This window comes from Hemitrygon akajei, chromosome 6, assembly GCF_048418815.1.
Source record: "Hemitrygon akajei chromosome 6, sHemAka1.3, whole genome shotgun sequence".
Taxonomy (NCBI): Eukaryota; Metazoa; Chordata; class Chondrichthyes; order Myliobatiformes; family Dasyatidae; genus Hemitrygon; species Hemitrygon akajei.
This window is the reverse complement of record NC_133129.1, coordinates 116,279,952-116,398,014: the sequence shown is the minus strand read 5'-3', so window position 1 is coordinate 116,398,014 and position 118,063 is coordinate 116,279,952. Positions and strand designations below refer to the sequence as shown.

General features: G+C 48.0%; 1 protein-coding gene across 3 annotated transcripts; it reads right to left on the bottom strand.

Moving 5' to 3' along the window:
* Nucleotides 1-6,997: 6,997 nt before the first annotated feature.
* LOC140729396 (prostatic acid phosphatase-like) lies at nucleotides 6,998-70,561 on the bottom strand. 3 transcript variants are annotated; one of them, XM_073049086.1, is made up of 11 exons: nucleotides 70,264-70,556; nucleotides 63,331-63,426; nucleotides 52,317-52,403; nucleotides 49,826-49,978; nucleotides 48,250-48,348; nucleotides 42,664-42,750; nucleotides 42,077-42,209; nucleotides 38,377-38,468; nucleotides 29,752-29,858; nucleotides 15,863-16,038; nucleotides 6,998-11,676 (listed from the first exon to the last, which is right to left on the bottom strand). In XM_073049086.1, the coding sequence occupies exons 1-11, from the start codon at nucleotides 70,372-70,374 to the stop codon at nucleotides 11,546-11,548; spliced, it is 1,272 nt and encodes a 423-aa protein (XP_072905187.1). In that variant the 5' UTR covers nucleotides 70,375-70,556; the 3' UTR covers nucleotides 6,998-11,545. The 3 variants fall into 3 exon arrangements, with proteins under 3 accessions (XP_072905187.1, XP_072905188.1, XP_072905186.1); XM_073049085.1 differs by lacking the exons at nucleotides 6,998-11,676; nucleotides 15,863-16,038; nucleotides 29,752-29,858; nucleotides 38,377-38,468 and adding an exon at nucleotides 32,858-33,464 and having other exon boundaries at nucleotides 70,264-70,561; XM_073049087.1 differs by lacking the exons at nucleotides 6,998-11,676; nucleotides 15,863-16,038; nucleotides 29,752-29,858; nucleotides 38,377-38,468; nucleotides 63,331-63,426 and adding an exon at nucleotides 32,830-33,464 and having other exon boundaries at nucleotides 70,264-70,561.
* Nucleotides 70,562-118,063: the final 47,502 nt, after the last annotated feature.

Below are 118,063 nucleotides of genomic sequence, written 5' to 3'. Positions count from 1 at the left end.
AGGGACCCCTATCCAGAATGCCTTGTATGTAAAGAACCTCCTCAGTGCCATCCTCCTCCCAAAACAATTGGCTATGATTAAGTGCTCAGCGCATCTCTCCGACTCCTCTACAGTTACCCAAGGTAATAATCGGGCAGACAGGGAAGGCAAATTAGTGGCGCGAATTGCCATTTATTATTGTTTCCACGGCAGAGAAATTGGCCTTGGCCTGCAAGCCAACCACAACAACCAGGGGTATTCCAGACATGGACACTGTGCAATAACTATAGGGGGCCACCCCTGATTCAGAAAAACTAATCTGGAAGACACATGGGTGGTCGCACTCTGTGTCTGAGGGCCTCTGGCTCACTCCAGTTGGCCAAGTATGTATAGCTGATGCTTTGTTACCAATGCTTATTGATTGCCTGCATACTGATACACACCTTGGCAAGGAGGGAATGAGTAAAATTTTATTATGCACCTAGTGGCACCCTAGATTGGAAGAGGCGGCACAAGAGAAAATACGATCATGTCTGATATACCAACGAACTACGTGGGAAAAGGAGTAAGATGTGCCCCAGGAAAAACCCCCTTGCCAAGTGGTCCTTTTAAATGCATTCAGCTTGATTTTATTGAACTACTGTGTGTCCACTGTTCTAAGTATCAGAATCAGAATCAGACTTTAATCGCCAAGTACCTATGCACATACAAGGAATTTACTTCCGGCAGATGTTGTCTCTCTGCTCATAACAATAATAATGATAAATATAAATGAAAATATAGATTATACATACAGGTAGTGCAATCCAAGTAATACCCGACAGTTAACCGGCAGTTAACTGTTCAGCAAAGTGACCGCAGTAGGGAAAAAACTTCTCCAGTGCCTATTAGTCTTAGTCTGGAGGGATCTGAAGCGCCTACCAGACGGAAGCAGATCAAACAGTCCGTGCGCAGGATGGGAGGAGTCCTTTATGATGTTCCCCGCCCTCTTCTTCAACCTGGAAGAGTACAGGTCCACAATAGAGGGCAGGAAGGCTCCAATGATGCGCTCGGCAGTCCTCACTGTGCGCTGTAGTCTGGTTCTATCCTGCTTGGTGGCGGCTCCAAACCACACAATGATGGAGGTGCACAGGACAGACTCAATGACTGCAGTGTAGAACTGCAGCGGCAATTCCTGAGGCAGACCGTATTTCCTCAAGAGCCGCAGGAAATACATCTGCTGCGGCCTTCTTCAGGATGGAGCTGATGTTCTGCTCCCACTTCAGATCCTGAGAGATGGTGGTTCCCAGGAACCTGAAGTTCTCCACGGTGGACACAGGGCTGCTGAGGACTGTGAGGGGAGACATAGCGGGGGGATGTCTCCTGAAATCCACTATCATCTCCTTTGTCTTGAGCGTGTTCAGCTCCAGATTGTTCCGACTGCACCAGAGCGCCAGTTGGTCCACCTGCTGTCGATATGCAGACTCATCACTATTCTGGATGAGTCCGATGACGGTAGTGTCGTCTGCAAACTTCAAAAGCTTCACATAGCGGTTGGAGGAGGTGCAGTCATTGGTGTAGAGGGAGAACAGCAGTGGAGAGAGGATTGTTTAGTATTGTTTAGTTATTGTAGATGTGTTCAGTAGATGGACTGAAGCCTTTCTGACCACCAATAATAAAGCCTCCACGGTGGTAAGGTTGTTACTTACAGAGATTATACCAAGATTCGGGGTACCCAAACAGGTAAGTTCGGACAATGGTCCTCATTTTGTGGGAAAAATAACTGAAGAGTTATACAAGGTGCTGCACATTGAACAGCGATTCCACTGTGCCTATCACCCGAAGGCTGCAGGCGTAGTGGAACGGGCTAACGGTACCCTGAGAAAGCTAAGCTGGCTAAGTTAATGTCCGAAACCGGACTGAACTGGCTGAAGGTCCTTCCGTTAGCTTTGTATCATATGAGAATTACTCCCCATTCCACTACTGGAATATCAGCAGCTGAAATTATTTATGGACATCCCGGAAGGACCCCATGGGATGCTAACGCTCAGCCTCCCACCCAAGTTGACCTTAATGTTATGGGGGATGAATTGCAAAGTTATTTCAGGCAGTTAATGTCCTCTCTAAAGTTTCTTCATTCTCAGGTGCCACAGGAAAAACCAAAGGCAGAGTGGCCGGATTTGAAATTTGGAGATTTGGTACTGATAAGGGATTGGGAGTGTCCCAAGCTTGGACCCCGGTGGAAAGGACCATTCCAGGTACTTCTGCAAACATCGACCGACGGCCGTTACGTTCAAGGGCACAGCCGCTGGATCCACCTAAGCGATTGTAAACGATGGGCTCTGCAGGTGGACTAAAGACTATTATTGGACTTTCCATTGTTGTAACTGCCTCCATGGTATTAAGCCTGGGGGACAGTTTGTTTTATAACACGCATATATATTTGCATGGAAACCAAACTGTATGCTATCCGCTTGCCCAGTCAGTAGAGGCGTTATTTGTGGCCACTCCTGGGTGGAAGCCACATCCCCTGTACACTGCAGATACTTCAAATGCCCCTTGTGAGGGAGTAACAGGGAGTTTTAGGAGAGGAACGACGGAAAGGTGCGTACAGCTAATAGATTCCAAGGCCCGGTCCTCAGATTGTGCAGGAATCAGACCCAGAAATGAGAACCGTAAAGGCAATGGTACAACCTGTTCCGATCAAAGGAGCTACCCCTTCTGCTTTACAGGAAAGGGATGGGGGGGGGGGTGTCTTTGCAATGGTCCCCACCAATTCCTCCTGCGTCCAGAGACAATGTGTCAGCAGACACTGCCAACTCCGTGATGGGTGGTTCATGTGCACCTGTAATGGAGAAAAGGTGCATGAATGTCACCCGGGGCCGGCAGTTCATGTGTGGATTCCTAGCATGGGAAATCCGGAATGGACGTATCCGGGGCTCGGCAGTAGGAACATCACTGACCCCTGGAATTGGTACAACAAAGAGTACAACACTAGAACCGGTAATGGGATTACAATAAGTAATGTAACTATACCGGCGGAGATCAAGTGCTACAGAGCGAAGAAAGGATTTGTGTTTCTCCTTAATGGGACCTTTACCACAGCCACCCCGACTCTCCCCGTCCTATTTGCTGTAGGGACAACAGGACCACTTACTATCCCATGTCCACAGAGGGCACATGCCCGCCACAGAATAGTTACCCGAGCCATTAGTGAGGAATTCCGTGCAGACTGGAAGGACCCAGTAACTCTGGTTACGGGTTCCTGGGGGCTGTGTCTTATCTGTAGTCTAATGATCCTGGGAAACAGTACGGTAGAAGGACTGGAGGCCGTTAACAGAGAATTAGCAGAGTTAAGGCTCTACGCACAACAGACTAGGTATGCAGTGGATTATCAGTTGGCCCAGTGGGGGTGTAGGAGATAAGTGTACCACTCATGTTACTGATGTATCATGCAATATAACACATGCCATCCAGTCTATTAAGAAACAATTGGATGACTTCAGGCAGGGTCCTAAGAAAGGAGATGGCTGGGTAGGATGGTTACTGGGAGGATCCTGGGGATCCTATCTACTACATGGGCTAGTTATTCTTCTCGTTATAATCATTGTATGTTGTGTATTAATAACTTGCTTAAATACTGGCTGTAAGGTTCTTATGGATAAACTGGCAGCCCCTATTTAATTAGTGATCATAGAATGATAAAAGGAGGAAATGAAGAAATAAAAGGGGTTAAAGAGCAATTTTGATGTTGCTGACACACCAGAGGATGTGGTGTTAATTATACACTGTTTTCTGAACATGCTAGACATTGTTCTCGAAATTGCTAGACCAAGGTTTAAATAAAGAACTGCCTGATGAGACAATGTCCTAACACAGGTTCTTAGAAGTAAACGGGAACTATCCATGCTAAGGAGGTTCTTAGAACAATGATTTGCTAAATGATCGATTACCTTATAAGTACCTTATGTTACTGTTGCTGGACAAGAAAAGAAGAAATCGCACAATTGTTTAACAAGTGTACGCAACTACATGTGTATAAAAGAGCCATGCTTGTACAAGTAATTGGAGACCCCTATGCAGACTCCAAGAGAATGCTGAAGGAAGTTTCTCTCTAGTAACGAGCTACTAATAAAAAAGCTGTTGCTTTATCTTCCGTAGTACTGTGTGTTCTTGCATCCGGTAATGGGTAATAATTAGAAGTAAGGTTTAACAAAGTGGCAAAGTTTTGATTGGGTACAGGTAACTAAGGGTCAGAGAGCAAAAGCAAATGCAAGGCACAGCTCACCAAACTGACTGGCCAAAGGGCAGGCACCCTCCGCTCCTCTTTCTGACTGTATGGGTATGGGGCTTCATTTTTGTTATACTTCAGAATCATTTCTATTGAAAGGTACAGTGTATTCAAACAATGTGTGAATTTCTCAGCATTTTGTACATTGCTTTTCTCTCCTCAGCTTGTACATGCTGCATTTCTCTATGACTCGATGATTTATCAGCAGCAGAATTAAATGTGAATGAGATGTATTTGGAGTTGTGTTAAAGTTAAAATTTGAAACTGTTTTTAAGACCTTCTAAGATGTCACACGAGGTCATTAGACAAAATGAGAGCATACTGGATTGAGGATAATACACTGCCTGAATTGAGGGTTGGTTAGCAAAGAGCAAGAACACCTAAGTTAGGTCACACAGTGGTCAGTGTTAGGCCACAGCTGCTTTGGATGGAGGGAATGCATCAAATTTTGCCGATGAGACAAAGCTGGGTGGTAATTGTGAAGGAGGGGAGCAAGTTTTCTAGGAAAATAGTTCTGTTTGTTGAAATGTAGTATGGAATAGGCCCTTCTTGCCACACCGCCCATCAATTCCCCCGATTTAATCCTAGCATAATCACAGGACAATTTGCAATGACCAATTAACCTAGCAACTGGTACGTCTTTGGAGCGTGGAGGAAAACAGAGCACCCGGAGAAAACCCATGCAGTCAGACAGAACATAGACTCCTTACAGGCAGGAACTGAACCCGGGTCGCTGGCATGGTAAAGTATTTTGCTAACCATTACTTCATTTAAGGGGGCAAAGATAAAGCAGATAGATAGAATGTAAGGAAAATAAAGTGAGTTAATATACTTTGTGAGAGAAAAATAGAAAGGCTGAGTAAATTTTTACATGGAGTGATTGAAAAGTGTGGTGTCAAGGGATTCAGATGTCCTTATATGCAGTCACTGGAAGTTAATGCCCAGGTGGTTTGGAGGAGGATACTGGTGTAGACGACAGCAGTACAGATGGCTGAAGTTTCTGGGAATTGTTCACAAGATGCAGGCTAGATATGTCCCACAGAGGAAGCTGTTCTCAAATGGCAGGGGTAGGCAACTGTGACTAACAAGGGAAATTAAGGACTGCATAAGAGCCCAGGAAAGGGCATATAAGGTCATGAAAGTGAGTGGGAAATTGGATGATGGGGAAACTTTTAAAATCCAACAAAACACAACTAAAAAGCTACAAGAAGAGAAAAGAAATGAGGGCAGACTAACCAATATAGTAATATATAGCAAGACACCAAGGTTTTTTTCAGTTATATAAGGAGTGAAAAGGAGGTGACAGTTGATATTGGACCATTGGAAAATGATGCTGGTGAGGTAGTAATGAGGGACAAATAAATGGTACATGAACTTAATAAGAACTTTGATCAAGTGTGCCAGAGGTCCGTGAGTATCAGGGTGCAGGAGTGAGAGCCATTGCTATTACAAGGGGAAAAGGTGCTAGGCAAACTCAAAGGTCTGAAGGTGGATAAGTCACCTGGACCAGATGGACTACAACCAGAGTCCTAAGAGAGGTTGCTGAAGAGATAACGGATGCATTGTCATGATTTTTCAAGAATCACTTGATTCGGGCATGGTCCTGGAGGACTGAAAGATTGCAAATGCCACTCTTTAAGAGGGGTGGAAGGCAAAAGAAAGGACACTAGTCAGGCTACAATTGGAGTACTGTCAACAGTTATGGGCCCCGCATCTCAGAAAGGGTGTGTCGTCATTGGAAAGAGTCACAAGGAATATTTCCGGGAATAAAGGGGTTAACATGCAAGGAACATTTGGCTGCCTTGAGCCTGTACTCACTGGAATTCAGAAGAATACGTGGGGATCTCATTGAAACCTGCTGAATGTTGAAAGGACTAGTCAGAGTGGATGTTTCCTATGGTGGTGGTAGTGGGGTGGTTATCCAGAACTAGAGGGCACAGCCTCAAAATTGAGGGCTGACCTTTTAGAACAGAGGCAAGGAGGAATTTGTTTAGCCAGAGAGTAGTGAATCTGTGGAATGCTCTGCCACAGACTGCAGTGGAGGCCAAGTCCGTGGGTATATTTAAAGCGTAAGTTATTTGTTTCCTGATCAGTCAGGGTAAAGGATATGGTGAGAAGGCAGGTGTATGGGGTCAGGATCAGCCATGATAGAACGGCAGAGCAGACTCAATGGGCTGAATGGCCTAGTTTTGCTCCTATGTCTTACGTGTTGGAAACAATTATTGCAAAGAGAATTTGAGAAGAGTACATCTTGCTTCAATTACATGAAAAAATTTAAAATATCTAAATTCAAAAATGCTGGAACTACTCAGCAGGTTGGGCTGCATCTATGTAGAGACAATTAGCATTTCAGGTCAAAGGTGCTTTGTCAGAAAGGAGACAAATCAGCTCATTAAGCTGTGGGGAAGATAATGTCTTTGATGGAGTAAAAAGGGGGTGATTATGGAGATAAGTTGTAAACACAGTTATCAAAATCAGATTTATTATCATTGACTTTGATAATGTGAATTTGTTGTTTTGCAGCAACAAATATATAGAATTACTATTAGTTGCAAAAAGGAGTATTACAATATATGGACCGTTTGTTGAGTGCAGGTGTTGCCAGAAATTCAGTGTTATGGAATTGAGTCTCATTGCCACAGTAACTCCATCGAATTGGGAACAACGTCCATCCGATCCCTTTAGAGAGTAAAAAAACACATCATCCACACACATGACATACAAATCACGTGCCATATACACGATATATAAATCAAGATTATACATTACCAAATTTATTACTTAAAGTGCTTTTAATACAAAAGTAACAAGAAAGACATGGATAATACTTCCAAAATTACATTGGCCAAGAAAGGAAGTCATATATCATGTTCATGGTGGTGGGGTGATCATCATTTATAAATATGAGATCATCTGTGGAGGACAGAGTTGCCAGCCATTGTCTCTGCTTCCATTCCCCTTCAAGGAAGTGGTCTTTTGATGACTCAAGGCTTCAGCCAACACAAGGGTGAAAGGTTATCAAGGGCAGATGGGACAGGATCACCATTATGGCTCATCATAGGAGAAGTTTGGGAATGTTGGTTGGTATAGACTGGTTGGGCCGATGGACATCTAGGTCACAAAGTTCATAGAATTCAATCAGGTGCAGCACATTACAAAGATTAAGGGTGCGATTTAAGCTATGATGAATATATTTAATATATTACAATTTTTAATCGAAGGACCAGGATAGGCTTTTCAGTCACTCTAGATTAAACTGTACTTCAATATTTCAATCTCTTCATATCCCTCAGCATCATTACTGAACAAAAACCTCCATCCCTGCGTTTCAGATTCCTGATTTTACTCCCTTAAATTTAAGAAAATCAGAAACCGTAAGATTATAAGATACAGGTGCAGAATTTGACCATTGAATCTGGGGTGGTTATCCAGAACTAGAGGGCACTGCCTCAAAATTGAGGGCTGACTGTTTAGAACAGAGGCAAGGAGGAATTTGTTTAGCCAGAGAGTAGTGAATCTGTGGAATGCTCTGCCACAGACTGCAGTGGAGGCCAAGTCCATGGGTATATTTAAAGCGTAAGTTATTTGTTTCCTGATCAGTCAGGGTAAAGGATATGGTATGATCCATTGAAAATGGATCAGCCATTTCATCATGGCTGATCCATTTTCCCTCTCAGTCCCAATCTTCTGCTTTCTCCCCATATCCTTTCATGTCTCAATGAATCGAGAATCTATCAACCTCTGCTGTAAATATACCCAATGACTTGGCCTCCACAGCCACCTGTGGGAACGAATTAAACAGATTCACCACTCTCTGTTTCAAAAGAACGCCCCTCTATTCTGAGGCTTTGCCCCCTGGTCCGAGACTCCCTCACCATAGGAAACATCCTCTCCACATCCACTCCACTGAGGCCTTTTGATAGGTTTCAATGAGGTTGCCCCTCATTCGTTTGAATTCCACTGAATATCGGCCCAGAGCCATCAAACGCTCCTCATATGACAAGCCTTTCAATCCTGGAATAATATCCTTTGAACCCTTTCCAATGTCAGCACATCCTTTCTTAGATAAGGGGTCCCAAAAGATAGATAGATAGATACTTTATTCATCCCCATGGGGAAATTCAACATTTTTTCCAATGTCCCATACACTTGTTGTAGCAAGACTAATTACATACAATACTTAACTCAGTAAAAATATGATATGCCTCTAAATCACTCTCTCAAAAAGCATTAATAATAGCTTTTAAAAAGTTCTTAAGTAGTTTACTTAAATACATTAAATACAATCAACCCCGGCACTTTAACATATCTTACTCCTGGCAGTTGAATTGTAAAGCCTAATGGCATTGGGGAGTATTGATCTCTTCATCCTGTCTGAGGAGCATTGCATCGATAGCAACCTGTCGCTGAAACTGCTTCTCTGTCTCTGGATGGTGCTATGTAGAGGACTACTCAAAAGTACGCCAAGTGAGGCATCACCAGTGCCTTATAAAACCTCAACATTACATCCTTCCTTTTATATTCTAGTCCTCTCAAAATGAATGCTAACATCACATTTTCTTTCCTCACCTACTGGAAATAATGAAAAGCTCAAGTGCACCCATGGGAAAGAGAGAAGAATTAGCATGAAACTGGTGGGCTCCAAGTTCCTTTCAAAAGATACTAAATGACTTGTTGGGTTATCTGTAGTTCATAGTTCAGATTTCCAAGGTCATCAACGTTTTGGTTTTACCTCATTAAGGCTGTTCCTGGTTCTGCAATTTCCGGCAGAGAAAATATGACTGAATACAACAATGGGTCTGGTTTTTTTTTAAGCTACAACAATCTCTGGCCATGCTGTTGACCAAAAAGAACTAATATCTGCAAAGCAGTGAACAGAATTGAACCAAGGGCAGTGGAAGCAGACAAAGCTAACGGCTCCATTCCCGACAATGTCTCTGTGGTTGAAAGAATGGATGGTGTCATGTTGTGAAGTTCAGTGAAATGGTTCTTGCTCAGGGTTTGCTTAAATCAGTGCAATTAAAACACGGTGAGTTTCCTGCTGATAATCTGCTAAATCTGACAAAATTTCCAACTCAAGAAGCTGTTTATTCCATTGCGTAAACATGGCAAGCTTTTGAAAGAACAGTCAGTGGCCCGAGCCCAGTGTTTAGCTGACCTGACTAGACTGGCTTGAACTGGTTTGAGTTGGGATGAATAAAGAAAGAAGTATACTGCCTGGGCCATGGGCCAGATTAACAAGAAGCTGACACGTCAGTCAGATGAGTCTGAGCCTACAAAAGTGAAGGATTTCAGTACGGGCAGTGACATCTTTGGAGAACAACCATCCACATAGGAAATGTGGAGATTACATTGGGATCAAGAGGAATGCCTGGCTAGCATACGAGGGGGGATTGATAAGTTTGTGGCCTAAGGTAGACGGAGTCAATTTTAGAAAACCTAGCACATTTATTTTTCAACATAGTCCCATCCTACATTTACACACTTAGTCCAGCGGTCATGGAGCATACAGATCTTGGACCTCCAGAAAGTGTCCACAGATGGGTGATTGATAAGTTTGTGGCCTAAGGTAGGAGATGAGTTATTCAGCTCTTGTTACATGCATGTGCAGTTCAACTCTGAGTGATTATGCAGAAAGTTTGAAGTTAATAACTCATCTTCTACCTTAGGCCACGAACTTATCAATCACCCCATGTAGATTCCTTTTTATCCTTTGACTGTTTAGGGCAGGTTCAGGAAAACCTAGTGGGTGTATGCACAAGCAACTGGTTTTGTAAATGCTTATGCTATTAACTGTCAAATACTTTGGTTCAGATTCTCTCTGTGCCTAACTTATCATTATTATTGGTGATTAATACCTATAACACACACATCTTGTTCAGAGATATTACACATGAGATTTCTTCTGATTGGAATTAATTCTAGGTTATTTGGCACACAGGCACATTTGGTAAAGGTTATATTGTACAATACACACTGAGCCATCGTGGAGCTCAGGTGTTCAAAGGATTCCTGACCTGTCAATACATCAGTTTAGACATATTGTCCATTAGCACAAGCATTTTAAGCACGTACAACACGCTGCCTGACCATTCCAGTTTCGGTGTTGACCTGAGACATTACGCCAGTGCCCATCTCTGCCCTCGCTCCAGGGCAGGACAATCTTGCTGGTTCACTTGGTAAATCCTGGCTTCCCCCTTTGATCTTCCATCACAGTGGGACTTTGTGGAGGGAGGTGAGGAGGCTGCATTAGTTTGAAGTGACATAAACAAAGCCGAGGACCTGCATTCTAATTTTCATGCTACACTCTACCCCTGTGCCCTCAATCAAAATTGTCACAGATACGTTTTCAGAAGGGTCTATGTATCAAAGGATTTCTGGGAACAACTGCATGTTTGAACAACATACAGCCCATGACACTGACTCACCAAGTGTTCAATGTTAAGCAGCTCAGCTCAGCAACATGACTTGGCTTTTCCTTGCAGTCGGAGGCAGTGAAAGGGATCAAGTATCAGATCATTCACTGGTCATGAATCAGGCTCCCACTGTGCTGACTGATTCATCAATGGTCCTCAAGGATAAATACATCAAATATTGGAAGGGAAACCACAGTAAAGCAGCTAAGCTGTAAATTTATATCACGGCAGAATTCTAAGCCAGAAGCTCTCCAATGCTGGCTGTTCGATTGGAACCACCTGACTTAAAATAGTTTCAACATGTTGCAACATTTACATCAGCTCAAACTAAAATTATGGTTTTAGCAAAATGTGACTTGTAAAAGTACAGAAAGCATTTGGTCCCATTGGTTGAGGTATCTTGTCTAGTTATGTAAGAGGACGGAAGGGGCAGTATGTTTGATGCGGCCAAGGATCAGGTAAATGGTAGTTAAGTCATGTGAATCGTGCTTAAAACTCCACCAGTGGCGAGGAGAACGTGCGCAGGAAGGAGGTAGGAGGAATGTGGAGTTCCAGGCTTTGGACCAGAGGTGGGGGAGAAAGAACAGAGGTTATGGGGGCTGATGGTGATGAGGGGAAGTCACCATGGAGTGGATGAGCACTCCAAAAATCCAAATTGTTGGACAGGACAGTGGTATTGAGGATTGTGAAGAGAAGGCAGAAAGAATGTTTGCCAAGCATGGGAGCTGGCTGATACCAATGACCCTCCACACAACACTGCAGTACACAAGGAAACTGCATGGTAAGCTCACATCTCCAACAGCCCTCAACCCGGGATAGATGAATATGAGCCCAGTCAACACTCTTCCTGGTCGTCCAGGCTGAGCAAACCCATCGATAGTCAGGCCGGTTCATCGCTGCTGGTTGGCACTTGGAGTCGTGATGTTTTCCAGTTCCAGCGCCAGTACAGTATGATCCCCAACACGATCAACAGGACAAAGCACATGCTCAGCACCGCGCCCAGCAGCAGACCTGGAAAACACAACATTCACCGGCTCATACGGTCGTATGGAAAGGTGACACTGATTTCAATGCACATAGGACCGTCCCCGGAGACTTAGTTAATTTTCCTTTGGCTGACTCTTTAAAAGCATGGCCACATCCACTCTTACATGGTGAGGTGAAGTTCTCATATGGAGAAGCAGAGCTGTAGTACTGACTTCTACAACATTGCTAATATGTACAATTTCACCATTAATGTTCACTGTTGGCCTACAAGATGGTTTCCACTAGATTGGCCACGTGAGGCACTGTACTGTTCTGGGACATTCTCGAAGTTTAGAAAGGGTATGTAAAAGCGGGAGGCCCATCCATTTTCTGAATTATCTGACTCTTAAAGACAAAGCAACATTTAAAAAAGATACCCAAAGTAAACCAAAATCATTGTCAGAAGACCCCTCTCACTGTATCACTGAACTAGTGAGTCATCACTTGACAATACTGGTTAGACTATCAATGAACCCAACTGGTTGAATGGTTTTCTTTTGTGCCCTAATAACTTTGTGCAATTCAACATCATCTTTGGAGTAAAGTTGACCAGCACCCTATCCTCCATCCCCACCTTTAACCATTGGCAGACCCAGAGCCTTGTGTGCCACCTACAGTGTGCAAATCAACAAGGCTCTTCAACAGCAACTCACTGACCCACAACTATCACTGCCCAGAGGTCAAGGGAGGCAGGCGTATGGGAACACCACCATCACAGGTTTCCCTCCACCCTTCCAATATGGAAAAATATTGCTATTCCTCTGAGATTAAAACCCAAAACACTACCTGAAGGAGTTGTGGGAGTACCTTCACCAGAAGACTCTGGCCATTCGAGAGGTGCTTCATCACTACTTTAAGGGCAGGACTGCTGATCGAGAAAAAGAACAACCCCACACTGTTTGCACCATAACCTGACTCCTACACTCATGAACCTTTAGCTCCTTCATCCTGGAGTTGAGTACTTGATCTAACAATGTCTTCAACTCCTGGATCCCATTATCAAATGGTTTATATCTTACCTGACGTGTCCATGGGCCAGTTCCTCAATAAAGCCTAAAGCAGGTCTTTGAAAGGAACTGTAACCCTGGCTCATTACGCTGCTATCGGCTCATGATCTTCTCAATGTCACCTTCAATTAAATACTGGTGGCATACAATTGTATAAAGCATAGATAGGGTCAATGCATAGTCTTTTCCCCAGCATCAGGGAAATCAAGAACGAGAGAGCATAGATTTAACGTGAGAAATTTAATAGGAACCAGAGGGACAACTTTTTCCGTGCAAAGGGTCATCAGTATATGGATCAAGTTGCCAGAGGAAGTGGCGGGTGAGGCAGGTACATTAATAACATTTAAAAATATGGATAGAGATGTTAAAGGAATATGGGGAAACGGGCAAGTGGGACCAGCAGGGCTGAAGCGCACCTTTCCATGTTGCATTCATTTGTTTATTTATGTAGATACTGCACAGAATAGGCCCTTCGAGCCTCACAACCCAGCAATGCCCCGTCGGATAAAATCCTAGCCTTATCATGGGACAATTTACACTGACCATTTAACCTACAATGCCTTTGGACTGTGGGAGGAAACCGGAGCACCGAGAGGAAACCCACATGGTCACAGGGAGAACATATAAACTCTTTATAGGCAGTGGTTGGAATTGAACCCAGGCTGCTGGTACTGTGAAGTGTTGTGCTAACCACTACACTACCGTGTGGTGGAACCAGGCTGCTGGTACTGTAAAACGTTGTGCTAACCACTACACTACCGTGTGATGGGAATTGAACCCGGGTCACTGGTACTGTAAAGCGTTGTGCTAACCACTACACTACTGTGTGATAGGAATTGAACCCGGGTCACTGGTACTGTAAAGTGTTGTGCTAACCACTACACTACCGTGTGGTGGAACCAGGCTGCTGGTACTGTAAAACGTTGTGCTAACCACTACACTACCGTGTGATGGGAATTGAACCCGGGTCACTGGTACTGTAAAGCGTTGTGCTAACCACTACACTACTGTGTGATAGGAATTGAACCCGGGTCACTGGTACTGTAAAGTGTTGTGCTAACCACTACACTACCGTGTGATGGGAATTGAACCCGGGTCACTGGTACTGTAAAGTGTTGTGCTAACCACTACACTACCGTGTGATGGGAATTGAACCCGGGTCACTGGTACTGTAAAGCGTTGTGCTAACCACTACACTACCGTGTGATGGGAATTGAACCCGGGTCACTGGTACTGTAAAGCGTTGTGCTAACCACTACACTACCGTGTGATGGGAATTGAACCCGGGTCACTGGTACTGTAAAGCGTTGTGCTAACCACTACACTACCGTGTGATGGGAATTGAACCCGGGTCACTGGTACTGTAAAGCGTTGTGCTAACCACTACACTACCGTGTGATGGGAATTGAACCCGGGTCACTGGTACTGTAAAGCGTTGTGCTAACCACTACACTACCGTGTGATGGGAATTGAACCCGGGTCACTGGTACTGTAAAGTGTTGTGCTAACCACTACACTACCGTGTGATGGGAATTGAACCCGGGTCACTGGTACTGTAAAGTGTTGTGCTAACCACTACACTACCGTGTGATGGGAATTGAACCCGGGTCACTGGTACTGTAAAGTGTTGTGCTAACCACTACACTACCGTGTGATGGGAATTGAACCCGGGTCACTGGTACTGTAAAGTGTTGTGCTAACCACTACACTACCGTGTGATGGGAATTGAACCCGGGTCACTGGTACTGTAAAGCGTTGTGCTAACCACTACACTACCATGTGATGGGAATTGAACCCGGGTCACTGGTACTGTAAAGTGTTGTGCTAACCACTACACTACCGTGTGATGGGAATTGAACCCGGGTCACTGGTACTGTAAAGTGTTGTGCTAACCACTACACTACCGTGTGATGGGAATTGAACCCGGGTCACTGGTACTGTAAAGTGTTGTGCTAACCACTACACTACCGTGTGATGGGAATTGAACCCGGGTCACTGGTACTGTAAAGTGTTGTGCTAACCACTACACTACCGTGTGATGGGAATTGAACCCGGGTCACTGGTACTGTAAAGTGTTGTGCTAACCACTACACTACCGTGTGATGGGAATTGAACCCGGGTCACTGGTACTGTAAAGTGTTGTGCTAACCACTACACTACCGTGTGATGGGAATTGAACCCGGGTCACTGGTACTGTAAAGCGTTGTGCTAACCACTACACTACCGTGTGATGGGAATTGAACCCGGGTCACTGGTACTGTAAAGTGTTGTGCTAACCACTACACTACCGTGTGATGGGAATTGAACCCGGGTCACTGGTACTGTAAAGTGTTGTGCTAACCACTACACTACCGTGTGATGGGAATTGAACCCGGGTCACTGGTACTGTAAAGTGTTGTGCTAACCACTACACTACCATGTGATGGGAATTGAACCCGGGTCGCTGGTACTGTAAAGCGTTGTGCTAACCACTACACTACCGTGTGATGGGAATTGAACCCGGGTCGCTGGTACTGTAAAGCGTTGTGCTAACCACTACACTACCGTGTGATGGGAATTGAACCCGGGTCACTGGTACTGTAAAGTGTTGTGCTAACCACTACACTACCGTGTGATGGGAATTGAACCCGGGTCGCTGGTACTGTAAAGCGTTGTGCTAACCACTACGCTAGCATGTGATGGGAATTGAACCCCAGTCGCTGGTACTGTAAAGCGTTGTGCTAACCATTACACTACCTGTATGAGTGATTCTATATTGTAAAGGATTCAATACTTGCCTTTGAGTTGATTTAAGGCAAGTCAGGAGGAAGGGTTTTCATTTATACAATTCCATCACTTTGACACACACCCAAAAACCACACAACACTAAGATTCAGCCACATCAAGACTTGTTTGGACTGCTGAACAGCTACAGTAACAAGAGTTAGGGATACCCAGAATTATATCCACCAGCAGCTTAAAATGTTCCATCCTAACGTCCCACCTCCAATGCCCAACCAGGTGAATGCCCATAAATCTCCGAGACCCTTGGACTTGGGATTCATTTTCTGGGGTACAAGTCACTCTGTTATCACAGGTGGGATAACTGACAGTGGGAAGTTGAGGGGCCATCCCAAGGTTCACATGATCAAATGCTGACAAGCTCTCATTTGCTCCAATGTTACCTGTTTGGTTAGAGTCACTGGAGATTTTGCATTCCTCCTCCCAGTCGTCAGCGATCAAATGCTTGGTGATGCGGATGAAGTCTTGCAAGGGACAATGTTCAGAACAATTTGGAAGAGTCAGAAGATGTGGCTCAGAATCAGACTGGTTCCTGAAGTACATATCCAATGTGAAGGACCTAAAGGAACCACATATACAGACATTGAATTCTTTTCAATCCCAGCTTTACAGAAACTGAATGAAAAGGCAACTTCATGTAGGACCATACAATTTAAACTTGGATAGGTGCGGCGTGGCTGTCCGTGGTTACACTGGTTATATGGCTATAACCTCCAAGCACCCAAAATCTCAGTACAGTTAATAAAGTACCAGTCCCAGGATCTCGGTGGCTAACTAGGACAATTTTATTGCCCATTCCTAGTTGCCTTTAACAGTGTGGTGGTGAGCCACCTTCTCGAACCACTGTAGTGCTTTAGGGCGGGGAATTTGGGATTTTCCAGTGTTCGGATGGGTGAACGTTGGAAGGTTGTGGTGTTTCCTTCCTTGTCTTTTTAGGATGGTGGTGGCAGCAGGTTTGGAATGTGCATTTAGAGCAGTTGAGCCGTGGACTTTGTGGACAGTACCTGGGGGTAGGAATGGGGGTAGTAGGGCAGGCATGTGGAATAATGATGGATTGGATTTCTTTTGTGTGAACAATTTCCACACTGTGAGGTAGACAGATGCGTGTGTTCTAAGTGTACAGGAACAGGCTGGCTATGGGCACAGCTAAATCTGGAGCACAAATCTTCAATGCTACTATCAAGATGTTTGGACCTGTAGCCTTTGCCATTTTGTGTAGTCAGCTGTCTATCAAGATGCTTCTGCTGGTTAGGACATGTAGTCCTTTGTTGAATTTCACTATGTAGGTTCCTCATCTTATGCTACTGCCAGCAAACCTTGTGAAATCTCCATTAAACCAAATTTGACTGGTTGGTGTGAAGGCCAAATGAAGGATATGCTTGCAGTGGAACAGTCCTACTCCAGTTAATGGCCCACAGTGCCTGGTGGAGACCCAAGTGTGCGCTGCCAGACTTATTCTGCCAAACAACACTGCTAAGGGATGATAGGATTTTATGCTGATATTAACACCAGTGCATACAACTTTACCGTAGGTATATCCTTCTGTGAGTTCACTTATCATCTGATGAAGACCCACTTCAGTAGGTGATAGTGCCGCCAAGGTACTGTTATTGATGGAGGTTAGTCTCTTCCACGCACATGTCGCTCTTGGTGCACTTTGAGTGGAAAAGAGCAGCGTAACCCATCCACTGAAGAATGACAACAGTAGGAGGAGGCTTTCTTGTTTCTGTAGGTGACAGTCTATGAAACTCGGTGACTGGATTAATGTGGACTCCCAGGGCCACCCCTCATTTCTATCCATACTCCACTTCCTTGAGGGCCTAATCCAGGAATTGCGCAAGGAGAGGCAGGGACACCAGATGAAACTACAACTACCAATTTTCATAAAACATTGGAGCTGAATTAGGCCATTGGGTCTGCTCCACCATTCCATCATGGCTGATTTATTATCCCACTCAACCCCATTGAGGAAGATTTGCTTCCTCACATCTTTTAACCAATTCTTCGGACTTGGCCTTACGTTACAATATTCCTTCTATTAAACTTCTAGGTCCTATTACTCTTGGTTACAGGTTTACATTGCACAACCTTTATAGGGGCAGTAGATGCCTAATATGTTCAGCTTAAGAGTGGCATCTCTGAGGTCAGGCTAGTCACAACTTATTTAGTGCTGACACATGTATCAGCCATTTCTGAGATGAAGAAATTGGACTTTATGTTTAACAGGGAAGGACTTTCAAACCAATTCAAACTCAGTGGCACTGCTGTGGGACTGGAACTAAACTCAGATGGCGTATTATGCCTCCTCAAAGGGGAACAATGAACTGACCTTCAAGCCTGTCCCACTATTAGATGTGATCATGGCTGATCTACACTGGTCTCAACTTCTCTTCTGTGCTAGTTCCCCATAACCCTCAATTCCATGATCAGACCAGAAGATGGAGCTTACGAAGAACGATGGTGCCTAACGGCGACTCCTTTGCTTGCATCTTCAGAAACAACTCTATTTCTATCTTTAATATCTTTCCCCTTCCCTTTCAGGGTTCTTTTGAAGACCCTGACCTGGAGTTACATGCAGGCTTTGGTTCTTTGTGGGAATGGGACCCGTGTTCAGGGATCCACGACTGGCTATTATTCAACATGCCAAGTATTTGGCCTGAGAGTCTCGATTGTGTTCGGAAGCCTGAGATCTCAGGGCTCTGGAGATGAGCGGATTGAGGGTCAGTGTCACAGCAGGAGACTCGAGCGTCGTTGGGAGGCTGGAAAATCTTCTGCTGTTGGCCCGAAGACCTGAGGTCTTTGCGATCTTCAGACATAAAGCTTGAAAAAAGTGACAAAACGGACTTTTAACATCATAAACCAGTGGGTTGTTGTTATGTCTCCCGCTCGCTGTGCAAATGGGGGACGCCTCCCTCACCCTTGCCAGGGAGAGAGAGAACCTGTGGGTTGTCGAATGTTGGATGAAATGTGTAGCTTTTGGGGTAATTTTGGTCTGCATCTTTGCCTTTGCTCAGCACACACTTGGGCTCAGTGACTGTACTGCTGAGCTAGCTTTTTGCTGGTGAGGGGAGGGGGGGGGGTCGCTGCATGCTGCTGCTTACGCACGGGGGGGGGGTACTTTGGGGTTCTCACGTTTAACTGTCGTTCATTCTTTGGGGCACTTCTGTTTTTGTGGATGTTTGCAAAGAAAAAGCATTTCAGGATGTAGAGTATATACATTTCTCTGACATTAAATTTGACCTTTGAAGACACAGGAGCAGAATTAGGCCATTCAGCCCATTGAGTCTGCTCTGCTACTTCACCGTGGCCAATTCCAGATTTCACTCAACCCCATACACCTGCCCTCTCATCATACCCCTTGAAGCCACAACCAATCAGGAATCTATCAAATTCTGCCTTAAATATACCCACAGACTTGGCCTCCACCACAGACTGTGGGGGTATAATCAACAGATTCACCATTCTTTGGCTAAAAAAAAAATCCTCCTTACCTCTGTTCTAAAGGGTTGCCCCTCAATTTTGATGCTATGCTCTCTAGTTCTGGATACCCCCGCCAGAGGAAACATCCACTCCACATCCACCCTATCTAGTCCTTTCAACATTCAGTAGATTTCAATTCTTCTAAATTCCAGTGAGTACAGGCCCAAAGCTGCCAAACGCTCCTATGTTAACCCCTTCATTCCTGGATTAATCCTCGTGCACCTCCTCCAAATTCTTTCCAATGACAACACATCATTTCTTAAAAAAGGCCCAAAACTGTTGATAATATTCCAAATATGACTTGACCAGTATCTTATAAAGCTTCAGCATTATCTCCTTGTTTTTATATTCTATTCCCTTGAATGATCTTCCAGATATTTATCTATTGCCACCTTAAATATACCCAATGATCTGGCCTTCATCTTAACATCTACCCTTTCAATCCCCTTTGGGATCCGAATATCAAAGACAAACTTTCTTAACCTAGTCAATCTCTTTTGGACTGCCTATTTTTAGGAAGGGAGGCCAAAATATACACAGTATTCCAAGAAAGGCCTCACAAATACCTTTAATGAAACCTCTCTATTTTTTCACAATAAAGGCCAACATGTCCCTTACTTTCTTAACTACTGGTTGGACTTGCCTGCTAACTTTTTGTGATTAATATACAACAGCACCTCTCAACTCCACTTGTTTGCAATCTTTCTGCATTTAGACAATAATCAGCCTTTTGATTCCTCTTAATGAAGACACAACAGCTGTATTTCATTAGGAGTTTGAGGAGATTTGATATGTCACTAATTTCTACAGATGTACTGTGGAGCGTACCCTAGCTGGCTGCATCATCGTCTGGTAAGGGGGTGGGAAGCCACTGCACAGGACTGAAATAAGCAGCAGAAAGTTGTAAACTCAGTCAGCTCCATCATGAGCACTGGCCTCCTCAGCATACAGGCTGTCTTGAAGGAACGGTGCCTCAGTAAGATGGCATCCATTAAGGACCTCCATCACTCAGGAGTAGCTTCTCCTCCTCTGCAATCAGATTTCTGAATTGACTCTGAACCAATGCAACCCTACTCTTTGCACTACTTATTTAACTTTAATGTATATATTGTAATTTACAGTTTTATTATGTATTGCAATACACAGCTGCGCATAACAACATAACCCACTGATATTAAACCTAATTCTGATGTGCATGACTTCACACTTCTCCACACTAAACTATTTACCAGGATTTCATTGAATTACTTACCCTATCTACAGCATGTCACAACACAATTAGTCCCAAAGCTATTTTCATATCAATGGCATACTTAAGGACTTCCTTTCTTTGGATCATTAAAGTAAGTTGTACGCTTCCATGTGCAGCACATAATTTGCCATAACTTCTTCTGTCTCCAACAGGACCCCTCCAAGCACATCTTTCCCTCCCCCCCACACTTTCTGCAGGGTTTGCTCCCTACACAACTCCCTTGTCCATTTATCTCCCTCCTGGTACTTATCCTTGCAAGCAGAACAAATGCCATACCTGCCCCTACACCTCCTCCCTCACTACCATTCAGGGCCAAACAGTCCTCCCAGGTGAGGCAACACTTTACTTGTGAGTCTACTCATCTGCTAGTAAAAGTGGAATCTCCCAGTGGCCACCTATTTCAATTCTATCTCCATGGCTGCTGCTTCTATTGTGATGAGGCACACTCAGGTTGGAGGAGCAACATCTTATATTGGGTCTGAGAAGCCTCCACCCTGATGGCATGAATATCAATTTCTCAAATGACCCCCCCTTCACCATTCCCATTTCCCTCTCTCACCTTATCTCCTTCCCTGCCCATCATCTCCCTCTGGTGCTCCTCCTCCTTCCCTTTCTCCCATGGCCTTCCACCCTCTTCTATCAGATTCCCCCTTCTCTAGCCTTTCATCTCTTTCACTTACCAGCTTCTCAGCTCTTTACTTCACCCCTCCTGGTCTCCCGTATGACCTTAAACTCCTTCCTCCCCTCCCTCACCTTCTTGCTCTAACTGCTCATCTTTTTCTCCAGTGCTGATGAATGGTCTTGTCCTGCAATGTTGACTGTGTACTCTTTTCCATAGATGCTGAGTTGCTCCAGCATGTTGTGTGCTCCTGTAGTACTTCATGCCTTACGTCCTTCCAGTCTGAAAATGACTCAGTTTTTTCCCCAGCGGTATGACAGCCAGTATTCAATGTACATGAATACACTTCCTCCAAATCCCCAGGCTCTAAACTTGTGCACCAGCCTCCTAATGTGGCACAGTGTCAAATGTCTTTTGGAAATCTCCTAAGAGTTCAAGCAAATTTGTCAAACACAACTTACCTTTCATAAAGTTATGGTGACTTTGTTTGACTACATTCAGCTTCTGAAATGATCAGTTATTACATCGTTTAATTTATTGTCCCATACACTAAGGAGCAATGAGATTCCGTGTCCCGTCCACCAGGGAGCAATGAGATTCCTTGTCCCGTCCACCAGGGAGCAATGAGATTCCTTGTCCCGTCCACCAGGGAGCAATGAGATTCCGTGTCCCGTCCACCAGGGAGCAATGAGATTCCGTGTCCCGTCCACCAGGGAGCAATGAGATTCCTTGTCCCGTCCACCAGGGAGCAATGAGATTCCGTGTCCCGTCCACCAGGGAGCAATGAGATTCCGTGTCCCGTCCACCAGGGAGCAATGAGATTCCGTGTCCCGTCCACCAGGGAGCAATGAGATTCCTTGTCCCGCCCACCAGGGAGCAATGAGATTCCTTGTCCCGCCCACCAGGGAGCAATGAGATTCCATGTCCCGTCCACCAGGGAGCAATGAGATTCCTTGTCCCGTCCACCAGGGAGCAATGAGATTCCTTGTCCCGTCCACCAGGGAGCAATGAGATTCCTTGTCCCGTCCACCAGGGAGCAATGAGATTCCGTGTCCCGTCCACCAGGGAGCAATGAGATTCCTTGTCCCGTCCACCAGGGAGCAATGAGATTCCTTGTCCCGTCCACCAGGGAGCAATGAGATTCCGTGTCCCGTCCACCAGGGAGCAATGAGATTCCTTGTCCCGTCCACCAGGGAGCAATGAGATTCCGTGTCCCGTCCACCAGGGAGCAATGAGATTCCTTGCCCCGTCCACCAGGGAGCAATGAGATTCCTTGTCCCGTCCACCAGGGAGCAATGAGATTCCGTGTCCCGTCCACCAGGGAGCAATGAGATTCCTTGCCCCGTCCACCAGGGAGCAATGAGATTCCTTGCCCCGTCCACCAGGGAGCAATGAGATTCCTTGTCCCGTCCACCAGGGAGCAATGAGATTCCTTGTCCCATCCACCAGGGAGCAATGAGATTCCTTGTCCCGTCCACCAGGGAGCAATGAGATTCCTTGTCCCGTCCACCAGGGAGCAATGAGATTCCTTGTCCCGTCCATCAGGGAGCAATGAGATTCCGTGTCCCGTCCACCAGGGAGCAATGAGATTCCGTGTTCCGTCCACCAGGGAGCAATGAGATTCCGTGTCCCGTCCACCAGGGAGCAATGAGATTCCTTGTCCCGTCCACCAGGGAGCAATGAGATTCCGTGTCCCGTCCATCAGGGAGCAATGAGATTCCGTGTCCCGTCCACCAGGGAGCAATGAGATTCCTTGCCCCGTCCACCAGGGAGCAATGAGATTCCTTGTCCAGTCCACCAGGGAGCAATGAGATTCTTTGTCCCGTCCACCAGGGAGCAATGAGATTCCTTGTCCCGTCCACCAGGGAGCAATGAGATTCCTTGTCCCGTCCACCAGGGAGCAATGAGATTCCGTGTCCCGTCCACCAGGGAGCAATGAGATTCCGTGTCCCGTCCACCTGGGAGCAATGAGATTCCGTGTCCAGTCCACCAGGGAGCAATGAGATTCCGTGTCCCGTCCACCAGGGAGCAATGAGCTTCCTTGTCCCGTCCACCAGGGAGCAATGAGATTCCTTGTCCCGTCCACCAGGGAGCAATGAGATTCCTTGTCCCGCCCACCAGGGAGCAATGAGATTCCTTGTCCCGCCCACCAGGGAGCAATGAGATTCCTTGTCCCGTCCACCAGGGAGCAATGAGATTCCTTGTCCCGTCCACCAGGGAGCAATGAGATTCCTTGTCCCGTCCACCAGGGAGCAATGAGATTCCTTGTCCCGCCCACCAGGGAGCAATGAGATTCCTTGTCCCGTCCACCAGGGAGCAATGAGATTCCGTGCCCCGTCCACCAGGGAGCAATGAGATTCCGTGCCCCGTCCACCAGGGAGCAATGAGATTCCTTGTCCCGTCCACCAGGGAGCAATGAGATTCCTTGTCCCGTCCACCAGGGAGCAATGAGATTCCTTGTCCCGCCCACCAGGGAGCAATGAGATTCCTTGCTCATGTGAAGCTCACAAAGTAAACACTATACGTGACAATAACAATCAGCACAAAATAACAATGGTGCAAGGATTAGCTTTATTTGTCACATGTACAAAACATACAGTGAAATATATCTGTCATATCATATTAGTGAAGATCGTACTGGGGGAAGTGCACAAGTGTCACCATGCTTCCAGCGCCATCATAACAATGCTCACAACTTATAACCCTGTATAAACTGAAGTAACAAAAAAACAACTGCCGAAGTGACAATAATGGAATAACCAATCAATGTAGAGTTAAGAGTCTGAGAATGCATCAGCAGTACCAGGAAGAGGTGATTGATTCAGAAGTCTGATACAGTGGGGAAGAAAATGTTCTTTAGTCTAGTTATCTGGGCTTTCAAGTTCCTACACCTACTCCTCAAAAGTTAGAAGAGATCCTGCCAACAGTACATGTTAAACTATAGTTCCCAGCTCCTGTCTTCCTCTCTTCTGGCACCATAGTGGAATTTAGCAAGTTTTGATAAAATTTCAAAGGGTTGACTGTCTCTGTGACCTCCTCTAAAACATTTGCCTACCTGCCATCATATCTTGGTGATTTGTCCAACTTTAGTCCCATGAGTTTCTCTGAAACCTCATTCCTTGTGGTCTGGAAGTTTACAAACTACGGTAATTTGAAATTAGTCTGTTTCCTTGGAAATATTTTGCAGTGTCAAACATTCAAACAATTGATTTAACACATCTGTCATTTAGAGCCAGGCTCCTCAGACCTGCCTGTCCATGGTGAACTTGTTGCCAAGCGTTGGCCTATAGCCCTCCAAAGCTCAGGTACTTACCTAGATGGCTTTTAAATGTTGCTGATGTGTTCACCTCAACTACTATACTCTGGCAGCACATTCAAAATATTCACCACCCTTTGCCTGAAGTAACTCCTCCTAATGTCCATTTTAAATCTCTTCCCTCTGATCTTAAACCAATACCCTTTTGGGTTTTTTTACACCCCCTTCCTGGGATACAGATAGTGTGTTTTTAACCTTGTCTTTGTCCCATCTGATCTTGTCCATCTCTATCACATCACCCCTCAATCTCCTTACCTTCCTGATCTTGTCCATCTCTATCAGATCACCCCTCAATCTCTTACATTCCAAAGTCCCTAGTTTATGCAACCTCTCCTTATAACTCAGACCCTCTAACCTCATACTGAATGTTCCAGATTTGCCTTTGCTGCCTTTCTTCCTACACAGAAATTATTAGTTGTTTTGATATTACATCCAAATTTTCTCTTAGAATCAGTGTTCTCTTCTTATGAGTCTTTCGTCTTTTACGCTCGATCCTAAAAACTTCCCACCTTTCTGGCCTACCACCATTCCTTGCCACTTGTTTTCCATTTTCGAATCATTATCCTTGACTCCTCCCCACACCTTTATTAAGCGCAGACTAGAAACATAGAAAACCTACAGCACAATAAAGGCCCTTTCGCCCACAATGCTGTGCCAAACATATTTACTTTAAAATTACTTATATAGCCCTCTATTTTTCTAAGCTCCATGTACCTGTCCAGGAGTCTCTTAAAAGACCCTATCGTATCCGCCTCCACCACCATCACTGGCAGCCCATTCCACGCACTCATCACTCTCTGCGTTAAAAAAACTTACCCCTGACATCTCCTCTGTCCCTACCTCCAAGCACCTTAAAACTGTGCCCTCTCATGTTAGCCATTTCAGCCTTGAGAAACAGCCTGACTATCCACATGATCAATGCCTCTCATCATCCTATACACCTCTATCAGGTCACCTCTTATCCTCTGTCACTCCAAGGAGAAAAGACTGAGTTCACTCAACCTATTCTCATAAGGCATGCTCCTCAATCCAAGCAACATCCTTGTAAATCTCCTTTGCACCCTTTCTATGGTTTCCAAACGCTTCCAGTAGTGAGGTGAACAGAACTGAGCACAATACTGCAAGTGGGGTCTGACCAGGGTCCTATAGAGCTATAACATTACTTCTCGGCTCAAACTCAATCCCACGGTTGATGAAGGCCAATGCACTGTATGCCTTCTTAACCAGAGTCAACCTGCGCAGCAGCTTTGAGTGTCCTATGGCTCAGACCCCAAGATCCCTCTGATCCTCCACACTGCTAAGAGTCTTACCATTAATATTATATTCTGCCATCATATTTGACCTAACAAAATAAAACCACCTCACACTTATCTGGGTTGAATTCCATCTGCCACTTCTCAGCCCAGTTTTGCATCCTATCGGTGACTGCTCTGTAACGTCTGACAGCCCTCCACACTATCCACAGCACCCTCAACCTTTGTGTCATCAGCAAATTTACTAACCCATCCCTCCACTTCCTCATCCAGGTCAATTATAAAGGAGAAGGGGTCCCAGAACAGATCCCTGAGGCAAACCACTGGTCACCATTCTCTATGCAGAATATGACCTGTCTACAACCACTCTTTGCCTTCTGTGGGTATGCCAATTCTGGATCCACAAAGCAAGGTCCCTTGGATCCAATGCCTCCTTACTTTCTCAATAAGCCTTGCATGGGGTACCTTTTCACATGTCTTGCTGAAATCCATATACATTAAATCAACTGCTCTACCTCCAATGTCTTTAGTCACATCCTCAAGAAATTTCAATCAGCCTCGTAAGACACGACCTGCCTTTCACAAAGCCATACTGACTATTCCTAATCATATTATGCCTCTCCAAGTGTTCATAAATCCTGCCTCTCATGATCTGTTCTATCAACTTACCAACCACTGAAGACTCATTGGTCTATAATTTTTCTATTCCCTTTCTTGAATAAGGGAACAACATCTGCAACCCTCCAATCCTTCAGAACCTCTCCTGTCCCCATTGATAATACAAAGATCATTGCCAGAGGCTCAGCAAATTCCTCCCTCGCCTCCCACAGTAGCCTGGGGTACATCTTGTCCAGTCCCGGAGACTTTTCCAACTTGATGCTTTCCAAAAGTTTCAGCACATCCTCTTTCTTAATGTCTATATGCTCAAGCTTTTCAATCCACTAAGTCATCCCTACAATCGCCAAGATCGTTTTCCACAGTGAATACTGAAACAAAGTATTCATTAAGTATCTCTATCTCCCTCACTTTTCAACTGTCACACTTGGTTGGTCCTCTTCTCTCATGTCTTATCCTCGTGCTCTTTACATACTTGTAGAATGCCTTGGGGTTTTCCTTAATCCTGTCCACCAAGGCCTTCTCATGTCCCCTTCTGGCTCTCCTAATTTCATTCTTAAGCTCCTTCCTTATAGCCTTATAATCTTCTAGATCTCTATCATTACCTAGTTTTTTGAACCTTTCGTAAGCTTTTCTATTCTTCTCAACTAGATTTACAACAGCCTTTGTACTCCACAGTTCCTGTACTCTACCATCCTTTCCCTGTCTATGCAGAACACCATGCTAATATCCCCTAAACGTTTGCCACATTTCTGCTGTACATTTCGCTGAGAACATCTGTTCCCAATTTATGCTTCCAAATTTATGCTACCGGGCTGCTGGTGTCAGTGGTGGAGGCGGATACGATAGAGTCTTTTAAGTGACTCCTGGTTAGGTACATGGAGCTTAGAAAAATAGAGAGCTATGGGTAACACTATGTAATTTCTTTTTTTTTTGTAATTTATTTTTTATTGAAGTTCATCATCAAACAAACATTTCCATAAGATGTATTTCTGACATTGTACATATATATCATATAATCATATATATCACAAATCTCCACAAAAAAGGGCCTGTATTGTGCTGTAGGTTTTCAAAGTTTCTAAGTTCCTGCATGATAGCCTCATATCTCTCCTTACTCCAATTAAACAATTTCCTAACTTGTCTGTTCCTATCCCTCACTAATGCTATTGTAAAGGAGATAGAATTGTGATAACTATCTCTGAAATGCTCTCCCACTGAGAGACCTGACACCTGACCAGATTCATTTCCCAATACCAGATCAAGTACAGCCTCTCCTCTTGTAGGCTTATCTACATATTGTATCAGGAAACCTTCCTGAACACACCTAACAAACTCCACCCCATCTAAACCCCTTGCTCTAGGGAGATGCCAATCAATATTTGGTAAATTAAAATCTCACACCACAACAACCCTGTTATTATTACATAAAAACACAAAATGCTGGCAGAACTCAGCACGCCAGACAGCATCTATGGGAGGAGGTAGTGACGATGTTTCGGCCCGAAACGTCGTCACTACACTCCTGATGAAGGGTTTCAGCCCAAAACGTTGTCACTACCTCCTCCCATAGATGCTGTCTGGCCTGCTGAGTTCTGCCAGCATTTTGTGTTTTTATTTATTTCCAGCATCTGCAGATTCACTTGTGTTGCCTGTTATTATTACACCTTTCCAGAATTTGTCTCCCAATCTGCTCCTCGATGTCCCTGTTACTATTGGGTGGTCTACAAAAAACACCCAGTAGAGTTATTGACCCCTTCCTGTTTCTAACTTCCACCCACAGAGACTCAGTAGACAATCCCTCCATGACTTCCTCCTTTTCTGCAGCTGTGACAATATCTCTGATCAACAGTGCCTCGCCCCAACCTCTTTTGCCTCCCTCCCTGTCCTTCCTGAAGCACTCTAAGTAGCTCTTCCTGCCCCTGAACCATTCAACTCTCTGTCATGGCCACAACATCATAGCTCCAAGTACTGATCCATGTTCTAAGCTCATCTGCTTTGTTCATGATGCTTCTTGCATTAAAATAGACACATCTCAAACCAACGGTCTGAGTGAGTCCCTTCTCTATCACCTGCCTATCCTCCCTCTTGCACCGTCTTTCAGCTTTCTCTATTTGTGAGCCAGCTACCTCTTCAGTTCGGTTCCCACCCCCCAGCAATTCTAGTTTAAACTCTCCCCAGTAGCCTTAGCAAGCCTCCCCACCAGGATATTCGTCCCCCTGGGATTCAAGTGCAACCCGTCCTTTTTGTACAGGTCACACCTGCCCTAAAAGTGGTCCCAATGATCCAGAAATCTGAATCCCTGCCCCCTGCTCCAATCCCTCAGTCACGTATTTATCCTCCACCTCATTCTATTTCTATACTCACTGTCACGTGGCACAGGTAGTAATCCCGAGATTACTACCTTTGCGGTCCTGCTTCTCAACTTTCTTCCTAACTCCCTGTAGTCTGTTTTCAGGACCTCCACCCTTTTCCTGCCTATGTCGTTGCTACCAATATGTACTATGACCTCTGGCAGTTCACCTTTCCACTTCAGGATATTGTGGACGCAATCAGAGACATACCGGACCCTGGCATCTGGGAGGCAAACTACCATTCATGTTTCTTTCCTGTGTCCACAGAATCGCCCGTCTGGCCCCTGAACTATAGAGTCCCCTATTACTGCTGCCATCCTCTTCCTTTCCCTCTGTGCCAGAGGCGCAGCCACTGTTGCTTCCCCCAGGTAGGCTGTTCCCCACAACAGTACTCAAACAGGAGTACTTGTTGTTAAGGGAGACAGCCGCAGGGGTATTCTTGCCCTTCCCTCTCCTGACTCTTAACCCACCTATCTGAGTCTCAAGGCCCCGGTGTGACTCCCTGCCTCTTTTTCATGAATTCCTTGTTCCAGTTGGGATACATCTGTGCTGAGTGTTGAGGATCTGTTGCAGTTCATCTACTGACCTTGTCTCCAAGCTTATTTTCTCAATCCACCACAAGCAATACCATCGTACTATTACAAGTGCCCTTATTCAAGTTGGTTTTGGGTCCTGTGGTTTTCATCCTTAAACTGCATCTACACACTGTTACCATCGGGAAGGAGGTACAGAAGCCCGAAGGAACACAATTAGTGATTCAGGAACAGCTTCTTCCCCTCTGCAATACGTTGTCTAAATGGGCATTGAAAACATGAACACTACCTCACTACTATTTTATTTGTTATTTTGCAGTACTTACTTTAACTATTTAATAGACATTCAGTTATTTTTTCCTTCTATATTTATCATGTATTGCATTGTACTGCTGCTGCAAAGTTAACAAATTTCACAACATATGCTGGTGATATTAAACCTGATTCTGATCTACAATGCTCTATAGATTAAAACCTGCATCCCTGGTGAGCTGGCAGCTCTGGACCTATGTCAGATTAACTAAATGAAGCTCACTAATCTTTCATCAAAATAGCTCCAGAGGTAGTGAGCACAGAGGGAGAAAGAAAACTTGATAGATGAGGAAAGAGACAGACAGACAGAAACCTCTAACAATCACAGAACAGAGTCACTGTTCTTTAGAACACAATCTATGATGATCTCACAGAAATCACGAGTGAGGTTTCAGAAATGATCAGATGACAGGCAAGCATTTGGACTGGATAAATGGCAGTAGTAGAATTTCACCAGTAATGGAGCCTGGGTGGAAGACATGCTTCTGTGAAGAGGAGGCAGTAGGATGCACGTTACAGAGAGAGCCCCAGTACCTACCTGTCATCTTCTTCATACAGCTCAAACATAAAACAGGAGGCATACGGGGGAATAATATAGTTGTACACATTCAGTGCCATTTGCAGAGCGATGAGTGTCACATCATGCTGTGGAAAAATTATTTTAATTTTACATGGTTAGAAGCTGTGCTCTAAATCCTCTCTCCCACCAGATCAGACTATTGTCACATACATCAGGGTGCAATGTAATTTTTTTACTCTGTGATGTGAAGCTCACAGAGTAGACAGTATACATGGTATAATAAATACAACAGTAAACAGAGTGATGGGCACAAAAACACAAGGTGCAAAGATTGCACTGTGACAAAGTGACAATAACAGGATAACCACGAAAGGCAGAATTACAAGTCCAAGAAGGTGGCAGTACAACTGGGAAGGGGAGATGAAAGAGAAAATTGGTTCTTAAGGCCGAACACTGTTCTTAAGTCTTGCTGTCTAGATTTTCAAGCCCCTATATCGTCTCCCAGTAGGTAGAAGAGGGAAAAGGAAGAGGCCAGGGTGGTAAGCATCCTTAATTACATGAGTTAAGTTTATCATCTAACCGTACAAACATACAACTGAATGAAACAACATTCCTCTGGACCACAGTGTACCCAGAAAACCTATCATACACAGAACATAAAACAAAATATTACCACAAATAACTTAACAGAATAAATTCAAAGTTTATGTAGTGCACAGCACAGATAAACAGGCTCACTGTCCTAGTGACGAGACCTCGGTGGGGGTAGGTATTCATTAGTCTCTCAGCTTGAGGGAAGAAGCTGTTACCCAGTCTGGCAGTCCTAGTCCTGATACTCCTGTACCTCTTCCCTGATGGTAGTGGGTCAAAGAGATTATGGGATGGGTGGTAGGGATCAACAATACTTTGAGCCATTCATATACAAAACCTCTGGCAAATGGGGGTGTGGAGGGGGGGGGGAGAGCCCAGTGACACTCTCAGTGGGCAAATGGGGATGTGGGGAGTAGGGAGAGCCTGGTGATTCTCAGTGGGTAAATGGGGGTGTGGGGAGAGAGCCCAGTGACCCTCTCAGTGGGCAAATGGGGATGTGGGGAGTAGGGAGAGCCTGGTGATTCTCAGTGGGTAAATGGGGGTGTGGGGAGAGAGCCCAGTGACCCTCTCAGTGGGTAAATGGGGGTGTGGAGGTGGGGGGGGGAGAGAGACCGGTGACCCTGTCAGTGGGCAAATGGGGGTGTGGGGGAAGAGCCCGGTGATCCTCTCTGTCGGTTTTTATGACTGATGCCATGCAGTTTCTGTACTGGACAACAATGCAGCCAGACAGGACACTTTGGTGCTCCTGTAGAATATCAGAATGGGAGTGGAAGCCTTGCATGCTTCAACCGCCTCAGAAAAAGTGCAGATGCTGCTGTGCCTTCTTTACTAATGAGGAGCTGTGGGTGCAAGTTAGATCGTCCGTTATGTGCTCTCACTCTCTCCATAGCAGAGCCACTGACGTGCAATGGGGAGTGGTTGACTTGCACCTTGATATATTATACAATATTATACCATAACCTCTTGCTCAAGAAGTCACACTCCATTAGCCAGGTGTCTGAAATTAGACAGTGGATGGGAGCAGTTTATTCTCATATTATCCTCTCAACAGAGGAAGAAGGACGTCCTACCCCGAACAGTCCATCAGTCCCTTTTTTGTAATATACCCTTTTTATTTTCAATAACTTCTTCTACCAATTGGTCCAGAGATCCACGACCATACATCTGTTAAGCTAAACTTTACAAGGATACTTCCATTTTCCTTAGGAATGGAAAAAAGGACTGCATAAAAACTGGCAGAAAGATAACTTATCTGTTTCATATTTTGACATGTGATAAAAGATGACCACATGGAAACACCCAAGTTCAGACCACTGGCACCTTCTAGATCTTCGTGATCCAGGATGTGCTGGCAAAATCAGCATCTACTGCCCACTCCTAATTGTCCCTTAGAAGTGATGATTACTGCTGTCATTCAGTGTCGTTTTGGGAGATGCAATATTTAGAACCAGCAGTAATTAATGAAGAAAAGACAATTAGTGTGCAATTTAGTGTGCAAATTGAAGGGGGGGGGTGTAAAAGTGGTGACAGTAGTGTGCACCTTCAACCCACTGCCCTCCTTGGTGATAGATGCCGCATACCTGGAAAAGTGTGCCTGGAGTGCATTTTCTAAATAGTATTCCACACTGACTGAGGGAATGAATCCTCAGTGGCCCGAGTCCCTTGTCCATTCATCCCTCCCCACTAATTTCCCTCCAGGCACTTATTGCTGCAATTGGCCAAAGTGCTACACCTGCCCATACACCTCTGCCCTCAATTCTATTCAAGACCCCAGGCAGTCCTTCCAGGTGAGGGAATCTGTCTATTGTGTCTGGTGCTCCTGATGTGGCCTGTTCAAAACTGGGGACCGTTTTGTCAAGCAACCCTACATCATCCACAAGTGGGACTTCCCAGTGCCCAAACATTTTAATTCCCATTCCGACATGTCAGTCTCACCTTGGCCTCCTCTTGTGCCAAGATGAGCTTACCCTTTAAATAGAGGAGCAATACCCTGTATTCCATCTGGGTAGCCTCCAACCTGATGACATGAATATTGATTTTTCCTTCTGGTAAAAAAGATTCCTGTCCTCTCCACCTTCTACCACACTCTGACCTTTACCTCCTCACACCTGCCTATTACTATCCTCCTGGGTGCCCTCCTCCTTCCCTTTCTCCTATAGTCCACTCTCATCTATTAGATTCATTCTTCTCCAGTCCTAAACCTTTCCCACCCAGCTGGTTTCACCTATCACCTTCCATTTAGCCTCCTTCCCCTCCCCCAGCCTTTTTATTCTGGCATCTTCCTTTAGTCCTGATGAAGGGGCTTGGCTGTAACATCATAAAATGATGTTTGGGTCCATAAAATGTCATCGCGGAAAAAATGGGGTCACTAAATCAGGGTTCAAGAAAATCAGCGTTCAAACTGACCCAATGTTGACCTAACATTCTAAAACACCCCTATTTTCACCCTATTTTTTCCACATTTTTTGTATGTTTATCTTCTGGCAAGTAAATTACCTTTGAATTAAAGAATTCCGCAAATACATTGTTGTTGTTACTGTAGAAATTAAAACAAATTAATTTTTAGTAAAGCTTTTTAATACATAAAACAAATAAAAACATTCAAGAATATTAGCAATCATCATTTAGTTTATCTCTTAAAAAAGTGATCCCGTAATGGCGTTTAAACCGGGTTAGCCATCCATTGCTAGCTTTGAACTGTGAGGTTTCTCCGTTGATCTGTTTGTCAAACTTCTTGGCTTGAACTTTGAGAATAGGACTGGAAATTGGAAGGCCTTCTGAGTGAACTTGAACGAACCACTCGTACAGGGAGTCATCGAGGCTGACACCTTTGGCTGTCTTCAGGTGTCTGGCTTTAGGTCCTGCTTCTTCTTCAACTTTGCAAATCAACGCACAAAACTTTTCTTTGTGAGATTTCCAGCCACGAAGTGTTGATTCCGGTACCCTGAGGTCTCCTGCAACCTGAGTTTGACTTTTAGTCTTGATGGCGTCAAGTCTGTGAAGCTTATCTCTCACAGAAAAAGATTTTCTTTTTCTAGCAGTTTGTTCCATTTTGAGCAAAAAAAGGTCCAATGACTCACACAAAACGCTGGTGGAACGCAGCAGGTCAGGCAGCATCTGGTCGAGACCCTTCATCAGGACTAACGGAAAAAAGAGATAGTAAGAGATTTAAAAGTGGGAGGGAGAAGGGGAGATCTGAAATGATAGAAGACAAGAGGGGGAGGGATGAAGCCAAGAGCTGGAAAGTTGATTGGCAAAAGGGATACAGAGTTGGAGAAGGGGGAGTATGGATGGACATGGAGTCCAATGACTCATCGTGTTATATCCAAATTTGCATTAAATTGGGGCGCGTAAAATCGGGGTTTCACTGTATCTTTTCATTTCCATAGATGCTGCCTGACCTGACAGCTTCTGTCACTTTGCTGATTATCAAGATTAGTTAGCCGTGGAGATCCCAGAGACGGCAGAAGCTGGAATCTGGTGCAGCTTTAGGAGATCTAGGCCTCATATGGAGCCAGTGATCATTAATGGAGAATGTGTGGAGCAGGTTAAGACCTACAAGTATCTGGGAGTACAGTTAGACGAGAAGCTAGACTGGACTGCCAACACAGATGCCTTGTGCAGGAAGGCACAGAGTCGACTGTACTTCCTTAGAAGGTTGGCGTCATTCAATGTCTGTAGTGAGATGCTGAAGATGTTCTATAGGTCAGTTGTGGAGAGCGCCCTCTTCTTTGTGGTGGCATGTTGGGGAAGAAGCATTAAGAAGAGGGACGCCTCACGTCTTAATAAGCTGGTAAGGAAGGCGGGCTCTGTCGTGGACAAAGTACTGGAGAGTTTAACATCGGTAGCTGAGCGAAGGGCGCTGAGTAGGCTACGGTCAATTATGGATAACTCTGAACATCCTCTACATAGCACCATCCAGAGACAGAGAAGCAGTTTCAGCGACAGATTACTATCGATGCAATGCTCCTCAGACAGGATGAAGAGGTCAATACTCCCCAATGCCATTAGGCTTTACAATTCTACCGCCAGGACTTAAGAACTTTTTAAAAGCTATTATTAATGCTTTTTGAGATAGTGATTTAGATGCATATCATATTTTTTACTGAGTTAAGTATTGTATGTAATTAGTTTTGCTACAACAAGTGTATGGGACATTGGAAAAAAGTTGAATTTCCCCATGGGGATGAATAAAGTATCTATCTATCTATCTATCAATCAATCTGCCGGAGGAACTCTGTGGATCAAGCATTTGTGGGAGAAAAAAAACTGTCTATAGTTGGAACCGTGCATCAGGACTGAGGGTGAAGAGACGAGATGCCAGTAACAGGAGAAGGGATGTAGTGAGCAATCAATCACCTCAGACTCCTTTTTATACTGGACATCATGCCTCTCTGCCCTCAATCCCAATGCAACACAAAAAGTCAACAATTCCTTTCCCTCTACAGATTTTCATCAACCTGTTAGGTGCCTCCAGCAAATCGATTGCTGTTCCAGTTCTTAGCTATATTGGATTTGTCCAGTTCTAGGAGAACAGGGCATACCTGGACAATCATCAACATTGTTAGTAGATGCCATATATTATACTCAAACAGCTTATTTAGAGGAACAGCTGGTTCTGGTATACAGGTCTTCAGTACTAAGATGAGATGTTGTCTGGTTCAATGGAGTTAACATTGGGCCCCATATCTAAGATAGGATGTGCTGGCATTGGAGAGGGCCCAGAGGACATTTATGAGAATGATTCTGGGAATTGAAGACTTAACATACGAGGAGCATTTGATGGCTCTGGGCCTGTACTTACTGGAGTGGTGGGGGTTGGGGGAAAGGGGAAATGAGGGGAATATAATTGAAACCTACTGAATATTGAAAGACTGAAGCAGAATGGACCAGAAGAGGACATTTATAATAGTGGGAGAGTCTAGTACTAGAGGGCACAGCCTCTGAATAGGATATCCCTTTAGAACAGAGATGAGGAGAAATTTTAGCAGCCAGAGGATGGTGAAACTGGTATTCATTGCCACAAATGGCAATGGAGGCCAAGTCATTGGATATATTTTAAGCAGAGGTTGATAAATCAGGGCGTCAAAGATTATGGGGAGAAGGTAGGAATATGGGATTGAGGTGGAAAATAAATCAGCTATGATCAACTGGCAGAGCAGATTTAATGCCTGAATGGTCTAATTCTGCTCCCGTGTCTTATGGTCTTTACTGAATCCGGTTCTCTCAGTTATTTCCTCAAAAGTTATGATGCAGCTGATTGGCTGGATCAAGTCAAGGTGTGCACACACTTGGTACTTCTGGGTGAACACGGTCATTAATGTTTCAGCTCTTCGGTATATTCATGTGTGGGCCCTGCTATCACTGAAGATGGGGCACTCTTGAAGCCTTCCTTCTGTTGGGTATCTAAATTATTCACAATTCCTGTCTGGATGTGGCAAGACTGCAGAGCTTTGATCCAATCTATTGGTTGTGAGTTTTCTCAGCCCCTATTGCCCACTGTTTAGTACAAACTTAGTCTTGCGTTGTAGGTCTGTTTAACTGGCGTCATCGTTCCTCTCTGTAGATACTGTCTGACCTGCTGTTTTGTGTGTGTTGCTCTGGATTACAAGCCTATCAAATTTAAATAGCTGTGGCATTACAGTATCCACTGCTAAGAGTCAGGACCTGATGGACACTTGCATCATTAGAGTAGCAAATGTCACTGTCACCTACGGGTCAAATCATCAGTTTGTATGGTCTATCAGAAAGGGTTCCAATACAACACACACAGCAAACACCCAAATTAAATAACATTCCTGTTCCAAAATCTGAAGAAACATAAGGGACTACAACAAAGCTTGGCCAAAGGACTTGCAAATGATAACAATGTCCCTAAAAACAGACATCCACAAGGAATGCACTGAGCCCTTAAGCTCCTTTTAACATTGGTCGGAAGATAACAATTGGCTGGTCTAAGAAATTATCCGAGGAAAAGACAATTTAATTTGGTCTTCTCCTGCTGGCAAAACAACCTGAACCTTTGCAAATCAAGTTATATGCACAAAAACAATTTAAGGCACACACAAAAATGTTCATTCAAAATCAAGATCAAAGTCAAGTGACATTTTGCCGCGATGTCATGCCAGTGCCTTTATTGCTACTAAGGTTGGGATCTTGTAGTTAAATGCACTTATGATCCCAGGGCAGTATCTCTTTCAAGGACAACTATCTCATCAAAACATAAGGGAAAGTACTTCACGAAGTTCCTAATCAGGAGTAATAACACCAAACAAAATGATTTATCCATATCTCCTTCTCCTGGACAGCTTGGTCATATCAATGAGATAATCGATCTGGATGGTTTTCGCCAGAGGACAGCTTTTGATCAGTAAATGGTTAATATCTGGAATCATGCAGAGATTCTGACCTGAGGAATCTGAGTAACACTACCATCTGTTTGGCTCTCTCATTGATCTCCAAGCTTTTATCCTGTTAAATGCAAGGTTTTGCAGTGGCTGCTGCTCAAGTTAGGCTGCTCTCAAAAGTTCATCATTTACACAGAGTAGTGAGTACCTGGACCACTGCCTGGAGTGGTGCTAAAGGCCAATATAATAGGGACTTTTAAAAGACTCTTGGATAGACACATGGATGTAAGAAAAAAAATGGCAGGGGTTGTGGCTGTGTGGGAGGGAATGTTTCAATTGATCATGGAGTGGGCTTATATAGGTTGGCATAACATCATGGACTAAAGGGCCTGTTTTGTGCCTTACTGTTTTATGTTCTCTTCTAATCATATGACTGTTTCAACTCTGGTGCTGAAGTGGTTTGTTATCGCCACAAACATTAAAAAAAATTGTTGTGCAACCAATCCTGTTCCTCATCTGTGACTGACTCCCCACCCCACCTACTGTGCAAGGTAGGGGTGACCTTCATACCAGATGTAGAGGGAGACTTTTCAATCCATCCACCTGCATGCCAAGTACAAGAGGCCAAAGTTCATTAAAATAAAGGTTGCTGAAAACTGTGCCATTCTAACATACACAAAGACAACATGCTGAGCAGCAGAAACTTCAAACATCATGGACATATCAATACTGAAGAGAAAAAGGTATTATATCACCAAATTACTCCACTACCATGCATCATGAATGATCTCCAAGTACTGGGGCATGTGGAGAAACTGCTAACGAAGATAGCTTCTTTTCCCAAATACTAGCAGGTAACAAAAACATTGACAGAAATTGGAACAGTAGCTTTGGCACCACCACTATCAATTGATAAGACCACAGAAATGCCAGCATCCTGCCTGAAGCAAACACCAGCATAGGTATCAAACACCAACCGGGCTTGGCTGCCACAGCAGCGTAGGGGTTAGCATGACATTATTACAACTCAGGGCATCAGAGTTCAATTCTTACATCCTCTGTAAGCAGGTTTGTACGTTCCTGCCCATGTGTGCTCCGGTTTTCTTCCACAGCCCAAAGTTGCACCACTCAGTAGGGTCATTTGCTGGGGTTAAAATGGATGGGTTGCTAGGTGGCATGGCTCGGTGGCCTGGAAGGGACTGTTCTGCACCCTATCTCTCAACATTTTGAATACATCGAATGAGCACTACCTAAACAATTCTATATCCAGATCTCAGTGAAAGCCAAAACAAAGCTCACAAAGTTTCACACCAACAAAACTGCCACTGAAAATGTGGTAATTGTAGACAATTGTATCAGTCCGATCTCTCCACCCTCTGCCTCACACTTGAGACTCAAAGAGGTGGCTGTCAGCCAGTACAGCTCAGCCCACAACTTTAACCAGGGAACAAACTGGGTGAAGACCATCATTGTGACTCCAGATCAGTTGCAAGCTCTGTTATTACACTGTATCCAAATGCTTCCAACAATCAGGAAATAGGGATGCAGAGAATAACTTGCTGGCTATGCATTATGGACGTTTCTCTGCCAGCACAACACACATTGATCTGTACAGCAGTTGGAAATTGCATTCCTAACTTTCAGCTATTTACATTTCATCTACTCTGCCCACCTCCAGTTAACAGAGCAATCTAGAATGACTCACCGCTGAGTACATGATTAATTTGAGACTTGGCATGGGAGTAGACTCATTTATTGCCTGATTAATATTTTGCAGAATTCGTTTGAGAAGAACACCTGGAAGAAGAAAAAAGAATAAGACAGAGGACAAAAAAGACCAACTGCAGCTCAGCTTAGGAGTTCATAATTTAAGGTTATTGGGTAGATAATTGCAAAAGTGGGAACATCATTATGCGGACAGATCAGTAAGGGAATAACCAGATCAGTAAGGGAATAACCAGCGTGGGACAGAGCCTTCCAGCCCAATGAGCACATCACCCAGCAACTCAGCTATTTAACCCTACCCTAATCATAGAACAATTTACAATGACCAACTCAACTACTAATTGATATGTTGGAGGAAACTGGGGCAGTCAGAAGAAACCTGTGCAGTCACTGGGCACACATACAAACTCCTTACAGACGGCACTGGAATCGAACTCCAAACTCTGGTGTCTCGAGCTGTAATAGTGTTGCACTAACCACTATGCTACCACGGCACCCCTTAACTCCCCATCTGTCTATTGCCAGTTGCAACACTGTGAGACCAACAAAACTCAACGAGCTGCCTGGTATCATCCCAGTGAACATCAGGATAGCTGAAAAGCCCCTCATTTCCTATTCATTACCCTCTCCCACATATTTTTTTCTGCCCCATACATTTTCCCCTAATCAATTTCCACATCAACCTATCAGCACCTCTTCCCCCTCATCTGGATTTGGGCGGGGGGGGGGGTGTCCCTAATCCCTTCTCAGTCCAGTTTCATCTATCACCTACCAGCCTGTCTCACCCGACTCTCGCACTTCTACATAATACTACTGTCCCTCAATACTCAGTCCTGAGTCAGGATCTCAACCTAAAATGCTTGGCTTACAACTCTCATCTGGATGTAACAACCAGAGCTAGGAGCTCAATCAAGAATCAGCTCTGGCCCCATTGGATAGAAGCACTTGCATAGAGAGTAAATAGGGAAATGGAACTCCTATAAATTACACAGGAGGCAAATACTTGAGTCAAATCCTGACACCATTGTTTCCTTTAGAGCAGGAATTCCCAACATAAGAAATAGGAGCAGGAGTGGGCCATCCGGCCCATCATGCCTGCCCTGCCATTCAATAAGATCATGGCTGATCTGTCCGTAAACTCAGCTCCATCTACTTGCCTTTTCTCCATAACCCTCAATTCCCTTACTATGTAAAAACCTATCTAACTGTATCTCAAATATATTTATTGAAGAGAAGAAGCCTCAACTGCTTCCCTGGGCAGAGAATTCCACAGATTCACCACTCTCTGGCAAAAACAGTTTCTCCTCATCTCCATCCTAAATCTTTTCTCCTGAATCCTGAGGCAATGTCCGCTAGTTCTAGTCTCACCTACCAATGGAAACAACATTCCTACTTCTATCTTATCTATCCCTTTCAAAATATTGTATGTTTCTATAAGATCCCCTCTCATTCTTCTGAACTCTAGAGAGTATAGCCCCAGGCAACTCAATCTCTCCTCATAGGTTAACCCCTTCATCTCTGGAATCAACCTCACTGCCTCCAAAGCCAGTAGATCCTTCAAGTATGGAGACAGAACTGCACACAGTACTCCAGGTGCGGCCTCACCAGTACCCTGTACAGTTGCAGTGTGACCTCCCTGCTCTTGAATGCAATCCCTCTAGCAATGAAGGCCACATTCTATTTGCCTTCTTAATAACCTGTTGTACGGGCAAGCCAACTTTTTGTGATTCATGCACAAGCACTCCCAAGACCCTTTGCACAACAGCATGCTACAATCTTCCACCACTTAAATAATAATCTGCTCTTCTATTATTCCTTCCAAAGTGGATGATCTCATATTTACCAACATTGTATTCCATCTACCAGACCTTGGCCCACTCACTTAACCTATCTGTATCCCTCTGCAGACTCTCCACATCCTCCGTACAATTTGCTTTTCCACTCAGTTTAGTGTCATCAGCAAATTTTGCTACACTACACTCAGTCCCCCCTTTCAAACCATCAATGTAAATGGTAAACAGCTGCAGGCCCAGCACCGACCCCTGCTGCACCCCACTCACCGCAGACTGCCAACCAGAGAAACACCCATTTATACCAACTCTCTGCCTTCTATTGGTTAGCCAATCCACTATCCATGCCAATACACTTCCTCCGACTCCATGCATCCGTATCTTATTTATAAGTCTCTTTTATCAAACACCTTCTGGGAATCTGAGTACACGACATCCACCTGCTCCCCTCTATCCACTGCACTCATTATGCCCTCAAAAGAACTCCAGTAAGTTTGTCAAGCAGGACCTGCCCTTTCGGAATCCATGCTGAGTCCGTCTAATGGAACCACTCCTTTCCAAATGTTTTGCTATTTCTTCCTTAATGACAGCTTCAAGCATTTTCCTGACTACAGATGTTAAGCTAACTGGCCTATAGTTGCCCGTCTTTTGCCTACATCGTTTTTTAAAAAAGTGGCGTGACATTTGCTGTCTTCCAATCCGCCAGGACCTGCCCAGAGTCTAGAGAGTTTTGATAAATAATTACCAATGCATCTACTATAACCTCTGCCAATTCCTTCAGCACCCTGGGATGCATCCCATCAGGACCAGGGGACTTACCTACCTTCAGACCCTCTAGTTTGCTCATCACTATCTCTTTAGTGACAGTGATTTTATCGAGGTCCTCACTTCCCATTTCGTCCATAACCGGGGGGGGGGTTCCTATGGACTCCTTGGCTAATGGTAAGCATAAAGAAGGTCCTGATCCACAACTTTAGAGAGAACTCTTTAAGTTTTCTCCCAAATAACCACCTGTGTTATTAGCTGTTGGATTACCGTTCTATCCTTTTGATTGCAAGTTCAGACAATATCTCCCATTTATTCTCCACCTATAGCCTTTAATATGCTTTCATTCAGCAACATTCCTTAGATCATAAACGTGTATTGTTTGCCATTGTATTCCATGGTTATCCCTGTCAAAGTAACCCATTTGCTATGCAAGGTATTGACCAGATTTTCACCAGCACAGATAACTCCACTCACATATACATGACGATCATTAGACAAATACTAGACTTGTCTCTACAAATCAAAACCAAATACTTTTGTGTGTCTGCAATTGACACGGCAAGTAACGAGCATGACTCTGCAGTGACCTGGCGCAGTTGACAGACAGCTATCCCAATACAGGGGATCATATCCACATCAACAAATATTATTGCCAACATGCCAGTTGACCAATATTCAGTGGAGTGAGTTGCATTTCATTAAAGCTTCTTCCCAATGCCTCAGTAAACCCAATCCCTGCAGCCTCTAACCTTCCTCTTCTATACCCATGGAAATGCATTTTCTTTTTAATTCTTGCAACTCAGTCCCAGTCTTCTTAAAAATTTAGAAACTTATTTCAGCACCACTTTGTGACTTGAGAAAAGTTAGAGAGCAAATTAATCAGGGTGAGAGATCCAGGCGGAGGAGATCAGTTTGCTTCCTGTTTGTTAGGGAAAGAAGTCAGAAGCTGCTGAACACTTTCACATCTCCCACACTGCTGTCTGAGGATCGTTGATACAAGTGCGTTGGCTGGCAGTGGGTGGGCAGAATGCTGGGTACATGTCAGAAACAAGGAATCTCCAGTTATGTAACTGCATCAACTTCCCCCTTCCATCGCGCACGACACTCCAAACACACACTCACCCCCTTGCAGCCTCGATTTCTCTTGTGTCTTGTGAAGTTGAAAGAGTATTTCCATGCCAAAGTCATTCAGTTCTCCCATACGAGTGATCACCTCATGCGTAGCCCAGGAAGGCAATGTGAAATTGTGAGTTTTCTGCCAAAGTAGGATTAAAATACAATGAAGTGCATGTATTAGAGGTGAGCTTTCAAATGTATCTGCTAATCCATAAGATCTGCTTTTAATAGTGAATTATTTGTGAATAGTATTATTGCAAACCTAAGCAAAAGGAACAGATGAGAGGTCCTGAAAGGTAAAAGTGGGAAGGGAAAGAGGAGGTTGAAAAAGATACGTATTTGGATGCAAGATGTGTAAACCCCATATGCTGGGTGGCTGTAATTATCTCACTCATTTAGCTCAGAACTTTAATGAGTGATGGCCAGAGGTTGGTGTCAGGTCAGTTGTCAAGGTCACCGTAAGCAACAAAATCTACAGCGTGCCCTTGGGGCAACTGAGATACTGTTGTGGAGTCAACCTTCATTTCCTCAATGTAAGCAGCTTCCTGCCACAGGCTGGTGAGACAAACAGCATGCACAGACACAATACACACCTCACAAAATAGAGTGTCGTAAACCTTCCATTCATTCTGCATCGTCACATTCATCTTGGTGTTACTGGATACCATGTTCAGAAAATCCTAGATGGGATCAATGATGAAATGTCAGAAATTGCAGCAATCCATTGTTTAGAGATGGGGAGGGGGACCTCAGAGTGGTCACAGTTATATTTTGTTTCATTCATGCAAAATGTTGCTAAGAGGATCAACATTAAAACTCACTTCACAAGAGGGAGATCACAGAGAGGATCAGTTAGCTCACCCATCAATAAGCTGATCCATATACCTAGTCAACATACTGACCCAGACTCAAAAGCCTCCGAAAAATGCTAACATTTCCTTGATTCTGTGAGGAATTAAGAACTACCCCAGGTCAGTCAAGAGGGAACTAGTTACTAGGTCAGTCAGTACTGAATAGGAAACCAAAGGAAGGTACAAAGACAGTCTATCGGAAACTGGAGGGAACCAGAACAGAAGTTAAGATCAGTCCAGTCAGAATCATAAACAACAAAGCTTTTGAAGAGTGGGTTGACGCTTTCCTGAAAATGGCTTCCTCCAGTATTTGGCCTTTGTTTCCAAATTGCTCACAACTCGTGAATTGAGAAAGTAAATTTGCGCACATACAAAATTATACAAAAAGCCAAGCAGCCACACTGTAGTAATGGTGATGTAATAGGTGTGGCAACAAATCGAAAGCTTTCCTTGAAGAGCTTGCTCCCAGTTAGATCAGACACTGGCAATAAGCAAAATACCAGTAAGTGTCAGAAAGCCCTTCATCATACAGGTGAGATGCTCTTGGAAGGAGAACAGCAGCCATTCATGTATGTACAATAGGATCCTTTATTAGTTGCTTCTTTCATTGGGATTTGTCCTGTGTATTCAGGATCAGCACTGTCCTTCGCCAAACATGCTAGAATCAGATTGTTTAATCATTGGCTTTGATGACATGAAGTGTGTTGTTTTGCAGCAGTACAATGCAAAAATCACAAAATTAATAGTGACAAAATAAACAATGCAAAAAAGGAATAGTGAGGTAGCGTTCATGGACTGTTCAGAAAACTGATGGGGATGAGATGGAATCACTGAGACTCCAGGCTCCAGTTTTATCCCTCTGATTGAGGTGCCAACTCCTGAAGATATCATCAGCACTTAAATGCGAGGTGCTCACACAACTCACACCTCAGGAATGCGTACAACTACTTACAGCCAATTCAACTTAAATTTGGAAGCAAGATTACTTTGAGAATAGGAATATTAATATAGGAAGGATTCACTGAGCTGTATTAGGTGCAGAAAAGATTCCTAAGACGTTACTGGAATTGGGCTGGAATTGAAGCCATTTTATATATATGTGTGAATAGGCTGGGATTTGCTCCCCACCCCCTCCCCCAGAGGTAGGAGGCTGAGGGATAACATTTAGAATTGTATAAAACTATGAAGGGCAGAGATAAAGTAGATTTGTCAGTCATTTTCTTAGGGTAGGGAAGTTTAAAAGTAGAAGGCATAGGTTTAAGACCAGAGAGAATGATTTGAAAAGGATTTGAGGGACAACTTTTTCCACATGGAGCAAGATGTGAATAAGAGTGTGCTGCCAGAGAAAGTGGCAGAGATGGGTACTATTACAAATTTTAAAATGCATTTTGCAGGTACATGGATAGGAAGGTTTAGAAAGGCATGGGCTCATCACAGCCAAATGGGACTAGTTCAGGAAGATAATTAGGAAGCCAAAGAGCCCAACACTTTCATTCTGACATAACTGTCTTGTTGTACAATTCAAATGCAATTCAATGCAAGAAACATAGTGGCTGTTTTGTGCACAGTAACCTCCCTAAAACAGCAGTGCAATCATAAACATCCGGTTTTAGTAACATGGGTATAAACAACAATTCAAGAACTTTAGACGTACCCTCCTGCTTTTTGAAATAACACAGTTGTCTACGCTCATTTACTGGGGTGAGATTAGGAGGAGGCGGCTGGCACGTGCACAGACTTGACTAAGACTGGATCAAAACTCAAAGTAAAATTTATCAGAGTACATACATGTCACCACATGTAACCATGACATTCTTTTTCTGTTAGTATTCTCAACAAATCTATAGAAGAGTAACTGTAAACAGGATCAATGAAAGAGCACGAGCATAGAAGACAAACTGTGCAAATGTAAATATTAATAAATAGCAATAAATAACAAGAGCATGAAATAAGATAATAAGAGTCCTTAAAGTGAGATCATTGGTTGTGGGAACGAGTGTAGTTTTGTTCAAGAGTCTGATGGCTGAGGGGTAGTAACTATTCTTGAACCTGGTGCTGAGTCCTGAGGCTCTTGTACCTCCCACCTGATAGCAGCAGCAAGAAAAGAGCATGGCCTGGGTGGTGAGGATCCTTTGAGTCCTGCTGAAGGGTCTCCACAACCTACAATTTTCAAGCACCCTGCAACTTGTGTTCTCAGTTTTATTTTTTTACTTCATTTTTTAAAAAAGAAGAAACTTCTGATACTTTCTGATAACTATTCACAGGAAGTGGATAATTATTCATAGTGTAGGAGTGGAGAGACAATTAAAAGGAGTACTGGAGGAGTTTATACTCACAGTTGGGAGGAGATATTAAACCACATTTTTCTCCTGTGGCTGTACCTGAACCAGCATTTCAAATTCATTATAGCTTCTGAAGCAGCAACTTGCATGTGCTTTTGAATGTGCATTAACTTTATGTGACATTGGTCTTGTGCACATACACTTAAGATTAGACTTCTAACATCAAATTTAGTCTCACTGTGATAAAAGGTTGCCTGCAGTTCCCCTGATACCATCTCTTTGAGAAGCCAGGCTATGTTACAAGTAGGATTTCCACCAAGTGAAGTAGCAGCTGTCATCACACTCAGTTTCGGTCAGTGTCTCTGCCTTTGGGATATACTAATACCAAGATCTCATTAATTAAAAAAAAAGCCAAGCCACATTTAAATCAATTTGTCATCTGTAAACAGGCACCTGAATAGGTTCTTTTAAGTGAAAGTTGGCAAAAGCTTGGGAAGGAATCCAGAGATTCACAGAAGTAAATATACAAAAGATGAAGTCACACCCAGCAACAGTGAGAATGAGATATTAAAAACAAAAGACAGAGTCCTCATGTTAAAATACACTGTGATATAGTCAAATATAATAATAGTAAGAGACACATTAAAGTGTATTCTTTAAAATAAAACAAACCATGTGAAAATTGGATTCAAAATCATAGAGCAGCCTATAGAAGATGGAGAATCCTGTACAGGCATGTAATACAACAAGGAAGGTGATTCATTCATTCATCTCCTTTCCAGGACTAGTGAAAACAATCCACCAAAAAGAAGTGGCCACAACTTGAGAGGTGATACTGAATCACCGTCCCAGAACTATAAGTATCAAAGGAACTTTGCTCTTCTCCTCCAGAGCAGGGGGGGAAAAAAACATTCTGTGTTAAGTTGGCAACTGAAGAGATGGACTGTTCCATTTATCTGGCATATCAATCTATCAATCCAAAGGACAAATATAGCCTCAAATAAGCATGACCTGCGGCCCAACATGAATAGTCATGCAGAAAATCAAGAAATTATGTACTTAAATTCCAGACCGCAAATTTAAACTAACTGCAGGATGACTACCAAGGAAGCAGTTTTGGTGTTGTCATTAAACAGAGACTGCTAGTGCTTCAAATTTGGATGTAAAAAAGACTCGAAGGCATCATTCAATTGCAAGTAGCAAACTTCTTCCTGGTGTTATGGGGAACAGTGAGCCTTCAAACATCAAAACCAGATTGTCCACCCATTTGCTTGGTATTTGGATTTTGATGTGCGATGGGATTACAACTTGTAACTGGATGTCACATACTACAGCTAGACTTTGTTACAAATGCCCCATACTCACCACTTATTGTTCACTAGTTCTTACCATTCTCCTCCAGATAACGCCACCACCAATTTCAGCATTCATTTCCCCCCCACTTTCTATCCAAGTTGATGAACATCCCTCTCCAGTTCTCAATCCCTCTTTCCCTTCATCCCAATTCTTCTTTCCCTAGATTCTTACATTTCCTAGGTATGGTGAAAGGTCATCCATGACACAAATTCAGTTTCATTCCCAAATAGCTTGAAAGGTTAAAGAGTATTTTTAGAATGTTTTTACAGCACTCAAGATGCTGATGGAACTGGTGAAATATTCAAAAAATGCCCCATCCTAGAAAATAAATCAGACATAGTAGGAGTGGAATAATAATAAACAGTCCACTGGAATGCTTTCTTAAGCATACAAGATCATAGGATTATAATTGTCTACCCTTTAAAATATTACCCATTGCATTTCAGATGGAGGCTTGTGAGAGAGGCTTAACTGATCCTTTGGCCTCAGGTAGGCAGGAATAGCTATAGGACACAAGATTTTAAAAAACAAGATTTTGGGTGAGTTGAAAGGTTTTGAAAACATGATCAATGTAGCTGCAAATAACTGGTTTGTTGAATACAAATGACTTTAGAAGGAATATGGCATGATTAATTAGATCTTTAATTATGACTTGATCCTGATTTTCAGTTGGCCAGTAAAAAATAAGGAACTCAATTCAGGCAGCATCTGGAGGAACTCAAAATGAGAAATTCTACAGATGCTGGAAACCCAAAGCAGCACACACAAAATAGTGGAGGACTATGGATCAGGCAGCATCAATGGAAGTGAATAAACAGTTGTTGTTTATTCCCTCCCGGTGCTTACCCCTGCAAGTGGTCTAGCTACACCTGCCCATACATCTCCTCCCTCATCTCCCTTCAGGACTTCAAACTGTACTTCCAGCTGAGGCAACACTGCACATGTGAATATGCTGGGGTCACCTGTCAATTTCTCCCTCTGGTTAAAAAAAAATTCCCTCCCTCCCACCCCTCCTTTATTCCCCACTCTGACTTTTTACCTCTTTTCACCTACCCCTGGGTCACCCCCCACTTTCCTTTCTCCTATGGTCCACTCTCCTCTCCTATCAGATTCCTTCTTCTCCAGCCCTAAACCTTTCCTACTCACCTGACTTCACTTGTCACCTTCCAGCCAGCCTCCTTACCCTCCCCCACCTTTTTATTCTGGTGTCTTCCCCCCCATCCTTCTCAGTCCTGAAAAGGGGTCATGGTCCAAAATGTTATCTCTTTGTTCACTTCCATAGACGCTCCCTGACCTGATGAGTTCTTCATGCGTGTTCCTCTCGAGGAACTCAGCAAGCCTCACCCACCTTTCTCCTCACTTTAGAACTGGATGATACATTTCATATTTAACTATTTTCAGAGTACAATAATTACCAAGTTGTGATTTTTAAGCTCAATATCTGACTGGCTTCCTTGCATATGCTTGAGTAAACCAGTGATAACGTAATTCTCAGGCGTCGAAGGTCTTAACTACAACACTGCCTACTTTATTTTAAATCTACTTAATTGACGGTTTAAGTGCAAAGGGCACGAAGGACATTGTATATTGTACAAGTGCAAAACTACTTAAGCTACACGTTTGCACGTAATGCTCAGACACATGTATGCATTAGATACTAATATGTTCATGGCTCGTCTTTGACACTTGCCGTATTTTTCTGTATTTTTTTGCGAACTTCTCTGCTGTTCAACGTCTCTTCCAGCAACTTTTGAAACCGGGGACAGTTTTTCCGTGGGAACTTGAGAAACTGGGAGGTGGGTAAAGAAAACAGAACACCTTAATTCCAATATTCATTAGACAAAAGTGGCTAAAAACTTAAGTTATGCCAAAGTAAGTTGATGGAAGAACACACAAACCTGCCCTAAAGAGCAACTACCGTAGATTCCGGACTACAGAGCGCACCTGATTATTAGCCGCAGGCTCTAATTTTAGAAATAAAATCAATTTTTTAATTGTAAAGGCCGCACCGGATTTTAGGCCGCACTGCTACTTTTAAATATACATACGTATCGGTAACACAAATTACGTTGCATATACTTTTTTACTGAACAGCACGAACAACATTCCAATATCTCCTAGCGACTGGTAAAAATATATATATTGCAGCCTACCAGGAAAAGTTATTGATCGACTTTAACTTAAAAGCAGCGTTTTCGATCGGGTCTAATCGGGTCTGACGCTTGCGCAATGCGATCGGGTCTAATCGGGTCTGACGCTTGCGCATTGCGATCGGGTCTAATCGGGTCTGACACGCTTGCGCAATGCGATCGGGTCTAATCGGGTCTGACGCTTGCGCAATGCGCTCGGGTCTAATCGGGTCTGACGCTTGCGCATTGCGATCGGGTCTAATCGGATCTGACGCTTGCGCATTGCGATCGGGTCTAATCGGGTCTGACACGCTTGCGCAATGCGATCGGGTCTAATCGGATCTGACGCTTGCGCAATGCGATCGGGTCTAATCGGGTCTGACACGCTTGCGCAATGCGATCGGGTCTAATCGGGTCTGACACGCTTGCGCAATGCGATCGGGTCTAATCGGGTCTGACGCTTGCGCAATGCGATCGGGTCTAATCGGGTCTGACACGCTTGCGCAATGCGATCGGGTCTAATCGGGTCTGACGCGCTTGCGCAATGCGCTCGGGTCTAATCGGGTCTGACGCTTGCGCATTGCGATCGGGTCTAATCGGGTCTGACGCTTGCGCAATGCGCTCGGGTCTAATCGGGTCTGACGCTTGCGCATTGCGATCGGGTCTAATCGGGTCTGACGCGCTCGGGTCTTGCTTCGAGTATTTTCCATGTTGATGAGGGTGAGTACAAATGACTGATTTACAATAATTTAATTGTGAAAGTGCGCTTGATTTATCGTACAATTTCATTGGACCTCTGTGAACTACTCATCAATTTTATTGGTCTACTGTTACGAGGCAAAATGTTTATGAGGCGGCATGAAAAAAAAACCATGTATTAGCCGCTCTGGATTATAGGCCGCAGAGTTCAAAGCTGTTCAAAATGTGGGAAAAAAGTAGCGGCTTATAATCCGGAATCTACGGTACCTACAGCACCCCAGTGAGTATTACAGGATTAAGAATTATGGCACAAGGAATGGAGCACACATACTATAGTGAGAACAAACTTGTCCTATGGATAGTGTATCTCATGTTATCCCACGACATGAATCCTTCCACACTCAACATTGCTCTCCTCATACTCCATGTGACACTTGCCTCATCTTGTTCCACAGGCACTGTATGCACGGGAATTGGTTGCCACTTTAAGTCAGGATGGAAGATCTGATGACCTTGTGGAGGGTACAGACCTGCTAGATTCACTTGAGCACTCATTAGAGTCCGGTCAATATCTGTGCTCTGAACATAAACCTACAAAGAGAGAAAAATCATACAGATATACACTAGACATGCTCTCAATAACCCAGCAGCTGGTTGACGTAGTAAAAGGAACTATGCTTAATACCTATACAGCTACACCCAAGAAAGCCCACTCAAAGGAGTGGAGACTGAGATCATCATAGTCATAGTTACACGGCTGAAGGACAGGCTCATTGTCCCACTTGTCTGTTCCATCCAAGTTGCCCACCTTAGCCTGTAACAGGCACTAAATTCCCCCACTTTTTTAAATTCATGTACCTGTACAAATGTTGAAACTATTTCCACCTCCACCAACTCTTCTGGCAGCACATTTCATTTACCCACCACCTTGTGTGGCAAAAGATGCCCCCCCTTTAAATCTCTCCCTCACACCTTAAGCCTGTGCCCTCAAGTTTTAGACTCCATTCATTCCATTGAGAAAATGACTAGCCATTCACTTTATCTATGCCCCTGATGATTTGACTTCTCTATAAAGTAGTGGTCGCCAACCCGTCGATCATGATCGACTAGTCGATCTTTGAGACTTCCCCAGTAGATCCCGAAAATAGATGAAAAATAAATACACAAAAACTGTTGAGAGATTGTTTCCGGGTTGCGGGGTTTTAGTTCCGTTCCGTTCTTTCTGTCCAGTGCGCATTACAGTGTAATTCAGTGGTCCCCAACCACCAGGCTGCGAGGAAACAATATGAGTCAGTTGCATCTTTCCTCATTCCTTGTCATGCTCACTCATGAACTTGAACCCACGCAAGGTCATCAGTCGCCTAACCGCAGTGACACCCTTGCGCCAGGGATCACCGGTTGGCTTCGGGCGGCTGGCGGGAAGTGCCGTCGCTACTGGCCTGGAGCGCCGCCTCTAAACCTGTTTAGCACACCGAATGTTCGTGGGGAACCCGGTGCTAAAATATTTGCAAACGACCTAATTTAGGTTCAGCGTTTCGTAGTATCAGGGCAGCTACCTTGCTGCCATCTACTGAAACAAAATTTTGTCGGCTGATAGATCCTACGGGGGAGGGGGGGGGGGCTGTCACGCTCCTCGCTTGGTCACTTGCTCTCTCCGGACTGCAACCGCTGCAGCCCTGGCACAGGGACCTCCGGCCCTGACCTTGTCCTCTCACCCCGACCCATGACCAACCGCACCTGGCCAAGGCGGTTGGAGTTCGGGCCGGGAGGCTATCTAATGGGGCAATGAAGCCCTCAAAACTGCTTTGGTACCTTGAGCCCAAGCACCCTGCACTGAAAGACAAACCAATTGAGTTTTTTCAGAGGAAAAAACGTGAGCAGTATGGGATAGAAGCTAAGTGCCGAGAGCTGCAAAACCTAAATTGCAGAATGGACTGGACATAAGGAACCTGCTTTGAGTATCGCTGTATTCCCATCGTGTTTAACAACCACCCCCCACCTCCCCGTCCGCAAGAATATCGTCAATATTAAGCCGGTCCGTGGTGCAAAAAAGGGCGGGTACCCCGGTGTTTATACATTATTTCTACCTCCGGGTTGCAGGGTTTTACTTCCGGTCTTTTCTGCCCCGGTGCACATGCGTATAACTAATTGATCTGGGGTCGATCTTGCCTTTTACTAAGGCCAAGGTAGGGGATCTTGGATTAAAAAGGTTGGTGACCACTACTATAAAGTCACCTCTCTGCCTTATATACTCCAAGCTAAAAAGCCCCAGCTTAACCAGCTTCACATTATAACAGAAGCCTTTCACTCCTTCATCTTTGAAAATCTTTTCTGAAACTTTTCCAGCTTAATGGCATCCTTCCTATAGCTGGACAATTAGAACTGAATACACTTCTCCAGGTGTAGCCTCACCAACATCTTATACGTTTGTAGCATGAAGTCCCAACTCCCGTACTCAACGCCCTGAGACCAAAAACCTTCTTTACCAGCCTGTCAGATGAACAAGCGTGGAATGAAGGGAGATGGACCACATGCAGGCAAATCGGAGTAGTTTGATGTGGCATCATGGTTGGCATTGGCATTGTGGGCATGGGCCTACTCTGGAGCTGTTAACTGTTTAATGTTCACTTTCCAGTTCCACTCCCCTCACAGCACACACTCTGCTACACCAACATACAGTTCTGTTCACTTTCCATACAAGGTCTCAAGTAGCTCAACTCACTCCTCATCCTGTAACTCCAAAAATTCTCCAGTTACACACTCCCCAAATTCTAGCCCGAGTCCTTTGCATTTTGCTCCCCCCCACCACAGCTCCAGTCCTTTTCTCCACATTTCTCCTCTCCTATGCCCACCTCCCTCTCCTATCCAGGCTCACAGTAATACCTTCCAGGCCCCAAAGCCCACACAGCCTCTTTAATCAGCTGCTCACCTCATGCTGGTCATAAGAGGAATTGAGGAAGGTATGGTAGCGATGCCGTAAATACTGGCCCAGGGCGTAATGCTGCTTCATTCCAACCTACACAGCAGTGGCAGAAAATTCCAGCTGTTAACAGTGGAGAAACAGCAGCAAAGGTAAACACATTACTATAACTTTATATTAGTAACTGTCTCCCGGGTCATTAATAGACAATAGACGCAGAAGTAGACCATTAGGCCCTTCGAGCCTACACCGCCATTTTGAGATCATGGCCGATCATCTACTATCAATACCCGGTTCCTGCCTTGTCACCATATCCCTTGATTCCCCTATCCATAAGATACCTATCTAGCTCCTTCTTGAAAGCATCCAGAGAATTGGCCTCCACTACCTTCCGAGGCAGTGCATTCCAGACCCCCACAACTCTCTGGGAGAAGAAGTTTTTCCTTAACTCTGTCCTAAATGACCTACCCCTTATACTCAAACCATGCCCTCTGGTACTGGACTCTCCCAGCATCTGGAACACATTTCCTGCCTCTATCTTGTCCAATCCCTTAATAATCTTATATGTTTCAATCAGATCCCCTCTCAATCTCCTTAATTCCAGCGTGTACAAGCCCAGTCTCTCTAACCTCTCTGCGTAAGACAGTCCAGACATCCCAGGAATTAACCTCGTGAATCTACGCTGCACTTCCTCTACAGCCAGGATGTCCTTCCTTAACCCTGGAGACCAAAACTGTACACAATACTCCAGGTGTGGTCTCACCAGGGCTCTGTACAAATGCAAGAGGATTTCCTTGTTCTTGTACTCAATTCCCTTTGTAATAAAGGCCAACATTCTATTAGCCTTCTTCACTGCCTGCTGCACTTGCTCATTCACCTTCAGTGACTGATGAACAAGGACTCCGAGATCTCTTTGTATTTCTCCCTTACCTAACTCTACAACGTTCAGATAATAATCTGCCTTCCTGTTCTTACTCCCAAAGTGGATAACCTCACACTTATTCACATTAAACGTCATCTGCCAAGTATCTGCCCACTCACTCAGCCTATCCAAGTCACCCTGAATTCTCCTAACATCCTCATCACATGTCACACTGCCACCCAGCTTAGTATCATCAGCAAACTTGCTGATGTTATTTTCAATGCCTTCATCTAAATCGTTGATGTAAATCGTAAACAGCTGTGGTCCCAATACCGAGCCCTGTGGCACCCCACTAGTCACCACCTGCCATTCCGAGAAACACCCATTCACCGTTATCCTTTGCTTTCTATCTGCCAACCAGTTTTCTATCCATGTCAATATCTTCCCCCAGACTTCCGGTAAGATGGCGATTGTTTAGTTGCTCTGAACTTTTGCTCCGTTATTCTTCTTACCTTTGCACTATGTGTCTCCCTTCTTAAACCTTAGTTAGGTATTTTATTAGTTCTCTTTTACCTGCCTGCGAACGCATCTATCTTATAATGGCTACCAAAAGTACTAAAACTGGGAAAAAGGAAACTTCTACGGCTTTGCCGGCTGACATTCTTGTTGTTCTGGAACAACATCGACAAGATACTTTAATGGATTTTAGAACTGAATTTAGAACTTCTTTTAACCAGCTGAATGTCAAACTGGATCAGATTAATGCTAGAGTGGATGATCATGCTGAACATTTATCTCGCATTGACGTAACTTCTGAAGATTTAAAACGCCGTGTTCAATATCTTGAAACTCTCTGCTCCAACCTAGAGGAGAAAAATAGTAAACTTTTTTCCAAAATGGTGGATCTTGAAAATCGGAGCAGACGTTGCAATCTACGAATTCTTGGTTTGCCAGAGGCCACCGAAAAGGGCTCTCCCGTTGAATTTTTTTCCAAGTTTCTCTGTGAGATTTTCGGGAAAGAATTTCTTCCGACTCCACCTGAGCTTGAAAGGGCACACAGGATCTATGTTCCTCGAGCAATTCTGGGCTCCCGCCCACGGCCGATTATTTTATGCTTTCATCAATACCAGGTGAGAAACCGTTTGATGATGGAGGCACGCCGCAGAGGTACTTTCGCCTTTCAAAATACGGTCATTCGTTTTGTGAAGGATTTTGCCCCCCAGGTTCTGAAGATGCGTGCTGAGTTTAAAGGTGTAATGAAAGTGCTTTTTGATCACGGATTCAGACCTTTTCTCCGAAACCCAGCCGATCTTCGAATTACGCTTACTACTGGAGATTATAAGTGGTTTAAATCAGTGAAGGAGGCTGAGGCGTTTGTTGGAAATCTCCCAGCCACCTCGTCTTCTTCGGAACCGGCCTGACCTTTTAAAATGGTTGATAAGTACTTCTCGAAGTAAAACTATTTTTTCCGGACTCAGACTTTACTCGAATAACTCAGTCATTATCTATTGAAACTCTAAGGACTGTAGTCAATCTCTCCCTGGACTTGGTGCGTTTTTTCTAAATAGATAATTTAAGTCTAATGTTTCCCTGCGAACTTTTAGATTTTACCTGTGTAATCTATTTTACTTCTGTATAACCTTATCTATAGAGAACTACAATTGTCTTTAACTTGTTTTGGAGGTTTGGAGTTTTTATTGAAGGCCTCCCGGTTGGTTGATTCATAGTTTAAGTTTTGCTTTTGTTTTTCTGTAAATGGTCGATAAGGACTCTCTTTGAATTTTATAATTTCTCCCTTTTCTCCCTCCTTTTTTTTCTTTTAATCTTTTATAATTTTTCGTGGGTAGGTTAGTTTTAGTTTTCTTCTGATTTTCTTTGTATTAAGTTTTATACTTCTATTGAAGTTGTTCCTATTTATAATTCTGTTTTCTAGTGCATAAATTAGTTATTATTCGCTATATTATTTATACAGAACTTTTGTTAACGACACAGAACTGGAAGTCATACTTGGGTTAATTTTCTTGGTAGAGCTAGCTGCTTTTTTAGGTAGCCGTCTAATTTTGGGTTGTGAGGGGGGGTGGGTTCTCCAGTTCCAACACTACTCACTGTTTCTTTTGTTTTCCTTTGTTATTCAGGACATGTCTCTGTTTTGATTCTACGGATCTATGTTTACATTTTTGCTCCCAGACTGTTATTGTATTGCTTGATTTTTTTATATGCCTGCTACCTTCTATGCACTAACAATTGATAATGGTTAATTCACTTAAATTTGTGAGCTGGAATGTAAAGGGATTGAATCATCCTGTTAAAAGAAGGAAGGTCTTCTCGCATATTAAACAACTCAAAGCTGACATTACTTTCCTTCAAGAAACTCATATTCGTAGTTTTGATAATTCTCGGCTTCTGTCAAAGTGGGCGGGTCAGCATTTTCATTCATCCTTTGCTGCCAAAGCTAGGGGGGTCTCCATCCTTATTAATTCAAATATTCCTTTTGAACTCCATAATAAGATATCTGATACAAATGGCCGTTTTATTATTGTTTCTGGTAAATTATACAATACTAAAGTTGTACTAGCAAACCTGTATGCTCCCAATTTTGATTATGTTAATTTTTTTGAACGCTTTTTCTCCTCACTACCAGATTTAAACTCATACTCTCTTATACTGGGTGGCGATTTCAATTGCTGGTTAGATCCTAATTTGGATCGATCGTCCTCTGTTACTAGACTACTTACTAAATCTGCCTTAGCTATTCACTCGTTTCTCTCTAATTATGGTATCTCTGATATATGGCGTTTCCTTCATCCTACTGAGAGAGACTATTCTTTTTTTTCACATGTTCACCATGCCTTTACTAGAATTGACTACTTTTTACTCGATAATCAACTTATTCCATTTGTCTATTCTTGTGACTATCAGAGCATACTCATTTCTGACCATGCCTCAATTACTTTGTCTTTAAATTTCCCTGGTCTCCCTCAGAGGAATAAACACTGGCGTTTTGACTCGACTTTATTATTGGATGATGATTTTCTAAAATTTATTAAGGATCAGATAACCTTTTATTTTAACACCAATACATCATCTGAAATGTCATCCCAGATTGTCTGGGATGCCATGAAAGCATATTTGAGGGGTCAAATAATCTCCTATACAGCAAATCTTAATAGAAAGGCCTGTGCAGATCGATTAGACCTCATTAATCAGATTAAAGAATTGGATCAACTGTATGCTCAAACTAAGAATCCTGAATTATATAAGAAGCGTGTAGAACTTCAAACTAAATTTAATCTTCTGTCTACTCAACTTGTCGAACGCCAACTTCTTGAAAGTAAGAGTCGCTTCTATATTCATGGTGACAAATCTGGTAAATTTCTAGCCAATCAGCTGAGACGTTTCAAAGCCAAACAACATATTACAAAGATCTGGAAGGAGAATGGAGACTTTACATCGGATCACTTAGAAATCAATGACTCATTAAAAAATTTCTATTCTCGACTTTATTCCTCTGAATCTTTGAATGACAATATCTCTGTTGATCATTTTTTAAATAATCTGAATATTCCTTCACTTTCATCTGATTTTAAAGCCAAACTTAATGCGCCTATATCATCAGAAGAAATATCTTTTGCAATTTCTGCATTGTCTTCAGGTAAATCTCCTGGATCTGATGGGTTCCCCGTAGAATTTTATAAATCATTCTCTTCACTTCTTTCTCCTCAGTTATTCTCAGTATTATCTGACTCATTTAATTACGGTAATTTGCCACCCTCTTTCAATGAGGCATCTATTATTCTTTTATTAAAAAAGGGCAAAGACCCAACAGAGTGTTCCTCGTATAGGCCGATCTCTTTGCTTAATGTTGATGTTAAAATCTTGGCCAAAGTTTTGGCTTATAGATTAGAAACTGTTATTCCCTCTATTATTTCTGATGATCAAACTGGTTTTATTAAAAACCGTCTTCCTTTTTTTAACATTCGGCGTTTATTTAACATTTTATATTCATCTCCAACTGGGATTCCTGAATGTGTTATTTCCCTCGATGCGGAGAAAGCATTTGATCGTATAGAGTGGAACTACCTTTTTGCAGTTTTAGAAAAATTTGACTTTGGTCAAAGTTTTATCTCTTGGATCAAATTGCTGTATTTGTGTCCTACTGCCTCTGTTTTGACTAATTTTCAGAAATCCCAGTTATTTAACCTCAAACGTGGCACCTGCCAGGGATGCCCTTTAAGTCCCTTTCTCTTTGATTTGGCTATAGAACCTTTGGCGATAGCATTTCGAAATTGTCCTGAATTGACTGGGATTTGGAGAGGGGGTGTTGAGCATAAAGTTTCTCTTTATGCTGATGACTTATTACTTTTTCTTTCAAATCCGTCTACATCCTTACCTCCAATGTTTTCACTTCTTGATCAGTTTAGCCAGTTCTCTGGCTATAAACTTAATCTACATAAAAGCGAACTTTTCCCAATTAATAAAGAAGCACAAGAATTAACATTTCGTGATCTCCCTTTTAAAGTAGTTCATAATCAATTTAGTTATCTTGGGATTACAGTCACAAGGAAGTTTAAAGATCTCTTTCGTGAAAATTTTGCCAATCTTTCATATACTATAAAGCAGAGTCTGTTACAATGGTCACCTCTATCTATGTCTTTGGTAGGTCGTATCAATGTTGTTAAAATGTATGTTCTCCCTAAACTCTTATATTTATTTCAATCAATCCCAATTTTTATTCCTAAATCTTTTTTTGATTCCTTAGACTCTATTACTTTGTCATATCTGTGGAAGAATAAGCGCTCTAGAATTAATAAAGTTTATCTCCAAAAATCTAAAAAAGAGGGTGGCATGGCTTTACCTAACTTTCGTTTATATTATTGGGCAGTCAATATACGTTGTACTACCTTTTGGTCTTTTTTCCATGGCCAACCCGAGTGCCCTAACTGGGTGGCAATGGAGCTGAGTTCCACTAAAGATTTATCTATCTCTGCACTTCTTGGCTCTGTACTCCCTAGTAGTTTGTCCAGATTAATTGTTAATCCTCTTGTTAGACACACGTTGCGTATATGGGCTCAGTTTAGGAAGTTTTATGGTTTCCATGGTTTTTCCTTTTCTAGCCCTATCTTACATAATCACCTTTTTTTTACCTACTACATATGATTCAGCATTCCATGACTGGTATAGGAAGGGCATTAGACATTTTGAAGATCTTTTTATTGATAATCGCTTCGCATCTTTTCAACAGCTCTCTGCTAAGTTCAATCTGCCCAATGCTCATTTTTTTAGATATCTCCAAATTAGACACTTTATTAATCCTTTAATTCCTAACTTCCCTGAAATGCCTGAGAAAAATGTTATGGATTTCTTTCTTTCTATTAATCCACTAGGTAAAGGTTTAATATCATTTATTCGCGATAAATTAGCATCCTTATGGCGTGCCCCTGTGGATAAAATTAGAATGACTTGGGAGCATGATTTAAATATCTCCTTATCTGATGAGACTTGGGACTCGATTCTCAAATCGGTTAATTCAACTTCTCTTTGTGCTCATCATTGCCTTTTACAGTTTAAGATTGTTCATAGAGCCCATATGTCTAAATCTAAACTATCTCGATTTTACCCTAGTATTAGTCCTCTTTGTGATAAATGCAAAAGGGGCGAGGCCTCTCTCATTCATATGTACTGGTTTTGTCCTAGCTTGGAGAAATTTTGGAAAGATGTCTTCATAACGTTATCTTGTATTCTGAATCACCACCTAGAACAGGGGTGTCAAACTCATTTTAGGTCACGGGCCGGATTGAGCAAAATGCAGCTTCATGCGGGCCGGATCAGTCGGATGCGTGCGAACGCAGCTTTCGTTGCCTCCGTTTTTTCAGCCTGCTCTCATGTGTCTCAGTCTCTGCTATAACTACAAAGTGTTTCACTTTACAAATTCCGTTTCTTATGAAGAAGACTGCCGAATAAACACTAAAAACCCTGAAAACCTGGTACCTGAATAAACTCAGCATTAGCCATATCATACGCCATAGGCGCTTCGATTACTGGGGCCAGCTTTAATAGTAATTAGATATTATCTCGTGGGCCAAAGATAATTCCACCGCGGGCCAGATTTGGCCCGCGGGCCTTGAGTTTGACATATATGACCTAGAACCTAACCCTTTAATTGCTTTGTTCGGTTTTTTGGGTGAGACAGATTTATGTCAGAGTTTGACTAAGTGTCGAATATTATCTTTTGCTTCTCTCCTGGCTAGACATTTAATCCTCCTTAGATGGAGGGATGTTGCCCCGCCCACGCATGCTCAATAGCTTAATGATATTATGTCCTGCTTAGACCTTGAAAAAATTCATTATTCAGTTCTTAATTCGGATACAAAGTTCCATAAGGTCTGGGGACCTTTTATTGAGTACTTTCATAACCTTCCTCTTAACTAAGGTTTTTTTTTCGGTCCCTTGCTTCCAGCTCCTTTTTTGTTGGTAGTAGGCATTAATACCTTCTGTTGCTAAGTGTATTTACAGTTTTGGGGGTTTGAATGTCCTGATGTATACTCTCTAGATTGTGTTGTGGTTGGTCTGGAGTTCTTTTTTGTTGCGGGGCTTGGGGAGGATACTAATTTTACATATCTTCAATTTGGGTGCTTTCTCAATGATCTTCTTTTGTATTATATTATTTTTGTATGTTTATTTTTGTACTGTATTAATGTTCTTCATTTCGATCTGGGTTTTTTTTATCTGTAGCGATGTAGAAAATGTATTAAAAAACAAATTAAAAAAATATATCTTCCCCCCAATGCCATGAGCTCTGATTTTACCCACCAATCTCCTATGTGGGACCTTATCAAATACCTTCTGAAAATCAAGGTACACTACATCCACTGGATCTCCCTTGTCTAACTTCCTGGTTACATCCTCAAAAAACTCCCAATAGATTAGTCAAGCATGATTTGCCCTTGGTAAATCCATGCTGGCTTGGCCCAATCCTATCACTGTTATCTAGATATGCCACTATTTCATCTTTAATAATGGATTCTAGCATCTTCCCCACTACTGATGTTAGGCTGACTGGTCGATAGTTCTCCGTTTTCTCCCTCCCTCCTTTCTTAAAAAGTGGGATAACATTAGCCATTCTCCAATCCTCAGGAACTGATCCTGAATCTAAGGAACATTGGAAAATGATTACCAATGCATCCGCAATTTCCAGGGCCACCTCCTTTAGTACCCTAGGATGCAGACCATCTGGACCTGGGGATTTGTCAGCCTTCAGTCCCATCAGTCTACTCATCACCGTTTCCTTCCTAATGTCAGTCTGTTTCATTTCCTCTGTTACCTTATGTCCTTGGCCCATCCATACATCTGGGAGATTGCTTGTGTCTTCCCTAGTGAAGACAGATCTAAAGTACTCATTAAATTCTTCTGCCATTTCCCTGTTTCCCATAACAATTTCACCCAATTCATTCTTCAAGGGCCCAACATTGTTCTAACTATCTTCTTTCTCTTCACATACCTAAAAAAGCTTTTGCTATCCTCCTTTATATTCTTAGCTAGCTTGCGTTCGTACCTTATTTTTTCTCCCCATATTGCCTTTTTAGTTAAGTTCTGTTGTTCCTTAAAAATTTCCCAATCATCTGTCCTCCCACTCACCTTAGCTCTGTCATACTTCCTTTTTTTTTAAAAATGCTATGCAATCTCTGACTTCCTTTGTCAACCACTGTGGCCCCTTTCCCCCCTTTGAATTCTTCCTTCTCCGGGGGATGAACTGTTTTTGCACCTTGTGCATTATTCCCAAGAATACCTGCCATTGCTGTTCCACTGTCTTTTCTGCTAGGATATCCATCCAGTTAACTTTGGCCAGCTCCTCCCTCATGGCTCTATAGTCTCCTTTGTTCAACTGCAACACCAACACCTCCGATCTGCCCTTATCCTTCTCAAATTGCAGATAAAAACTTATCATATTATGGTCACTACCTCCTAATGGCTCCTTTACTTCAAGATCGCTTATCAAATCCTGTTCATTACACAACACTAAATCCAGAATAGCCTTGTCCCTGGTCGGCTCTCGTACAAGCTGTTCCAAGAATGCATCCCGTAGGCACTCTACAAACTCCCTATCCTGGGGTCCAGCACCAACCTGATTCTCCCAGTTCACCTGCATGTTGAAATCCCCCATAACTACTGCGACATTACCTTTGCCACATGCCAATGTTAACATCCAAAATCCTACTCCCAGTTTTGCTTTAATGTCCTCTCACAGATGTACTAACACTTACGGGATTGTCCTTGGAAAAGGTGCCACCACACTTGTGTTGCTTTCCCAGATGCCAATTCTGGATTTGTAAGATTCCAAACAGTGAGATCCAACTCAGCACCTGTCGGCCTGAAAGCCCAAATCCAGTCCCACCTATTTCAGGGCCACTCCACCAGTAGATTGGTAAATGTGTCTAATGTATGAATTAGGCATCAACAAGACCTAGTTCTATCTCAGTAATTATTCATGGCAAACCCATTGACTGGGGTGTCAGAATAGATGGCGACTGTTTTAATCGGCTCAGACACTTACTGTGTGATACCACTTGAGGAGTGCATCACACAGTAGGTTCACCTGCACTCCCAACACATCTGGAATTGGCTTCTGGGGAAGGAACACAAGTGTGGTGGCACCTTTTCCAAAGACAATCCTGTAAGTGTTAGTACATCTATGAAAGGACAAAAAGCAAAATTGAGGGGAGCAGGATTTTGGGTGTTAATGGTCAGGGAGACTGGATAACAGTTACTAATATAAAGTTACAGTATCAAAGTTCAAAGTAAATTTATTAGCAAAGTATATATATGTCACCATATACAACTCCAAGATTAATTTTCCTGCTGTGGGCATTCTCAATAAATTTATAGATTAATAACCATAACAGATTCATGAAAGACTGCCCAGATGGGCGTTCAACCAGAGTGCAATAAACAAACTGTGCAAATACAAAAAGAACTAATAACTATAAACAAGTACTAAATATTGAGAACATGAGGTGAAGAGTCCTTGAAAGTGAGTCAATTGGTTCTGGGAACATTTCAATGATGGGGCAAGTAAAGATCAGTGAGGTTATCCCCTTTGGTTCAAGAGCCTGACAGTTGAGGGGGTAATAACTGTTCCTGAACCTGGTGATGTGCGTCCTGAGGTTCCCGTACCTTCTTCCTGATGGCAGCAGCGAGAAGACAGCATGTCCTGGGTGGTGGGGTCCCTGATGATGGATGCTGCTTCCTTGCTACAGTATTTCATGCCAATATACTCAATGGTCAGAAGGGCTTTACCTGTAATGGATTGGGCCACATCCACTACTTTTTGTGGGATTTTCCATTCAAGGGCAATGGTGTTTCCATACCAGGCTGTGATGCGGCGAGTTTGTGGAAGTTTTAGATGCCATGCTGAAACTTTGCAAACTCCTAAGGAAGTAGAGGTGCTGATGTGCTTTTGTGCTGGGTCCAAGACAAATCCTCCAAAATAATAACAGAGGGACTTATATCACCATGGAAGTTACTTTATACTCTGGGTAACAATAGGAACCCGAAAACAGAAATAAACAGACATGGCAACAGACTAAGAGATTCTACAGATGCTGGAAATTTTAAGTAACATACACACAAAATGCTGGAGGAACTCAGCAGGTCAGACTATGAAGGGCAATAAGCAGTCAACATTTTGAGCCAAGACCCTTCATTAGGATTCATGACAACAAGACTTGTTAGGCTCACAGCTAGGCCACTGGACTCAGACTTCTGACAAATGGTAGCCCAGAGAGAATCGAAGACAGCCGGTAGCAGTCTTACAGGATGGGCAGGAACAAAGGACTGAATGAGCAATGATTTAAGAAAAAGCATTTCTTTTTATATAAAAAGTTTCTTTTATGATGTATGACCTATCTTTAAATTTTTGATTACAGAGTTTGTGTTATGCTATAACATTTTGATCAATTTTATTACAATATATGAATGTACACAAGTTATGTTGAGATGTATCTATGTGTTGCACTCTGTAAATCTTGTTTTTTCCTTCTGAATAAAAAATACTGTAAAAAGAAAAAAAAAGAAAGCATTTCAGCAGACGGAAGTGAAAAAAGGCAAGATGCAAGAGTAGTGTGATAGAGGGGAAAAAGGCACCAATAAGGAGGCACTTCCTACCTGGGTAAGCTGTGCAAAGCCTTGAGGCCAGTCTTTCTCTGTATATGGATCGGCTGGATATGCTTGGATAGGAGATCGGTCACCATGACGATAGATCTGAGGAAACAAGTCATTGCTAATAAAATCTACTCTATATAATCTGGGTTTATCATAACTTAATCTTAGCCCAGCAGGCATGATAACTAAGCAGGAAAAGAACTGCAATGAGAGAGTGTGAGAGCAGGAGCTCGGCAGGGAGAAGCAGGAAAACACAAGTTCAATGTGAAAGGAATGTTTACTACTTCCATTCGTAAAGAGGATGTTTATGTTGTTCAGAATCTTTTCTCACCACTACTGGGATGACATGCCATCAAAAAGTTGAACGTCATTGCAAGGTTGGATTCCCTAAACAATGTTCAGTGGCAGGAAAAGTACCCGGAGTTGTTTGCAGGGCTGGGGATACTAAGAATACCTTATCCGACCGAGGGCAGGAGTGGCCTCCTACTCTCTGACCACAGTGAGGTGTATACCTGTCCCATTGATGAACAAAGTCAAATCTGAACTTGAGTGAATGCAGGCACTTGACATCATAACTAGAGTGATTGGACCTAACTGGTTTGCAGGCATTGTTCCTGTTCCCAAGTTAGATGGCACAGTGAGGTAACAAAATTGAGTAATGCAGTGAGGTGGGAGTTCATTCTGACCACAGTTGATCACACAATGGGTATGCCAGATGACAGCATCGTGGACCTATCCAAAACCCCATGCAAGTACTCCCTAAAAAAACCTCCACGTTCATTTCCCTAGTACACCTGTTCCCAATTTATGCTCCCAAGTTGCTGCCTAGTAGCATCATAATTCACCCTCACCCAATTAAATACTTTCCCATACCATCTGCTCCCATCCAAGCCACGTCACTTTTTATTGTCATTTTGACTGTAACTGCTGGTACAGTACATAATAAAAATGAGATAATATTTTTCAGGACCACAGTGTTACATGAAACGGTACAAAAACTAGACTGAACTATGTAAAAAAAAACAACACAGAAAAAAAAAACACTAGACTACAGACCTACCCAGGACTGCATAAATTCAAGACGGGTGTTTATCAACCATTTATAGAGAAGGGAGAAAAAAATTCAGAGATTAGAAAAAAGGGGTGAAGAAAAGAAAAAGATAAAATAAATAAATATTTAAAACAAAGGAAAAATAAATCAGCAGTTGAACTGTGAACCGACAAACAGGGAGGCCTTCACTAAAGACTTCGAACCTCCAAAACAAGTTAGAATTAGTTGCAGAACTCTGTAGGTAAAGTTATACAAGAATAAAAATAGATTACACACACACCAAATCCCGGGAGAGATTGTCAACTGCCCTTAAAGTTTCAATGAATAATGTCCGAGTGATTCAAGTGAATTCCGAGTCCAGAGAAAGTAATTTTACGACGAGGAGTACTTATCCACCATTTTATGAGGTCCGATCAGATTCCGAAGATGGCTGGATAGCCGGAAGACTTGCCACAAACGCTTCAGCTTCCTTCGCTGATTTGAACCACTTATATTTCCCGGTATTAAGCTTGATTCGTAGATCAGCAGGGTTACGAAGGGAAGGTTTGAAACCACGATCAAAAAGCACTTTCATTGCGCCTTTAAACTCAGCGCGCATCTTTAAGGTCTGGGGTGCAAAATCTTCCACAAAGCGAATGGTTGTATCCTTGAAGGGAAGCGACCCCCTGCGACGCGCCTCTACGATCAGACTGTGTTTTACCTGGTATTGATGGAAACACAAGATTACTGGTCGCGGGCGGGAGCCCAGAATTCCGGGGGGGAACGTAAACGCTGTGTGCCCGTTCGAGCTCGGGCGGCTTTGGAAGCAAATCTTTCCCGAATAACTCACAGAGAAACTCGGCGAAAAACTTCACGGTTGATCCCTTTTCAGTCACCTCTGGTAATCCCAGAATTCTGATGTTACAGCGTCTGCTACGATTTTCGAGATCCACCATTTTGGAAAGAAGTTTGTTAGATTTTTCCTCTAAGCTGGAACAGAGAGTCTCCAAGTATCGAACACGACTTTCTAAATCTTCAGAAGTCGAATCGATGCGAGATAAATGTTCAGCATGTTTGTCCACTTTATCGTTGATCCGATCCAGTTTGTCTTCTAACTGTTTGACAGCGGTTTTAAATTCCTTTAAGATTTCGTCTCAGAGCTTTCCAAGCGTAACCAGCGTCTCGTCCGACGGGGTCATGGCTTCTTTTCCCCCGGGTTTAGAACTCTTGCGGAAGTCCCCAGCGGTTTTAAATTCCTTTAAGATTTTGTCTCGGAGCTTTCCAAGCGCAACCAGCGTCTCGTCCGACGGGGTCATGGCTTCTTTTCCCCCGGGTTTAGAACTCTTGCGGAAGTCCCCAGCGGTTTTAAATTCCTTTAAGATTTCGTCTCGGAGCCTTCCAAGCGCAACCAGCGTCTTGTCCGACAGGGTCATGGCTTCTTTTCCCCCGGGTTTAGAACTCTTGCGGAAGTCCCCAGCGGTTTTAAATTCCTTTAAGATTTCGTCTCGGAGCCTTCCAAGCGCAACCAGCGTCTCGTCCGACGGGGTCATGGCTTCTTTTCCCCCGGGTTTAGAACTCTTGCGGAAGTCCCCAGCGGTTTTAAATTCCTTTAAGATTTCGTCTCGGAGCCTTCCAAGCGCAACCAGCGTCTCGTCCGACGGGGTCATGGCTTCTTTTCCCCTGGGTTTAGAACTCTTGCGGAAGTCCCCAGCGGTTTTAAATTCCTTTAAGATTTCGTCTCGGAGCCTTCCAAGCGCCACTATAGTCTCGTCCGACGGGGTTGTAGCTTCTTTTCTCCCGGATTTAGAACTCTTGCTAGACATTGTAAGTTAGATATATTCACAGGCAAGTAAGAGATACCGAAATAATTCCTAACTAAGGTTTAAAAAATGGAGACATTTAGTGCAAAGGTAGCGACAGTAACGGAACAAAAGTTCGGAGCAGCTAACAATCGCCATCTTACCGGAAGTCCCCCAGGACTGCATAAAGTGCACAAAACAGTGCAGGCACTACAATAAATAATAAACAAGACAATAGGGCAGTAAGGTGTCAGTCCAGGCTCTGGGTATTGAGGAGTCTGACAGCTTGGGGAAAGAAACTGTCCAAGGCTATGGTAAAGATCACTGTTTTCAAAATCCTCTCCCAAAGTATCTGTCACCTGACCAGGTTCACTGCCTCTCCCCTAGTCACCCGTCTACACATGGAGTCAGGAATCCTTCCAGGACACACTTAAATTCTGCACCACCCAAACCTTTTGCACTGATGAGATGCCAACCAATATTAGGGAAGTAAACATCACTCATAACAATAACTTAGTTATTTTTTCACCTTTCCAAAATCTACCTACCAATCTGCACCTCAGTGTCTCTGCTGCTATGGGGAAGGTCTATAGAATACTAATAGAGTGATTATACCCTCCCTGATGCTTACATCCACCCACACTAACTCAGCTGACAATCCCTCTGGGACTTCCTCCCTTTCTGCAGCTGTGATACTATCTCTGATTAGCAGTGCCACTTCCCCACCTCTTTTACCTTCCTCCCTGTCTCCTTTGCAACATCTAAATCCCAGAACATCCAGCAGCCATTACTGCCCTTGTGACAGCCACACAAGGCCTCAGTAATGGCCACAATGTCATAGTTTCATGTACTGATCCATGCCCAAAGTTCATCACCCTTGCTCCTGATATTTCTCTCATTACCCTCACAGCATGGCACAGGCAGCAATCCAGAGATTACTACCCTGGAGGTCCTGCTTCCTACCCATCTCCCTGTGAGGGGCAGGGTGAAGATGTGTCTCTACCAAAGGAGGTGCAAGGCTCCTTCCTTCCGCTAGGCTGCAGGCCACCCTTGGGCAAGACGTAACACCTGCTTAGCCCCTGATCAGGGTTATATGACGCTATGGGAGCAGGTGGTGGGTGGTTGTATGAGTAGTTGGTGCATATCACATCCTAGTTATGCGACCATTGGTGCTAGGCAGACAATTTCTGGAGGATATTGATAATGACAGGTGTCACCCATTTTGTAAAGACACTGTCCAGAAGGCGACAATGGCAAACCACTTCTGTAGAAAAATTTCCAGACCCCTGACTGACTTTCAGCCTTTGATGTGGACCTCTAGTGTCTGCCCTTTTGCTTTATGGTCCTATGGCACAACATTCCCCACTGTCAAGGACATCTTCATGAGGTAGTGCCTCAAAAAGATAGCACCCATCATTAAGGACCCCCACGATTCCCTCTTCTCGTTACTACTATCAGGGATGTGGCACAGAAGCCTGAAGACCCACTTTCAATGTTTTAGAAACAGTTTCTTCCCCTTCACCATCAAATTTCTGAACAGTCCATGAACACTATTTCATTAATCCTCTATTAACTGTTGAAACATGACTTTTATCTTGCACCATACTGTTGCTGGAAAATGACAAATTACATGATATGTTAGTGATAGTAAACCTGATCGATTCTAATTTGCTCACGGGCCACCAACACAAATTCCACATTTGCAGATGATGGTAGTGTAATGAGGAGGACAATAATAGATAAAAACACAAAATGCTGGCAGAACTCAGCAGGCCAGACAGCATCCACGAGAGGAGGTAGTGACGACGTTTCGGGCCGAAACCCTTCATCAGGAGTAATACACTTCAGACAGTTACAGACAAGTGAAATTCAATGCCAAGAAATGTGAAGTGATACACCTGGGCTGAAAGAACAAATAAATGCAAAGTTAATCACAGGGCACAATTCTTAACCAAGTATAAAAAAATGGGAAGGCACTTAGGAAAAGTGGCTAATAAAAAGTATCCGTAATCTAACCCTGAGTAAAGAGCAAGGAAATAAAACTTTGATAAAACACTGTATGGTTCAGCACACCACATTTTGGCAAGATGCAAAAGTACACAGATAGTTACCACAACTGAGCAATGCTTTAGCTTTTACAGAGACATCAAACAGATAAACTTGGGAACACAAGGATGCAGGAAGGCTGATGGAAATAAATGAATGGCTTTCAGATTCACATCTGGTGAAACACTTCTTATTCACAATCTACTGCTTGCAAACACTTGTGATGGCTGCACTTCAAAACTGTACATCAATTCTTGACCCAGAATAGGGAAAATTTGATTAAAGCTCTTAGGCAGCATTCCAGCCGAAGTTACGAAATGTGGGAAAAGTTGTTACTGCGTTAGAGTATGAATTGTTCCTCTGTGTTGGAAGAGAGAGCTCACTGGCATAAGACATGATGGCTATAAATACTGTGACTTCTTTACAAGAATAACGGTGATTGAAAGATCATTCCGACCCCACAATTGCACCCTGCCCACCTCTTCACCTAGTTACAGAAAAGGATGAGGAAAACTATTTGCTGTTGTATTACAATACTAATATGCAGTTGTGTAGCCAAAATCTCACTGGTTTCACAGCAGAAAGGTCAAAAGTAGACTATATTCTTTGATGCAGCTCTCTAAATAACATGGTGAATAAGAACGTACATTAACATACAACCAAAATTGAGCCCACGCGTCTTTCACTTTTCCCTCACTGTTAATTCTTCTCAACATATGTTCATATGATGAAATCTTAACCATTTCCTCAGTCCATTCCCTCACAGTGGGACATTGTTTTTTTTTCCAGTTTTGCAATATAATTCTTGCAGCTGTGATGAGACCCACCTTTAAAATAGTAAATTTGTCCTTGTTTACATTAGATATCATTGTCCTGTCACCCAGGAGACAGAGCTGTGGGCACAAGGACAGTGTGGGCTCAGTCTACCAGACGTCAGGGCATATAAATTATCCTTTGAAATGACCAAGTTAGTTAAACATTGGGACAGGGCTGATGTTGATTTAGATTGGTTAGTTATAGAATGGAGCTTGGCTGCACCACATTCTCCCCTTAACATTCTCTCACAACATGTGGAAAACAAGACTAATCTAAATCCTATACTACTTCACTCAAGGAGTGTGTGGAGTACAATTCATAAAGCTTGTAGAATGTCACATTTAAATCAGTTGTACTCTTTGCTCTGGAATAACCCTGCAATATGCATTGGGAAAAGAATGGTGTACTGGAAAGAATGGAAGATTAAAGGTGTAAATACAGTAGGTGATCACAATGAGAATGGGATTTTTATGTCGTATGTGGATTTACAGAGGAAATATAACTTTGTAGATAAAGGGAATTTCTGGAAGTATTTACAAATAAGACATTGCGTTAGTAGCATATTCAAGAATGGTGGCCCACAAAGTAACCCTTTACATTACCACAGGAAGTTTATAAAGTGCTAGTGTTTTATAAAATGTTCAAGCACTCTGTGGGTGGACCATGTAACAATCTCAAAGCAGTATGGCAGAAGGATCTTGGAAGCGATATTGAAGATAATGAGTGGTCAAATATTTTATCAAATGTGGGTAGACATATTAGGGAAGTCAGAGGGAAATTTACTCAGTATAAGATACACATATTATTGGACACCAACTAGACTCTGCAAAATGGGGATTGTTGATAATAATTTATGCTGGAAATATAAAAATGAGGTGGGCACATATTTTCACATGATTTGGGAGTGTTCCACACCCTCATTCTCCCTTCCCTACCCCTATCACTTTTGGACCTATCATTTCAGCCATTTCCCACCGTCTCTTTTCCTCATCAATTCACTCCTTCCACATAATCTCCCGTCCACACATGTTACTGTGCCCTCATTTCTCTTCCCATACTCCTATCTGCTCCCCCAAAGCCCTCCAGTTCCTCTACCACTTCCCTCCCTCGATCTGTTCCTCTCCCCGCTCCCTCCAGCTCTCTCCCACTCCCTCCGTCCTCCCCAGCCCTGTCCACTCCCTCCGTCCCCGCTCCTGCCCTTCCTCCTCCCCTCTTCATCAGCTGCCTCCCCGGTTCCGCTCTCACCAGGTTGACGAATTTCAGCTCCCTTCCTGCCACCGGTCTCTGGAGCCCGAGCAGCATCAGGACGCACAGGAGAGCCGGGGAACGCAGCACCGCGACCTCGGCGCCCGCCATCCCGGAGCCAGGGCTGGATAGAGAGGGAACACAGACCCCACCCCGTAGGCCGATGGAGGTGACGAGATAATTGAGTCCCGCCCCTAGCAACCAGACTCTGCCCCTGACTACTGGGAAGAGATGAACCCTGACCCCAGCCCTAGCAACCGGGCAGAGAGATGGACCCGGACCCCGCTCTAACTACCGTGCAAAGGGGAGGGAGAGGGGGGAGAGGGAGGAGGGAGAGGAAGAGGGGGAGATGAACGCAGACCCCGCCCCCTGACAACCAGACTCCGCCCCTAACTACAGGGCAGAGAGACGGATCCTAACCCCGCCCCCTGACAATCAGACCCGCCCCCCTATGGGCGGGGCCATGAACCGGATCATCCCTAGCAATCAGAATTGACTGCAATCAGGGGGTGGCGGGGGTCCCACGATGGATGGGGCCAATTGGTCGTAGTGAGGACCAGGTCTCAACCGCGGCTGCAGCTGCCCGGAGGCGGTCAGCCCGGCCTTCCCTCCAGAGTCAGTGCTGCCCTGTGTTGTCTTCCCGTGGGCTGCGACCTCACACGTCCCTTGTGCTGTTTGTGACGGTTGGTCCGCAGGGATTCCCTTGTCCCTCCCTCATTCCCGGCGCCTACCCCGACAAGTGACCAGGTGCTAACCTCCATTCAGGGCCCGAGGTGAGGCCACACTTCTGCGGAATGTTGGGGTCTCTGTGCCCCGGGCATTGGTGAAACCCGCCGCTTCATTGAACATCTCCGCACCATCCTCTACAGGTGGGACTTCCCTGTGGTCAGACAGATTTATTCTGATTCCCAGTCCCATTGTCGGTCCATGGCCAACATCAGACCACCCTCTATTCCATCTGGGTAGCCTCCAACCTGACTGCATGAATACTGGTTTCTCCTTCTGGTAAATAAATTCCCCTCCCCCCCCATTCCTCTGTTCCCCACTCTGACCCACTTCTTCCCACCTGCCTCTTGCTTCCCCCGGGTCCCCTCCTCCTTCCCTTTCTCCCCTCGTCCACCCTCCTATCTTACCAGATTCCTTCTTCTCCAGCCCTTGACCTTTCACACCCCGTCCCCTGCTTTACCTGTCACCTTACCAGCTAGCCTCTTTCCCCTCCTCCCACCTTTTATTCTGGCATCTTCCCCTTTCTTCTCAGTCCTCATGAAGGGTCTCAGCCTGAAACGTTGACTGTTCATTTCCGTGGGTGTTGCCTGACCTGCTGAGTTCCTCCAGTGTTTTGTGTGTGGTGTTGTTAGTGTGATTTGTGTCTTGTCCCTGGAGTAAATCTGTTTCGTTTGGCTGTAATTATGGGTATTCATTACAGTTAAATAAAAATTAAACTTGAACTTGATTGGAGTGAGATCTACCTCTGAGCAAGAAGACTGCTGTCCTGGATACCAAGCAGGCAATGTGGCCAACGCCGCTGACAAGAGGCTGGAGATACAGGATACGTCCCAAGAACATTAAGAAAGAGATATTCAGTGCCACCAGGTTGGAGGCTACCCTGATGAAATACAAGGCTCTGCTCCTCAACCTGAGTTGGACTCATTCAGTCCCATTGACAGGTATGTCAGAGAGGGAATGGAAAGTTGAAATGGGGAACATCAGTTTCTCTAACCTCTGGTAATTTTCTGTCTTATCTCCTTTTTTCCATTCCCCTTCTCCTTCCCTTTATTCCATGGTGTACTGTCCTCTCCTGTTAGATTATTAACACAAGAGATTCTGCAGATGCTGGCGATCCAGAGCAAGAGACACAAAGTGCCGCAGGATCTCCGCAAGTCCAGCAGCAGCGATACAGAGGAATAAACATCTTTAGCTGTTTACTTCTTCCACCTATCACCTCCCAGCCACTTACTTCACCCCAAACCCGTCCATCCACCTGGTCTCACCTAACACCCTCCTGCTTGATTTCCTTCCCCTCCTCTCATCTTATTCTGTCTTCGGCCCATTTCCATTTCAGTCCTGATGAAGTGTCGACTGTTTTATTTCCCTCCCTAACTGGGTGGAGAAGTGGAACTGGGACCCAGAATTCACAGAATTAAAAGGATAAATTACGTCATGAAGAACTCATCTTAAAACACCTTGCCTAATGTTTATGTAGGGGTTCCATTTGCTTTCTGTTTGTTCATCTGCTTCAGTCTTTGTGTTAATCAGTTGCTGAAATTTGAGTCCTAGTGTGGGATTGATATTGGCAACTTGACAAATGTACTCCCAAGTACCATGTTACATTGCCATCTATGGCTCTGTTCCATTCTTTACTGTCCTTATTACATGGCTGAACTCTTAGATAGATAGATAGATAGATACTTTATTCATCCCCATGGGGAAATTCAACATTTTTTCCAATGTCCCATACACTTATTGTAGCAAAACTAATTACATACAATACTTAACTCAGTAAAAATATGATATGCATCTAAAATCACCCTCTCAAAAAGCATTAATAATAGCTTTTAAAAAGTTCTTAAGTAGTTTACTTAAATACTGAGTCCTAACCCTGGCACTTTAACATATCTTACTCCTGGCGGTTGAATTGTAAAGCTGAATGGCATTGGGGAATATTGATCTCTTCATCCTGTCTGAGGAGCATTGCATCGATAGCAACCTGTCACTGAAACTGCTTCTCTGTCTCTGGATGGTGCTATGTAGAGGATGTTCAGGGTTTTCCATAATTGACCGTAGCCTACTCAGCTACTCTTATCTCCACCTGAGCTGTTGAAATATATTTACCAGACAGATTCCATTATAATCAATACTGCTCTTGAACATTTATGAACTTGCAATGGGACATTGTCTCAAACCTAGGTCTTCAGACCCACAATAAATGCTCTGCAGCCGAAGTCAGATGTTTGGCCTCATGCTTAACTGAAATAGAAATACAAATACAGATGCTGAAATCTGAGACAAAGGAGAAAATGCTGGAAGAATTGAGTCAGTCAATCTAAAGTGTAACATGAGAGATCGGAGGGGGAATCTGTTCAACATGATGAGTCAGGGATGCTTCCTTAGAACTGGGAAAAGTGTAGAGGGTTTAAAGTTTTCAAAGCAGAGCTAGGGCAAAGAATGACAAAACATTACAGGGAACACACACAAAATGCTGGTGGAACGCAGCAGGCCAGGCAGCATCTATAGGGATGTTTGCTTTACAGGGAAATGGGTTAAAACAGGTTGAATAATTGCTTCAGGAAATCTGTACATCTGGTATCCTACACGATGTTTGTCTTAGCCATCTAATTGCACAATGGGCATGATCTTCACGCTGCAACAAAGCCACAAGAATCTACAGTGAGCCAAAAAGCCATTCGAGTGGGTCCGTGTAGCCTCTTTCTCATATTTGTCTACCTGGAGAAACTTGTCTCATACATCAGCTTCATAATGGCAGACGAGCTATAATCTCAACTGAAGGCCTACAACAGACCCAAAACCCCCCCACCTGCCCCTCCCCACCCCACTGTAACAATCTGCTGCATCTCCTGCCTTTCTGTGACAATCTGTGTGTCCCACATCAGCTACCTGGGAGCCCAACTGCAGAGAAAGTAAGTTTTCCTCAAATCTGTGGGCCTGCCTATGAGAATAAGACCTGGGTGATGGTGTCACCTTAAGATACATTCAACAATGTATCTTGCTGAAGGATTTCTGTTTTCTCTTATACATGATCGAGTGACACAGACCTTTACTACAGCCTGCAGGATTTGCTGTTTTCTCTTATACATGATTGAGTGACACAGACCTTTACTACAGCCCGCAGGATTTGCTGTTTTGAGGCAAAGACAAGCCAATGCTTTCTTACAGGAAAGAGTACTCACGCAGGTGTGTGGCAACCGTTAGTCTCGCGAGACCATGGATCTGCACCTGGAAAGTCTTGGAGTGTCCTCTCCAGGGCACAGGTCTGGGCAGGGTTGTATGGAAGACCGGCAGTTGCCCAAGCTGCAAGTCTCCCCTCTCCACACCACCGATGTTGTCCAAGGGAAGGGCAAAGGCCGATACAGTTTGGCACCAGTGACGTTGCAGGAGTTGCCAGAACGAGGTTGAAGGCAATGTCGGACTGCCTTAGGACTCCAGCTCTGGATTTGTCCTCAGGGTTTACTCCCGAAGCCTTTCCCATGAGTGGGTATGGCCACAAGGCAGCGGAGGTTTGAAATCAGAGTTTCCCTCGCTTAGATGGACTGCCTTCCCAGGCTGACAAGCTCCATCTACCTGAAGCACTGGTTTTAAGGCGCCAGAACCCACCTTCGCCCCTTCCCCTTCAGTAGAAACAGTTCTTCCGGGCTTAGAAGCTAAGTCACATGAGAAGGCCAGGAGTTGGACTTGGTTGTCTGAGGCTATTTGAGTCGCATGCCGTGAGGAACACTTTTAGTTGTGGGAGCTTGTCCCCACTACCACTCCTCGAGGTTACAACAAATGATTTCCTCTAAGTGGGCACAGCTTTCTGACACCCAGCAGGGACATGATAGGCTGAACAGACCATAAGAGGTTGGAGCAGAATTAGGCCATTTGGCCCATCAGGTCTGCTCCACCATTCAGTCATGGCTGTTTCTTTCTCAACATGAAGTCAACAGTATAGGTTAGCAGGCCACAGGACACTGTTGGGATGCCAGATGTTGTCCTGAGACAGGACAGTAGATTCTCGCCTTACACAATGTCCTTGCAATCTAGTGTATATGATAACACTTCTGCTGTTCTTCCATCCAAATGCATGTTAACAACTGAGATCGCCGCCCTGCTGGTAGCTGTTCGGATCTCCCAGCTGCTCATTGCTTCTGTGCACTGGAAGAGACTGTGTACCCCTTGTACATGGAGTGTGTAAGGCTGAAGCCCCTTGTTGCATCTAAAGGGGCTGCCACTAGCCTTCTGGTTGTATTTCAGCCTCTTCATACTTGGCCACCCGTAATGGAGGGGGTGCAGGAGAAGGACGCTCCTGGGGTTGGCCAAGTTGACTATCTGTCTGTCGGTAATGGGGACAGGTAGTCAAGGCCTGACTGTCTGGCAATCTTGTGGGAGCGTGTTCGTGCCAGGTCTCCCTGGAGAAAGAATGCAAGGTGGCCACGGGCACAGGAAGGTGTTTGGAATTACTGGCTTCCTCAGGGTATCCTAAATGATAATGGGAATATTTTAATTTAGTTGTTGCTAGTTGTTGTTGTAGTTTACAGTGATTTGTTGTTTGACCTTTCCTACCCACTCAGCCATTTCTTGTTCTACATCTCAACCCCTGCACCTTCAGGTAGTCAGACCTGACATTGAATCAATCGGGCCAGTGGCCAAAGAGCATGGCCTCGCTCTTCCTGTAGTTGACTCTGACCCCTGAAGCCAACTCAAATGGACGTTGATCAGTCTGCAAAATGACCATGAACCTAAGCAGAAAATGGTGCCATTTACAGGGAGGTTTTGAGCTGGCTGTCGCCACTGTCTGCAATGTTACTCCTCTTATGCTCTTGCCCTTCCTGATGAACTCATACATTATGTACATGTGTGATATCCTGTCAAAAACATAGAGACATAGAAAACCTACAACACAATACAAAGCTGTGCCGAACATGTCCGTACCTTAGAACTACCTAGGCTTACCCATAGCCCTCTATTTTTCTAAGCTCCATGTACCTATCCAGGAGTCTCTTAAGAGACCCTATTGTTTCCACCTCCACCAATATCACCAGCAGCCCATTTCACACACTCACCACTCTCTGCGTAAAAAAAACTTACCCATGACATTACTATGTACCTACTTCCAAACGCCTTAAAACTATGCCCTCTCATGCTAGCCATATCAGCCCTGGGGAAAAGCCTTTGACTATCCACACGATCAATGCCTCTCATCATCTTATACACCTCTATCAGGTCACCTCTCATCCTCTGTCACTCCAAGCAGAAAAGGCCGAGTTCACTCAACCTGTTCTCATAAGGCATGCTCCCCAATCCAGGCAACATCCTTGTAAATCTCCTCTGCACCCTTTCAATAGTTTCCACATCCTTCCTGTAGTGAGGCGGCCAGAACTGAGCCCAGTACTCCAAGTGGGGTCTGACCAGGGTCCTATGTAGCTGCAACATTACCTCTCAGCTCCTAAACTCAATCCCACGGTTGATGAAGGCCAATGCAGCATATGCCTTCTTAACCACAGAGTCAACCTGCGCAGCAGCTTTGAGTGTCCTATGGACTCGACCCCAAGATCCCTCTGATCCTCCACACTGCCAACAGTCTTGCCATTAATACTATATTCTGCCATCATATTTGACCTACCAAAATTAACCACCTCACCCTTATCTGGGTTGAACTCCATCTGCCACTTCTCAGCCCAGTTTTGCATCCTACCAATGTCCTGCTGTAACCTCTGACAGCCCTCCACACTACCCACAACACCCCCAACCTTTGTCATCAGCAAATTTACTAACCCATCCCTCCACTTCCTCATCCAGGTCATTTATAAAAATCACAAAGAGAAGGAGTCCCAGAACAGATCCCTGAGGCACACTACTGGTGACCGACCTCCATGCAGAATATGACCCGTCTACAACCACTCTCTGCCTTCTATGGGCAAGCCAGTTCTGGATCCACAAAGCAAGGTCCCCTTGGATCCCATGCTTCCTTGCATGGGGTACCTTATCAAATATCTTTCTATGCCTGTGTCAGGTTACCCCTCAGCCCCTTCACTCCAAGGAAATCAAGTTCAAGTTTATTGTTACTCAACCACACGTGAATACAACCAAATGAAACAGCATTACTCCGGGGCCAAGCTGCAAAACACAGTACAGTACCAACAGTCACACACAGCACAAGACAGCTATAGCACATAAAATAGCAAGCACATACAAGATCAGTCACACAAAAAAAGCCAACACCCCAAGGCCATGAATATTGCAGCGCTCTGTAATCAAACACAATATGACTTGTCTTCAGCTGAGCGAGCACTGGGGGCGGGGGGGGGGGCAGCACCAACTCCAGCTTGGATGCCACGCCACACTGCCCCTGGCACTCCGGTTTAGCGCACTGACTCCAACACCTCTCTCCTGGGCGGCAGTAAACAGGTGACACTGAGTTTGAGGCCTAGATCTCGCTACAACAAGGCCACGCAGGTTCCCTGCCATCTACCAATAAATCAGTGAGTCTAACTTGCAGCATTCTCCATCAACAATGTCCACAGGGTCTTGTGATCACAAGAAAAGCGACTAAGGCAATCAGTGGCTGTTGGACTGCACACTGACTCCTCTCACACCAACAGCAGCATGATCCACACCAAGTCGTGTCAGAGGCTTTTCCCCAGGGCTGAAATGGTTAACAAGCAGTTTTTAGATGCTTGGAAGTAGGAGATGTCAGGGGTAAGTTTTGTTCTTCCGCACAGAGAGTGGTGAGTGCGTGGAATGGGCTGCTGGCAACGGAGGTGGAGGCAGATACGATAGGGTCTTTTAAGAGACTCCTGGATAGGTACATGGAGCTTAGAAAAATAGAGGGCTATGGGTAACCCTGGGCAATTTCTAAAGTAAGTACATGTTTGGCACAGCATTGTGGGTTGAAGGGCCTGTATTGTGCTGTAGGTTTTCTGTGTTGCTTCCAAGTCCAGCTCCTCCAGTTTCTCCATCAACAGACAACTTCCTGATAGAGTAGACCTGCAGTCCTGCAAGTTTTTAATGTCCAGCAGGGCCTTGTGATAATAAAAAATGAGTTTAAAATAGACAATAACACCTTTGGCTAGCCCCGTACTGGAAGGATAAAGTCCAGCCTAATCAATCTCTCCCCATAACTAGAGTTCTTCAGTCCAGGCAAGATCCTGATGAACCTTCCCTGCACTCACTTCAGCACAATCGCATCCTTCCTACAACGTGGCAACCGGAACACCACACAAGGCTTTGTGATCTAATCAGTGTTTTAGAAACTTACAAGAACTTTATATTCCCTGCCCCAACTTCTGCCATATGCCTTCCTCACCACCTAGCTACCTGGGTTTACACTTCAAAGATTCAAGGATTCAAAGTACACGCTGTATGCAGTATACAATCCTGAGATTCATTTTCTCACAAACAGCCACAAAACAAAGAAAACATCAAACACCAAACACACTAAAAAAATCATGTAATTGGCACAAAACAAGTGAATAACACACAGAGTATCGAACGTCACACCGCAGTCCTTGAAACGGTCTAGGGATGAACAGTTCAGCACTGCGTCACTCGTTAAATGCAGATTGCAGAGCTAGTCCGTGTGGAAGTGCACAAAACAGCAATAAAAAAGGAGAAACCAGAAACACACATAACATGAACTGCAGAGTCCCCTTAAAACAAGTCCAATTAACAAACAGCACCGATCAAACCCTGCCCAAGACCACTGCACCTTTGTCCGACAGCAGCGAGTGAGCAGAGGGAAACCAGTCAAACACAAGCAGATGGCACTGAACACCTTCCACTCTCATTCTCATTGATTTCAATCTTGCTTGGCACTTTAATTGGTGAGTTGGTTGAGAACTGGAGCCAATCATGGGTTTCTGCCCTGCCATTAGGCACACTCCATTCTCAACCACGCTCTCAATTGCGCCAAATTCCCTCAGGGACAGTAAAAGCACGAGATCGCTCAGTCTGCCCAAAAAACACATTTTCAAAATGTAAATTACACGCTCCATTTGCACACGGATTAGTAACAGGAGTATATTTTTTAAAAGGAGAAGATGATGAAGTAGTTTTGTGAACTGTCTGCAGGACTTCTCCGTTAGTCACACTGGTCACTGGTGCCATCTTACAAGGCTTCCAGAAACCATGAATTTGAAGCCTTTGACTTCCCACGCTGCACCATTTCTCACTTGCTGAGATTAGATTAAATTCAATCTGCCAAAGCTCTGCCCAGATTTCCATCTGAATACATTTCACCGTAGCCCCAGACAACCATCTTTGCTATCCACAATACCAGTAATTTTCATGTCATACTCAAACATCAAGGATCCCTGTAGAACAGTAATGGGCACAGACTTTGAATCAGAAAATAAAACAATCACCTCTTTCTGCCTCCTGTAACCAAGACAATTTTGGATCTAATTAGCCAACTCACCTTGAATCCCTTGTGCCTTGACCTTCTGAACCTGTCTTCCATGCATAACTTTGCCCGTACAGAAGACAATGACTACTTTCCTGCTTTCATCAACCTTCTTAGTTACCTTCTCAAAAACGCAATCAAATTAGCGAGGCAGAATTTCCCCTGCACAAAGCCATGCTGACTATTCCTGATCTGCCCCTGTCATTCCAAGTGTTGATATCCTTCAGAATTTTCTCTAACAATTTCCCCTATCTGGGATGCAAGGTTTATCTCCATTGCCCTTCTTAAATGAAGGAACAATGTTAACTAATCTCTAGTCTTCTGGTGCCTCACGTCTGGCTGACAAAGGTGCACAAATCTCCATCAGGGCCCCAGCCATCTCTTTCAGAGCAACCTGGGGCAGATCACATCCAACCCTGGGGATTTATCAGTTTTCATGCATTCCATAACAACTAACACACTTCCTTCTTAACACTGACCATCAACGTACCCCTCTCTGAAATCAGCAACGTCATGTTCCTCTCCTCGATGAATACCAATGCGAGGTATTCACGTAGCACCTCACTTACATTGCTTGGTTCTTCATGAAGACCCCCATTGGTCTCTCATTATGCGGTGCATTCTACCACAGGGAGACAATATGCAGCCTGTGTAACCAATTTACAGAACAATCCTTTCTAACACCAATCACGATCAAACTGTCAGTCACACTTTAACTCTCAGCCTCCTGAATCAATTTCAACATTTAAGTGAAGTTTGGATAGGTACATGAACAGAAGTATGAAGGGCTGTGGTTCCAGTCCAGCATGGACTGGATGGGCCAAATGGCCTGTTTTCTGTGCTGTACTTCCCGACGACTCTATAACCTCTGTATCCTACACTCTGACTACCCTCTTGCTTATGATATAAAATGTCAATACACAAATACACTGCTGATTGACAAAAAAAGGATATGAAGAAAAAAAACACTACCATTTTAAAAAGGCTCAAGCTGTTTTGGTTTAGAATACATTATACAAAGTTATGGATACTGATTCAATAACAGCCAATGGGGAATTAGAAAAATTTGTTAGAATACAGACATGGGGATTGTAAGAAATCTGATTGCAAAACCTGAAAAGGATCACCAAGGTCTCTCCTCCACCCATCTGCGATATTTATCAGGTACACTGGATACACAGGATCCTGAACATCGTCAATGATCCCTCCCATCTATCCAACAATCTCTTTGACCCGCTACCATCAGGCAGGAGGTGCCATAGCACTAGGACCGGACTGCTGGAATGGGAAACAGCTCCTTCCTCCAGGCCGTAAAACTACCAAACTCAGCCAGTTCTCACCACCTATGAAGCAGCAGTTGAGTTACACTGTTCACTTTTTTACCTGTGACTTATGCTAAATGTCAATCTTCTGGAATATGTTTTATTATTTGTTGGTTTATTTGTGGCAATATTACTTTATGCATTGTGTGTAAGTATTGTGCGCCTTGGTTCACAGCAACTTTGTTTTTGTTTGGCTCCATACATTTGACAGACAATAAACTTGAACTTGAAGAGACTAACCTTAAGCCACTGGCTCTTTGAAAGACCCGGTGCAGACATGTTGTGCAAAATGGCTCCTTCTGTTCTGCACCATGTATCGTTCTACAGGCACAGAAGAATGACAGGCAGCAACCCCCTACAAAGGTAGTGCAGCAACAAGCAGAAGACAGGACACAGAGTCTGCAAAAGGAGACAGACAACACGTAAGTGGGCAAGAGACAGGCAGGTAGAGTGTAAACCAGGGAAATTAAAAGTTATTCATGTTGGTTGGAAGGATTGAAAACGCTGGGAAACAAGTAAACTATAATGGTCTAGATGTTGGAGCCTGTTACACAGTTATGTCAGATAGAACAATTAGGAGCATTTTGCTCACCTTTGCCTTTACTGCAAGCTATTGTAGAGTGAGAGTAAAGGAGCTTCGCTACAATTACGGAAGGCAATGGTAAGACAACACCTGGCATACTGTGTGCAGCTTTAGTCACCCTACCAAAGGGCAACCCATACCCTCTAACATCCTGAGTTTGCGTTGCTTTAGAATCAGCGCCATGTAAACTCATTGTTATTGCAACACGATGTGGGTCTTTTTACAAGCAAGGATGCAGCAAGATTGTGTCACAACAATCAGAATCAGTTGTAATATCACTGGTATATCTTGTGAAATTTGTTGTTCTGCAGAAACAATACATAACAATAATCCAAATTTCACTGAGAAACACATATAAAAATTAAAGTATTGAAATAAGAGAGCAATAGGAGCAAGCTGGTGTTTATGGGTTCAATGTTCATTTAGAAATCTGAGGGCTAGGTGGAAGAAACTGTTCCTGAAACATTGAGTGTGTCTCTTCAGGCTCCTGTACCACCTCCCTCATAGAAGCAATGAGAGGGGGGCATGTCCTCAGTGATGGATGGCACCTTTTTGAAGCACTGCCTTTTGAATGTTCTCGATGCTGGGGAGGCTTGTGCCCATGATGGAGCTGGCCGAGTTTACAACTTCCTGCAGTTCTTTCTAATCCTGTGCAGTGGCCCCTCCATACCAGACAGTAATGCAACCAGTTAGAAACCTCTCCATGGTACTCCTAGAAATTTGTGAGAACCTTTGGTGACATAGCAAGTCTCCTCAAAGTCCTACATCATGGCCAGGTATGGAAACACCAATGCCCTTGAATGGAAAATCCTACAAGTAGTAGTGGAAACAGCCCAGTCCTCCACAGGTGAAGCCCTCCCCACCACTGAGCACATCTACATGGAGCACTGTTGTAGGAAAGCAGCCTCCATTATCAGGGACCCCCACAACACAGACCATGCTCTCTTCTTGCGGCTGCCAGCAGGAAGGTAGAGGAGCCTCAAGTCCCACACCACCAGGTTCAGGAACAGTTATAACCCCTCAACCATCAGGTCCCATACCACCAGGTTCAGGAACAGTTATTACCCCTCAACCATCAGGTCCCACACCACCAAGCTCAGGAACAGTTATTACCCCTCAACCATCAGGTCCCACACCACCAGGTTCAGGAACAGTTATAACCCCTCAACCATCAGGTCCCACACCACCAAGCTCAGGAACAGTTATTACCCCTCAACCATCAGGTCCCACACCACCAGGTTCAGGAAGTTATTACCCCTCAACCATCAGGTCCCACACCACCAAGCTCAGGAACAGTTATTACCCCTCAACCATCAGGTCCCACACCACCAGGTTCAGGAACAGTTATTACCCCTCAACCATCAGGTCCCACACCACCAGGTTCAGGAAGTTATTACCCCTCAACCATCAGGTCCCACACCACCAAGCTCAGGAACAGTTATTACCCCTCAACCATCAGGTCCCACACCACCAGGTTCAGGAACAGTTATAACCCCTCAACCATCAGGTCCCACACCACCAGGTTCAGGAACAGTTATAACCCCTCAACCATCAGGTCCCACACCAAGCTCAGGAACAGTTATTACCCCTCAACCATCAGGTCCCACACCACCAGGTTCAGGAACAGTTATTACCCCTCAACCATCAGGTCCCACACCACCAAGCTCAGGAACAGTTATTACCCCCTCAACCATCAGGTCCCACACCACCAAGCTCAGGAACAGTTATAACCCCTCAACCATCAGGTCCCACACCACCAGGTTCAGGAACAGTTATTACCCCTCAACCATCAGGTCCCACACCACCAAGCTCAGGAACAGTTATTACCCCTCAACCATCAGGTCCCACACCACCAAGCTCAGGAACAGTTATTACCCCTCAACCATCAGGTCCCACACCACCAAGCTCAGGAACAGTTATTACCCCTCAACCATCAGGTCCCACACCCCCAGGTTCAGGAACAGTTATAACCCCTCAACCCATCTGGCTCTTGAACCAGGGGGAATAACTTAACTCAACTTTACTTTCCACATCACTGAACTGTTCTCACAACCCATGGACTCGCTTTGAAGGACACTTCATCTTATGTTCTTGATAGTTATTGCTTATTTATTTATTTCTCTTCTGTATTTGCAGAGTTTGTTGTCCTTTGCACATCAGCTGTTTGTCCTGCTGGGTGCGGTCTTGTAATGATTCTTTGACTTACTTTGTATGCCTGCAACAAAATGAATCTTGGGTTGTATATGGTGACATATGTACTTTCAACTTTGAAATACACTGCTGTCATGCCTTCTTTGTAATAGCATCAATTATGTTGGACCCAGGATAGATACACAGAGATGTTGACAGCCAGGAACTTGAAACTGTTCACTCTTTCCACTGTTGACCACTTCATTCCAAAATTAACCACTTCACACTTATCTGGGTTGAACTCCATCTGCCACTTCTCAGCCCAGTTTTGCATCCTATCTATATCCCGCTGTAACCTCTGACAGCCCTCCACACTATCCACAACACCCCCAACCTTTGTGTCATCAGCAAATTTACTAACCCATCCCTTCACTTCCTCATCCAGGTGAGGAAGTGGAGGGATGGGTTAGTAAATTTGTAAAAATATGAACATAATTTGTAAGTTTATGAAAATCACTGAGAAGGGTCCCAGAACAGATCCCTGAGACACACCACTGGTCACCGACCTCCATGCAGAATATGACCTGTCTACAATGACTCTTTGCCTTCTGTGGGCAAGCCAGTTCTGGATCCTCAAAGCAATGTCCCCTTGGATCCCATGCCTCCTTACTTTCTCAATAAGCCTTGCATGGAGTACCTTATCAAATGCCTTGCTGAAATCCATATACACTACATCTACTGCTCTTCCTTCATCAATGTGTTTAGTCTGTTACGTACCCCGTAACTGGGTGTCTGACCAGCAGGGAAAGAAGAATCCGTTGGAGTCTGGTGGTACCAAACTAAAGGTGTTTATTAGTAAACTACACAATACAATATCAAAGATGCAAATATACATATAAAACAAGTTAGCAGTAATAAACCTAAAAGTGTAGGAATAATAATAATCAATAATAAACAAGCTCTATCGATGTCTAGGGGTAAATGAATTGTCATAGGAAAGTATAGAGTTCAGTTCATAAATGCTGAGGTGGTTATGGTTGTTGTATTGAAATCGTTGGAGAGAGAGAGAGAGCGAGAGCGAGATGTAACAGCAACAGCTGCGGCAGGCAAACCTTTTGTGGCTTTCTTAATCCGTCGTATCATTGTGGCCATTCAGTTATGACCCCTCTGGTCTCCAGCTAGACCGTTCTTCTGGAGTGGACACACACACAAGTCCCCACTGGCCCTGCTGTAACACTGTGAGCTTTACCGACCAATCTCCTGGTTCGGTCTCCGAAGCCCCCACCTTTCTGTGGGTTCCCAACACTCAGTCAGTGTCCACTGGTGTGTCTGAAGGGTGTCTCTCCAGACCTGTCTTTTATCCCCACTCACGGGGTCTCAGCTATCCATCAACCCTGAATGACTGTGTCCATCAAATCAGGCCACTCCTGCTATCTCCTGAGGAATGTTAATGAGCAAAGTAAAGTCCTTGTATTGGAAGGTAAATAATCCAGGAAGAGTCATAATACAGTAAATCAACAGTCTCTCTCCCCCTCTTATCTGTAGCAAATGTTCTTGCCTGTGTTTCATCTCTCTCTCTCATGAGCAGCATAGCAACAGCAATGGTTCGTAGTTCTCAGGAGGGGGGTTGGGAATGGTTAACTCTGCACCCCATTGTCCATCAGGTCTGTTCATCACTCATAAAAAGTCACATCTTCAAAAAATTCAATCAGGCTCGTAAGGCATGACCTGCCCTGGACAAAGCCATGCTGACTATTCCTAATCATATTATACCTCTCCAAATGTTCATAAATCCTGCCTCTCAGGATCTTCTCCATCAACTTAACAACTACCGAAGTAAGACTCACTGGTCTATAATTTCCCAGGCTGTCTCTACTCCCTTTCTTGAATAAAGGAACAACATCCGCAACCCTCCAATCCTCTAGAACCTCTCCCGTCCTCATTGATGATGCAAAGATCATCGTCAGATGCTCAGCAATCTCCTCCCTCACTTCCCACAGTAGCCTGGGGTACATCCCGTCTGGTCCTGGTGACTTATCCAACTTGACGCTTTCCAAAAGCTCCAGCACATCCTCTTCCTTAATATCTACATGCTCAAGCTTTTCAGTCCGCTGCAATCGCCACAATCTTTTTCCGTAGTGAATACTGAAGCAAAGTATTCACTAAGTACCTCTGTCATCTCCCATACACACTTTTCCACAGTCACGCTTGATTGGTCCTATTTTCTGAAATCTTATCCTCTTGCTCTTCACATACTTGTGGAATGCTTTGGGGTTTTCCTTAATCCTGTCCGCCAAGGCCTTCTCATGGCCCCTTCTGGCTCTCCTAATTTCATTCTTAAGCTCTTTCCTGCTAGCCTTATAATCTTCTAGATCTCTATCAATATCTAGTTTTTTGAACCTTTCGTAAGCTCTTCTTCTTGACTAGATTTACAACAGCCTTTGTAAAGCCACGGTTTCTGCACTCTACCATCCTTTCCTTGTCTCACTGGAACATATCTACGCAGAACCCTATGCAAATATCCCCTGAACATTTGCCACATTTCTGTTGAAGGCCTCCAGCTGGTCCAAGCTGACCAGGCGCACACTCAACCCTCTGTTCTACATACAAAGTAATTTTATCCCTGCACAGCGCAAAGCTTCAAATATTTTCCTGCTGGGTCCAGCCCAGGTTAGTCACAGAGGTTCATCTGTTGCAGAGTAGATCTGACCCAGTCAGTGATTGCTTTGGACAGGATTTTATAATCTACATTCAACAGCAAAATGGGTCTCCAATTCCTACTGCCCTCCCTCGACCCCTTCTACTTATTGAAGAAGATGATTATGTCTTTCTTCATAGAGTGTGTCATGCTTGAAGCATAGCCTTGTACAATGTCAGCAGGTCCACGCCAATCCAATCCCAGAGGAGAATACAACCTGGCTGGGAGAAGTGGCCCACCACTTCTGGGAGATTTATTCATTCCAAGAGAACGATGGAGCCAGTCAACTCCTCTAGGGTCAGTGGCTGGTCCAGACTCTCCTACTTGCTGTTGTATAAGACCTCCGTGAAAGAGGACAGGAAGTTCTGGGAGGACATGCTGAATGTGGTCTTTTTTGTAATAGAGACCAGCATAGAAAGATCTGCATGTCCTCAATATGTCAGTCTGTGAGGACCTTACTGGGCCTTCCTCTTCCTTAAAGCTGTGGATCACAGTGCTCGTCTGTGAGCTCTTTTAAAGGAAGAAGCTTCAGCATGTCTCGTTCTCTTCTAGAAGGTCATATGAAGATCTTATGGAGCTCTGAGGGAAAGAACAGAACTCGTAACATCTTGGAGTTCTCCACTCACATCCACCCCACCTGCATGAGCAGTTGAGAAAGTCACAATTCCCTCTGCCACCTTCCTGTTTTCCAAGTGGTTCCTGAAATTTTCCTTGGTTGCTTCCCACCCAGTGAATTGGACAGTTAAAGAGGGGCTTCACAGTTCTCCAACCTACGAGATCCCTCTTTAGCTCCTAAATGTTCGCAGGAGCAGGCCGCTTGATATTTAACTTCCACATCAGGAGGCAGTACTTAGAGAACATAGAGCGATGTTGGTGGATCTAATGGTGACTCCCGTCAACACCAAGAGTAAGCCAATCGGGACTGTACTCAGCTATCAGGTCTGATAGCTCCACCGGCAGGGATGTTGAAACAGCCTCACACAAGGAGTAAAATGGACAGGTCCTTCATCTGGACTGAAAGAGGGCAGATATCCAGGGTAAAGAGGTGGGGGCGATTAGCAGGGCAAGAGCTGGTAAGGTGGATTCAGGTGAAGAGTGATTGACAGATACAGGCAGGGGGAGCCAGGAAAGCTTTAGAAGCAGGGAGGTGAAAGGTGGAGGCTACAGATGATGAAATCTAATAGAAAAAGAAGGTGGAGTGTGAAACCAAATAAAGAGGCCAGGTGGGCAGAGAGGAATGGGGAAGAGCAGAGGAGACCCAGTGGGGAATGTGTGGGTGATGGGAATGCAGGAGGGGACACCCAGTGGGGAATGTGTGGGTGATGGGAATGCAGGAGGGGACACCCAGTGGGGAATGTGTGGGTGATGGGGAATGAAGGAGGGGAGACCCAGTGGGGAATGTGTGGATGATGGGAATGCAGGAGGGGAGACCCAGTGGGGAATGTGTGGGTGAAGATCAACGCAGGTGGGGAGACCCAGTGGGGAATGTGTGGATGATGGGAATGCAGGAGGGGAGACCCAGTGGGGAATGTGTGGGTGATGGGGAATGAAGGAGGGGAGACCCAGTGGGGAATGTGTGGGTGAAGATCAACGCAGGTGGGGAGACCCAGTGGGGAATGTGTGGGTGAAGATCAACGCAGGTGGGGAGACCCAGTGGGGAATGTGTGGGTGAAGATCAACGCAGGTGGGGAGACCCAGTGGGGAATGTGTGGGTGAAGATCAACGCAGGTGGGGAGACCCAGTGGGGAATGTGTGGATGATGGGAATGCAGGAGGGGAGACCCAGTGGGGAATGTGTGGGTGAAGATCAATGCAGGTGGGGAGATCCAGTGGGGAATGTGTGGGTGAAGATCAACGCAGGTGGGGAGACCCAGTGGGGAATGTGTGGGTGATGGGAATGCAGGAGGGGACACCCAGTGGGGAATGTGTGGGTGATGGGGAATGAAGGAGGGGAGACCCAGTGGGGAATGTATGGATGATGGGGAACGCAGGAGGGGACACCCAGTGGGGAATGTGTGGATGATGGAGAATGCAGGAGGGGAGACCCAGTGGGGAATGTGTGGTTGGTGGGAATGCAGAGGGGAGACCCAGTGGGGAATGTGTGGGTGATGGGGAATGAAGGAGGGGAGACCCAGTGGGGAATGTGTGGGTGATGGGAATGCAGGATGGGAGACCCAGTGGGGAATGTGTGGATGATGGGAATGCAGGAGGGGAGACCCAGTGGGGAATGTGTGGGTGAAGATCAACGCAGGTGGGGAGATCCAGTGGGGAATGTGTGGGTGAAGATCAACGCAGGTGGGGAGACCCAGTGGGGAATGTATGGATGATGGGGAATGCAGGAGGGGAGACCCAGTGGGGAATGTGTGGGTGATGGGGAATGAAGGAGGGGACACCCAGTGGGGAATGTGTGGGTGATGGAGAATGAAGGAGGGGAGACCCAGTGGGGAATGTGTGGGTGATGGGGAATGAAGGAGGGGACACCCAGTGGGGAATGTGTGGGTGATGGAGAATGAAGGAGGACAGACCCAGTGGGGAATGTGTGGGTGATGGGAATGCAGAGGGGAGACCCAGTGGGGAATGTGTGGGTGATGGGGAATGAAGGAGGGGAGACCCAGTGGGGAATGTGTGGATGATGGGGAATGTGTGGGTGATGGGAATGCAGAGGGGAGACCCAGTGGGGAATGTGTGGGTGATGGGAACGCAGGAGGGGAGACCCAGTGGTGAATGTGTAGGTGATGGGGAATGAAGGAGGGGAGACCCAGTGGGGAATGTGTGGGTGATGGGAATGCAGAGGGGAGACCCAGTGGGGAATGTGTGGATGATGGGAACGCAGGAGGGGAGACCCAGTGGGGAATGTGTGGGTGATGGGGAATGAAGGAGGGGAGACCCAGTGGGGAATGGGTGGGTGATGGGAATGCAGAGGGGAGACCCAGTGGGGAATGTGTGGGTGATGGGAACGCAGGAGGGGAGACCCAGTGGGGAATGTGTGGGTGATGGGGAATGAAGGAGGGGAGACCCAGTGGGGAATGTGTGGGTGATGGGAATGCAGAGGGGAGACCCAGTGGGGAATGTGTGGGTGATGGGAACGCAGGAGGGGAGACCCAGTGGGGAATGTGTGGGTGATGGGGAATGAAGGAGGGGAGACCCAGTGGGGAATGTATGGATGATGGGGAACGCAGGAGGGGAGACCCAGTGGGGAATGTGTGGGTGAAGATCAACGCAGGAGGGGAGACCCAGTGGGGAATGTATGGATGATGGGGAACGCAGGAGGGGAGACCCAGTGGGGAATGTGTGGGTGAAGATCAACGCAGGTGGGGAGACCCAGTGGGGAATGTGTGGGTGATGGGGAATGAAGGAGGGGAGACCCAGTGGGGAATGTATGGATGATGGGGAACGCAGGAGGGGAGACCCAGTGGGGAATGTGTGGGTGATGGGGAATGAAGGAGGGGAGACCCAGTGGGGAATGTGTGGGTGATGGGAATGCAGGATGGGAGACCCAGTGGGGAATGTGTGGATGATGGGAATGCAGGAGGGGAGACCCAGTGGGGAATGTGTGGGTGATGGGGATTGAAGGAGGGGAGACCCAGTGGGGAATGTGTGGGTGATGGGAATGCAGGATGGGAGACCCAGTGGGGAATGTGTGGATGATGGGAATGCAGGAGGGGAGACCCAGTGGGGAATGTGTGGGTGAAGATCAACGCAGGTGGGGAGACCCAGTGGGGAATGTGTGGGTGAAGATCAATGCAGGTGGGGAGATCCAGTGGGGAATGTGTGGGTGAAGATCAACGCAGGTGGGGAGACCCAGTGGGGAATGTATGGATGATGGGGAACGCAGGAGGGGAGACCCAGTGGGGAATGTGTGGGTGATGGGGAATGAAGGAGGGGACACCCAGTGGGGAATGTGTGGGTGATGGAGAATGAAGGAGGGGAGACCCAGTGGGGAATGTGTGGGTGATGGGGAATGAAGGAGGGGAGACCCAGTGGGGAATGTGTGGGTGATGGGAATGCAGGAGGGGACACCCAGTGAGGAATGTGTGGGTGATGGGAATGCAGAGGGGAGACCCAGTGGGGAATGTGTGGATGATGGGGAACGCAGGAGGGGAGACCCAGTGGGGAATGTGTGGGTGATGGGGAACGCAGGAGGGGAGACCCAGTGGGGAATGTATGGATGATGGGGAACGCAGGAGGGGAGACCCAGTGGGGAATGTGTGGGTGAAGATCAACGCAGGTGGGGAGACCCAGTGGGGAATGTGTGGGTGAAGATCAACGCAGGTGGGGAGACCCAGTGGGGAATGTGTGGGTGAAGATCAACGCAGGTGGGGAGACCCAGTGGGGAATGTATGGATGATGGGGAACGCAGGAGGGGAGACCCAGTGGGGAATGTATGGATGATGGGGAACGCAGGAGGGGAGACCCAGTGGGGAATGTGTGGGTGATGGGGAACGCAGGAGGGGAGACCCAGTGGGGAATGTGTGGGTGATGGGGAATGAAGGAGGGGAGACCCAGTGGGGAATGTGTGGGTGAAGATCAACGCAGGAGGGGAGACCCAGTGGGGAATGTATGGATGATGGGGAACGCAGGAGGGGAGACCCAGTGGGGAATGTATGGATGATGGGGAACGCAGGAGGGGAGACCCAGTGGGGAATGTGTGGGTGAAGATCAACGCAGGTGGGGAGACCCAGTGGGGAATGTGTGGGTGAAGATCAACGCAGGTGGGGAGACCCAGTGGGGAATGTGTGGGTGAAGATCAACGCAGGTGGGGAGACCCAGTGGGGAATGTGTGGGTGAAGATCAACGCAGGTGGGGAGACCCAGTGGGGAATGTGTGGATGATGGGAATGCAGGAGGGGAGACCCAGTGGGGAATGTGTGGGTGAAGATCAATGCAGGTGGGGAGATCCAGTGGGGAATGTGTGGGTGAAGATCAACGCAGGTGGGGAGACCCAGTGGGGAATGTGTGGGTGATGGGAATGCAGTAGGGGACACCCAGTGGGGAATGTGTGGGTGATGGGGAATGAAGTAGGGGAGACCCAGTGGGGAATGTATGGATGATGGGGAACGCAGGAGGGGACACCCAGTGGGGAATGTGTGGATGATGGGAATGCAGGAGGGGAGACCCAGTGGGGAATGTGTGGTTGGTGGGAATGCAGAGGGGAGACCCAGTGTGGAATGTGTGGGTGATGGGGAATGAAGGAGGGGAGACCCAGTGGGGAATGTGTGGGTGATGGGAATGCAGGAGGGGAGACCCAGTGGGGAATGTGTGGGTGATGGGGAATGAAGGAGGGGAGACCCAGTGGGGAATGTGTGGTTGATGGGAATGCAGGATGGGAGACCCAGTGGGGAATGTGTGGATGATGGGAATGCAGGAGGGGAGACCCAGTGGGGAATGTGTGGGTGATGGGGATTGAAGGAGGGGAGACCCAGTGGGGAATGTGTGGGTGATGGGAATGCAGGATGGGAGACCCAGTGGGGAATGTGTGGATGATGGGAATGCAGGAGGGGAGACCCAGTGGGGAATGTGTGGGTGAAGATCAACGCAGGTGGGGAGACCCAGTGGGGAATGTGTGGGTGAAGATCAATGCAGGTGGGGAGATCCAGTGGGGAATGTGTGGGTGAAGATCAACGCAGGTGGGGAGACCCAGTGGGGAATGTATGGATGATGGGGAACGCAGGAGGGGAGACCCAGTGGGGAATGTGTGGGTGATGGGGAATGAAGGAGGGGACACCCAGTGGGGAATGTGTGGGTGATGGAGAATGAAGGAGGGGAGACCCAGTGGGGAATGTGTGGGTGATGGAGAATGAAGGAGGGGACACCCAGTGGGGAATGTGTGGGTGATGGAGAATGAAGGAGGACAGACCCAGTGGGGAATGTGTGGGTGATGGGAATGCAGAGGGGAGACCCAGTGGGGAATGTGTGGGTGATGGGGAATGAAGGAGGGGAGACCCAGTGGGGAATGTGTGGATGATGGGGAATGTGTGGGTGATGGGAATGCAGAGGGGAGACCCAGTGGGGAATGTGTGGGTGATGGGGAATGAAGGAGGGGAGACCCAGTGGGGAATGTGTGGGTGATGGGGAATGAAGGAGGGGAGACCCAGTGGGGAATGTGTGGGTGATGGGAATGCAGAGGGGAGACCCAGTGGGGAATGTGTGGATGATGGGAACGCAGGAGGGGAGACCCAGTGGGGAATGTGTGGGTGATGGGGAACGCAGGAGGGGAGACCCAGTGGGGAATGTGTGGGTGATGGGAATGCAGAGGGGAGACCCAGTGGGGAATGTGTGGGTGATGGGAATGCAGGAGGGGACACCCAGTGGGGAATGTGTGGGTGATGGGGAATGAAGGAGGGGAGACCCAGTGAGGAATGTGTGGGTGATGGGAATGCAGGAGGGGACACCCAGTGGGGAATGTGTGGGTGATGGGGAATGAAGGAGGGGAGACCCAGTGGGGAATGTGTGGGTGATGGGAATGCAGGAGTGGACACCCAGTGGGGAATGTGTGGGTGATGGGGAATGAAGGAGGGGAGACCCAGTGAGGAATGTGTGGGTGATGGGGAATGAAGGAGGGGAGACCCAGTGGGGAATGTGTGGGTGATGGGAATGCAAGAGGGGACACCCAGTGGGGAATGTGTGGGTGATGGGAATGCAGGAGGGGAGACCCAGTGGGGAATGTGTGGGTGATGGGAATGCAGGAGGGGACACCCAGTGGGGAATGTGTGGGTGATGGGGAATGAAGGAGGGGAGACCCAGTGAGGAATGTGTGGGTGATGGGAATGCAGGAGGGGAGACCCAGTGGGGAATGTGTGGGTGATGGGAATGCAGGAGGGGACACCCAGTGGGGAATGTGTGGGTGATGGGGAATGAAGGAGGGGAGACCCAGTGAGGAATGTGTGGGTGATGGGAATGCAGGAGGGGACACCCAGTGGGGAATGTGTGGGTGATGGGGAATGAAGGAGGGGAGACCCAGTGGGGAATGTGTGGGTGATGGGAATGCAGGAGGGGACACCCAGTGGGGAATGTGTGGGTGATGGGAATGCAGAGGGGAGACCCAGTGGGGAATGTGTGGATGATGGGGAACGCAGGAGGGGAGACCCAGTGGGGAATGTGTGGGTGATGGGGAACGCAGGAGGGGAGACCCAGTGGGGAATGTATGGATGATGGGGAACGCAGGAGGGGAGACCCAGTGGGGAATGTGTGGGTGAAGATCAACGCAGGAGGGGAGACCCAGTGGGGAATGTATGGATGATGGGGAATGCAGGAGGGGAGACCCAGTGGGGAATGTGTGGGTGATGGGAATGCAGGAGGGGACACCCAGTGGGGAATGTGTGGGTGATGGGAATGCAGAGGGGAGACCCAGTGGGGAATGTGTGGATGATGGGGAACGCAGGAGGGGAGACCCAGTGGGGAATGTATGGATGATGGGGAACGCAGGAGGGGAGACCCAGTGGGGAATGTGTGGGTGAAGATCAACGCAGGAGGGGAGACCCAGTGGGGAATGTATGGATGATGGGGAACGCAGGAGGGGAGACCCAGTGGGGAATGTATGGATGATGGGGAACGCAGGAGGGGAGACCCAGTGGGGAATGTGTGGGTGATGGGGAACGCAGGAGGGGAGACCCAGTGGGGAATGTGTGGGTGATGGGGAATGAAGGAGGGGAGACCCAGTGGGGAATGTGTGGGTGATGGGAATGCAGGAGGGGACACCCAGTGGGGAATGTGTGGGTGATGGGAATGCAGAGGGGAGACCCAGTGGGGAATGTGTGGATGATGGGGAACGCAGGAGGGGAGACCCAGTGGGGAATGTGTGGGTGATGGGGAACGCAGGAGGGGAGACCTAGTGGGGAATGTATGGATGATGGGGAACGCAGGAGGGGAGACCCAGTGGGGAATGTGTGGGTGAAGATCAACGCAGGAGGGGAGACCCAGTGGGGAATGTATGGATGATGGGGAATGCAGGAGGGGAGACCCAGTGGGGAATGTATGGATGATGGGGAACGCAGGAGGGGAGACCCAGTGGGGAATGTGTGGGTGATGGGGAACGCAGGAGGGGAGACCCAGTGGGGAATGTGTGGGTGATGGGGAATGAAGGAGGGGAGACCCAGTGGGGAATGTGTGGGTGAAGATCAACGCAGGAGGGGAGACCCCGTGGGGAATGTATGGATGATGGGGAACGCAGGAGGGGAGACCCAGTGGGGAATGTGTGGATGATGGGAATGCAGGAGGGGAGACCCAGTGGGGAATGTGTGGGTGAAGATCAACGCAGGTGGGGAGACCCAGTGGGGAATGTGTGGGTGAAGATCAATGCAGGTGGGGAGATCCAGTGGGGAATGTGTGGGTGAAGATCAACGCAGGTGGGGAGACCCAGTGGGGAATGTATGGATGATGGGGAACGCAGGAGGGGAGACCCAGTGGGGAATGTGTGGGTGATGGGGAATGAAGGAGGGGACACCCAGTGGGGAATGTGTGGGTGATGGAGAATGAAGGAGGGGAGACCCAGTGGGGAATGTGTGGGTGATGGGGAATGAAGGAGGGGAGACCCAGTGGGGAATGTGTGGGTGATGGGAATGCAGGAGGGGACACCCAGTGAGGAATGTGTGGGTGATGGGAATGCAGAGGGGAGACCCAGTGGGGAATGTGTGGATGATGGGGAACGCAGGAGGGGAGACCCAGTGGGGAATGTGTGGGTGATGGGGAACGCAGGAGGGGAGACCCAGTGGGGAATGTATGGATGATGGGGAACGCAGGAGGGGAGACCCAGTGGGGAATGTGTGGGTGAAGATCAACGCAGGTGGGGAGACCCAGTGGGGAATGTGTGGGTGAAGATCAACGCAGGTGGGGAGACCCAGTGGGGAATGTGTGGGTGAAGATCAACGCAGGTGGGGAGACCCAGTGGGGAATGTATGGATGATGGGGAACGCAGGAGGGGAGACCCAGTGGGGAATGTATGGATGATGGGGAACGCAGGAGGGGAGACCCAGTGGGGAATGTGTGGGTGATGGGGAACGCAGGAGGGGAGACCCAGTGGGGAATGTGTGGGTGATGGGGAATGAAGGAGGGGAGACCCAGTGGGGAATGTGTGGGTGAAGATCAACGCAGGAGGGGAGACCCAGTGGGGAATGTATGGATGATGGGGAACGCAGGAGGGGAGACCCAGTGGGGAATGTATGGATGATGGGGAACGCAGGAGGGGAGACCCAGTGGGGAATGTGTGGGTGAAGATCAACGCAGGTGGGGAGACCCAGTGGGGAATGTGTGGGTGAAGATCAACGCAGGTGGGGAGACCCAGTGGGGAATGTGTGGGTGAAGATCAACGCAGGTGGGGAGACCCAGTGGGGAATGTGTGGGTGAAGATCAACGCAGGTGGGGAGACCCAGTGGGGAATGTGTGGATGATGGGAATGCAGGAGGGGAGACCCAGTGGGGAATGTGTGGGTGAAGATCAATGCAGGTGGGGAGATCCAGTGGGGAATGTGTGGGTGAAGATCAACGCAGGTGGGGAGACCCAGTGGGGAATGTGTGGGTGATGGGAATGGAGTAGGGGACACCCAGTGGGGAATGTGTGGGTGATGGGGAATGAAGTAGGGGAGACCCAGTGGGGAATGTATGGATGATGGGGAACGCAGGAGGGGACACCCAGTGGGGAATGTGTGGATGATGGGAATGCAGGAGGGGAGACCCAGTGGGGAATGTGTGGTTGGTGGGAATGCAGAGGGGAGACCCAGTGTGGAATGTGTGGGTGATGGGGAATGAAGGAGGGGAGACCCAGTGGGGAATGTGTGGGTGATGGGAATGCAGGAGGGGAGACCCAGTGGGGAATGTGTGGGTGATGGGGAATGAAGGAGGGGAGACCCAGTGGGGAATGTGTGGTTGATGGGAATGCAGGATGGGAGACCCAGTGGGGAATGTGTGGATGATGGGAATGCAGGAGGGGAGACCCAGTGGGGAATGTGTGGGTGATGGGGATTGAAGGAGGGGAGACCCAGTGGGGAATGTGTGGGTGATGGGAATGCAGGATGGGAGACCCAGTGGGGAATGTGTGGATGATGGGAATGCAGGAGGGGAGACCCAGTGGGGAATGTGTGGGTGAAGATCAACGCAGGTGGGGAGACCCAGTGGGGAATGTGTGGGTGAAGATCAATGCAGGTGGGGAGATCCAGTGGGGAATGTGTGGGTGAAGATCAACGCAGGTGGGGAGACCCAGTGGGGAATGTATGGATGATGGGGAACGCAGGAGGGGAGACCCAGTGGGGAATGTGTGGGTGATGGGGAATGAAGGAGGGGACACCCAGTGGGGAATGTGTGGGTGATGGAGAATGAAGGAGGGGAGACCCAGTGGGGAATGTGTGGGTGATGGGGAATGAAGGAGGGGACACCCAGTGGGGAATGTGTGGGTGATGGAGAATGAAGGAGGACAGACCCAGTGGGGAATGTGTGGGTGATGGGAATGCAGAGGGGAGACCCAGTGGGGAATGTGTGGGTGATGGGGAATGAAGGAAGGGAGACCCAGTGGGGAATGTGTGGATGATGGGGAATGTGTGGGTGATGGGAATGCAGAGGGGAGACCCAGTGGGGAATGTGTGGGTGATGGGAACGCAGGAGGGGAGACCCAGTGGGGAATGTGTGGGTGATGGGGAATGAAGGAGGGGAGACCCAGTGGGGAATGTGTGGGTGATGGGGAATGAAGGAGGGGAGACCCAGTGGGGAATGTGTGGGTGATGGGAATGCAGAGGGGAGACCCAGTGGGGAATGTGTGGATGATGGGAACGCAGGAGGGGAGACCCAGTGGGGAATGTGTGGGTGATGGGGAACGCAGGAGGGGAGACCCAGTGGGGAATGTGTGGGTGATGGGAATGCAGAGGGGAGACCCAGTGGGGAATGTGTGGGTGATGGGAATGCAGGAGGGGACACCCAGTGGGGAATGTGTGGGTGATGGGGAATGAAGGAGGGGAGACCCAGTGAGGAATGTGTGGGTGATGGGAATGCAGGAGGGGACACCCAGTGGGGAATGTGTGGGTGATGGGGAATGAAGGAGTGGAGACCCAGTGGGGAATGTGTGGGTGATGGGAATGCAGGAGTGGACACCCAGTGGGGAATGTGTGGGTGATGGGGAATGAAGGAGGGGAGACCCAGTGAGGAATGTGTGGGTGATGGGGAATGAAGGAGGGGAGACCCAGTGGGGAATGTGTGGGTGATGGGAATGCAAGAGGGGACACCCAGTGGGGAATGTGTGGGTGATGGGAATGCAGGAGGGGAGACCCAGTGGGGAATGTGTGGGTGATGGGAATGCAGGAGGGGACACCCAGTGGGGAATGTGTGGGTGATGGGGAATGAAGGAGGGGAGACCCAGTGAGGAATGTGTGGGTGATGGGAATGCAGGAGGGGAGACCCAGTGGGGAATGTGTGGGTGATGGGAATGCAGGAGGGGACACCCAGTGGGGAATGTGTGGGTGATGGGGAATGAAGGAGGGGAGACCCAGTGAGGAATGTGTGGGTGATGGGAATGCAGGAGGGGACACCCAGTGGGGAATGTGTGGGTGATGGGGAATGAAGGAGGGGAGACCCAGTGGGGAATGTGTGGGTGATGGGAATGCAGGAGGGGACACCCAGTGGGGAATGTGTGGGTGATGGGAATGCAGAGGGGAGACCCAGTGGGGAATGTGTGGATGATGGGGAACGCAGGAGGGGAGACCCAGTGGGGAATGTGTGGGTGATGGGGAACGCAGGAGGGGAGACCCAGTGGGGAATGTATGGATGATGGGGAACGCAGGAGGGGAGACCCAGTGGGGAATGTGTGGGTGAAGATCAACGCAGGAGGGGAGACCCAGTGGGGAATGTATGGATGATGGGGAATGCAGGAGGGGAGACCCAGTGGGGAATGTGTGGGTGATGGGAATGCAGGAGGGGACACCCAGTGGGGAATGTGTGGGTGATGGGAATGCAGAGGGGAGACCCAGTGGGGAATGTGTGGATGATGGGGAACGCAGGAGGGGAGACCCAGTGGGGAATGTATGGATGATGGGGAACGCAGGAGGGGAGACCCAGTGGGGAATGTGTGGGTGAAGATCAACGCAGGAGGGGAGACCCAGTGGGGAATGTATGGATGATGGGGAACGCAGGAGGGGAGACCCAGTGGGGAATGTATGGATGATGGGGAACGCAGGAGGGGAGACCCAGTGGGGAATGTGTGGGTGATGGGGAACGCAGGAGGGGAGACCCAGTGGGGAATGTGTGGGTGATGGGGAATGAAGGAGGGGAGACCCAGTGGGGAATGTGTGGGTGATGGGAATGCAGGAGGGGACACCCAGTGGGGAATGTGTGGGTGATGGGAATGCAGAGGGGAGACCCAGTGGGGAATGTGTGGATGATGGGGAACGCAGGAGGGGAGACCCAGTGGGGAATGTGTGGGTGATGGGGAACGCAGGAGGGGAGACCCAGTGGGGAATGTATGGATGATGGGGAACGCAGGAGGGGAGACCCAGTGGGGAATGTGTGGGTGAAGATCAACGCAGGAGGGGAGACCCAGTGGGGAATGTATGGATGATGGGGAATGCAGGAGGGGAGACCCAGTGGGGAATGTATGGATGATGGGGAACGCAGGAGGGGAGACCCAGTGGGGAATGTGTGGGTGATGGGGAACGCAGGAGGGGAGACCCAGTGGGGAATGTGTGGGTGATGGGGAATGAAGGAGGGGAGACCCAGTGGGGAATGTGTGGGTGAAGATCAACGCAGGAGGGGAGACCCCGTGGGGAATGTATGGATGATGGGGAACGCAGGAGGGGAGACCCAGTGGGGAATGTGTGGGTGAAGATCAACGCAGGAGGGGAGACCCAGTGGGGAATGTATGGATGATGGGGAATGCAGGAGGGGAGACCCAGTGGGGAATGTATGGATGATGGGGAATGCAGGAGGGGAGACCCAGTGGGGAATGTATGGATGATGGGGAACGCAGGAGGGGAGACCCAGTGGGGAATGTGTGGGTGATGGGGAACGCAGGAGGGGAGACCCAGTGGGGAATGTGTGGGTGATGGGGAATGAAGGAGGGGAGACCCAGTGGGGAATGTGTGGGTGAAGATCAACGCAGGAGGGGAGACCCAGTGGGGAATGTATGGATGATGGGGAACGCAGGAGGGGAGACCCAGTGGGGAATGTGTGGGTGAAGATCAACGCAGGTGGGGAGACCCAGTGGGGAATGTGTGGGTGATGGGGAATGAAGGAGGGGAGACCCAGTGGGGAATGTATGGATGATGGGGAACGCAGGAGGGGAGACCCAGTGGGGAATGTGTGGGTGATGGGGAATGAAGGAGGGGAGACCCAGTGGGGAATGTGTGGGTGATGGGAATGCAGGATGGGAGACCCAGTGGGGAATGTGTGGATGATGGGAATGCAGGAGGGGAGACCCAGTGGGGAATGTGTGGGTGATGGGGATTGAAGGAGGGGAGACCCAGTGGGGAATGTGTGGGTGATGGGAATGCAGGATGGGAGACCCAGTGGGGAATGTGTGGATGATGGGAATGCAGGAGGGGAGACCCAGTGGGGAATGTGTGGGTGAAGATCAACGCAGGTGGGGAGACCCAGTGGGGAATGTGTGGGTGAAGATCAATGCAGGTGGGGAGATCCAGTGGGGAATGTGTGGGTGAAGATCAACGCAGGTGGGGAGACCCAGTGGGGAATGTATGGATGATGGGGAACGCAGGAGGGGAGACCCAGTGGGGAATGTGTGGGTGATGGGGAATGAAGGAGGGGACACCCAGTGGGGAATGTGTGGGTGATGGAGAATGAAGGAGGGGAGACCCAGTGGGGAATGTGTGGGTGATGGGGAATGAAGGAGGGGAGACCCAGTGGGGAATGTGTGGGTGATGGGAATGCAGGAGGGGACACCCAGTGAGGAATGTGTGGGTGATGGGAATGCAGAGGGGAGACCCAGTGGGGAATGTGTGGATGATGGGGAACGCAGGAGGGGAGACCCAGTGGGGAATGTGTGGGTGATGGGGAACGCAGGAGGGGAGACCCAGTGGGGAATGTGTGGGTGATGGGGAATGAAGGAGGGGACACCCAGTGGGGAATGTGTGGGTGATGGAGAATGAAGGAGGGGAGACCCAGTGGGGAATGTGTGGGTGATGGGGAATGAAGGAGGGGACACCCAGTGGGGAATGTGTGGGTGATGGAGAATGAAGGAGGACAGACCCAGTGGGGAATGTGTGGGTGATGGGAATGCAGAGGGGAGACCCAGTGGGGAATGTGTGGGTGATGGGGAATGAAGGAGGGGAGACCCAGTGGGGAATGTGTGGATGATGGGGAATGTGTGGGTGATGGGAATGCAGAGGGGAGACCCAGTGGGGAATGTGTGGGTGATGGGAACGCAGGAGGGGAGACCCAGTGGGGAATGTGTGGGTGATGGGGAATGAAGGAGGGGAGACCCAGTGGGGAATGTGTGGGTGATGGGGAATGAAGGAGGGGAGACCCAGTGGGGAATGTGTGGGTGATGGGAATGCAGAGGGGAGACCCAGTGGGGAATGTGTGGATGATGGGAACGCAGGAGGGGAGACCCAGTGGGGAATGTGTGGGTGATGGGGAACGCAGGAGGGGAGACCCAGTGGGGAATGTGTGGGTGATGGGAATGCAGAGGGGAGACCCAGTGGGGAATGTGTGGGTGATGGGAATGCAGGAGGGGACACCCAGTGGGGAATGTGTGGGTGATGGGGAATGAAGGAGGGGAGACCCAGTGAGGAATGTGTGGGTGATGGGAATGCAGGAGGGGACACCCAGTGGGGAATGTGTGGGTGATGGGGAATGAAGGAGTGGAGACCCAGTGGGGAATGTGTGGGTGATGGGAATGCAGGAGTGGACACCCAGTGGGGAATGTGTGGGTGATGGGGAATGAAGGAGGGGAGACCCAGTGAGGAATGTGTGGGTGATGGGGAATGAAGGAGGGGAGACCCAGTGGGGAATGTGTGGGTGATGGGAATGCAAGAGGGGACACCCAGTGGGGAATGTGTGGGTGATGGGAATGCAGGAGGGGAGACCCAGTGGGGAATGTGTGGGTGATGGGAATGCAGGAGGGGACACCCAGTGGGGAATGTGTGGGTGATGGGGAATGAAGGAGGGGAGACCCAGTGAGGAATGTGTGGGTGATGGGAATGCAGGAGGGGAGACCCTGTGGGGAATGTGTGGGTGATGGGAATGCAGGAGGGGACACCCAGTGGGGAATGTGTGGGTGATGGGGAATGAAGGAGGGGAGACCCAGTGAGGAATGTGTGGGTGATGGGAATGCAGGAGGGGACACCCAGTGGGGAATGTGTGGGTGATGGGGAATGAAGGAGGGGAGACCCAGTGGGGAATGTGTGGGTGATGGGAATGCAGGAGGGGACACCCAGTGGGGAATGTGTGGGTGATGGGAATGCAGAGGGGAGACCCAGTGGGGAATGTGTGGATGATGGGGAACGCAGGAGGGGAGACCCAGTGGGGAATGTGTGGGTGATGGGGAACGCAGGAGGGGAGACCCAGTGGGGAATGTATGGATGATGGGGAACGCAGGAGGGGAGACCCAGTGGGGAATGTGTGGGTGAAGATCAACGCAGGAGGGGAGACCCAGTGGGGAATGTATGGATGATGGGGAATGCAGGAGGGGAGACCCAGTGGGGAATGTGTGGGTGATGGGAATGCAGGAGGGGACACCCAGTGGGGAATGTGTGGGTGATGGGAATGCAGAGGGGAGACCCAGTGGGGAATGTGTGGATGATGGGGAACGCAGGAGGGGAGACCCAGTGGGGAATGTATGGATGATGGGGAACGCAGGAGGGGAGACCCAGTGGGGAATGTGTGGGTGAAGATCAACGCAGGAGGGGAGACCCAGTGGGGAATGTATGGATGATGGGGAACGCAGGAGGGGAGACCCAGTGGGGAATGTATGGATGATGGGGAACGCAGGAGGGGAGACCCAGTGGGGAATGTGTGGGTGATGGGGAACGCAGGAGGGGAGACCCAGTGGGGAATGTGTGGGTGATGGGGAATGAAGGAGGGGAGACCCAGTGGGGAATGTGTGGGTGATGGGAATGCAGGAGGGGACACCCAGTGGGGAATGTGTGGGTGATGGGAATGCAGAGGGGAGACCCAGTGGGGAATGTGTGGATGATGGGGAACGCAGGAGGGGAGACCCAGTGGGGAATGTGTGGGTGATGGGGAACGCAGGAGGGGAGACCCAGTGGGGAATGTATGGATGATGGGGAACGCAGGAGGGGAGACCCAGTGGGGAATGTGTGGGTGAAGATCAACGCAGGAGGGGAGACCCAGTGGGGAATGTATGGATGATGGGGAATGCAGGAGGGGAGACCCAGTGGGGAATGTATGGATGATGGGGAACGCAGGAGGGGAGACCCAGTGGGGAATGTGTGGGTGATGGGGAACGCAGGAGGGGAGACCCAGTGGGGAATGTGTGGGTGATGGGGAATGAAGGAGGGGAGACCCAGTGGGGAATGTGTGGGTGAAGATCAACGCAGGAGGGGAGACCCCGTGGGGAATGTATGGATGATGGGGAACGCAGGAGGGGAGACCCAGTGGGGAATGTGTGGGTGAAGATCAACGCAGGAGGGGAGACCCAGTGGGGAATGTATGGATGATGGGGAATGCAGGAGGGGAGACCCAGTGGGGAATGTATGGATGATGGGGAATGCAGGAGGGGAGACCCAGTGGGGAATGTATGGATGATGGGGAACGCAGGAGGGGAGACCCAGTGGGGAATGTGTGGGTGATGGGGAACGCAGGAGGGGAGACCCAGTGGGGAATGTGTGGGTGATGGGGAATGAAGGAGTGGAGACCCAGTGGGGAATGTGTGGGTGAAGATCAACGCAGGAGGGGAGACCCAGTGGGGAATGTATGGATGATGGGGAACGCAGGAGGGGAGACCCAGTGGGGAATGTGTGGGTGAAGATCAACGCAGGTGGGGAGACCCAGTGGGGAATGTGTGGGTGATGGGGAATGAAGGAGGGGAGACCCAGTGGGGAATGTATGGATGATGGGGAACGCAGGAGGGGAGACCCAGTGGGGAATGTGTGGGTGATGGGGAATGAAGGAGGGGAGACCCAGTGGGGAATGTGTGGGTGATGGGAATGCAGGATGGGAGACCCAGTGGGGAATGTGTGGATGATGGGAATGCAGGAGGGGAGACCCAGTGGGGAATGTGTGGGTGATGGGGATTGAAGGAGGGGAGACCCAGTGGGGAATGTGTGGGTGATGGGAATGCAGGATGGGAGACCCAGTGGGGAATGTGTGGATGATGGGAATGCAGGAGGGGAGACCCAGTGGGGAATGTGTGGGTGAAGATCAACGCAGGTGGGGAGACCCAGTGGGGAATGTGTGGGTGAAGATCAATGCAGGTGGGGAGATCCAGTGGGGAATGTGTGGGTGAAGATCAACGCAGGTGGGGAGACCCAGTGGGGAATGTATGGATGATGGGGAACGCAGGAGGGGAGACCCAGTGGGGAATGTGTGGGTGATGGGGAATGAAGGAGGGGACACCCAGTGGGGAATGTGTGGGTGATGGAGAATGAAGGAGGGGAGACCCAGTGGGGAATGTGTGGGTGATGGGGAATGAAGGAGGGGAGACCCAGTGGGGAATGTGTGGGTGATGGGAATGCAGGAGGGGACACCCAGTGAGGAATGTGTGGGTGATGGGAATGCAGAGGGGAGACCCAGTGGGGAATGTGTGGATGATGGGGAACGCAGGAGGGGAGACCCAGTGGGGAATGTGTGGGTGATGGGAATGCAAGAGGGGACACCCAGTGAGGAATGTGTGGGTGATGGGAATGCAGAGGGGAGACCCAGTGGGGAATGTGTGGATGATGGGGAACGCAGGAGGGGAGACCCAGTGGGGAATGTATGGATGATGGGGAACGCAGGAGGGGAGACCCAGTGGGGAATGTATGGATGATGGGGAACGCAGGAGGGGAGACCCAGTGGGGAATGTGTGGGTGAAGATCAACGCAGGAGGGGAGACCCAGTGGGGAATGTATGGATGATGGGGAATGCAGGAGGGGAGACCCAGTGGGGAATGTATGGATGATGGGGAACGCAGGAGGGGAGACCCAGTGGGGAATGTGTGGGTGATGGGGAACGCAGGAGGGGAGACCCAGTGGGGAATGTGTGGGTGATGGGGAATGAAGGAGGGGAGACCCAGTGGGGAATGTGTGGATGATGGGGAACGCAGGAGGGGAGACCCAGTGGGGAATGTATGGATGATGGGGAACGCAGGAGGGGAGACCCAGTGGGGAATGTGTGGGTGATGGGGAATGAAGGAGGGGAGACCCAGTGGGGAATGTATGGATGATGGGGAACGCAGGAGGGGAGACCCAGTGGGGAATGTATGGATGATGGGGAACGCAGGAGGGGAGACCCAGTGGGGAATGTGTGGGTGAAGATCAACGCAGGTGGGGAGACCCAGTGGGGAATGTGTGGGTGAAGATCAACGCAGGTGGGGAGACCCAGTGGGGAATGTGTGGGTGAAGATCAACGCAGGTGGGGAGACCCAGTGGGGAATGTGTGGGTGAAGATCAACGCAGGTGGGGAGACCCAGTGGGGAATGTGTGGATGATGGGAATGCAGGAGGGGAGACCCAGTGGGGAATGTGTGGGTGAAGATCAATGCAGGTGGGGAGATCCAGTGGGGAATGTGTGGGTGAAGATCAACGCAGGTGGGGAGACCCAGTGGGGAATGTGTGGGTGATGGGAATGCAGTAGGGGACACCCAGTGGGGAATGTGTGGGTGATGGGGAATGAAGGAGGGGAGACCCAGTGGGGAATGTATGGATGATGGGGAACGCAGGAGGGGACACCCAGTGGGGAATGTGTGGATGATGGGAATGCAGGAGGGGAGACCCAGTGGGGAATGTGTGGTTGGTGGGAATGCAGAGGGGAGACCCAGTGTGGAATGTGTGGGTGATGGGGAATGAAGGAGGGGAGACCCAGTGGGGAATGTGTGGGTGATGGGAATGCAGGAGGGGAGACCCAGTGGGGAATGTGTGGGTGATGGGGAATGAAGGAGGGGAGACCCAGTGGGGAATGTGTGGTTGATGGGAATGCAGGATGGGAGACCCAGTGGGGAATGTGTGGATGATGGGAATGCAGGAGGGGAGACCCAGTGGGGAATGTGTGGGTGATGGGGATTGAAGGAGGGGAGACCCAGTGGGGAATGTGTGGGTGATGGGAATGCAGAGGGGAGACCCAGTGGGGAATGTGTGGATGATGGGGAACGCAGGAGGGGAGACCCAGTGGGGAATGTGTGGGTGATGGGGAACGCAGGAGGGGAGACCCAGTGGGGAATGTATGGATGATGGGGAACGCAGGAGGGGAGACCCAGTGGGGAATGTGTGGGTGAAGATCAACGCAGGAGGGGAGACCCAGTGGGGAATGTATGGATGATGGGGAATGCAGGAGGGGAGACCCAGTGGGGAATGTATGGATGATGGGGAACGCAGGAGGGGAGACCCAGTGGGGAATGTGTGGGTGATGGGGAACGCAGGAGGGGAGACCCAGTGGGGAATGTGTGGGTGATGGGGAATAAAGGAGGGGAGACCCAGTGGGGAATGTGTGGGTGAAGATCAACGCAGGAGGGGAGACCCCGTGGGGAATGTATGGATGATGGGGAACGCAGGAGGGGAGACCCAGTGGGGAATGTGTGGGTGAAGATCAACGCAGGAGGGGAGACCCAGTGGGGAATGTATGGATGATGGGGAATGCAGGAGGGGAGACCCAGTGGGGAATGTATGGATGATGGGGAATGCAGGAGGGGAGACCCAGTGGGGAATGTATGGATGATGGGGAACGCAGGAGGGGAGACCCAGTGGGGAATGTGTGGGTGATGGGGAACGCAGGAGGGGAGACCCAGTGGGGAATGTGTGGGTGATGGGGAATGAAGGAGGGGAGACCCAGTGGGGAATGTGTGGGTGAAGATCAACGCAGGAGGGGAGACCCAGTGGGGAATGTATGGATGATGGGGAACGCAGGAGGGGAGACCCAGTGGGGAATGTGTGGGTGAAGATCAACGCAGGTGGGGAGACCCAGTGGGGAATGTGTGGGTGATGGGGAATGAAGGAGGGGAGACCCAGTGGGGAATGTATGGATGATGGGGAACGCAGGAGGGGAGACCCAGTGGGGAATGTGTGGGTGATGGGGAATGAAGGAGGGGAGACCCAGTGGGGAATGTGTGGGTGATGGGAATGCAATATGGGAGACCCAGTGGGGAATGTGTGGATGATGGGAATGCAGGAGGGGAGACCCAGTGGGGAATGTGTGGGTGATGGGGATTGAAGGAGGGGAGACCCAGTGGGGAATGTGTGGGTGATGGGAATGCAGGATGGGAGACCCAGTGGGGAATGTGTGGATGATGGGAATGCAGGAGGGGAGACCCAGTGGGGAATGTGTGGGTGAAGATCAACGCAGGTGGGGAGACCCAGTGGGGAATGTGTGGGTGAAGATCAATGCAGGTGGGGAGATCCAGTGGGGAATGTGTGGGTGAAGATCAACGCAGGTGGGGAGACCCAGTGGGGAATGTATGGATGATGGGGAACGCAGGAGGGGAGACCCAGTGGGGAATGTGTGGGTGATGGGGAATGAAGGAGGGGACACCCAGTGGGGAATGTGTGGGTGATGGAGAATGAAGGAGGGGAGACCCAGTGGGGAATGTGTGGGTGATGGGGAATGAAGGAGGGGAGACCCAGTGGGGAATGTGTGGGTGATGGGAATGCAGGAGGGGACACCCAGTGAGGAATGTGTGGGTGATGGGAATGCAGAGGGGAGACCCAGTGGGGAATGTGTGGATGATGGGGAACGCAGGAGGGGAGACCCAGTGGGGAATGTGTGGGTGATGGGAATGCAAGAGGGGACACCCAGTGAGGAATGTGTGGGTGATGGGAATGCAGAGGGGAGACCCAGTGGGGAATGTGTGGATGATGGGGAACGCAGGAGGGGAGACCCAGTGGGGAATGTATGGATGATGGGGAACGCAGGAGGGGAGACCCAGTGGGGAATGTATGGATGATGGGGAACGCAGGAGGGGAGACCCAGTGGGGAATGTGTGGGTGAAGATCAACGCAGGAGGGGAGACCCAGTGGGGAATGTATGGATGATGGGGAATGCAGGAGGGGAGACCCAGTGGGGAATGTATGGATGATGGGGAACGCAGGAGGGGAGACCCAGTGGGGAATGTGTGGGTGATGGGGAACGCAGGAGGGGAGACCCAGTGGGGAATGTGTGGGTGATGGGGAATGAAGGAGGGGAGACCCAGTGGGGAATGTGTGGGTGAAGATCAACGCAGGAGGGGAGACCCAGTGGGGAATGTATGGATGATGGGGAACGCAGGAGGGGAGACCCAGTGGGGAATGTATGGATGATGGGGAACGCAGGAGGGGAGACCCAGTGGGGAATGTGTGGGTGAAGATCAACGCAGGTGGGGAGACCCAGTGGGGAATGTGTGGGTGAAGATCAACGCAGGTGGGGAGACCCAGTGGGGAATGTGTGGGTGAAGATCAACGCAGGTGGGGAGACCCAGTGGGGAATGTGTGGGTGAAGATCAACGCAGGTGGGGAGACCCAGTGGGGAATGTGTGGATGATGGGAATGCAGGAGGGGAGACCCAGTGGGGAATGTGTGGGTGAAGATCAATGCAGGTGGGGAGATCCAGTGGGGAATGTGTGGGTGAAGATCAACGCAGGTGGGGAGACCCAGTGGGGAATGTGTGGGTGATGGGAATGCAGTAGGGGACACCCAGTGGGGAATGTGTGGGTGATGGGGAATGAAGGAGGGGAGACCCAGTGGGGAATGTATGGATGATGGGGAACGCAGGAGGGGACACCCAGTGGGGAATGTGTGGATGATGGGAATGCAGGAGGGGAGACCCAGTGGGGAATGTGTGGTTGGTGGGAATGCAGAGGGGAGACCCAGTGTGGAATGTGTGGGTGATGGGGAATGAAGGAGGGGAGACCCAGTGGGGAATGTGTGGGTGATGGGAATGCAGGAGGGGAGACCCAGTGGGGAATGTGTGGGTGATGGGGAATGAAGGAGGGGAGACCCAGTGGGGAATGTGTGGTTGATGGGAATGCAGGATGGGAGACCCAGTGGGGAATGTGTGGATGATGGGAATGCAGGAGGGGAGACCCAGTGGGGAATGTGTGGGTGATGGGGATTGAAGGAGGGGAGACCCAGTGGGGAATGTGTGGGTGATGGGAATGCAGGATGGGAGACCCAGTGGGGAATGTGTGGATGATGGGAATGCAGGAGGGGAGACCCAGTGGGGAATGTGTGGGTGAAGATCAACGCAGGTGGGGAGACCCAGTGGGGAATGTGTGGGTGAAGATCAATGCAGGTGGGGAGATCCAGTGGGGAATGTGTGGGTGAAGATCAACGCAGGTGGGGAGACCCAGTGGGGAATGTATGGATGATGGGGAACGCAGGAGGGGAGACCCAGTGGGGAATGTGTGGGTGATGGGGAATGAAGGAGGGGACACCCAGTGGGGAATGTGTGGGTGATGGAGAATGAAGGAGGGGAGACCCAGTGGGGAATGTGTGGGTGATGGGGAATGAAGGAGGGGACACCCAGTGGGGAATGTGTGGGTGATTGAGAATGAAGGAGGACAGACCCAGTGGGGAATGTGTGGGTGATGGGAATGCAGAGGGGAGACCCAGTGGGGAATGTGTGGGTGATGGGGAATGAAGGAGGGGAGACCCAGTGGGGAATGTGTGGATGATGGGGAATGTGTGGGTGATGGGAATGCAGAGGATAGACCCAGTGGGGAATGTGTGGGTGATGGGAACGCAGGAGGGGAGACCCAGTGGGGAATGTGTGGGTGATGGGGAATGAAGGAGGGGAGACCCAGTGGGGAATGTGTGGGTGATGGGGAATGAAGGAGGGGAGACCCAGTGGGGAATGTGTGGGTGATGGGAATGCAGAGGGGAGACCCAGTGGGGAATGTGTGGATGATGGGAACGCAGGAGGGGAGACCCAGTGGGGAATGTGTGGGTGATGGGGAACGCAGGAGGGGAGACCCAGTGGGGAATGTGTGGGTGATGGGAATGCAGAGGGGAGACCCAGTGGGGAATGTGTGGGTGATGGGAATGCAGGAGGGGACACCCAGTGGGGAATGTGTGGGTGATGGGGAATGAAGGAGGGGAGACCCAGTGAGGAATGTGTGGGTGATGGGAATGCAGGAGGGGACACCCAGTGGGGAATGTGTGGGTGATGGGGAATGAAGGAGGGGAGACCCAGTGGGGAATGTGTGGGTGATGGGAATGCAGGAGGGGACACCCAGTGGGGAATGTGTGGGTGATGGGGAATGAAGGAGGGGAGACCCAGTGAGGAATGTGTGGGTGATGGGGAATGAAGGAGGGGAGACCCAGTGGGGAATGTGTGGGTGATGGGAATGCAGGAGGGGACACCCAGTGGGGAATGTGTGGGTGATGGGAATGCAGGAGGGGAGACCCAGTGGGGAATGTGTGGGTGATGGGAATGCAGGAGGGGACACCCAGTGGGGAATGTGTGGGTGATGGGGAATGAAGGAGGGGAGACCCAGTGAGGAATGTGTGGGTGATGGGAATGCAGGAGGGGAGACCCAGTGGGGAATGTGTGGGTGATGGGAATGCAGGAGGGGACACCCAGTGGGGAATGTGTGGGTGATGGGGAATGAAGGAGGGGAGACCCAGTGAGGAATGTGTGGGTGATGGGAATGCAGGAGGGGACACCCAGTGGGGAATGTGTGGGTGATGGGGAATGAAGGAGGGGAGACCCAGTGGGGAATGTGTGGGTGATGGGAATGTAGGAGGGGACACCCAGTGGGGAATGTGTGGGTGATGGGAATGCAGAGGGGAGACCCAGTGGGGAATGTGTGGATGATGGGGAACGCAGGAGGGGAGACCCAGTGGGGAATGTGTGGGTGATGGGGAACGCAGGAGGGGAGACCCAGTGGGGAATGTATGGATGATGGGGAACGCAGGAGGGGAGACCCAGTGGGGAATGTGTGGGTGAAGATCAACGCAGGAGGGGAGACCCAGTGGGGAATGTATGGATGATGGGGAATGCAGGAGGGGAGACCCAGTGGGGAATGTGTGGGTGATGGGAATGCAGGAGGGGACACCCAGTGGGGAATGTGTGGGTGATGGGAATGCAGAGGGGAGACCCAGTGGGGAATGTGTGGATGATGGGGAACGCAGGAGGGGAGACCCAGTGGGGAATGTATGGATGATGGGGAACGCAGGAGGGGAGACCCAGTGGGGAATGTGTGGGTGAAGATCAACGCAGGAGGGGAGACCCAGTGGGGAATGTATGGATGATGGGGAATGCAGGAGGGGAGACCCAGTGGGGAATGTGTGGGTGAAGATCAATGCAGGTGGGGAGATCCAGTGGGGAATGTGTGGGTGAAGATCAACGCAGGTGGGGAGACCCAGTGGGGAATGTGTGGGTGATGGGAATGCAGTAGGGGACACCCAGTGGGGAATGTGTGGGTGATGGGGAATGAAGGAGGGGAGACCCAGTGGGGAATGTATGGATGATGGGGAACGCAGGAGGGGACACCCAGTGGGGAATGTGTGGATGATGGGAATGCAGGAGGGGAGACCCAGTGGGGAATGTGTGGTTGGTGGGAATGCAGAGGGGAGACCCAGTGTGGAATGTGTGGGTGATGGGGAATGAAGGAGGGGAGACCCAGTGGGGAATGTGTGGGTGATGGGAATGCAGGAGGGGAGACCCAGTGGGGAATGTGTGGGTGATGGGGAATGAAGGAGGGGAGACCCAGTGGGGAATGTGTGGTTGATGGGAATGCAGGATGGGAGACCCAGTGGGGAATGTGTGGATGATGGGAATGCAGGAGGGGAGACCCAGTGGGGAATGTGTGGGTGATGGGGATTGAAGGAGGGGAGACCCAGTGGGGAATGTGTGGGTGATGGGAATGCAGGATGGGAGACCCAGTGGGGAATGTGTGGATGATGGGAATGCAGGAGGGGAGACCCAGTGGGGAATGTGTGGGTGAAGATCAACGCAGGTGGGGAGACCCAGTGGGGAATGTGTGGGTGAAGATCAATGCAGGTGGGGAGATCCAGTGGGGAATGTGTGGGTGAAGATCAACGCAGGTGGGGAGACCCAGTGGGGAATGTATGGATGATGGGGAACGCAGGAGGGGAGACCCAGTGGGGAATGTGTGGGTGATGGGGAATGAAGGAGGGGACACTCAGTGGGGAATGTGTGGGTGATGGAGAATGAAGGAGGGGAGACCCAGTGGGGAATGTGTGGGTGATGGGGAATGAAGGAGGGGACACCCAGTGGGGAATGTGTGGGTGATTGAGAATGAAGGAGGACAGACCCAGTGGGGAATGTGTGGGTGATGGGAATGCAGAGGGGAGACCCAGTGGGGAATGTGTGGGTGATGGGGAATGAAGGAGGGGAGACCCAGTGGGGAATGTGTGGATGATGGGGAATGTGTGGGTGATGGGAATGCAGAGGGGAGACCCAGTGGGGAATGTGTGGGTGATGGGAACGCAGGAGGGGAGACCCAGTGGGGAATGTGTGGGTGATGGGGAATGAAGGAGGGGAGACCCAGTGGGGAATGTGTGGGTGATGGGGAATGAAGGAGGGGAGACCCAGTGGGGAATGTGTGGGTGATGGGAATGCAGAGGGGAGACCCAGTGGGGAATGTGTGGATGATGGGAACGCAGGAGGGGAGACCCAGTGGGGAATGTGTGGGTGATGGGGAACGCAGGAGGGGAGACCCAGTGGGGAATGTGTGGGTGATGGGAATGCAGAGGGGAGACCCAGTGGGGAATGTGTGGGTGTTGGGAATGCAGGAGGGGACACCCAGTGGGGAATGTGTGGGTGATGGGGAATGAAGGAGGGGAGACCCAGTGAGGAATGTGTGGGTGATGGGAATGCAGGAGGGGACACCCAGTGGGGAATGTGTGGGTGATGGGGAATGAAGGAGGGGAGACCCAGTGGGGAATGTGTGGGTGATGGGAATGCAGGAGGGGACACCCAGTGGGGAATGTGTGGGTGATGGGGAATGAAGGAGGGGAGACCCAGTGAGGAATGTGTGGGTGATGGGGAATGAAGGAGGGGAGACCCAGTGGGGAATGTGTGGGTGATGGGAATGCAGGAGGGGACACCCAGTGGGGAATGTGTGGGTGATGGGAATGCAGGAGGGGAGACCCAGTGGGGAATGTGTGGGTGATGGGAATGCAGGAGGGGACACCCAGTGGGGAATGTGTGGGTGATGGGGAATGAAGGAGGGGAGACCCAGTGAGGAATGTGTGGGTGATGGGAATGCAGGAGGGGAGACCCAGTGGGGAATGTGTGGGTGATGGGAATGCAGGAGGGGACACCCAGTGGGGAATGTGTGGGTGATGGGGAATGAAGGAGGGGAGACCCAGTGAGGAATGTGTGGGTGATGGGAATGCAGGAGGGGACACCCAGTGGGGAATGTGTGGGTGATGGGGAATGAAGGAGGGGAGACCCAGTGGGGAATGTGTGGGTGATGGGAATGCAGGAGGGGACACCCAGTGGGGAATGTGTGGGTGATGGGAATGCAGAGGGGAGACCCAGTGGGGAATGTGTGGATGATGGGGAACGCAGGAGGGGAGACCCAGTGGGGAATGTGTGGGTGATGGGGAACGCAGGAGGGGAGACCCAGTGGGGAATGTATGGATGATGGGGAACGCAGGAGGGGAGACCCAGTGGGGAATGTGTGGGTGAAGATCAACGCAGGAGGGGAGACCCAGTGGGGAATGTATGGATGATGGGGAATGCAGGAGGGGAGACCCAGTGGGGAATGTGTGGGTGATGGGAATGCAGGAGGGGACACCCAGTGGGGAATGTGTGGGTGATGGGAATGCAGAGGGGAGACCCAGTGGGGAATGTGTGGATGATGGGGAACGCAGGAGGGGAGACCCAGTGGGGAATGTATGGATGATGGGGAACGCAGGAGGGGAGACCCAGTGGGGAATGTGTGGGTGAAGATCAACGCAGGAGGGGAGACCCAGTGGGGAATGTATGGATGATGGGGAATGCAGGAGGGGAGACCCAGTGGGGAATGTATGGATGATGGGGAACGCAGGAGGGGAGACCCAGTGGGGAATGTGTGGGTGATGGGGAACGCAGGAGGGGAGACCCAGTGGGGAATGTGTGGGTGATGGGGAATGAAGGAGGGGAGACCCAGTGGGGAATGTGTGGGTGAAGATCAACGCAGGAGGGGAGACCCAGTGGGGAATGTATGGATGATGGGGAACGCAGGAGGGGAGACCCAGTGGGGAATGTATGGATGATGGGGAACGCAGGAGGGGAGACCCAGTGGGGAATGTATGGATGATGGGGAACGCAGGAGGGGAGACCCAGTGGGGAATGTGTGGGTGAAGATCAACGCAGGAGGGGAGACCCAGTGGGGAATGTATGGATGATGGGGAACGCAGGAGGGGAGACCCAGTGGGGAATGTGTGGGTGATGGGAACGCAGGAGGGGAGACCCAGTGGGGAATGTGTGGGTGATGGGGAATGAAGGAGGGGAGACCCAGTGAGGAATGTGTGGGTGATGGGAATGCAGGAGGGGACACCCAGTGGGGAATGTGTGGGTGATGGGGAATGAAGGAGGGGAGACCCAGTGGGGAATGTGTGGGTGATGGGAATGCAGGAGGGGACACCCAGTGGGGAATGTGTGGGTTAAGGGAATGCAGAGGGGAGACCCAGTGGGGAATGTGTGGATGATGGGGAACGCAGGAGGGGAGACCCAGTGGGGAATGTATGGATGATGGGGAACGCAGGAGGGGAGACCCAGTGGGGAATGTGTGGGTGATGGGGAACGCAGGAGGGGAGACCCAGTGGGGAATGTGTGGGTGATGGGGAATTAAGGAGGGGAGACCCAGTGGGGAATGTGTGGGTGAAGATCAACGCAGGAGGGGAGACCCAGTGGGGAATGTATGGATGATGGGGAACGCAGGAGGGGAGACCCAGTGGGGAATGTGTGGGTGATGGGGAACGCAGGAGGGGAGACCCAGTGGGGAATGTGTGGGTGATGGGGAATGAAGGAGGGGACACCCAGTGGGGAATGTGTGGGTGATGGAGAATGAAGGAGGGGAGACCCAGTGGGGAATGTGTGGGTGATGGGGAATGAAGGAGGGGACACCCAGTGGGGAATGTGTGGGTGATTGAGAATGAAGGAGGACAGACCCAGTGGGGAATGTGTGGGTGATGGGAATGCAGAGGGGAGACCCAGTGGGGAATGTGTGGGTGATGGGGAATGAAGGAGGGGAGACCCAGTGGGGAATGTGTGGATGATGGGGAATGTGTGGGTGATGGGAATGCAGAGGGGAGACCCAGTGGGGAATGTGTGGGTGATGGGAACGCAGGAGGGGAGACCCAGTGGGGAATGTGTGGGTGATGGGGAATGAAGGAGGGGAGACCCAGTGGGGAATGTGTGGGTGATGGGGAATGAAGGAGGGGAGACCCAGTGGGGAATGTGTGGGTGATGGGAATGCAGAGGGGAGACCCAGTGGGGAATGTGTGGATGATGGGAACGCAGGAGGGGAGACCCAGTGGGGAATGTGTGGGTGATGGGGAACGCAGGAGGGGAGACCCAGTGGGGAATGTGTGGGTGATGGGAATGCAGAGGGGAGACCCAGTGGGGAATGTGTGGGTGATGGGAATGCAGGAGGGGACACCCAGTGGGGAATGTGTGGGTGATGGGGAATGAAGGAGGGGAGACCCAGTGAGGAATGTGTGGGTGATGGGAATGCAGGAGGGGACACCCAGTGGGGAATGTGTGGGTGATGGGGAATGAAGGAGGGGAGACCCAGTGGGGAATGTGTGGGTGATGGGAATGCAGGAGGGGACACCCAGTGGGGAATGTGTGGGTGATGGGGAATGAAGGAGGGGAGACCCAGTGAGGAATGTGTGGGTGATGGGGAATGAAGGAGGGGAGACCCAGTGGGGAATGTGTGGGTGATGGGAATGCAGGAGGGGACACCCAGTGGGGAATGTGTGGGTGATGGGAATGCAGGAGGGGAGACCCAGTGGGGAATGTGTGGGTGATGGGAATGCAGGAGGGGACACCCAGTGGGGAATGTGTGGGTGATGGGGAATGAAGGAGGGGAGACCCAGTGAGGAATGTGTGGGTGATGGGAATGCAGGAGGGGAGACCCAGTGGGGAATGTGTGGGTGATGGGAATGCAGGAGGGGACACCCAGTGGGGAATGTGTGGGTGATGGGGAATGAAGGAGGGGAGACCCAGTGAGGAATGTGTGGGTGATGGGAATGCAGGAGGGGACACCCAGTGGGGAATGTGTGGGTGATGGGGAATGAAGGAGGGGAGACCCAGTGGGGAATGTGTGGGTGATGGGAATGCAGGAGGGGACACCCAGTGGGGAATGTGTGGGTGATGGGAATGCAGAGGGGAGACCCAGTGGGGAATGTGTGGATGATGGGGAACGCAGGAGGGGAGACCCAGTGGGGAATGTGTGGGTGATGGGGAACGCAGGAGGGGAGACCCAGTGGGGAATGTATGGATGATGGGGAACGCAGGAGGGGAGACCCAGTGGGGAATGTGTGGGTGAAGATCAACGCAGGAGGGGAGACCCAGTGGGGAATGTATGGATGATGGGGAATGCAGGAGGGGAGACCCAGTGGGGAATGTGTGGGTGATGGGAATGCAGGAGGGGACACCCAGTGGGGAATGTGTGGGTGATGGGAATGCAGAGGGGAGACCCAGTGGGGAATGTGTGGATGATGGGGAACGCAGGAGGGGAGACCCAGTGGGGAATGTATGGATGATGGGGAACGCAGGAGGGGAGACCCAGTGGGGAATGTGTGGGTGAAGATCAACGCAGGAGGGGAGACCCAGTGGGGAATGTATGGATGATGGGGAATGCAGGAGGGGAGACCCAGTGGGGAATGTATGGATGATGGGGAACGCAGGAGGGGAGACCCAGTGGGGAATGTGTGGGTGATGGGGAACGCAGGAGGGGAGACCCAGTGGGGAATGTGTGGGTGATGGGGAATGAAGGAGGGGAGACCCAGTGGGGAATGTGTGGGTGAAGATCAACGCAGGAGGGGAGACCCAGTGGGGAATGTATGGATGATGGGGAACGCAGGAGGGGAGACCCAGTGGGGAATGTATGGATGATGGGGAACGCAGGAGGGGAGACCCAGTGGGGAATGTATGGATGATGGGGAACGCAGGAGGGGAGACCCAGTGGGGAATGTGTGGGTGAAGATCAACGCAGGAGGGGAGACCCAGTGGGGAATGTATGGATGATGGGGAACGCAGGAGGGGAGACCCAGTGGGGAATGTGTGGGTGATGGGAACGCAGGAGGGGAGACCCAGTGGGGAATGTGTGGGTGATGGGGAATGAAGGAGGGGAGACCCAGTGAGGAATGTGTGGGTGATGGGAATGCAGGAGGGGACACCCAGTGGGGAATGTGTGGGTGATGGGGAATGAAGGAGGGGAGACCCAGTGGGGAATGTGTGGGTGATGGGAATGCAGGAGGGGACACCCAGTGGGGAATGTGTGGGTTAAGGGAATGCAGAGGGGAGACCCAGTGGGGAATGTGTGGATGATGGGGAACGCAGGAGGGGAGACCCAGTGGGGAATGTATGGATGATGGGGAACGCAGGAGTGGAGACCCAGTGGGGAATGTGTGGGTGATGGGGAACGCAGGAGGGGAGACCCAGTGGGGAATGTGTGGGTGATGGGGAATTAAGGAGGGGAGACCCAGTGGGGAATGTGTGGGTGAAGATCAACGCAGGAGGGGAGACCCAGTGGGGAATGTATGGATGATGGGGAACGCAGGAGGGGAGACCCAGTGGGGAATGTGTGGGTGATGGGAATGCAGAGGGGAGACCCAGTGGGGAATGTGTGGGTGATGGGAATGCAGGAGGGGACACCCAGTGGGGAATGTGTGGGTGATGGGGAATGAAGGAGGGGAGACCCAGTGAGGAATGTGTGGGTGATGGGAATGCAGGAGGGGACACCCAGTGGGGAATGTGTGGGTGATGGGGAATGAAGGAGGGGAGACCCAGTGGGGAATGTGTGGGTGATGGGAATGCAGGAGGGGACACCCAGTGGGGAATGTGTGGGTGATGGGGAATGAAGGAGGGGAGACCCAGTGAGGAATGTGTGGGTGATGGGGAATGAAGGAGGGGAGACCCAGTGGGGAATGTGTGGGTGATGGGAATGCAGGAGGGGACACCCAGTGGGGAATGTGTGGGTGATGGGAATGCAGGAGGGGAGACCCAGTGGGGAATGTGTGGGTGATGGGAATGCAGGAGGGGACACCCAGTGGGGAATGTGTGGGTGATGGGGAATGAAGGAGGGGAGACCCAGTGAGGAATGTGTGGGTGATGGGAATGCAGGAGGGGAGACCCAGTGGGGAATGTGTGGGTGATGGGAATGCAGGAGGGGACACCCAGTGGGGAATGTGTGGGTGATGGGGAATGAAGGAGGGGAGACCCAGTGAGGAATGTGTGGGTGATGGGAATGCAGGAGGGGACACCCAGTGGGGAATGTGTGGGTGATGGGGAATGAAGGAGGGGAGACCCAGTGGGGAATGTGTGGGTGATGGGAATGCAGGAGGGGACACCCAGTGGGGAATGTGTGGGTGATGGGAATGCAGAGGGGAGACCCAGTGGGGAATGTGTGGATGATGGGGAACGCAGGAGGGGAGACCCAGTGGGGAATGTGTGGGTGATGGGGAACGCAGGAGGGGAGACCCAGTGGGGAATGTATGGATGATGGGGAACGCAGGAGGGGAGACCCAGTGGGGAATGTGTGGGTGAAGATCAACGCAGGAGGGGAGACCCAGTGGGGAATGTATGGATGATGGGGAATGCAGGAGGGGAGACCCAGTGGGGAATGTGTGGGTGATGGGAATGCAGGAGGGGACACCCAGTGGGGAATGTGTGGGTGATGGGAATGCAGAGGGGAGACCCAGTGGGGAATGTGTGGAT

Excerpts from the sequence above, each read along its gene's own strand:
- LOC140729396 (XM_073049085.1), bottom strand. The coding sequence starts at position 70,374 with ATGGCGGGCGCCGAGGTCGCGGTGCTGCGTTCCCCGGCTCTCCTGTGC. Across the intron at positions 63,427-70,263 it reads AGCTGAAATTCGTCAACCTG|ATCTATCGTCATGGTGACCG; the intron begins GTGAGAGCGGAA and ends TTGTTTCCTCAG. Across the intron at positions 42,210-42,663 it reads ACGACACTCTATTTTGTGAG|AAAACTCACAATTTCACATT; the intron begins GTGTGTATTGTG and ends CTACTTTGGCAG.